The 118,206-nt window shown below is 38.8% G+C and overlaps 1 long non-coding RNA gene across 1 annotated transcript; it reads left to right on the top strand.

Moving 5' to 3' along the window:
* The first annotated feature begins 5,503 nt into the window (after positions 1 to 5,503).
* Positions 5,504 to 73,646, top strand: LOC143666782 (uncharacterized). Its single transcript, XR_013167724.1, has 3 exons — positions 5,504 to 5,707; positions 8,121 to 8,255; positions 73,542 to 73,646. It is a non-coding gene; the product is annotated as an uncharacterized LOC143666782 (long non-coding RNA).
* The last annotated feature ends 44,560 nt before the right edge of the window (positions 73,647 to 118,206 follow it).

Genomic DNA, 118,206 nt, shown 5'->3' with positions numbered 1-118,206 from the left:
CCAAGGTTCAAATGGTAATGGGTTTTCCCAAGATTACTCCAGACAATGGACGCGAAAGCATACAGTAATCACGTCCAACCAGGTCTGTTACTTTATAAACTGACATTGATAAGTAATGCCTGTTTATAAATTTTATATATTTCTGGGCATCTAATATCTTAATATTAGCCTCAGAATTTCTACAATATAGATAATGTGAAGCACATCACTTGCTTTGAATTTAATGCAGTACATATAAACACATCTATTTTTGAGTGCCTACGTAAAATATTTTATGCATTTTTTTATATTTATTCATTTAATTTTTGATTTTTAACTAAGGTTAATCAAAGGTTGAAAGGTTTGAAGAACTGTAAAAAGTGGCTAAGCCCTTATAAAAACTGTGATAAGCTGGAGAGGAAATGGTAAGGGAGCACTGGAGGAAGAATATGAGATGGTTGTGAGACTCAACTAAGGTGGACAAAGAACACTGAAAATCAGGAAGAAGGACTGGATAAGAGAAAAGGAGCAAAACCAGCTGGGACAAATCGAATAGCAGCTCCAGACGTAAAGACCCAACACACTGTTATTAGCGAGAAGAGAATCACATGGGAAACGTGTGTTACAACTCACAGCACCTTAACACACTTGTATTAATCCTCATTTTACACATCTCTCTTGTCCCATCTGTTACAAATAGGCCTACTGGAGTTAAACTACAGTAGCCTCTATATTTGTACTTTTCGATGATCCTCAATAACAGAGAAATAGGCTTTTGACAATATCTGCTTGTACCATCTGAAACCCATAGTTCTGTATGAATAATAGTATATAGCTCACTCAAGAGTTTGATCGTTGGAATCATTAACATTTGAAACAGAAGAAGGACGTTGATAGTGACATTAACTGTAAATAAAATAGGCAAACATATAGTAACTATTATTATGATCTCCTAGAATTGTGTATGTTACTCTTGGGATAGCTGGCATTCTGAATCACTACTTTTTAGATCAAGAGGATACTCTTTAGATCAAGTATAAAGAATGCATCACAATGTCACAAAGGCAGTAAAATGCAATTATTAATAGCAAAGCATGTGGAACTAGACTACTTGAATTTGAACTCAAGCTTTGCCACTGTTTGTGTAATCTTGGACAAGTTAATTCTCCTCTCTGTTTCAGTTTCCTCATCTGTAAAATAGACATAATAATAGCATCTATTTGATAGGCTTGGTGTAAGAAATAAAACAAGTAAATTTATGTAAAGAACTTAACACAGAGTCCGACATAGAATAACTATTATATGTTAGCCACTTTTATCTATAAATGAAAGATCCACTTTCTGTTTGGCTACTCAGGATGCAGTGACTCTCCTGTCCAAAGTTCTTTAAAATCTTTTAAGCATATGAACCCATTAATGACAAATCTCCCAGAAGAATTGATGGCAAAGAGAGACAGAGCAAACTATGTCCAAGGTTAAGGAGGTCGGCCTGACTAGTAGAATTCAGACTTGTTGCCCAGAATGGACATAACCAAGTTATAAGTCCATTTATAGACTATTCTCCATTCAGTGACCACTGGAAGCACATATGCAATTGAACAAGCTGGGTTTATTTCTTGTGGGAGCAAAGGAGAAGGCACACCATGGGGAGCCATGGGTGGCTCTGTATGAGGGCATCAGAAAAGATTCATTATAGCATTTGGGTTTTCGTTGGGTTATTTGATGAGGGTCCAAGGACGTGGGACCTTACGCTGGATTGGGGGTTCTCAGAGCGTAGAGATAATTCTGTGATTAGGTATCTCAATACATTTCATCTAAAGGCAGGAGAGTGAGACCAAAGCTGTGATTGGGAAACAAGCAGCAGTCACTCACATTAACTGGGAGTGGCAGATGTTTGGTATTGTGTGGCTTGGACAAAGTTTGTGTTTTATCTGGGTTCAGATGTGATTATGGAGTGATCTTGTTTTTGTCTTCATCCATCACGGTCACAGCATGGTTTCATCTGACATTGATGCAATTACTCATGTTCAACAGCAGAATATCAAGGCCACTGAGGGTATCTGCCAGCTCCCGGGTGTCAGGGGCTGCTTCTCTCTGCTCTCAGTCTTAACGAAGCTCATTCAGATGGGGCAGATGACTCCTTGGGAAATCACCAATTCTATCTTTTTAAAATATTACCTTAACATCAACATCTGAATTGTGAAATTAACCAGAGGCTCATAAAACCATAATTATAATTATACTATGAATATAAAATAAAATTTAATTAAGATAAAAAACGGAAGGATGCCCAACTTCCATTGTGAAGTCAAATAAAGAAGCAAATCACATTTTTCTTCCAAATCATGGGTTTTAAGCCTCTGTCTATTTTACTAATACAACTGATCATCAGAAATGGGTCAAATTCATCATATTTATTTAATGTAAGGGAAAATCTGGAAAAGAAGACAATTGGAGACTATGAATCCTCAAAGCCCATGCTTTAGGCAGCCAGAGAGAAAGAAAGAGGGCAAGTCAAGTCCTCTCTGCAGAAAGGACTCGGGGCAGCACTGGGGTGGGGATGGGGTACACTTGCCTTCCTTTTTGTTCTTACCTCTGATTACCTCCCACAAAGTCCCACAGAGCTCAGGGAGAGCCTAGGGCCCTGGATTAAGGATTCAGAGGTCTCCAAGCTGCTTGTATCATTTTCTACCTGTATCTTCTCCCAATTGAGTCTCACCCTTGTGCTTTCAAGAAGTACCACGGCTTACATTAACACAATTTATACCTCATTACCCCAAAGTTGGAGGTGCCTTTGCTTTGACAGAATGCCACTGTATATTTGATTTCAATGCTATATACTGTTTATAGTTGTTAGCAAAGCATGATTATGATCACAACTCATATTAATTATCAGGACTTAGCAAGTGTACATAACATTTGGCTTTATAATCGTAGAAATATTTCTGAACTTAAGTGGTGACAAAACTAATCTGTAAATCTCCAGGAAGCACAGCTCCTTCTTCACCTCTGCCATTATTCCTGGGCTCAGGACTAGGCTGATAGTCACCACGCAATAAATCTGTAGGAATCAGACTTGAAGATAAAACAAATTATTATGTCAGTGAGATTGTGATCCAGGAGCTAGATGAGATGTTCTTTGTAAAATTCACTGGCAAAATTATTCACATTTGCACTAATTCCTTAGAGTGACTACTTCAGTGGCTGAAAAAAGGACAGGCATGGAATGGCCATACTCCTTCAAATCCATTTGATATGGAAATGAAAGAGTTTGGCTGGCAAGAATATTGCATTGGTCGATGGCTTAAAGTGTATTTCAGGTTTTACCCCATGCATCTTCTTGGTTTGGACCAAGCATCAGTTCCTCAGTGTGAATTAGCTAAGTCTATCTTTCCAATGGCACTCAAAATGGAAAAGAGGTTATGTAAAAGGAAGAAACAGATTATGGGCTGTGGGGGTGCTGGCAAACTGAATGCACCCCAAGGAACCTGAGAAAGGCACTTAAAAGGAGAGGCAGTCAAGGAGCAAAGACATTCCATCCATTTCAAAATTACCTTAAAGCTTGGTCCTGCCTATAACCTTTCGATCTGAAATACCCACACCCACGGCACATACCTACTAGATAGGAAACATTCACAGATGGAAGAAATCTTTCAGTACCAGGGGCCACAAGCTCTAAATTGTCCGTATGGCTCAGAGCAATCTTTGTAGAGAAACCTGGAACATAGTTTCTATAGATGGAACTAAGAACACCTGGGTTCTCAAACTTTTATGCGTGTCAGAATCACTTGAAAGGCATGTTAAATACAGGCTACTGGGCTCCATCCCCAGAATTTCTGAATCATGAAGTCTGTGGTGGGGGTGAGAACTTACATTTCTAACAAGTTCCCAGGTGATGCTGCTTATCAGATACCAGCAGGTCTGATTAGATCACAGGTCTAACTCTTAATTCCTTTCTGAGCTCTCTAGGCACAAGCCAAAATCCTGCCCAATGCCCTCCTTGTATAGGCTCCGTTAAGTGATTGTTAGTGAGTGAAGGAGGAAAGCCAGGCACAGAGAGGTTAAATGGAAGGTCCAAAGGAGGGGCAGGTGGCCATAGAGATTGATCTTGATGAGTTTAACAAAGATCCAACTAGAGCTTACAACTCATTAGAATTTCCAGGGATCTTTTAGAAGGCCACCCCATAGCTTCATTGGAAATATTCTATTTCTTTCTTCCAAATGCTGTGGAAACATACTTAGTGGAGTTACCTTTACAAATGTATTAATTTATTCTGCCCTGCGGATATTGCATTCAGTGATTTGGCAAAACTAATCTGAACTAATACCAGACACACTTCCATGAGATTAAGCAAATTTTCTAGTAAAGAGATATCTAGCCGTCTGGAACAAATGAAGGTTGAGGTATGAAAATTAAAGAAGATCCAAAATGTCCAAAAGAGGTAAGAATGTTTACAGTGAGCTCTGCACAAACTGACTAAATGTGAGGATAAGGTGCTGGCAAAGAAACATGTCACTAGCGGGTTAAAAGTGCAGACCACCATGGCTGGGCTCACCTCCAGGAAATTCTACACAACTGACAGTGGCTCAGGTTCAAGAGTCATTCTCCAGCCATTTCAAACAGATGTATGCGTGTCTTCACCGGCACCGCCCAACAAAACTTCTCAGAGCCCTTGCAAAGAATGACAGCTGCTCCCTTCCCTCCTGCCAAGGTAACCTCCAGGGCAGCTCACCCTTTCAAAATCCGAAATCACAGCCTACTGGAGCCACTATAAATGTGGGATTTGTTTTACAAAAAAAGACACCACAGGCTCTGTTTAAAGGGGTAGCTGTTCTCCAGGCCCATGAGAGATTGTGAGCCTAAAGTGCTGGAACATGAACCCAACATTGCCAGATCTTCCAGCTCTTCAAGAGGTGTCAGAATCCAGTTTTTATGCAAAATTTTCTGATTTAAAGTACTGTGTGAACCAAACAAAATATATTTGTAGGTATGCTGGGAACCCTGGCCTTCTATTTGGGACCTCTCCTTGGACTCTAGGAAGACTCCAAGACTTTTTCATCTCTTCTTGGGGGAATACAGGTTTGGGAAGGGAAGGGATTGGGCAGATTTTTCTTTAAGGGTTTATATATTCTTTTACTGAACTACCATTTATTAAGCATCTTACATTTGTCTAAGTCTTTCTCCAGTCCTTACTGCTTTCCTGGTTTTCCCACCTCTTCCTTTGGAATTTGTATTCTGTTCCCTGCTTGCATAACATTCCTTCCATTTTAAAACTCTCTTATGGGGTCAGAATTCTTCTTCCCCTAATTCCTGAAGCACCAGACAAGTAGATCATGGTTCCATCAGGAATTGTCTGTGAGCACAACATATGCTGAGATACCACCCATTAGTGATGAATCTGCCCAGGTGAGGCAGGCTGGTCTGATGCCATGGAACCTAATAAGGGAAGCTTCCAAGAGATGCTTGGGTTCTATTCACCATGGTCACCTCCATTTTCTCCTCACCCTGAATCCTCATCTCAGGCTCACAGAACATCTTTCTATAAAAAAAAAGGTGGGTTCCAAGAAAGAGAGCAGTCTGTCCATTTGGTCAGAGAATGAAGAACATCCAAACCACAGTTGGGCTTTGAGAAACATTGAACCAGAGAACTAGAGAGTTTGAAGACAGATCCACTAACTCTTTCAACGCAGGTGCAATTAAAGGATAGAGGATAGCCTAATCCTGAAGGTCAGTCTATTCTAACACTTCTAGTTCCTTCTCCATCTTGTTCTCCTTCATTTTTCTTACAAGGGGAACAAGGTTAGGGAGGAAGGGAATGAAAGGTGTTGGATGTTTAGATTTTTTTAAGGGTTTATCTATTTATTCACTGAACCGATTATTACTGAGCATCTAGTATTTGTCCAACATGGAGCTTAGCATATGGTCAGTGAGACTCATAATTAAAAGCAAACGAATAAAAACTTAACATAGTTACAGATTGTAGAAAGTACAATCTGGGAAATAGCCAGGATAGAGCAAATAACCACAGAGGAAAAAGATTTCACTACACGCATATCTATTGTGTGTCCACAGTCCCATCCTAGGGCAGAGAGGGAGAGATGGGTATGGGAGCATGTTCCCTATAAGTCCTGGGTGGGCAGTGGTGGGGAGTCTCTGGGGGTCTACTCTATTTCCTCAAGGGGACATCAAACCCAACACCCTGTGGTCTCAGTGATGCTGGGATCCCCTTCTGCCCTGTTGGGTAGCTTTGAAGTCCTGGAGGAAAGAGTACCTCTAGTATTGGTGGTGCTCACAGGGAAAATACAGTTCACTCATAAAAATTTAAAGACCCAAAATTAGGACACTCAGCAATTCAGCAGGAAAACCCAGGCCTTGTAGCTGGGGGTGGAATGAATCAATTTTTGTTCCAATTCCTTTCAAGAAGAGACTCTTCTGGTAAGGGATCCAAGTTGACTCCTACCCTTTGCCCATCCCAACCCTGCCCCTTTGCTGTGGTGCAAGAGCAACCTACAGTGTCCTCACCACACAAAAGTACAGAACAAAAAAGGCATCTAGACAGAGCAGGTTGCTCTGGAGGAAAGCACAGGCTGCAGAAGGGAGCCTCATCAATATGAAGTGAACTTAATAAAATTTTTTAAAATGGGTAAAAATAGAAAACAAATGTGTAAATGCATATACCACAAACAACAATGATGACTGTCAGACGAGCCTCTCATATCTATTGGCAGTTTTCCTGTGTAAAATAAAGCATTACTTAGCAACGATTTTTTTCTGTTTAGAAACACCCAATTTCTGGCATCAGCAAGATATCTTCTTGGAAAAGAGATTTAAAAAATCATTTATCATATGAGTTTCTCTAAGGTAGTTTTTCTCAAAACAAGATCCACCTGCTAACTGCATTTGGAATTATTTGGTTAAATTGTTTACTGTAAAGATTCCTAATCAATCACCTTCCCTGACTCAATATCTCTAAGAGAAGGAGTTAGGAATCTACATTTTTAACCGTTCTCTGGTACATCAATGTTTGAGAACCACAACGCTAAGACCTTGGGTGGAGGGCAGGATTAACCTCTTGAAGGAAACAAAAGCATGCCTTGAGTTTATGAAGCCTTTTCTATGCTCATAGGATAATAATAATAATTATTATTATTATTTGCATGAGCAGGCAGGCACTGGGAATCAAACCTGGGTCTCCTGCATGGCAGGTGAGAACTCTACCTGCTGAGTCATCATGGCCCAACCTAGGTCCAAAGGATTTTACAAGCATTAGTGACTCCATTTTTTGTTGCAACTGGGAGTCTGACAGTCATCATTGTTGTTTGTGGTATATGCATTTACACATTTGCTTTCTATTTTTAACCATTTTAAAAATTTTTATTAAGTTCACTTCATATTGATGATGCCCTGTGTAATCATGCTGAGCATTTGAAGACAAATGGGAAATCAAGGAAAACTTGCAACACACAGGGAAGCAATCTTAAGGTCTGTTCAGAGAAATTTTCAACTGCTGCACGTTTTTACAGACCAATTTGTCATATCAGTCATAAGAGAAAGAAAGATTTGTCCCTCTCTCTCAGATTCCTTTTTCTCTACTTGGAAAATATATTCTTACTTATAAATGGGAGAGGATAACATTTGCATTCAAGCAAAAAAAAATCATTTGAAAAGGACATATTTTGAGAGCCATAAAAGTTTGTTTTCTCATTTTGGAGTAAAAATGACTCTTCCATCTAGGATGGATAGATATGTATGTGCAGAAATAGACATGTGCATTTAAACACATATCTATATCTATATTATTTTCTCCCAAGCACGACTTGGTCTACATGATAAGGTGCAAATCCTACTCCTTATTTCCTAGGATAATCATTCTTGAAGCTGGAAGAAACCTTAGGATTCAATCTGTACATTTTGCAGATGAGCAAAAGGAGACAGAGACAGTTCATAGTGATTTCTGCAAAGTCACACAGCTGCAAGGTCACAGGAACGAAGTTGCAAACCCAGCTCCCCTGCTTCCTGGCCCAGGGCTGGTTCCAAAGGACCGTGAAGTTTTTTTTTTCCCTATTGTCTCTACTGATATCTCATGTAGCTTGGTTAAAAAATGAAAAGTACTTTTATTTGTTCCATCTATAACAACCAGATTATGGAAGACATACCAATAATGTGATGGAGTCAGAAGAAAAAGTGCCTTGTTGCTGCTTTTAAAAGTGACATTGCCCCCAAACCATTCAGTGCTGCCAGAGTTGATACTGCTGATGACATGCATATGCAGGAGGTGAGTAAAAATCAGTGCTTAGAGGTCTTAAGGCCATCTGACATTTTTTAGAGTTCTTGGCAAATTCTATTCAATCCCATGCAATGAGAGTTTATTGGACATTACATCAGAGACTTCCCACAACTCCTTGGCACTCACTATTTTCTTACAAGAGTAACTGTCTTGCCTGAGGGTTTCTTGAGACTGGTGGTAGATGCTGGCTGCATGCATGTCCTGCCAAAGTGCCCAGGAATCTATGCATCTGGGAGTAGACTTCAAATAACAATTCAGTAACCAGGACAAATAATCCAACTCCCTCAGGCGGGACAGCTTTGAAGCATATTCTAGACAGCCTCCCAGATGTCTCCAGCAGCGATGGAGCCCCACTTCTCTACAATGCACCTGCTCTTCAGTTCAACAGCATCCTTCCCTTTGTGGTACCATTTCCCTCCTCTCTACTGAAACTTTCTGCATTTACCACCCAGATAAACTACTGCACTCAACTCCTTATTTCAGAATGGGCATCTAGAAGAGTTCAACCAGAGATAAGCATATAACCTGTGTAAAGCGCTCTTTTGTATTAGGTGTTGGGGCATGTGAAGATGAAAAGGATATTGCCCCAGGCTTCAAAAGATTGAACCCAGAGAGGGATGATAAAACTTTTACCAGGGCAATCATGTAGATGAGGCAGGATAAGACAAAGTACTTTGGAAGGAGATTAGAGAGAGATGCTATAAAATCACGTTCACTAATGAAGGATGCTCTTCAACAAAAAGCAGAATTTGCCATAAAGCACTCAGCATGAAAATTCTCTATAGCAGAAAGGAGTGAAATAAACAAAGCAGTAGCATTACACACATCAGATAAACAGCCAAAGTCCAACTGCACAATGAAATTGGAATAACCAATTCAGAGAGGAAAAATTCCTATAACCAGGGCCTGTTCTTAGTGAGAAGGGGTGGCACACAACCCCCCAAACAGGCTGGACAACATTAACTAGCTATTTTGCATCTTGTATTTGAAAAGTTTCAAAATTATCTGTCTTTTCATCAGTTTTGTCAAAATAGATGCATTTCAATGAGAAATAACGCATTAAACAGTTGAATTCTGTGAATGTCATGAGATTAAGAAGTCAAACATTTGAATTTTCCCTTGAGCCAACAACTATGCCAAAGTCAGCCAAATGTTTGCAGGTCACAAACTTCAGTGACACAAAATCCTAGCTGGATCGTCTTGTGAGCTAATGATTCCTGAGCAACTACCTGCCAGGTGCTAAACACCTCAGAGACAACTCAGCGAAGCAGGTCTTATTATAACAATTTTATAGGTGATAAAACAAACTCAGAGATATAAGTAACTTGCTGAAGGTCATATAGCCATTTTGTCAGACCCCCAGATCCAAACTTTCCCCAAAATACTGTGATGCCCTCTTTCAGAGCTGAGGATAAAGCAGACCAAAATTCTGGCTTCAAGGAAATGTCAAGGATGAATTTGAACAAATGTCAGCTGAGTGCAACACACACTTAGTAACACTGAGTTTAAATTCTTATTAGGTCAAATAACATGAAGCCCTGGGAAAAATGAATCTGTAAAATGCTTTTTGTTTGTTTGTTTCTGCTAAGCATTCTTTTTTTGCTATGTGCCAGTTGGAAATGATGCATGTAACCCAGAAAAGCCATGTTTTAATCCTAATCTCATTTTGTAAGGCAGCCATTTCATCTAATCCCTATTCAGCATTGAATGTTTGAAACTGTAAATAGATCATCTCCCTGGAGATGTGATTTAATCAAGAGCAGTTGTTAAACTGGATTAGGTAGAGGGTGTCTCCACCCATTTGAGTGGGTCTTGATTAGTTTCTGGAATCCTATAAAAGAGGAAACATTTTGGAGAATGAAGGAGATTCGGAGAGAGCAGAGAATGCTGCAGCACCATGAAGCAGAGAGTCCACGAGCCAGCGACCTTTGGAGATGAAGAAGGAAAACGCCTCCCGGGGAACTTCATGAAACCGGAAGCCAGGAGAGAACACCAGCAGATGACACCATGTTCACCATGTGCCCTTCCAGATAAGAGAGAAGCCCTGACTGTGTTCACCATATGCCTTCTCACTTAAGAGAGAAACCCGGAACTTCATTGGCCTTCTTGAACCAAGGTATCTTTCCCTGGATGCCTTTGATTGGACATTTCTATAGACTTGCTTTAATTGGGACATTGTCTCAGCCTTAGAACTGTAAACTAGCAACTTATTAAATTCCTCTTTTAAAAAGCCTGGTATATTGCATTCCGGCAGCTAGCAAACTAGAACAAGCTAACAAAAGAAAACTAACTCCCAGTGATCTAAATTCCATGGAGTGTACATAAAATTAATGTATGTCTCCAGAAAATCTGAAGTTTTTTTTTTTTTTTTGAGGAAAAGCTGCAAAGTTTTTCCTCAAAACTTTGCGTTGGAAGTCCTTAAGTATTAGATTTCACAGAAGCATGAGTATGCATACTCAGAGTTGATAGCACACAATGTGAAAAAAAATAAAATTACCTAAATTAAACTCAATTTTACTTAAATAATAAGTACTCTGGACCACACAGCTCTCAGGCATAAAGACATTGTCTTTATTAAATCTCTTTTTTAGATTTTTTTAACTCTCCATTTTTCAAATATTATCTGCCAATTACATTTATAGGAAGCGATTATGTTCCAGATGTATTCTTTGTCTTAATTTTGGCTCCCCCAAAAGTGGACCCTGAGACAAGTATTTATTTATGAAGTGACCCCAGGAACCATGGGAGGGAGTAGGCTAGGGGACAGGTGAGGAAGAGTGGGAAGGGAGGAAGCCAATGAAAAGTCCATTCATGAATGTGTTACGGCTCTGGACAACTGGTGCTCTCTCTTGCTGGGGACCCCTTGGAGACTACATCAAACTCCTTTTAGAATTGTTCCACTGAGGAATGAAGAAGCTGGGCTATTTATTCACCATGAAGCATCCTTCATCAGTTGAGATTTGCTCCAAGTGTTAACTCCCCAAAACTATGGCCTATTCAACTTGCTACAGCCTAAGAACAGCCTCAGGAAGAGGAAAAGGAAAACTGAATACTTGCTCCAGAACTGTTTGTAAATGCCATGAGGGTGGGTCAAAGGAAAATGGAAGGCACTGACAGCATCTATTACACTATGTTTGTTGATGTACCTTTCCAAAACGGGCTTCTTTATTGATTGATTTCCATCTTTAGCATTACTGTACATAAGAATGACCTGAAATATCTTTGAATGTGCATATCACTAGGGTTCCCCCAATTCTGATCAAGCAGATTGGATGTTGGGTCCAGGAACCTGAATTTTAATAAGCACCCCAATAATTCTGGTGCAGGTAATCCTTGGCTACAGAATGAAGACACTGTGCTAGTGAAGCCAGAGGCCATGTGTTCATCCCCATGTGGGATGGCCAGTGTCTCAGAGGGAAACTTCTCTAACCTGGTCATATAGGTACCTTGCTTCCCTGTATCCTATTTTGCAAATATAAGCTTTTATTCATAAAGAGAATATGATGCGAGTATGTGGATGGGTTAGCACTTTGCAGATACAATTCTAGAAAATCACTTTTAAAATGGGTACATTTAACTAATCACATATCAGGAGCAACATTATCAGACACACTTATGGTATAGTTGGCCACAGTTTTCCAACCGCAAATAAGGACGCATGGTCTGTTGAGTAGGTGTGCACTTCTGGGGAAATGGGACAAAAGAGTTGACATTGGGACAGAAAATGAAGTCATTCTTATAAAATGCTGGTCAGAAATCTTAGGGAAAACTATGTTCAAACCTCTGCTATGTGGAACTAGACTATACATGAGTGCTGTTTTGGGCATTATCAAAGCTGGGCTAATTGGTTGAAATAGTCTCTTTATAACTCTGAAGTAATGATAAAGGGTGATATGATGGTTCTGAAAGCAATTTTCTATGCTCAGTTTTCCTCTGATATAGACCTCCATTCATGTTATCTCATCTATCTCTGGCATTTCAGGGAGGGCGGGCGACAAAGCCAAGGGCCAAGAAGAAATGGTTGTCTGTTGGAAATAGAGAAATTCTGACAGCCCATGTCCACCCTTGTTCCTTAGCTCCGTGTTATCAACACTGTTTCTCTCTGCCATTCGTCATCACCAGGTTAGGTAAAACAGGATATTCAGGAGTGTTTGGGTTTCCTAAATCCCTTAGGATAAAATTTAAACTTTTTCACTTGACCTACAAAGTACTTCACGAGTCTTGGCCACTCTGCCTTGCTGGTCTGCTCTCTCACCATCCCGACCTTAAGCTCTTTAGCTCCAGTCTTACTGAAACTCTTTCAGTTCTTCAAATTCTCTGTACCTTCTAAGGCGTTGGTCCACACCAAGCTGTCCCTTCTGCCTGGAGCACTCCTCCCACGAGCCTACTCCTTCACTCGAATGACATCTCATCAACTTATAGGCATCCCTCTGAATGTAATTTCTTCTGGATGCTTTCCTGACCCCTTCAGGCAGGCAAGTAGAGCTGTTTAGGACCTTAAAGCCTTGGATTGTTCACTTCTGAAGCCTCCTCCTTGCATTATATCAGGCATATTAAGATATATATTATGGCTCTTGCTGTGAACATTTTGAAATAACTTGTGGTTTTGTTTTTGGTTATGAGTAACTAACTTAGCTGGTTGCCTATGACAGGGTCAAGAGTTACAAGTTTAGATGCCAACCCACTACATGATATTGGACAAGTTAGTTAACTTCTCTGAATCTCAGTGATGTTATCTGAAAAGAGAGTGATTACCTGCTTAAATCATCTAAGGCCCCGTTTAGCACTAAGAGTCTGTGCCTTTATCATTAACGGTGGGGAGAGATGATTTTGGTGATGGTAAGTGCATGGGGATGGGAGTGGGGCACAGATACTTTAATCCACTGATGGGACAAGCACCAAAGAGATGGAGAACCACTGATGGGTATTCTGGTTAGGGCTCCCCATTGAGTAGAAAAGATAGCTCCACAAGTATGTATAGAAAAGATAGCTCTGAAACAGAAAATAAGGACACACATTTATTTTCTATCATGAAAAATTTAATATATTAGCTACAATCAGAAAAAAAGTATTCAGAGCACTCAATCTGGAAATATATTTCCCTAAACAAGACCCACCAGTGAATCATGATCGTAATCATACTAACCCCCAAGGCTTGGCATTAGTGACAATCACATAGGATGTGTTGTGAAAATAATCAAGTGTTTAGAAAGAGCAACTCTCAATATTATTTCAATCAATTCTGCTGAGAAGTGATGTGAGACTTTAGTTTTATGTGAATATAATCAGTTTTCACATTATGGAATAAGAAATTATTAGTTTTACCTTTGCAAGAAGAATTCTTTATTTCATCTCTACACTTCAATATCTCAATGCAATCTTGAAAGGTAATTTACTTTTTCCTGATGATCAAAGTAATATAAGCTCAGTGGAAAAGGTGTCTTTTTAATCACAACACCCAGAGACGAAGACTGATTTTGTACATATATTTACTGTCTCTTTCTTAGCATACAGTTTTATAGTCACATATACATATTTCCAAAATGTTATCAAATTCTATGTCTGTGCTGCAGAGTTTGAATGGGGTGATCAGAGGTATCAATCTCCATGAGAGCAATATATCTGGCAGATCTGAGACATTAGTGAGGCAGATATCCCACAAAAGATATTTTCCATACATGGAGAAAGAGGAAAGAAAAATGAGGATAGGATAGGGGAGATGAGGATGTCTGCCATAGATATTGGTCCTTCCACAAGAGCATGGATTCATGTCTGAGCCCTGTGGAAAGAAAGGCTACAGCTGGAAACTTATGACACAGTGGCACTGCCTGATGCCTAGGGGACAAAGTGAGATATCAGGTTTGGGAGCAGGGCTCCTTCACTGTCTGTTCAGAGAATGTACCAGTGGCCCAGATATCAGCATCTCCCATGGCAGCAACGCTCACAATGGAATGGGTGAGGTACCCTTAAGTAGCTACTCTGCTTGAAGAAATGGATGTGCATGGTTCGCATTTATGAAGAGACAGATGCAGACTTTCTGGGTTACTAGAGCCAGGAAACTGCTTCACGAGACTTGTGTTAGTTTGCAAGCTGCCAGAATGCTATATACCAGAACAGGAATGGCTTTTATAAAAAGGAGTTTAATGAGTTACAAGTTTACAGTTCTAAGGAAGTGAAACTGTCCAAATTAAGGCATCAACAAGAGGTTACCTTCATTCAAGAAAGGCCAATGGGTCAGGAACAGCTCTGTCAGCTGGGTAGTCATGCAGCTGGCATCTGCTGGTCCCTCGCTCCTGGGCTCTATTGCTTTCCATCTCTGTCTCTGTGGGGGTTCCTCACTTTGCTTCTCTGGGGCTGGCTTTCATCTCTTGGCTTCCCCTGGCTCTCTCCAGGTTCTGGCTTGCTTAACATCTAATGGTGATGTCTGCTGGGCTCCAAACACCTTCAAGCATCTGTGTCTCTGTTTCCTGACTGTCAGCTCTGCTCTGAAGTTTCTGTCGGCTCTGTTGTTTCTGTTATTTCTCTAAGCTTTGTTATTTCTCGCATTTCTCCAAAAGGTTTCTGCTTTTAAAGACTCTAGTAATCTAATAAAGACCCACCTGGAATGGGTGGAGTCACATCTCCATCTAATCGAAAGTTAGTACCCCCAGTTGGGCACATCACATCTTCATGGAGATAATCTAATCAGAAGATTCCAACCTACGGTATTGAATCAGGATTAAAAGAAGCAGCTGTTCCTACAAGATTGGATTTGGATTAAATCATGGCTTTTCTGGGGTACATAATACTTTCAAACTGGCACAATCTTGGACAGCAATCCCAGGCTTAGCCAGGAAAGATTGTGGGATGCTAGAATCCTCAGGGAACAGGTGGCAGCAATAGATAGTGACATTTGGTTCTTAGTATTTGCCATCTGTATTCACAGTCAGATAAAGTTTAGGGAAACAGGTTATATCTGGTTTTGAACCCACTCCCTTCCAACCTCTTAATTATCTACCTTGAATATTTCCCCAAGGGATTAAATATTTTTCTGCAGTATCATTTTTTATGGATGCATAGTATTCTACTCTATAAATGGACAATAAAATTTAAACATCTCCCCTGTAGTTTAATATGAAGGGATTCATCCAAGTTTCTATCAATAGTTGAATGGATCAACAAAATGTAGTATATCTACATGATGAACTATTATTCAGGCATAAAAAGAATTGAAGTGGTGGTATGTGCTACGACACAGATGAAACTCAAAGACATTACGCTGAATAAAATAAGCCAGACCAGAAGGACCAATATTGTTTAATTTCTCTTATATGAAATACTGCGAAAAAGCAAATTCATAGAGACAGAAAACAGAATAATATTTATCAGGGGTGGCAGGATGTGGGAATGGGGAGCTACTGCTAAATAAGTATGAGTTTTGATTTAGGATGATGAAAATAGTCTGGAAATAGGTAACGGTGACAGTTTCACAGTATTGTCAATGTGCTTAATGCCAAAGAATTGTTTCACTTAAAGCAGTTGTTATTTTTATGTTATGCATATTTTACCACAATTAAAAATGAATACACTTTTAAAATATTAGGGGTTTCTAGGTTTCATTATTGTTAATTTTGTGATAAATCAGCTTGCATCAAAATCTCTGTGACATCCATGATTCATGATTATTTCCTTAGGACAGATTATTACAAGTGTACTTCTGAGATCAAATAGGAGGTAAAGTCTTCAAGATTTTGATACATATTAACAGGCTGTTGTCTCCATACAAATTGCTTTTTTATACTTCCTCCTCTATAAAGTGTGCAAACCTGTAAAATCTACTTTCACACACTGTGAGATAGATTAGAACGTGAAGCTTTTTTTGTTTGGTCTTGTTTTAAGAGTAAATTATTACAGCATGGTATTGGTTTAGAAATTGTGCTCCATGCAATTTCTAAACCCAAAGATTCAAACACAAAGAGCTTGGCCAGCTACACACATCAGTGACAGCCTAGACCAGTTCATATTATTTGTAAAGAAGGATAGAGTTTGTGAAAGAAAAGCACATCACAAACAAGAGATTAACCTTTTGCCTGTGCAAAACAACACACTGCAGCAGGACAAGATGCTATCTTTGGTAGTTTCTGGAAATGACAGCATGTTCAGTCCAGAGTCGGTCATTATTTTAGAATGATTGTCAGAGCCCATGACCCATGGAGGAAAAAAATGTAAAATTCTACAAGGCTCAGAGTACTAGTGCATCCAGGCACTATTATAAAAAATGTTTAGTCTACGGTAATATAATGTCACTTCTCAGGGAAACTGACAAGGAAGATGTTATTATCATCATGTGGCACAAAGCCTGGGGGTCCTGGACCATGCCATGACGAGGTGGTCTGGAAAATGACACAAAATATATGCTGTGTTGAGAAAAGCATCTTATGGTAAACTGTGGAAATGTCGCTTGGGTGGAGATGGCTCTTGCTAGGACTACCATCTTTGGAATCAGAGGTGTGTAGGGTCAAAAGGGAACATTCAGGAGACTTCCGGAGAAGATGGCGGCTTAGTAAGACATGCAGATCTTAGTTTCTCCTCCAAGACAGCTACTAGGGGAGTAGAAACAATACAGAACAGCTCCCAAAGCCACGACAGAGATAAAAAAGACAGCGTACCCCATCCTGGAACGGCTGGCTGGCTGAGAGAACACGCTCTGGTGAGATCGCCAAGGGGTGCGGGCTTCACCGGGCAGGGCGGCAAGTGGCCGGAGTCACTCCCTTCCCCCTTCCCGGGGCGGCTGGGAGAATTGGACAGGCGGTCCCCTCAAACCGCGGCGGCTGGTGCCCACACCACGCACGGCCCCCCGGACCAACTGAGAGAATTGGATCGGAAATCCCCAGGCCGCGGAGAACGGCGACGGGGGGAGGGGCCCCTTCCAAACCCGTGACTCCCCGGGAACGTGCACTCTCCCAGGCGGGCCGCTGCCGCTGGCGCCCTCCCGCCACGCTTGTCGCCCCGGGCCGACTGGGAAACTCGGACAGGCGCTTTCCCGGGCTGCTGCGGCCAGCGACCCTCCCCGCGTTCGGACCCCGGGCCGGCTCGCACTCTTCCAAGCCGCTTCGGCTAGCGAACCTCCCGGACGGCGAGAGTTTTCCAAAGTTAAAGGACCCACAGCACCTTTTACTGGTGGGACCTGCAGACAAACCTGTGCCACGAGCGCCACCTACTGGGCAAGATAAGAAAAACAGAACCCAGAGATTTCACAGAAAAATCTTACAACCTTGTTGGGTCCGACACCCAGGGAAATCTGACTAAATGCCCAGACGCCAGCAGCAGAAGATAACGGTCCACGCTCAGAAGATTGAGAATATGGTCCAGTCAAAGGAACAAACCAATAGTTCAAATCAGATACAGGAGCTGAAACAACTAATGCTGAATATACGAACAGAAATAGAAAAACTCTTCAAAAGCCAAATCAATAAATTGAGGGAGGACATGAAGAAGACATGGGCTGAACAAAAAGAAGAAATAGAAAAACTGAAAAAACAAATCACAGAACTTATGGAAGTGAAGGACAAAGTAGAAAAGATAGAAAAAACAATGGATACCTACAATGATAGATTCAAAGAGACAGAAGATAGAATTAGTGATTTGGAGGATGGAACATCTGAATTCCAAAAACAAACAGAAACTATCGGGAAAAGAATGGAAAAATTTGAACAGGGTATCAGGGAACTCAAGGACAATATGAACCACACAAATATACATGTTGTGGGTGTCCCAGAAGGAGAAGAGAAGGGAAAAGGAGGAGAAAAACTAATGGAAGAAATTATCACTGAAAATTTCCCAACTCTTATGAAAGACCTAAAATTACAGATCCAAGAAGTGAAGCGCACCCCAAAGAGATTAGACTCAAATAGGCGTTCTCCAAGACACTTACTAGTCAGAATGTCAGAGGTCAAAGAGAAAGAGAGGATCTTGAAAGCAGCAAGAGAAAAACAATCCATCACATACAAGGGAAACCCAATAAGACTATGTGTAGATTTCTCAGCAGAAACCATGGAGGCTAGAAGACAGTGGGATGATATATTTAAATCACTAAAAGAGAAAAACTGCCAACCAAGACTCCTATATCCAGCAAAATTGTCCTTCAAAAATGAGGGAGAAATTAAAACATTCTCAGACAAAAAGTCACTGAGAGAATTTGTGACCAAGAGACCAGCTCTGCAAGAAATACTAAAGGGAGCACTACAGTCAGAACCGAAAAGACAGAAGAGAGAGGTATGGAGAAGAGTGTAGAAAGAAGGAAACTCAGATATGATATATATAATACAAAGGGCAAAATGGTAGAGGAAAATATTATCCAAACAGTAATAACACTAAATGTTAATGGACTGAATTCCCCAATCAAAAGACATAGACTGGCAGAATGGATTAAAAAACAGGATCCTTCTATATGCTGTCTACAGGAAACACATCTTAGACCCAAAGATAAACATAGGTTGAAAGTGAAAGGTTGGGAAAAGATATTTCATGCAAATAACAACCAGAAAATAGCAGGAGTAGCTATACTAATATCCAACAAGTTAGACTTCAAATGTAAAACAGTTAAAAGAGACAAAGAAGGACACTATATACTAATAAAAGGAACAATTAAACAAGAAGACATAACAATCATAAATATTTATGCACCGAACCAGAATGCCCCAAAATACGTGAGGAATACACTGCAAACACTGAAAAGGGAAATAGACTCATCTACCATAATAGTTGGAGACTTCAATTCCCCACTCTCATCAATGGACAGAACATCTAGACAGAGGATCAATAAAGAAATAGAGAAACTGAATATTACTATAAATGAGCTAGACTTAACAGACATTTATAGGACATTACATCCCACAACAGCAGGATACACCTTTTTCTCAAGTGCTCATGGATCATTCTCAAAGATAGACCATATGCTGGGTCACAAAGCAAGTCTCAACAAATTTAAAAAGATTGAAATCATACACAACACTTTCTTGGATCATAAAGGAATGAAGTTGGAAATCAATAATAGGCAGAGTGCCAGAAAATTCACAAATACGTGGAGGCTCAACAACACACTCTTAAACAACAAGTGGGTCAAAGAAGAAATTGCAAGAGAAATTAGTAAATACCTCGAGGTGAATGAAAATGAAAACACAACATATCAAAACTTATGGGATGCAGGAAAGGCAGTGCTAAGAGGGAAATTTATTGCCCTAAATGCCTATATCAGAAAAGAAGAAAAGGCAAAAATGCAAGAATTAACTGTTCACTTGGAAGAACTGGAGAAAGAACAACAAACTAATCCCAAAGCAAGCAAAAGGAAAGAAATAACAAAGATCAGAGCAGAAATAAATGAAATTGAAAACATGAAAACAATAGAGAAAATCAATAAGACCAGAAGTTGGTTCTATGAGAAAATCAATAAGATTGATGGGCCCTTAGCAAGATTGACAAAAAGTAGAAGAGAGAGGATGCAAATAAATAAGATCAGAAATGGAAGAGGAGACATAACTACTGACCTCACAGAAATAAAGGAGGTAATAACAGGATACTATGAACAACTTTACGCTAATAAATACAACAATTTAGATGAAATGGACGGGTTCCTGGAAAGACATGAACAACCAACTCTGACTCAAGAAGACATAGATGACCTCAACAAACCAATCACAAGTAAAGAAATTGAATTAGTCATTCAAAAGCTTCCTAAAAAGAAAAGTCCAGGACCAGATGGCCTCACATGTGAATTCTACCAAACGTTCCAGAAAGAATTAGTACCAACTCTCCTCAAACTCTTCAAAAAAATCGAAGTGGAGGGAAAACTACCTAATTCATTCTATGAAGCCAACATCACCCTCATACCAAAACCAGGCAAAGATATCACAAAAAAAGAAAACTACAGACCAATCTCTCTAATGAATATAGAGAGAAAAAATCCTCAATAAAATTCTAGCAAATCGTATCCAACAACACATTAAAAGAATCATGACCAAGTAGGATTCATCCCAGGTATGCAAGGATGGTTCAACATAAGAAAATCAATTAATGTAATACACCATATCAACAAATCAAAGCAGAAAAATCACATGATCATGTCAATTGATGCAGAGAAGGCATTTGACAAGATTCAACATCCTTTCCTGTTGAAAACACTTCAAAGGATAGGAATACAAGGGAACTTCCTTAAAATGATAGAGGGAATATGAAAAACCCACAGCTAGTATCATCCTCAATGGGGAAAATTTGAAAACTTTCCCCCTAAGATCAGGAACAAGACAAGGATGTCCATTATCACCACTATTATTCAACATCGTGTTGGAGGTTCTAGCCAGAGCAATTTTGTCTAATTGTTCTTGTCTGAACAAGAAATACAAGGCATCAAAACTGGAAAGGAAGAAGTAAAACTATCACTGTTTGCAGACGATATGATACTATATGCCGAAAACCTGGAAAAATCCACAACAAAACTACTAGAGCTAATAAATGAGTACAGCAAAGTAGCAGGTTACAAGATCAACATTCAAAAATCTGTAGCATTTCTATACACTAGTAATGAACAAGCTGAGGGGGAAATCAAGAAACGAATCCCATTTACAATTGCAACTAAAAGAATAAATTACTTAAGAATAAATTTAACTAAAGAGACAAAAGACCTATACAAAGAAAACTACAAAAAACTGTTAAAAGAAATCACAGAAGACCTAAATAGATGGAAGAGCATACTGTGTTCATGGATTGGAAGACTAAATATAGTTAAGATGTCAATCCTACCTAAATTGATTTACAGATTCAATGCAATACCAATCAAAATCCCAACAACTGATTTTTCAGAAATAGAAAAACCAATAAGCAAATTTATCTGGAAGGGCAGGGTGCCCCGAATCGCTAAAAACATCTTGAGGAAAAAAAACGAAGCTGGAGGTCTTGCGCTGCCTGACTTTAAGGCATATTATGAAGCCACAGTGGTCAAAACAGCATGGTATTGGCATAAAGATAGATATATCGACCAATGGAATCGAATAGAGTGCTCAGATATAGACCCTCTCATCTATGGACATTTGATCTTTGATAAGGCAGTCAAGCCAACTCACCTGGGACAGAACAGTCTCTTCAATAAATGGTGCCTAGAGAACTGGATATCCATATGCAAAAGAATGAAAGAAGACCCGTATCTCATAGCCTATACAAAAGTTAACTCAAAATGGATCAAAGATCTAAACATTAGGTCTAAGACCATAAAACAGTTAGAGGAAAATGTTGGGAGATATCTTATGAATCTTACAACTGGAGGCGGTTTTATGGACCTTAAACCTAAAGCAAGAGCACTGAAGAAGGAAATAAATAAATGGGAGCTCCTCAAAATTAAACACTTTTGTGCATCAAAGAACTTCATCAAGAAAGTAGAAAGACAGCCTACACAATGGGAGATAATATTTGGAAATGACATATCAGATAAAGGTCTAGTATCCAGAATTTATAAAGAGATTGTTCATCTCAACAACAAAAAGACAGCCAACCCAAGTACAAAATGGGAAAAAGACTTGAACAGACACCTCTCAGAAGAGGAAATACAAATGGCCAAAAGGCACATGAAGAGATGCTCAATGTCCCTGGCCATTAGAGAAATGCAAATCAAAACCACAATGAGATATCATCTCACACCCACCAGAATGGCCATTATCAACAAAACAGAAAATGACAAGTGCTGGAGAGGATGCGGAGAAAGAGGCACACTTATTCACTGTTGGTGGGAATGTCAAATGGTGCAACCACTGTGGAAGGCAGTTTGGCGGTTCCTCAAAAAGCTGAATATAGAATTGCCATATGACCCAGCAATACCATTGCTAGGTATCTACTCAAATGACTTAAGGGCAAAGACACAAACGGACATTTGCACACCAATGTTTATAGCAGCGTTATTTACAATTGCAAAGAGATGGAAACAGCCAAAATGTCCATCAACAGACGAGTGGCTAAACAAACTGTGGTATATACATATGATGGAATATTATGCAGCTTTAAGACAGGATAAACTTATGAAGTATGTAATAACATGGATGGACCTAGAGAACATTATGCTGAGTGAGTCTAGCCAAAAACTAAAAGACAAATACTGTATGGTCCCACTGATGTGAACGGACATTCGAGAATAAATTTGGAATATGTCATTGGTAACAGAGTCCAGCAGGAGGTAGAAACAGGGTAAGATAATGGGCAATTGGAGCTGAAGGGATACAGACTGTGCAACAGGACTAGATACAAAAACTCAAAAATGGACAGCACAATAATACCTAATTGTAAAGTAATCATGTTAAAACACTGAATGAAGCTGCATCTGAGCTATAGGTTTTTGTTTTGTTTTGTTTTGTTTAGTTTTTACTATTATTACTTTTATTTTTTTCTCTATATTAACATTCTATATCTTTTTCGGCTGTGTTGCTAGTTCTTCTAAACCGATGCAAATGTACTAAGAAACGATGAACATGCATGTATGCGATGATGTTAAGAATTACTGATTGCATATGTAGAATGGTATGATTTCTAAATGTTGGGTTAATTTATTTTTTTCCGTTAATTAAAAAAAAAAGAGAGAGAAGGGGTAATTGGAGCTGAAGGGATACAGACTGTGCAACAGGACTGGATATAAAAACTCAGAAATGGACAGCACAATACTACCTAATTGTAATGCAATTATGTTAAAACATTGAATGAACCTGCATGTGAGGTATAGGTTTTTTTTTCTCTCTATTATCGTTTTAATTCTTATTCTGTTGTCTTTTTATTTCCTTTTCTAAATCGATGCAAATGTACTAAGAAATGATGAATATGCAACTATGTGATGATATTAAGAATTACTGATTGTACATGTAGAATGGAATGATTTCTAAATGTTTTGTTAATTTTTTTTAATCAATAAAAAAAAAAAAAGGGAACATTCATGGCTTCCTAATACAGACACTCGGGTTAGGGTGTCCTCAGCGTCCTATCTTTCCAGTGGCAAAGTTGTCCCTGTTTTAACCCTCCAGAAATGGGGAACTCTTCCCAAATGTGCCATTCACTACACAAATCACCTTACAAATAAGAGGCAGCAAACTCATACAGACATCTTTTTTAATTACATCAGGTTTAAGTAAAACCTTTTTTATCATCTAGGTGACTTTTATTATCTAGATGATGCCATTTAAGCTATGAAGAATCTCCTTTCCAGACATTTGTAGGATGTACTTTCCCATCTTCTTTGAAGCTAGGCATGGCCATATTTTTGTTGCTTTAGCAAATGAAATGTGAGTGGAAGTGACATATCAATGACAGGTGGGAACTTCAAAAGCCTAGGATGTGAATCCTCATATTTGCTTCCTTCGGCCAAAGTGATCATGGCAACTTGTGTTTAGATGGAGCCTCTGACAGTCTGGGTCCCTGAGTGATTGTGATGGGCAGAATCTGCCCATCATATCAATGGGACTTACAGTGTGTGAAATCCCCTTGTGTTGTGTTAAGCCACTGAGATGTCAGCACTGCCTGTTCTGTGGCAAGACCTCTCCCATGCTGAGTGCTGCAGTCAGTTTTAGTAGGGATCATTTTTAAATTTCAACTTTTGAATTTCAACAATCCATTCTGCAGCTTTGATAGTATGCAATTGCAACCCATATTCAGATGCCTTAGCATTAAAAAAGAGAGACTTAACTGCTTTCAGCATTTTGAGCTAAGATGCGAAGTAAACTAACATATCTTAGAAAACTTTAAATCTTAGAAAACTATCCAAACCAAATTCAGGTTAGTTGTTACCTCTGGAGAGCCAAGGAGGACAATGGGATCCTGGAAGCATCTGTAAATATTCTGTTTTATTATTTTCATTTAAATCTGAATCAAATACTGCCAAAATATTAAGACTTATATAGCTGGGTTGCAGGTACTTGGGTGATTATTATGTTATTCTCCATTACATACAATATGCATGAAAAAATTTCAAAAAATTTTTTTTAAGAAAAAGGCTGTTTAAAAAAAGTTGCTGAATGAAATTACTCATGAGATCACATATCTTTTCCTATATTTACCAGACATTTGTATTTTGCCCTAGAGTCAATTTGGGTTTCTATTGTCTTTTAAGATAGGGGCAGGGTAAAGACTCTGGAGGAAAACAGATGAGGTGTGGTTGGGAAATTAGAGAAAAGCAGTAGGAAGTCCCAGTCCAGGGCCCACCCCTTTTCCTGTCTAACCACCTGATTTCTTTTGGAGCTTTATTTCCTTCTCTTCTGATCCTTTGTCCTCCAGGGCCAGCTCCATTGTCTAAGGTCCTAACTCCTCTTCTCTTAATGATAATTTATTTAAACCAGGACCTTCACCCCAAATATCCAACTAGGGGATACTCAGCACTGGAGAACTGTGCTCCCACTGAATTGGAATAGCCTCTGAAGACCAGGGGAAAAAATGATAACAACCATCTCTCTTTTAAAAAGGTAATACTGGCATTCAGTACTATACAAAATATAGAGCCAAATATTAGTGTTGTACTTTTGCTCCACTGCTGGAAATAGTAGTCAAAATTATGAGTATGTAAAAAAATGCTTGGGAAAGCACTTTTCTATTTGCATCTGTCATTGCATTTGTTATTGCAATTTAAATGCCCCCCAATATGTTTCATTGCATTCCATGAAACTTATCTAGGAATGCCTCAGTATATACTCTAAAACTTATTACCCTTCTCAACCCAGCAATATCACATATTTGGGGATTAAATTGGGCAGTTCCTCTTCCAGTGTCAGAGCTTTGGCTTTCTATGGTTTGTTTGTTTTATATTTCATATTATGTTGTTTTTGTGTTACAGTGGGTAGGAGCCGATTTAAATGATATTCATATTAACATTTATTAAGCACTTATTACTTGGCAGGAACTTTCAGGGATATTACCTCATTTATTTCTTGAAAGTGCCCATAAGGAAGTTATTTTCATTTACATTCCACAGATGAAGCCATTGAGGTACAAAGAAGTGGCCCCAATTTATACTCATCATAAAAGGCAGAGTCAGGACTCAGACCCAGAGCTGTTGCTTTTTTTTTATTTTTTTAATATTTTTATTGATAAGTATCCACACACATACAGTCCAACCACATTATATAATCAATGGCTTACAATATCATCACACTGTTGTGTATTCTTCACCATGATCATTTTTAGAACATTTGTATCACTCCAAAAAAAAAGAAATAAAAAAAAGAAAAAAGAACTCATATATCCCATACACCCCTTGCCCCTCCCTTTCATTGACCCACAATATTTCAATCTACCCAATTTTTACCCTTTATCTCCCTCTACTACTTATTTATTTTTTACCCTAATTTTTTTCTTCACTCCTCTGTCCATACCCTGGATAAAAGGAGCATCAGACACAAGGTTTTCACAATCACACAGTCACATTGCAAAAGCTATATAGTTATATAGTCTTCTTCAAGAATTAAGGATACTGGAACACGGTTCAACAGTTTCAGGTACTTCCCTCTAGCCACTCCAATGCATCATTAACTAAAAAGGAATATCTATATAATGCGTAAGAATAACTTCTAAGGTCACCTCCCAACTCTGGAATCTCTCAGCCACTGAGAGTTTATTTTGTCTCATTTATCTCTTCCCCCTTTTGGTCAAGAAGGCTTTCTCATTCTGATGATACCTGGTCCTCGTTCATCCCTGGGAGGTATGTCCCACATATTGAGGAGGGCAGTGAAGTTCACCTGCTTAGTTGGCTTAGAGAGAGAGGCCATATTTGAGAAACCAAAGAGGTTCTTTGGGGGTGATTCTTAGGCATAATTATCAGAAGGCTTAGCCTCTCCTATGCAGGAATGAACTTCATAGGGGTGAGCCCCAGGATGGAGGGCTCAATCTATTGAATTTGCTGTCCCCACTGCTTATAAAAATATCAGGAATTCCCTAGAATATATATATTTTCGCACAGAGGTTGACGTTTCAAAATATGAGCCATATCATCCTTTACCCAGTATTCTGATTTACCTTAGTCCTATCCAGATCACTTAAATCATATATCTAGAAAAAGTCTGATCACTAAACCCAGCATTTTTTACATCAAATTATTTTCTCTTTCCACTTCACTAAATACAAGAAGAAGATTTTAATACTTTCTCTTTGGTAAGAACCAGCAGAGTATAAAAATTTTAAAGGAGAAAAATGTTCTTAATGTGATTAGATATAAAAATCTAAGATAGCGGTGGAGGCTCAGAGCAGCGGAACAGCGGAGCCTGCGGGAGTATGGGGACGGGTATACGGGACTAGGGAGTAAGCCTGGCTGTTCCTTGGGCGCAGCTCGGGTACCGGTGACTCACCCCACACCCCACATGCCTGAACCCCCTCACCCACTCCCATTCCCCACGCTTCAGGCGCCCCCACCCCACTAGCCCCAGTGCATGTATCTGTCTCCCAACCCCACCTCAAATGCAGCCCAACCCGCCTTTCCTGCACTCCTCCTGAGCACTACTTCCCCCAACCTGTTCCCTGCAGGCTGCCACAAGTTTGCAGGCACTAACCTCCATATTTAGGCTACCCCTGCATCCCCCAGTGTTGCACAGCCTCACCCTGCCCTCCCTGAGCTCAGTGCATCTGTTTATGGCACTCCCAGGCTCACGCATGCGCACAGCCCCCAATCACGTCATTCAGCTCTGGGAACCGCACATTACAGCGGTCCTAGAACCGTGCATGCACACAGCCCTCAACCTCACTTCCCAGCTCTGAGAAAGTGCCAGCCTGCACAGCCGGGTCACAAATGCCCCCAATCCATAAGGCATAACGCCGACCTGCTGTCCCAGCTCTATGCATGCACACAAAGGGCCCCATGCCTTAGACCAGCACACACCAGGGTCACGTACCCCAGACCTGTGCACTCGCACAGCTACATCCTCCCTGGCTACTGGGTGCCCACGTTCACAAGCACCAGTGTAACATCCTCAACCTGCGCCCATACCTGTCCTGCAACAAATTACTGTACTGAGTGCTCCACCCCATGCCCAGCTCCCTACTATACAACTATCCCACAAACACAAGGCCTTAGAATATTGAAAGAAATCAACTCCCAAAGTAAATCAATCAAGATATCTACATGTGAGGAAGACAGCAGAAGATCACTAAGCATATCACAATGCAGACAGATATAGCCCTGCCTAATGACCAAATTAAAATACCTGAGGTGACACAGATGTTGGAACAACTAATCAAAGATGTTCATGCAACTCTACTTAATAAAATAAGCAGGATAGCAAATGACATAAAGGAGATCAGGAAGACAGTAGAAGAGCACAAAAAGGAATTTGAAAGAATAAATAGAAAAATAGCAGAAATCACAGAGATTAAAGACTCTGTTGACCAATAAAAAACATACTAGAGGAACACAACACCAGATTTGAAGAGACAGAAGAAAGAATAAGTGATACAGAAGACGGAATAATTGACTTTGAAGACTCAAAACAGCAAATGGCAAAAAAGATGGGAAAAATTGAATGAGAACTCAGGGAAATGATAGACAAAACAAAGCACACAAATATAAGAATCACTGGTGCCCCAGAAGGAGAACAGAGAAGTAAAGGGCTAGGAAGAGTAGTTGAGGATATAATGGAGGAAAACTTCCCAACCCTCATAAAGGACATAAATATACAAGTCAAAGAAACCCAAAGAACTCAAAACAGAATAAATCCAAATACGCCTTTGCTGAGGCACATACTAATCAGTCTGTCAAATGTTGAAGAGAAGCAGAAAATCCTGAAAGCAGCATGAGAAAAACAATCTACTACATACAAGGGAAATCAAATAAGACTGAATTCAGACTACTCAAATAGCACACTGGAGGCGAGAAGGTAGTGGTATGATATATTCAAGATCTTGAAAGAGAAAGACTTCCAGCCAAGAATTCTGTACCCGAATAAATTTTCCTTTAAAATTGAGGGATAGAGTAAAGCTTTCACAGACAAAGAAGTCCTGAAAGAATTTGTCAACAAGAGACTACCCCTACAAGAAATACTAAAAGGAGTTCTGCCAGCTGAAAAAAACAGACAGGAGAGGGAGGACTAGAGGAGGGCACAGAATTGAAGAGTACCACTAAGGGTAATTTAAAGAATCCAAAGAGAGAGAGGGAAAAGAATATATAGATCTGATAAATAAAATAAAAAAAGATGAGATGGTGGAATCAAGAAATGCTTTTTCAGGAATAACTTTGAATGTTAGCAAACTAAATTTACCAATTAAAAGATACAAATTGGCAGAATGGATTAAGAAACATAATCCAGGTATATGCTGCTTAAAAGAGACTCATCTTAGACACAAGAATACAAATAGACTGAAAGTGAAAGGATGGAAAAGATCTTCCATACAAGTTGTAACCAAAAGAAAGCAGGAGTAGCTATACTAATATTGGACAAAATAGACTTTAAATGTAAAGACATCATAAGAGACAAAAAGGACACTATATACAAATTAAAGGGTCAATTCACCAAGAAGATATAACAATCATAAATGTTTATGCTCCCAATCAAGGAGCTCCAAAGTACATGAGACAGACATTGGCAAAACTGAAGGGAATGATAGATGTTTCAACAATAATTGTAGGAGACTTCAATAGACCACTCTCCTCTATAGATAGAACATCCAGACAGAAGATCAACAAGGAAATAGAGAAGTTAAATAATGTGATAAATAAATTAGATCTAATAGACATATATAGGTCATTGGACTTGTACACAGAAAACTATATAACATTGCTAAAAGAAATCAAAGGAGATCTAAATAGGTGGAAAGACATTCCCTGCTCATGGATATAAATGCTAAGTATAGTTAAGATGTCAATTCTCCCCCAAATTGATTTACAGATTCAACATAATATCAATCAAAATTCCAACATCCTACTGTGAAGATTTGGAAAAGCCAACCACCAAATTCATCTGGAAGGGAAAGAGACCCTGAATAACTAAAAGCATCCTAAAAAAAGAAGAACGAAGTGGGAGGATTAACACATCCTGACTTTAAAATGTATTATAAAGTCACAGTGGTCAAAATGCATGGTACTAGCACAAAGACAGAAGCATTGACCAATGGAATCGAATTGAGAGTGCAGAAATAGACCACCAAATCTATGATCAACTGATTTTTGACAAGGCTCCCAAATCCTCTCAACTGGGACAAAATAGACTTTCCAATAATTGGGCATGGAAGAACTGGATATCAATAGCCAAGAGAATGAAAGAGAACCCCTATCTTACACCCCACAAAATTTAACTCAAAGTGGATCAAACACTGAAATAGAAAAACTAGCATCATAAAGCTTCTAGAAGAAAATGTAGGGAAACATCTTCAAGACCTAGTAATAGGAGACAGCTTCCTCAACTTTACACCCAAAGCACAGGAACAACAACAACAAAATAGATAAATGGGAACTCCTTAAAATCAAATGCTTCTGCACCTCAAAAGACTTTGTAAAAAAGATGGAGGCAACCAACTCAATGGGAGAAAATATTTGGAAATCACAAATCAGACAAAGGTTTGATTTCCTGTATAAACAAAGAAATCATACAACTCAAGAACAAAAGAACAAACAATCCAATTATAAATAGGCTAAAAATGTGAATAGGTATTTTTCTGAAGAGAAAATGCAGATGGCTCAAAAGCACATGAAGAGATGCTCATTTTCACTGGCTATAAGGAAATGCAGATCAAGACTACAATGAGATACCACCTCACACCTATAAGAATGGCTGCTAATAAACAATCAGGAAACTATAAAAGTTGGAGAGGATGTGGAGAAACTGGGACACTTATGCACTACTTGTGGGAATGTACAATGGTGCAGCCACTATGGAAGATTTTTTGGCCATTCCTTAGAAAACTAAATATCGAGCTGCCCTATGACCCAATAATAGCACTACTTGGTATATACCCAGAAGAGCTAAAAGCAACGGCACAAACAAACATTTGCACACCAATGTTCATAGCAGCATTATTCACAATCACCAAAAGATGGAAACAAACCAAATGCCTATCAACAGACGAGTAGATCAACCAAATGTGGTATATACATATGATGGAATATTATGCAGCAGTAAGATGACATCACGTCCTGAAGCACATGACAGGGTGGATGAGCCTTGAGGACATATGCTGAGCAAAATCAGCCAGATACAAAAGGACAGATACTATATGATTCCACTTTTCTGATCAGCATAAAGGTACAATCAGAGAATTATAATATAGAATACAGGGGACTTAGAGATACACAGAAGCTAGAGATGGGTGAACTGTTAGCTAATGAGGCTGAACTCCAATGTAAGGGAATAGATAGGAGCAAAGGTGATTCTCTAGTGGGTCTAGAAGTAATATTACCATATTGAAGATGAATAAGATTGAAAAGGGTTGTATAGACCTATGTTTCCCACTGACTCACACTAGAAATATGAATGAGTTCTTATAAGAATTACTTCAAAGATATGATTCTTGTATAAAGAGTGTTTAAGTCCAGGATACAGGGGGAAAACTGCTATTGCATGCTATGAGCTGTGTTCAAAAGGAAACCATCAGCACTACCACAGCAACAGCAGAGATAAATAATGGGGTCAGGGACAAGAGTTAAAGAGGAAGTTTAGATCTCCTATTTGGTGAGGGTGTGTTTATTGTTTTTCTGTCTCTTTGGAACAATGAAATTATCTAAAATTGAGAGTGTTGATGGACTGTGGACTTTGAGCCCTCTACATAATTGTTGATGAATGCAGGTGGCTGAAGGATGCACTGACAGAGGCTGCATGCATGGAAATATCCTAGAGTATATTCCACAAAGGTTCCAGGGACTAGAGTAACTTGCCAGAAACCTACAACCTCCAGATGGGTCCCTGGTTCAAATAAGTACTGAAACCTAGTCCAGCCTCTCCAGAACATCAAATAGTTCCATCTCCCTACCCCATATTAGTGACAGACCCTTCCAATATCAAAAATATAGAATTGCCATAGCCCAAACAACCCCAATGAGAGGTATGCAAAGATCAAAGGTGATGGTGGAATTATACATAGGAGATAGGACTTAATAAATGACTATGAATGCTGAATCATTAAATTGATATCTCTTTTAGTCTCCAGTATTTTAGAGCACTAGAAGTAAAGACCTAAAATTGTGAAATTGTAACCCATGTCAAAGTCTGAAATACGTTCTACAACTAATTGTGGTGCTGCACTTGGAAATTTAGAGCTTTTTTGTATATATGTCATTGTTCACAAATAAAAGATGGAAAAAAAATTGATTGTGATGACAAAAAGTAAGCCTGCTAGCCTCCTATATTCTGGAACAGCTAGAAGGAAAAATAGGAGAGGATCGTATGGTAGCCTATGACAAACTCTGGGATCTATCCTGTACCACTTTTTGAAGAGCGCATTGAAAACTATTGCTTTTGTATTTCTTTGCTTTGTATATATGTTATACTATACAATAAAAAATTTTTTTTAAATTATTTTTAAATAAAAGAAAATCTAAGATAGCCCCCATCTGAGTCCAGAAAGAAGGCAGTTAAAGCTTCAAAATCTAAGCACCTGCAGTGGAAGTGCAGAAAGCAGGGCCAAGAAAAATTTTTTTTGAAAACCTGAACCACATAAAATGAGGGAGGCATTGAGATGAGTGTTCACAAATGAAGATGCAGCATTCCTTTACTTCTAGCCCCACACAGAATCATCAAGTTCCTACAGAACTTCATGAGCTTATTTATCTTCAGGCTAGGATTTATAACAATCACCTAGTAGGTTTGAGCTGAGAAAAATGAGTTGTCAATACAGGCAATAGAACTTGCAAGTACAAGCAATCATCAAAATGATAAAACTGTCATATCTGCACATATCTAGCAACAACTGTATTCATTATGCCCAAATTCCTGGTACTTAATATTGTTTGTTGAGAAAGCCAAACTCCATTTGGAGTTTTCCTGTTAGCACAAATATTCCTGAGAGAGACTTGACTATTTAGGTTATTTATGATTTTACAGAGAATTCAGTGAAATTGCCTTCAAAGGACTCCAGCAGTATCTGGGAAAATTTTCAAAAGGGGCATCTCAGACCTAAGTGTTCTGGAAGGATATATCTGACATTGGTTGGGGGCATGAGGGAGAGATCAAACATTCACATTTTTATTTTCAGAAAAAGAAATGATGCTTCAGTCACCATGTTGAGTGTGTTTACCATCAGGAAAATCCTCTTTCTGTAGATCCTCAGGCATAAAGGAGTTGCTGAAATAACAGAAGGAAAACAAGAAGAGAGCAAATGGGAGAAAGAGGAAGAGAGTGTCAAAAATATGGAAAGAAGGAGGAAGGTAAAGGAGAGAGAGAAGACACTGAGGATGGAAAACACAGAGAATTTTTTTTTCAATCAGTACTTTTTTTGTTAGCTATTTTGCTATACCTTTACCTAAAAAGGTATAGCAAAAATTAATATTATTGACCTCAAGGAGCAAAGATGAAGATAAGAAAGTAAATGTCTTCATGTTCGTATCAAATTTGTTAGGTTTCTACAGTTCCTACTGCTTCTGACTTCTCTAGCTTTTGTCTATTTAGTAGTTGGTGGAAGACAAAAATAATGTATTTTTACTTGCTCTAGTAGAATCAGATGGGTGAAGAGTTGAAAATTGTTGGTTCGAGTTACAGTTGTGGACAATTCTGGAATTTTAGTGATTCCAGATTTTCCTCTATTAGTGACAGAAAAGTTTATGTTCTGGTCTTTACAGTCACTACCCTCTTTCAGGTAAAGAGGTTCTGACTAGCACATTTGGGCTGCTTCTGAGCATAGAGTTTTGGCAGAGGGTGGGAAGAGGCACATTTAAGGAGAAGATGAACTGGAAGACAGGCAAAAGCACATTTTTCTGAATGTCTTACATTCCAGAACCACCTGCCTACTCATTGCAGTCCACACTTTTAATCCACTCTGCCCACCTCCCTTTCAGCCCATTACCTTCTATTTATGCTCTCTTAATTGGCAAACTTTGCTGTGTCTCCAGTGACAGCTTAACTTCCCCTTTTTAGTTTTGTAATATTCAAGGGTTACCTGGGACTTTGCTGCACCTGACTCCATGAGACCTTTCATGCCATTTTCTTAGGCACCTCTCCACCACTGTTTCAGCCTTCTGGGTCAGTCCCAGACAGGCTGCATCTTTGCCAGCAATTTGGAATATAGATGTTGCTCAGCATCTATCCTCCTTTTCAACTGCCACAACTAAACAAACTCTCCCCACCCTCTGCCAAAACTCTATGCTCAGAAACAGCCCAAATGTCCAAGTAGCTAAATAAGTGTGGTATATACATATGATGGAATATTACTTAGCTGTAAAACAGAATAAAGTCATAAAGTATGCAACAATATGAATGAACTTTGAGGACATTATGCTGAGTGAAACTCTCCAGAAACACAAGGACAAATACTGTATGATTTCACTAATAAAAATTAACATTAATGAGTGAACTTGAAGAACTGAAGTTAAGAACACAGATTATCAAGAGATAAATAGGATAAAGATTGGGCAATTGGTGCAGAAGAAATACAGATTGTGCAATAGGACTGACTGTAAAAATTCAGAAATGGATAGCACAATACTACCTGGTTGTGGCAGAATAATATAAGTACACAAAAAGCTGAATGTGAGAATGATAGAGGAGGAAGGGCTAGGGGCACATATAAAACCAGAAGGAAAGATAGAGGATAAAGATTGGGACAATATAATTTAAGAATACCTAGAGTGTACAATGATGGTGATTAAATGTACAAATATAAAAACAGTTTTGCATGAGGGAAAACAAATGATTGTAAACACTGCAAGGGTTGAAAAAAGATGGTATATAAGAAATGGTGCAATCAGTGCAAGCTAGGATCTATAGTCAACAGTAACATTGTAATATGCTTCCACTAAATGTAACAAAGGCGTTAGGCCAAAACTAAAGGTCACGAAGTGAGGAGCAGGGGAAGGGTTCTGGATTCCATGCCGAAGAAAAGGAAATGTCTTTATATAGATTATGGTGGCGAAGGCATGCCTCTAAACTTAGGTTGGATTGTATGATGTGTGAATAAAATTGTTTAAAAATGAACAGAGAGGACTTTCATGAAGATGGCAGAATAAGGTAAGGCCAAGTTCACCCCTGCTCCAAAGAATAGTGAGAGAATGGACAGAAAAAAGACCGGGAGAGTAATTCTAGGTATAAGTGATCTGGGAGGGTCTTCTACACGACACAGGGAGGCCTGCGTTGAAAAAGCAGAAGAATTGAGATGCAGAGCACCAGAGACTGGCCAGCTAGTGCAAACAGCCTAGCGTGTCCATTTCCAGATGGAGGCCTAGAGTCATCAGGACTGCACAGACAGGGAGATGGGGACAAGGAAGCACCAGCATAGAGTCCCCAACCCGTGCATATGCCTGCACCGCAACCCATCACCAGGCTGTAGGGCCCCGCCCTGTGCCCAGTGTTCTGCTCCATACCCATCCTGCAAATGCAAAGCTTTAGACTACTGAAGGAAATCAATATCCAAAGTAACCCTATTAAGCTATTTACATGCCACAAAGACAACAGAAGATCACTAATGATATGAAGATACAGACAGAAACAGTCTAGTCTAATGACCAAACTAAAACCTGGAGGAGACAAAGACATTGGAACAACTAATCAAAGGTGTCAAACAACTTTACTAAATAAAATCAGTGGGATGGATAATGACGTAAAGGAGATTAAGAGGACACTAGTAGAGCATAAAGAGGAATTTGAAAGAATATATAGAAAAATAGCAGATATCACAGAGATTAAAGATGCTATAGACCAAATAAAAACTATACTAGAGACACATAACAGTAGATTTGAAGAAGCAGAAGACAGAATAAGTGAACTAGTGGACAAGACAACTGATTTTAAACACACAAAAAAGAAAATGACAAAAAAGATGGAAAAATTTTAGTTGGATCTCAGAGAAATGATGGACAAAACAAAGTGTGCAAATATAAGAATCATTGGTGTCCCAGAAGAAGAAAGAGCAAAAATTGAGGACTTAACTGCTTACCAGGAGGAACTTGAGAAAGAAAAATGATCATGGTAATAGCAGCCATAAGCACACTATATACAAATATGTAGGTGAAGAATATACAACTATGTGATCATATTGTGATTGTATAATATGGTTGGACTATATGCGTGTAGATACTTCTCAATAAATGTATTTAAAAATTCTATGCTTGGGTGGTGCGATGGTGGCTCAGTGGCAAAATTCTTGCTTGCAAAGACTCAGGTTTGATTCCTGGTTCCTGCCCATTGTAACAACAACAACAACAACAAAACAAAACAAAACAAAAAAACTCTCTATGTTCATACAATTGGAATCACCAAGAAAATATCCATCAGTGTTCCATGGTGGGTGCCTGTTTCAGTCACTCTCTCCCTCCATCCCCCCCTACATATTTCAAGTATGGTTCAGCAAGCATAGCTGTATGTAAAACTTGGTGAGATCCAAGTTTCTAAACCCTAGTTATTACGTAAGGCATTAAAAAAGGACAGAAACACATAATGCCTTAGAAAAAAAATAAGTACTGAATGTTTGTTGAATGAATGAATGAACAAAGATCACATGGAAATGTTCTGCAGTAAATATCTAGAAATAATGATTAGATAGTGAGATGATTAATTTCATGTGTCAATTTGGCTAGGTGTCCAGTTGTTTGGTCAGGCAAGCACTGGTCTGATTATGTCTGTGGCAGTATTTTATAGATGGATTTATATTATTAATTGCATCTGTGGCTAATTGTATCTACAATCAAAAAGGAGATTGCCCACAGCATTAAGGGGAGTCTCCTCATCCAATCTGTGGGGTGTTAAAGCAAGAACTAAAAATTTCAGAAGTCAGAACAAAGAATTTCTGCCTTTTCTTCAGCCAGCTAGCTTTTCCTGGGGAATACAACTTCACCTTTATCTGAGTTTCCAGCTTGAAGCCTTCCCTACTAAATTAGGATTAGCCAATATCCATGGTCTCATGAGCCAATTCCTATAATAAATCTCTTAATATATTATATTAATATTATCAGCAATCATTATTTACATAATAAATTATTACTATATTAATATAACATATAGATATATTTTATTAATATAATAAATATAAATTAATATAATTCTCTTATTGGTTCTGTTTCTCTGGAGAACTCTATTACAAATGGGGTTTTAAAATTTTAATTCACAATTAAACTGAAACAAAAAGAATACTGAAAACTATAGTGGTAATTAAATAAACTGATACTACAGTGAACCAGGGCGGGGGGACAGAAAAGGGCACATGTCAATCTCGGTAACATAGGGTTTGGGCTTTAACGTCCCTTGGGGTGGGTCATTCAAGTTGGAATTAAGACTCCAGTGTAAAAGTCAGAATCCCTGAAAGTGTGCCTTTCACTTCAGAACAAGAGTATTCTCTATCCATCCACCCAGTGGCACAGGAGGACTACAAGGATGGTGAATTTTGACTAACTGTACTTTGGTTACAGTACTTGGTACTTTGTATTGTATTTTGGTACTTTGATTGTGCAAGTTTGGATTCTGAATACAGAAGCCTAAATCCAAGGGTGAAATCCTTGGGGAACCTGGAAACATGCAAGCCTATTAACTCCAAAGAGATATTTTGAAGTCCCTGTTAAAGATGAATGAACAATACAAAACATAACAAGTCGGCAAACAAACATAATCACTAGAGACAGTGGATAAGCATATGGCAGGATTATTCTGCCAATAAATTTCAGATAATAGAACAATCTGAATGAGAATATAAAATAAAAATATTTAACATAATTAAAAGTATGAAAGAAATAAAAACCACAAGCACAGGAAAAGTAACTACAAAAATATGCAGACATTTTAGAAAAACACTCATAGAACTTCTAGAATTTAAAAAATAAAAACAAAGAAAAGATGGGTTAAGTGACAGGAAGGCTAGAAGGAATGAGATGATCCAACATGTATCGAATAGAGTTCCCAAAGGAGACAATATAGAGAACAGAGGAGAGAATATATTTGAAAAGGTGATGTCTGAGATTTTCACAGAATTGGTGATGAACATCAATTTTCAGATTCAAGAAGCAAAGCAAATGCTTAACAGCATAAATTCACAATATGTTGAAACTACAGGACACCAAAATAAAGGAACAAATATTTAAAGCAACTGGAGAGATGAAGTGGATTACCTATTAAGAAGAACAGCAATAAGACAGAAAACAGAACAACACTGTCAAATTTCTGAGAGTGGAAAATAAGTCTTTCAGTGCAGAATTCAATGCCAAGCTAGATCAGTATTCTATATTAATTGATACATAAAGACAACTTCATATAAACATTAAGAATGTTTATATACTGGAGCCTTGCTGAAAGAACTGCAAAAGAACAAACTTCTTTAGGAAATTAAGCCCTGAAAGAAGGATAGAAAGTAAAGAAGCACTGGTGAGCAAAGAAGCTGATGTATAGGTGACTATTCAAAGAAGTTCTAACTGAAAAAAAATTAGGGAAACATTTAAGGAAGATATAAAACTCAAGAAGGACACACTAGACTCAATGAGGTCTAAGAATAGTCATTGGTGGTTTAAGAAGAGCACAGAGCTATTGATTAACCTTGGTCGTTATGTCAAGTATTCATATTTAAAATTTGGGAGTGAGCCTTAAAAAAATAGAAATGTAATCTATAACTTACATCCAACAAAGGAAGGGGAAGGGTATAAAAAAAGTTTAGGTAATCTACAAGAAGGCAGAGAACAAACAAGAAAATAAAATTCCATACATATTCAAATTTAATAGCAAACCATCTAAAATATTCCTTTTAAAGTCAGTCACAAGACAAGGATGTCCTCTACCACTGCCTCTATCAGATATTACACTGGCGGTCTTACCAGAGCAATAAGACAAGAAAAACAAATGAAAGGCATATCAGTAGGAAAACAAGAAATAAATCTGCTACAACTTGCAGATGATGTAATAGAAAAGATACATAAGAAATATACAGAGCAGCCGAGCCGCCCGCCCTCCTTCTCCCCTCTCTTTCTCCGCCGGCCCGCCGCGCGGCGCCCACGCCCCGCAGCAGCCGAGCCGCACGCCCTCCTTCTCCCCTCTCTTTCTCCGCCGGCCCGCCGCACGGCGCCCATGCCCCGCAGCAGCCGAGCCGCCCGCCCCCCTTCTCCCCCCTCTTTCTCCGCCGGCCCGCCGCGCGGCGCCCACGCCCCGCAGCAGCCGAGCCGCCCGCCCCCCTTCTCCCCCCTCTTTCTCCGCCGGCCCGCCGCGCGGCGCCCACGCCCCGCAGCAGCCGACCCGCCCGCCCTCCTTCTCCCCTCTCCTCCCCCTCCTGCTCCGGCCGCTCTCCAACCACCACGGTGCCCTCTTCCCCCGCCTTCACCGTGCTCCTCCGCCACCAGCCTCGACAGCCTTGCCGCCCTCACCTTTCCTCCTCCAGAACAGCTACTGGGAGAGTGGAGATAATACAGAGCAGCTCCCGGAGCCACGAGGGAGATCAAAGGGACAGCGTACCGCATCCTGGAACGGCTGACTTTCTGGGAGAACCAGCTCCGGTGAGATCACCAAGGGGCAAGGGCTTTCCTGGGTGGGACGGCAATCGACCGGAGTCCCTCCCTTCCACCTTCCCAAGCCACCTGGTAGAATTGGACAGGCGGTCCCCTTAGGCCGCGGCGGCTGGTGCCCCCACCACACGAGGCCCCCCGGAATAACTGAGATAGTTGGGTCGGAAATCCCCAGACTGCGGAGAACAGTGACCGGGGGATCCCTTCCAAACACGTGACTCCCCCGTCAGCTGGGAATAGTGCACTCTCCCGGGCTGCGACAGCTGGCGCCCTCCCGCCACGCTTGGTGCCCTGGGCCGACTGGCTAATTTGGCCGGAAGCTCTCCTGTGCTGTGACGGCCGGCGACCCTCCCCGCGTTTGGAACCCCGGGCAGGCTGGCATTCTTCCAAGACGCTTCGGCTGCCGAACCTCCCCTACGGCGAGAGTTTTCCAGAGTTGAGGGACCCACAGCAACTTTCGCTGGTGGAACCCACAGACAGGCGTGTGCCACGAGCGCCACCTACTGGGCAGGATAGGAAGAACAGAACCCAGAGATTGCACAGAAAAATCTTTCAACCTGTGGGGTCGAACACCCGGGGAAATCTGACTAAATGCCCAGACGCCAGCAGAAGATAACGGATCACGCTCAGAAAATTGAACATATGGCCCAGTCAAACGAAGAAACCAATAGTTCAAATGAGATACAGGAGCTGAAACAACTAATGCTGAATATACGAACAGAAATGGAAAACCTCTTCAAAAACGAAATCGATAAATTGAGGGAGGACATGAAGAAGACATGGGCTGAACATAAAGAAGAAATAGAAAAACTGAAAAAACAAATCACAGAACTTATGGAAGTGAAAGATAAAGTAGAAAAGATGGAAAAAACAATGGATACCCATAATGACAGATTAAAAGAAACAGAAGATAGAATTAGTGATTTGGAGGATGAAACATCTGAATTCCAAAAGGAAACAGAAACTATCTGGAAAAGAATGGAAAAATTTGAACAAGGTATCAGGGAACTCAAGGACAATGTGAACTGTACAAATATACGTGTAGTGGGTATCCCAGAAGGAGAAGAGAAGGGAAAAGGAGGAGAAAAACTAATGGAAGAAATTATCACTGAAAATTTCCCAACTCTTATGAAAGACCTAAAATTACAGATCCAAGAAGTGCAGCGCACCCCAAAGAGATTAGACACAAATAGGCGTTCCCCAAGACACTTACTAGTTAGAATGTCAGAGGTCAAAGAGAAAGAGAGGATCTTGAAGGCAGCGAGAGAAAAACAGTCCGTCACATACAAGGGAAATCCAATAAGACTATGTGTAGATTTCTCAGCAGAAACCATGGAAGCTAGAAGACAGTGGGATGATATATTTAAGTTTCTAAAAGAGAAAAACTGCCAGCCAAGACTCCTATATCCAGCAAAATTGTCCTTCAAAAATGAGGGAGAAATTAAAACATTCTCAGACAAAAAGTCACTAAGAGAATTTGTGACCAAGAGACCAGCTCTGCAAGAAATACTAAAGGAAGCACTAGAGTCAGATACAAAAAGACAGAAGAGAGAGACATGGAGAAAAGTGTAGAAAGAAGGAAAGTCAGATATGATATATATAATACAAAAGGCAAAATGGTAGAGGAAAATATTATCCAAACAGTAATAACTCTAAATGTCAATGGACTGAATTCCCCAATTAAAAGACATAGACTGGCAGAATGGATTAAAAAACAGGATCCTTCTATATGCTGTCTACAGGAAACACATCTTAGACCCAAAGATAAATATAGGTTGAAAGTGAAAGGTTGGGAAAAGATATTTCATGCAAACAACAACCAGAAAAGAGCAGGAGTGGCTATACTAATATCCAACAAATTAGACTTCAAATGTAAAACAGTTAAAAGAGACAAAGAAGGACACTATATACTATTAAAAGGAACAATTAAGCAAGAAGACATAACAATCATAAATATTTACGCACCGAACCAGAATGCCCCAAAATACGTGAGGAATACACTGCAAACACTGAAGAGGGAAATAGACACATATACCATAATAGTTGGAGACTTCAATTCACCACTCTCATCAATGGACAGAACATCTACACAGAGGATCAATAAAGAAATAGAGAACCTGAATATTACTATAAATGAACTTGACTTAACAGACATTTATAGGACATTACATCCCACAACAGCAGGATACACCTTTTTTTTCAAGTGCTCATGGATCATTCTCAAAGATAGATCATATGCTGGGTCACAAAGCAAGTCTTAACAAATTTAAAAAGATTGAAATCATACACATACTTTCTCGGATCATAAAGGAATGAAGTTGGAAATCAATAATAGGCGGAGTGCCAGAAAATTCATAAATACATGGAGGCTCAACAACACACTCTTAAACAACAAGTGGGTCAAAGAAGAAATTGCAAGAGAAATTAGTAAATACCTAGAGGCAAATGAAAATGAAGACACAACATATCAAAACTTATGGGACGCAGCAAAGGCAGTGTTAAGAGGGAAATTTATTGCCCTAAATGCCTATATCAGAAAAGAAGAAAAGGCAAAAATGCAGGAATTAACTGTCCACTTGGAAGAACTGGAGAAAGAACAGCAAACTAATCCCAAAGTAAGCAAAAGGAAAGAAATAACAAAGATTAGAGCAGAAATAAATGAAATTGAAAACATGAAAACAATAGAGAAAATCAATAAGACCAGAAGTTGGTTCTATGAGAAAATCAATAAGATTGATGGGCCCTTAGCAAGATTGACAAAAAGAAGAAGAGAGAGGATGCAAATAAATAAGATTAGAAATGAAACAGGAGACATAACTACTGACCTCACAGAAATAAAGGAGGTAATAACAGGATACTATGAACAACTTTACGCTAATAAATACAACAATTTAGAAGAAATGGACAGGTTCCTGGAAAGACATGAACAACCAACTTTGACTCAAGAAGAAATAGATGACCTCAACAAACCAATCACAAGTAAAGAGATTGAATTAGTTATTCAAAAGCTCCCTAAAAAGAAAAGTCCAGGACCAGACGGCTTCACATGTGAATTCTATCAAACATTCCAGAAAGAATTAGTACCTGCTCTCCTCAAACTCTTCAACATAATCGAAGTGGAGGGAAAACTACCTAATTCATTCTATGAAGCCAACATCACTGTCATACCAAAACCAGGCAAAGATATTACAAAAAAAGAAAACTACAGACCAATCTCTCTAATGAATACAGATGCAAAAATCCTCAATAAAATTCTAGCAAATCGTATCCAACAACACATTAAAAGAATTATACATCATGACCAAGTAGGATTCATCCCAGGTATGCAAGGATGGTTCAACATAAGAAAATCAATTAATGTAATACACCATATCAACAAATCAAAGCTGAAAAATCACATGATCATGTCAATTGATGCAGAGAAGGCATTTGACAAGATTCAACATCCTTTCCTGCTGAAAACACTTCAAAAGATAGGAATACAAGGGAACTTCCTTAAAATGATAGAGGGAATATATGAAAAACCCACAGCTAATATCATCCTCAATGGGGAAAAATTGAAAACTTTCCCCCTAAGATCAGGAACAAGACAAGGATGTCCACTATCACCACTATTATTCAACATTGTGTTGGAAGTTCTAGCCAGAGCAATTAGGCAAGAAAAAGAAATACAAGGCATCAAAATTGGAAAGGAAGAAGTAAAACTATCACTGATTGCAGACGATATAATACTATATGAAGAAAACCCAGAAAAATCCATCACAAAACTACTAGAGCTAATAAATGAGTACAGCAAAGTAGCAGGTTACAAGATCAACATTCAAAAATCTGTAGCTTTTCTATACACTAGTAATGAACAAGCTGAGGCGGAAATCAAGAAACGAATCCCATTTACAATCGCAACTAAAAGAATAAAATACCTAGGAATAAATTTAACTAAAGAGACAAAAAACCTATATAAAGAAAACTACAAAAAACTGTTAAAAGAAATCACAGAAGACCTAAATAGATGGAAGGGCATACCATGTTCATGGATTGGAAGACTAAATATAGTGAAGATGTCAATCCTACCTAAATTGATTTACAGATTCAATGCAATACCAATCAAAATCCCAACAACTTATTTTTCAGAAATAGAAAAACCAATAAGCAAATTTATCTGGAAGGGCAGGGTGCCCCGAATTGCTAAAAACATCTTGAGGAAAAAAAACGAAGCTGGAGGTCTCGTGCTGCCTGACTTTAAGGCATATTATGAAGCCACAGTGGTCAAAACAGCATGGTATTGGCATAAAGATAGATATATCGACCAATGGAATCGAATAGAGTGCTCAGATATAGACCCTCTCATCTATGGACATTTGATCTTTGATAAGGCAGTCAAGCCAACTCTCCTGGGACAGAACAGTCTCTTCAATAAATGGTGCCTAGAGAACTGGATATCCATATGCAAAAGAATGAAAGAAGACCCATCTCTCACACCCTATACAAAAGTTAACTGAAAATGGATCAAAGATCTAAACATTAGGTCTAAGACCATAAAACAGTTAGAGGAAAATGTTGGGAGATATCTTATGGATCTTACAACTGGAGGTGGTTTTATGGACCTTAAACCTAAAGCAAGAACACTGAAGAAGGAAATAAATAAATGGGAGCTCCTCAAAATTAAACACTTTTGTGCATCAGAGAACTTCATCAAGAAAGTAGAAAGACAGCCTACACAATGGGAGACAATATTTGGAAATGACATATCAGATAAAGGTCTAGTATCCAGAATTTATAAAGAGATTGTTCAACTCAACAACAAAAAGACAGCCAACCCAATTACAAAATGGGAAAAAGACTTAAACAGACACCTACCAGAAGAAGAAATACGGATGGCCAAGAGGCACATGAAGAGATGCTCAATGTCCCTGGCCATTAGAGAAATGCAAATCAAAACCACAATGAGATATCATCTCACACCCACCAGAATGGCCATTATCAACAAAACAGAAAATGACAAGTGCTGGAGAGGATGCGGAGAAAGAGGCACACTTATCCACTGTTGGTGGGAATGTCAAAGGGTGCAACCACTGTGGAAGGCAGTTTGGCGGTTCCTCAAAAAGCTGAATATAGAATTGCCATACGACCCAGCAATACCATTGCTAGGTACCTACTCAAAGGACTTAAGGGCAAAGACACAAACGGACATTTGCACACCAATGTTTATAGCAGCGTTATTTACAATTGCAAAGAGATGGAAACAGCCAAAATCTCCATCAACAGAAGAGTGGCTAAACAAACTGTGGTATATACATACGATGGAATATTATGCAGCTTTAAGACAAGATAAACTTATGAACCATGTAATAACATGGATGGACCTAGAGAATATTATGCTGAGTGAATCCAGCCAAAAACTAAAGGACAAATACTGTATGGTCCCACTGATGTGAACGGACATTCGAGAATAAACTTGAAATATGTCATTGGTAACAGAGTTCAGCAGGAGTTAGAAACAGGGTAAGACAATGGGTAATTGAAGCTGAAGGGATACAGACTGTCCAACAGGACTAGATACAAAAACTCAAAAATGGACAGCACAATAATACCTAATTGTAAAGTAATCATGTTAAAATACTGAATGAAGCTGCATCTGAGCTATAGGGTTTTTTTTGTTTTTGTTTGCTTGTTGGTTTGTTTGTTGTTGTTGTTTTTTACTATTACTACTACTTTTATTTCTTTTCTTTATATTAACATTTTATATCTTTTTCTGTTGTGTTGCTAGTTCCTCTAAACCAATGCAAATGTACTAAGAAACAATGATCATGCATCTATGTGATGATGTTAAGAATTACTGAGTGCATATGTAGAATGGTATGATTTCTAAATGTTGTGTTAATTTCTTTTTTTTTTCTTTCCGTTAATAAAAAAATAAAAAAAAAAGAAATATACAGACACACTCTTAGACCTAATGTGAAATTAGATTTCTAGAAGGAAATTGATATACAAATATCAATGTCGTTCCTTTACCAGGCAAGCTCATCATTTACACGTTTCCAGCAACAAACAACTGGAAAATAAAACTACCACCCAGCAATTCTACTACTGGTTGTCAATGCACAAGGAGACATGTAAGGATACATTTTCAAACAGCTTCGATGCGTAAAAATATATTAAGGAAAAAAAACAAGGAATAGGCACAAAATAGAATAAAATGCAATAGTCAATATGAATGAACTGCCTATCTGGATAAATCTCAGAAAGACGATGTCATATGGAAAAGGCCAGCTGCAAAGGAAAGTTCAGTATGGTATCATTTATGCAAAATTTCCCCATAATATCATTTATGCATATGTACACATGTTGAGAAAACATGGAAATGTGGAAATCCTACATGAGAAAGAGGTATCTAAACTAAAGTTACTTCTGGGACCAGGATAGTAGGATCACAGCTCAACTGCAGCATTTCATTACCTTAAAAAAATACATCTGAAACAAATACGGCAACATTTTCAGATTTATTTGGTCTTGATAGTGATTGGAGGAATATCTGTTATATTATTTTTTGTGCTTGAATTATTACAGACCTAAAACCCAATATTGAAAAGATGTCTATCAGTTAAATTGACCTTTTAAACCAAATTATTTTTTACCAAGTTTTTTCTACCTATTGTAGTGCTTGGATTACTATAGGTGAGCAAAACGTGTTTGATGAATGAGATACACAAGAATCAAGAGAGACACTCTGAGATTTACCTTCTCCCCTCTCCCCTTCCACTCTTTTCTTCTTTCCTGTCTCTTTTTCTTTCTCTGCCTGTTTCTGAGAGAAGTGACTGATCTATCTTACATTTCCACGTAAAACAAAACAACAATATGGCAAGAAAGAGAATGTGCCATCTTCTCTCTCCCAGACTTTTACACCTATTTTCATGTTTGTGTCACATTAAGCTATAGAAGGACTAATTTTTAGTTGCTTGCTTTACCAGGCAAGCTCATCATTTACACGTTAGAGGGCTGAAAATCTTCAGGCAATATAGTTTCCAGCAACACATTAAACCTCTTACTTTGAGGCTTGGTTCCTGTTTGATTTTTAAGAAAATTTAAAATAAAATTGCTACCAGGAGGATACGATGATACAGATGACTTATGCTTCTATTTCCCCTCAAGCTTACTTTAAAAATGTACTTTCCTTATAACAAATGAGAAAGAGTTTCAACATATAAAACACTGGTGCTATAACTTTCTATCCTTTCCTCAGGGGCAGCAAAGGACTTCTCTTCCTCCACCACAATTTCAGGAGGAACAAAATTGCTAGAAGCCTATGCATAATGTATAGTTACTGTCTGAATGGGATTATCCTTCACTTGCTATAGCAAGTTAGAGGCAGAGTATAAAGAGTATGTTTTTATTATTGAGAGATGTATCAGTTAGGGTTCTCTAGAGAAACAGAATCAACAGGTACACTTGCAAATATAAAATTTATAAAAGTGTCTCACATGACCGCAGGAACACAGAATCCAAAATCATCAGGGCAGGCTGTGAAGCCGACGACTCCAATGCAGGGTCTGCACGAACTCCACAGGAGAGGCTCACCAGCCGAAACAGGAAGAGCCTGTCTCTCTTGAATCCTCCTTAAAAGGCTTCCAGTGATAGATTAAGCATTACCCATTGCAGAAGACACTCCCCTTTGGCTGACTACAAATGGAATCAGCTGTGGATGCAGCTGACATGATCATGATTTAATTCTATGAAATATTCTCATCACAACAGACAAGCCAGCAATTGCCCAACCAGACAAACAGGTACCACTACTTGGCCAAGTTGACACATGAACCTGACCATGACAAGAGATGAGTTCATTTACACTTTCAGAGATTTAGCTTAGCTGGAGTCTATGTGAACCTTAACTTAACATGTCTATTCCAACCTACTTACCAGTCTATCACAATCTACTTGCCTGTAATATTCACTTGCCAAAACTAACAAGAGGTGTGTGCAAGATAAAACTTAAGGATTCAAACAAGATATACATATTTGGCTAAAAATCAGAATGCTCGAAATTATCCAGATGATTATATAGACAAAGAAAGTTATTTCAAAGGGAAGAAGATAAAAATACTTGTTGCATGGATTCTTTGGCTATGTTTAAACAACACATGCCCTGAAGATAACTTTCTGCTATTACAAGTAGTGTTTTCTTTTAAAGACAGCAAAATACTTTACTTGCTGGAACAATATTATTGGAATAATAAAATAAGGATTACAAATTATGTTGAAATAAAAAAGCTTTAAAATAGCTGCAGGAGGGGGTGCAAAGGTAGTTCAGTGGTGCAAAGGCGAATTCTCACCTGCCCTGCAGGAGACTGGGGTTCAATTCCTGTCCTGTGCACTCCCCCTCCCCCAAAAAGAAAAATTCAACAAATGGTGCTGCAATAACGGGACAGTCACATGGAAAAAGAATGAAATGTGACCTCACCAAAAATCATGCAAAAAATATATGGTTGCAGGAAACATGAAATGATAATAAATAACATTTGGGAAAAAATATGAAGTACAACTTCTAAAAGTGAAAACTGTAATAACCAAAATTAAAGTTTCAATGGATAAAGTTAATTATAGATTTAGGCAAAGATGAAGAGAGAATTATTAGCCTGAAATATCTCAGAAAAAAGTTGCCAAGATGCAGCTCAGAGATGCAAAAAAAAAAATACAGAAAATGATAGATTAAGCAAATTGAATTAATTGGAATTCTAGAAGAAGAGAAAGACAACGAGGAAAGAGGCAACATTTAATAAGATGGGGGCCTAGTTTTGCTTTTTTTTAACTATTGAAAAACACCCAGCTAGAGGTTCAAAAATAAATAAAAAAAAATTTATACCTGGAAATCCAAGTTATGGAGAATGGACAAAAATCCAAAGCAGAGAAGTGTAAGAGTAACATGAGAAAAGAAAAAAATATTCCCTTCAAATGAATGATAGAATAATGGCTGAATTTTCAGTAGCAGCAGCAGGGGCCAGAAGAGGGTAGGATGGATTATTGAAAGTACTAAAAAAAAAAAAAAAAAAATCAATCTAGACTGCTATGGCCGAGAAAAATACATTTTTAAAGAATGAGACAAAATAAAAATATCTCCTAACACTAGTTAGGAGAATTCACCACCAGAGGCCACTCACCAAATGAAATCGGTAAGAGAAAGAGGAAAGGACACGAGGTGTATTTAAAGAAAAAAAAGAGAGCCAAGAAAGTACTAAATAAGTGGCTAAATCTAATCAAACATTGATGAAATAAAATGACAATAATATTTTGGGGGTTTAAAAATATACAGAATTTAAATGCATGACAGCTATGGCAAGTAGGTCAAGACAGTGGTATATTTAATTAAAGTGATCAAAGTACTTTGCATTTCATAGAGGAAACTAAAGTTATTGCTTAAATGTAGACATTAATTAAGGATGAATTAACTTATAAGTTCTATAAGGACTATTAAAATAATAGAAATAGATTATACAATTCTAAATTAGTACTGTGGAAAGATGTAATGACTTACAAAAATATTCAGTAAGTCCGAAAGAAAGCAAGCAGGGCAAGACTAAGGAGTGAAGAATACATGATTCAAACATAAAGCACAAAATAAGATGATACCTATACATTCAAATATATCAATATGTACACTGAATATAATTAAAGACAAACATTTTCATAATAAATTAGAAATGTTGCATGCTTCTTAGAATAAATATATCTACAAAAAAAGGATACAGGGAGATTGAAAATAAAAGAATGGAAAAAGATATACCATTGAAAACACTAACCAACAGAAATCTGGTACAGCTATCTTCATATCTTAAAATCCTTTAAGACAGAAAGCACTTCTATAGAAAAAAAGGAGTCATTTCTTATGATAAAAGGTTCAATTCAGATGAAAAATAAAATGGTTTTAAATTTGTATTGCACCTAACCTCACAGCCTCAGATTTTATGAAGCAAAACAATGACAGAGCTCCTGGTAAGGAACAAATCTGGATAGTCATTTGGGAAGATTTTAAAACACATATCATAAATTGATTAGTAATGACAGAAATTATGAACAGGTGACAAACAAAAGGGATATAACTATAACTCTGTGTCCAACAACTACAGAATACATACTCTTTGCAAACACATGTAGAATATTTACAAAAAATTGACCATAGATGATGACACAAGGTGTCTCAAAAGTGTATAAGGTTCTAGGTCACAATGAATTTAACCTAGAATTTTTTTTTATTCCTCCCTATTGTCACTACTCTTGACATGTATTCAAACTTCAGACCTGCTAAATTAAGGATATTGTGAAGTCGTAGACAAGTGAGTTGGAAATTTAAATACCTTCACAGGGGCCAGCCCTAAGTCTGCAGATCATGCACAACCCATGTGATAGCTTCCAGTAGCATTGGCATGAATGAAGACAAGTCACATTAATGTAATGCTCATTGGAAAATTCTAATGAATCACCAACCATATGACAAATAAGGGAATTGATAAGCCATACCCAACCTCCTCATTCTCTGTAATGCAGAGGTGACAATAAACCAAATACAGGTTTGAGCTAGAATTTTATAACAAAAATGCAAGTAGAAAAATCCCTATAAACTAAAGAAATCACAAGTCAAAGTAAAAAATCACAACATAAATTTTAAGCATTTGAAATAAATGATATTGAAAATAATTAATAGTAAAATTTATTGGATATAAATGAACAAAGATGAAATTTGGGCCCATCTTCAGACCAATCTCCCAAATTAATCAATTTAAAGGTTAAAAAAAAAAAGCTTTTAGAAGACAAGATAGGAGAATACTATTGCAAATTTAAGGTAGAAAAAAGTTTCTTGAACAGGACATAAAAAGCACTAACCATAAATAATAATAAAGAACCACTGTGGAAGTGGCTGTACATGAAAAACTTCAGAACCTCTGCTCATCAAATACAATATTAAAATAGTGAAAAATAAACATACTTGCAATAACTGAGAAAGGGTCTGTACTTGTAAAAAAAATTATATGGATGTATCTTTTAAGTCATTAGAAAGCGAATAGTTTTGAAAATCCAGATGATAATGACATACTTCTAAAAAATATAATAAAACATACTCAAGAAGAAATAGAAAATTTGAATTTTTTATAATCATTAAATAAACTAGATTATTTATCAAAAATCTTCCATGAAAGACAACTACAGCTTACATGGCTTCACTGGAAATCCCAACCAAATATTTAAGGAATATTATATGACTTCTAAGAGAGCAGGAAAAGAGCAAATGCTATCCATCTTCATGAGGTTAGCATAACCTTGATATTAAGCACAATAAAGACAATATAAGAAAGTAGCATTCCAGGTCAATAGCACATTGGAGTATTGATGCAAATCAATCCATCAATAAGAAAAAAAAATACTATATCATAAGTTTATAGAGGTTTATCCTGCAAATGCATGAAATTCAATTGCTGTAACCCTTCATTTCAATTGATTAAAGAAGAAACACCATACTCAATTACAGCAAAAATTTTTTAAAATTGCTAAAATTCACCCCCATTCATTAAAAAAAATTATCAGCAAATTGGGAAAAGAAAGAAAGGTCTTTTAATCTGACAAAAGATGGCCACAAAAATCTCATAGCAATCATTACATAAAATGATAAAGTGTTTAATGCTTTTTCTTTGGGAGAAAAACAATAAAAGGATGTTTGGATACTTATTATCCTAATTTCTTAACATTTCCCTAGAGGTTTTAGCCTGTGCAGTTAGGCAGGAAATAGAACTGAAAGGTATAAAGACAAGAAAGGAATAAACAAAACTTCATTATTTGACACTATGAATAGTATAAAAAAAGAATTTGAAAGAACCAACAGATAAATTATCACAAATAACAAGACAATTTAAACAAATTTGTTAGACATATATCAATTTATTTTAAATTATCATAAATAATAGAGTTTAACAAATTTTGTTAGCTATGAATCAATTTTTTTTATTAGAGAAGTTGTGGGTTTATTGAAACATCATGCATAAAATATAGGGCTGTCATATGCCACCCTATAATTAACAACTTGCATTGGTGTGGAACACTTGTTACAATAGAGGAAAGGACATTTTTATCGTTGTACCATTAACTATAATACATGGTTTAAGTTATGGCTCATGGTTTGTGTCGTGCAGTTCCATGTATTTTTTTTCAATGTTTATTCTAGTACCATATATACAAGCAAAAATTTCTAGTTTTAATCACATACAGATACATCATTCAGTGTCGTTAATTACATTCACAGGGTAGTGCTACCATCACTACCATTACCAAAAGTTTTCCATTGCTCCAAATAGAAACTCTGTACATTTGAAGACTTAATTCCCCATTCCCTATCCCACTGGTACCCTGGTAAACTATATTCTAGATTGGGTCTCTACTAGTTTGCTTATTCTAACTATTTCATATCAGTGAGATCATGCAATATTTGTCTTTTTATGCCTGGCTTATGTCACTGAACATGATGTCTTCAGGGTTCATCTATGTCATCCCACATATCAGAATTTCATTCCTTTTAACAGCTGAATTCTGATATGTGTATATACCACATTTGTTTACACATTTATTTATGGACACTTGGGTTGCTTCCATCTTTTGGTAATTGTGAATAATGCTGATATAAACATCAGTGTGCAAATATCTGTTTGAGTTCCTACTTTTAGTTATTGTGTGTATATACCAAGAAGTGGGATTGCCAGGTCATATGGTAATTCTATACTTAACTTTCTGAGGAAATGCAAACTATTCCGCAGCAGTGACACGATTTTACATTGCCAACAGCAATGAATGAATGTTCCTATTTTCTTCACATCTTCTCCAATGCTTTTAATTTTCCATTTTTTTAAAAACAGTTGCCATTCTAGTGGGTATGACATGGTATTGCATTGTGAGTTGTTTTGCTTTTTTTGTATGTGTTGTGGTTTTAATTTACATTACCCTAATGACCAATGATGTTGTGTATCTTTTCATGTATTGTTGACCATATATATCTTCTTTGAAGAACTTTCTATTTGCCCATTTTTTAATTGGGTTGTTGGTCTTTTTGTTGTTGAGTTGAAGGATTTTTTATACATTCTGGATATTAAATCGTTATGGTATATTTGGTTTCAAAATATTATTTCTCCCATTGTATAGATTATTGTTTTGTTTTCACCATAAAGTCCTTTGAAAAGGATTTTAGTTTTAAGTTTTCAATTATGATGAAGTCCCATTTACCTATTTTTCCTTTTCTTGCTTGTGCTTTAGGTGTAAAACAAGAAACCATTGCTTAACATATCCTGAAGATATTTCCCCACATTTTATTCTAGGAGTTTTATAGTCCTGGCCCTTATATCTAGCTCTTTGATCTATTTTGAGTTGATTTTTGTATATGGTGTGAAGTGGATATTCACTTTTATTCTTTTGCTTATGGAGATGCAGTTTCCCCAGTATCAGTTTTTGAAGAGAATATTATATCCCAACTGAATGGCCTTTGTCCTCTTGTCAAAAATCAGTTGGCCATAAACCAGAGGATTAATTTCTGAACTCTTAATTCATTCCATTGGGCTATCTGTCTATCCTTGTGCCAGTACCATACTATTTTGATTACTGTGACTTTGCAATAATTTTTAAAATTGGAAAGTGGGGTTCCTCCAAAACCATTCATATTTTTCAAGATGGTTTTGGCTATTTGGGACTGTTTAATCTTCCATATAAATTTTAATGATTGGCTTTTTCATTTATGCAAAGAATGTTGCTAGAATTTTTATTAGTATTGTGTTGAATCTATAAATTGGACTGGGAAGAATTGAAATCTTAACAATATTTAGTCCTCCAATGCATGAACATGGAATATCCTTTCATATATTTAGGCCTTCTTTGATTTCTTTTAGCAATGTTTCATGGTGTTCTGTGTACAAATTCTTTACATCCTTGTTTAGATTTATTCCTAAATATTTAAGTCTTTTAGTTGCCATCATGAGTGGATTTTTTTCTTGATTTCCTCTTTCAATGGCACTAGTCATTACTATTGTATATAATGATCACTGACTTTTGCATGTTAATCATGTATCCCACTGCTTTGCTGAATTCATTTATTACCTCTTGGAGCTTTGCTATGGGTTTTTCAGGATTCCATATATATAGGACCATGCCATTTGCAATTTTTAAAAAAATTTTTTTGTTAATTAAAAAAAAATTAACTAACACAACATTTAGAAATCATTCCATTCTACATATACAATCAATAATTCTTAATATCATCACATAGATGTATGATCATCATTTCTTAGTACATTTGCATCGATTTAGAAAAAGAAATAGCAAGACAACAGAAAAAGAAATAAAATGATAATATAGAGAAAAAATAAAATAAAAAATAAAAATATGTGTATAAAAAAACAAACAAACAAAAAAATCTATAGCTCAGATGCAGCTTCATTCAGTGTTTTAACATAATTACGTTACAATTAGGTAGTATTGTGCTGTCCATTTTTGAGTTTTTGTATCTAGTCCTGTTGCACAGTCTGTATCCCTTCAGCTCCAATTACCCATTATCTTACCCTGTTTCTAACTCCTGATGGTCTCTGTTACCAATGACATATTCCAAGTTTATTCTCTAATGTCGGTTCACATCAGTGGGACCATACAGTATTTGTCCTTTAGTTTTTAGTTAGTCTCACTCAGCATAATGTTCTCTAGGTCCATCCATGTTATTACATGCTTCATAAGTTTATTCTGTCTTAAAGCTGCATAATATTCCATTGTATGCATATACCACAGTTTGTTTAGCCACTCGTCTGTTGATGGACATTTTGGCTGTTTCCATCTCTTTGCAGTTGTAAATAATGCTGCTATAAACATTGGTGTGCAAATGTCCGTTTGTGTCTTTGCCCTTAAGTCCTTTGAGTAGATACCTAGCAATGGTATTGCTGGGTTGTATGGTAATTCTATATTCAGTTTTTTGAGGAACCGCCAAACTGCCTTCCACAGTGGTTGCACCATTTGACATTCCCACCAACAGTGGATAAGTGTGCCTCTTTCTCCGCATCCTCTCCAGCACTTGTCATTTTCTGTTTTGTTGATAATGGCCATTCTGGTGGGTGTGAGATGATATCTCATTGTGGTTTTGATTTGCATTTCTCTAATGGCCAGGGACATTGAGCATCTCTTCATGTGCCTTTTGGCCATTTGTATTTCCTCTTCTGGTAGGTGTCTGTTCAAGTCTTTTTCCCATTTTGTAATTGGGTTGGCTGTCTTTTTGTTGTTGAGTTGAACAATCTCTTTATAAATTCTGGATACTAGACCTTTATCTGATATGTCATTTCCAAATATTGTCTCCCATTGTGTAAGCTGTCTTTCTACTTTCTTGATGAAGTTCTTTGATGCACAAAAGTGTTTAATTTTGAGGAGTTCCCATTTATTTATTTCTCTCTTCAGTGCTCTTGCTTTAGGTTTAAGGTCCATAAAACCGCCTCCAATTGTAAGATTCATAAGATATCTCCCTACATTTTCCTCTAATTGTTTTATGGTCTTAGACCTAATGTTTAGATCTTTGATCCATTTTGAATTAACTTTTGTATAGGGTGTGAGATACGGGTCCTCTTTCATTCTTTTGCATATGGATATCCAGTTCTCTAGGCACCATTTATTGAACAGACTGTTCTGTCCCAGGTGAATTGGCTTGACTGCCTTATCAAAGATCAAATGTCCATAGATGAGAGGGTCTATATCTGAGCACTCTATTCGATTCCATTGGTCAATATATCTATCTTTATAACAATACCATGCTGTTTTGACCAATGTGGCTTCATAATATGCCTTAAAGTCCAGCAGAGTGAGACCTCCAGCTTCGTTTTTTTTCCTCAAGATACTTTTAGCAATTCGGGGCACCCTGCCTTTCCAGATAAATTTGCTTATTGGTTTTTCTATTTCCGAAAAATAAGTTGTTGGGATTTTGATTGGTATTGCATTGAATCTGTAGATCAATTTAGGTAGGATTGACATCTTAACTATATTTAGTCTTCCAATCCATGAACATGGTATGCCCTTCCATCTATTTAGGTCTTCTGTGATTTCTTTTAACAGTTTTTTGTAGTTTTCTTTGTATAGGTCTTTTGTCTCTTTAGTTAAATTTATTCCTAAGTAATTTATTCTTTTAGTTGCAATTGTAAATGGAATTCGTTTCTTGATTTCCCCCTCAGCTTGTTCATTGCTAGTGTATAGAAATGCTACAGATTTTTGAATGTTGATCTTGTAACCTGCTAATTTGCTGTACTCATTTATTAGCTCTAGTAGTTTTGTTGTGGATTTTTCCAGGTTTTTGGCATATAGTATCATATCGTCTGCAAACAGTGATAGTTTTACTTCTTCCTTTCCAATTTTGATGCCTTGTATTTCTTGTTCAGACAAGAACAATTAGACAAAATTGCTCTGGCTAGAACCTCCAACATGATGTTGAATAATAGTGGTGATAATGGACATCCTTGTCTTGTTCCTGATCTTAGGGGGAAAGTTTTCAAATTTTCCCCATTGAGGATGATACTAGCTGTGGGTTTTTCATATTCCCTCTATCATTTTAAGGAAGTTCCCTTGTATTCCTATCCTTTGAAGTGTTTTCAACAGGAAAGGATGTTGAATCTTGTCGAATGCCTTCTCTGCATCAATTGAGATGATCGTGTGATTTTTCAGCTTTGATTTGTTGATATGGTGTATTACATTAATTGATTTTCTTATGTTGAACCATCCTTGCATACCTGGGATGAATCCTACTTGGTCATGATGTATAATTCTTTTAATGTGTTGCTGGATTCGATTTGCTAGAATTTTGTTGAGGATTTTTGCATATATATTCATTAGAGAGATTGGTCTGTAGTTTTCTTTTTTTTGTAATACCTTTGCCTGGTTTTGGTATGAGGGTGATGTTGGCTTCATAGAATGAATTAGGTAGCTTTCCCTCCACTTCGATTTTTTTGAAGAGTTTGAGGAGAGTTGGTACTAATTCTTTCTGGAATGTTTGGTAGAATTCACATGTGAAGCCATCTGGTCCTGGACTTTTCTTTTTGGGAAGCTTTTGAATGACTGATTCAATTTCTTTACTTGTGATTGGTTTGTTGAGGTCATCTATTTCTTCTTGAGTCAAAGTTGGTTGTTCATGCCTTTCTAGGAACTTGTTCATTTCATCTACATTGTTGTATTTATTAGCGTAAAGTTGTTCATGGTATCCTGTTATTACCTCCTTTATTTCTGTGAGGTCAGTGGTTATGTCTCCTCTTCCATTTCTGATCTTATTTATTTGCGTCCTCTCTCTTCTTCTTTTTGTCAATCTTGCTAAGGGCCCATCAATCTTATTGATTTTCTCATAGAACCAACTTCTGGTCTTATTGATTTTCTCAATTGTTTTCATGTTCTCAATTTCATTTATTTCTGCTCTAATCTTTGTTATTTCTTTCCTTTTGCTTGCTTTGGGGTGAGTTTGCTGTTCTTTCTCCAGTTCTTCCAAGTGGACAGTTAATTACTGAATTTTTGCCTTTTCTTCTTTTCTGATACAGGCATTTAGGGCAATAAATTTCCCTCTTAGCACTGCCTTTGCTGCATCCCATAGGTTTTGATATGTTGTGTTTTCATTTTCATTTGCCTCGAGATATTTACTAATTTCTCTTGTAATTTCTTCCTTGACCAACTGGTTGTTTAAGAGTGTGTTGTTGAGCCTCCACGTATTTATGAATTTTCTGGCACTCTGCCTATTATTGATTTCCAACTTCATTCCTTTATGGTCTGAGAAATTGTTGTGTATTATTTCAATCTTTTTAAATTTGTTGAGACTTGCTTTGTGACCCAGCATATGGTCTATCTTTGAGAATGATCCATGAGCACTTGAGAAAAAGTTGTATCCTGCTGTTGTGCGATGTAATGTCCTATAAATGTCTGTTAAGTCTAGCTCATTTATTGTAATATTCAAATTCTCTGTTTCTTTATTGATCCTCTGTCTAGATGTTCTGTCCATTGATGAGAAGGGTGAATTGAAGTCTCCAACTATTATGGTAGATGTGTCTATTTCCCTTTTCAGTGATTGCAGTGTATTCCTCACGTATTTTGGGGCATTCTGGTTCGGTGTGTAAATATTTATGATTGTTATGTCTTCTTGTTTAATTGTTCCTTTTATTAGTAGATAGTATCCTTCTTTGTCTCTTTTAACTGTTTTACATTTGAAGTCTAATTTGTTGGATATTGGTATAGCTACTCCTGCTCTTTTCTGGTTGTTATTTGCATGAAATATCTTTTCCCAACCTTTCGCTTTCAACCTATGTTTATCCTTGGGTCTAACCTGTGTTTCTTGTAGACAGCATATAGAAGGATCCTGTTTTTTAATCCATTCTGCCAGTCTATGTCTTTTGATTAGGGAATTCAGTCCATTAACATTTAGTGTTATTACTGTTTGGGTAATGCTTTCCTCTACCATTTTGCCTTTTGTATTATATATATTATATCTGATTTTCCTTCTTTCTACACTCTTCTCCATACCTCTCTCTTCTGTCTTTTTGTATCTGACTCTAGTGCTCCGTTTAGTATTTCTTGCAGAGCTGGTCTCTTGGTCACAAATTCTCTCAGTGACTTTTTGTCTGAAAATGTTTTAATTCCTCCCTAATTTTTGAAGGACAATTTTGCTGGATATAAAAGTCTTAGTTGGCAGTTTTTCTCTTTTAGTAATTTAAATATATCATCCCACTGTCTTCTAGCTTCCATGGTTTCTGCTGAGAAATCTACACATAGTCTTATTGGGTTTCCCTTGTATGTGATGGATTGTTTTTCTCTTGCTGCTTTCAAGATCCTCTCTTTCTCTTTGACCTCTGACATTCTAACTAGTAAGTGTCTTGGAGAACACCTATTTGGGTCTATTGTCTTTGGGGTGTGCTGCACTTCTTGGATCTGTAATTTTAGGTCTTTCATAAGAGTTGGGAAATTTTCAGTGATAATTTCTTCCATTGGTTTTTCTCCTCCTTTTCCCTTCTCTTCTCCTTCTGGGACACCCACAACACATATATTTGTGCACTTCATATTATCATTCAATTCCCTGAGCCCCTGCTCAAATTTTTTTTTCCATTCTTTTCCCTATAATTTCTGTTTCTTTTTGGATTTCATATGTTCCATCATCCAGTTCACTAATTCTAGCCTCTGTCTCTTTAAATCTACCATTGTAGGTTTCCATTGTTTTTTTCATCTCTTCTACTGTGTCTTTCAATCCCATAAGTTCTGTGATTTGTTTTTTCAGACTTTCCATTTCTTCTTTTTATTGATCCCATGCCTTCTTCATGTCCTCCCTCAATTTGGTTTGGTTTTTGAAGAGGTTTTCCATTTCTGTTCGTATATTCAGAATTAGTTGTCTCAGCTCCTGGATCTCATTTGAGCTATTGGTTTGTTCCTTTGACTGAGCCATATCTTCAATTTTCCTGGTGTGATTTGTGATTTTTTGCTGGCATCTGGGCATTTAATCAGATTTCCCTGAGTGTGAGACCCAACAGGTTGAAAGACTTTCCTGTGAAGTCTCTGGGCTCTGTTTTTCTTATCCTGCCCAGTATGTGGTGCTTGTCTGTCTGCGGGTCCCACCAGTAAAAGATGTTGTGGCTCCTTTAACTTTGGAAGACTCTCACTGCTGGGTGTGTGGTGGAGACAGAGGAAAGGTTGTAGGTTGGTTTTAATGGCTTCAAATTGTGAAGTCCTGGGATCTGAATTCTTTGAGAGAGGGATTCCACCTGAGTTGCATTTCACCCCTCCCGTGGGGAAGGTTCAGGTGGTAGAGAGCCCTGAAAGCAGCCTGTTTCTGCATTTGGGGCAGTTGTAACCTGTGTAATCCCAGCACTGAGCCCAGAGGCAATGAAGCCTCCATAGAAACAGCCACAGAAGGCTCTGTTTCACCCCCTTTCCTCTTTTTCCGTTAGCCCAATCGGTGACTTCTGCCTTGATCAGGCCTGAGCTGAGGGCCTATTTTTAGTAGTCAGAAGTTGTTCATTAATGCCACTATTGGTGTTAGGTTGGGCTCAGTCTCTACTACTGTTGGAGACTCTTTCCTTTCCTTCAGGGAAGTCACCTGTGGGGGAGGGTCGCCAGCCACCGCGGCTTGGGGAACCACTGTTCCAAGGCTCCCAGCCGGCCCGGGAAGCCGCGTGTGTGGAAGGGGCTGCAGTTGCCAGCCACTGCGGCTTGGGGAACCGCTGTTCCAAGGCTCCCAGCCGGCCCAGGAAGCTGCACGTGGGGGAGGGGCACCGGCCGCCGTGGCTTGGGGAATTGCCGATCCAAAGCTCCCAGCCGGCCCAGGAAGGAGGGAGGGAGGGGCTCTGGCCGCCAGCCACCGCGGCCCAGGGAAGCGCGCGCCTTTCGGGGACCTCACCGCAGTGGAGTCTCTTAGCCAGTCCAGCTGGTCCAGAATGGGGTACACTGTGTGTCTGGTCTCTGTTGTGGCTCTGGAGTCTGGTCTCTGTTGTGGCTCCAGGGTCATTTGCCATTTCAGAACATTTTACACCTTCCTTTCCAATTTGGAGGAATTTATTTCTTTTTCTTGCCTAATTACTCATGCTAGAACTTCTAGTACAATGTTGAATAAGATTGGTGACAATAGGCATCCTTGCCTTGTTCCTGATCTTAGAGAAAAGCTCTCAGTCTTCCACCACTAAGTAGGATGTTAGCTGCAGGTTTTGTTTATGCCTTTATCACATGAAGAAATTTCCTCTATTCATATTTTCCTAAGTGTTTTTATCAAGAAGGGGTGTTGGATTTTGTCAAATGCCTTTTTTGCATAAATTGAGATGAACATTTTTTAATCCATTCTGTTAATGTGGTGTATTACATTAACCAATTCATGTATGTTAAACCACCTTTGCACACCTGGGATAAATCCTATTTAATTGTGGTGCATAATTCTTTTAATGTGCTGTTGGCTTTGTTTTGTTAGTATCTTGTTCAGGATTTTTACATCTATATTCATAATAGACATTGGTCTGGAATTTTCTTTTCTTGTGGCATCTTTTTCTGGCTTTAGTATAAGGGTGATGTAAGCCTCATACAATGAATTAAGGAATGTTCTTGCCTTTTCAATCTTTGGAAGAGTTTGAGAAGGATTGTTGTTAATTCTTCTTGGAATGATTGGCAAAATTCAGCTGCAAAACCATCTGGTCATGGGCTTTTCTTTCTTGGGAGGTTTGTGATGATTAATTCAATCTCTTTACTTGTAATTGGTTCTATTTCTTCTTGAGTCAGTGTAAGTAGTTTGTGGGTTTCTAGCAGTTTTTTCATTTCATATAGGTTACCAAATTTGTTAGTGTACAGTTATTCATAGTATCCTCTTATAGTCTTTTTTTATTTCAATGAGGTTGGTAGTAATTTCCCCCTTTTCATCTGGGTTTAGTTATTTGCGACCTCTTTCTTTTTCTCTTTGTCAATCTAGCTAAAGTTTTGTCAATTTTATTACTCTTTTCAAAGAACCAACTTTTGGTTGTGCTAGTTATCGCTATTGTTCTTTATTCTCTATTTCACTTATCTTCACTCAAATCTTTGTTACTTTCTTCCTTCAGCTCACTTTGGGTTTAGTTTGCTTTTCTTTTTCTACTCTTTCCACTTTTGAGATTAGGTCTCTGATTTGGAATCTTTCTTCTTTTTTAATATAAGCAATTAGAGATATAAATTTCTGTCTCAGTATTGCCTTTGCTGTATCTCATGAGTTTTGATGTACACTATTTTCATTTTCATTTGCCTAAAGATATTTGCTAATTTTCTTTGTGGTTTTCTCTTTAACCCATTGATTGCTTAAGAGTACAAATATTTGTGAATTTGTTCCAAATATTTGTGAATTTTCCATTTCTCCTTCTGTTATTGATTTCTATCTTCATTCCGTTGTGGTCAGAGAAGACAGATTGTATGATTTCAGTATTTTTGATTTTACTGAGATTTTTTTTTTTTTTTTTTTTTTTTTTTTGCTTAAGATATGGTCTATCTGGTAGAATTATCTATGTGCACTTGAGAAGAAGGTATATTCTGTTGCTGTTTGGTGAAGTGTTTTATATATGCCTGTTAGATCTAGTGGGTTTAGAGTGTTATTCAAGTCTTCTATTTCCTTAGTGATTTTCTGACTAGATGGTCTGTCCATTATTGAAAGTGTTGTATCAAAGTCTCCTACTATTAATGTAGAACCACTTATTTCTCCCTTTAAATCTGTCAGTATTTGCTTCAAGTTTTGGGGCTGTGCTGTTAGGTGCATAAATATTTATGACTGTTATATCTTGTTGAATTGATCTCTTTATCAGTATATAATAACCATTTTTGTCCCTCATGACAGTTTTAAACTTAAAGTCTATTTTATCTGGTATTAGTGTAGCTACCTTAGCTCCCCTTCAGTTTATACTTGCGTGCCATATTTTTTTCTATCCATTAACATTCAACCTATTTATGTCTTTGAATTTAATTAATTTGAATTATTTAAACAGCAGGCAGTCAGGGAATGATTTTTTTATCCATTCTGCTAATCTCTGCCTTTGACTGGAGAGTTTAATTTATTTATTTTTAAAGTTACTACTCATAATGTAGGACTTTCTTCTGCCATTTTGCCATTTGGTTTTTGTGAGTCTTATACCTTTTTTGTCCCTCAAATCTTCATTAAAACCTATTTTCATATTTTTTTTTTATTTTTTGTATGGTACCTGTGCCGGTTTGAAGCTGTTATATGCCCCCAGTAAAAACTATGTTCTTTTAATCCATTCCTAGGAGTGGAGACTTATTGTGAGTGGGACCTTTTGGTTAGGTTGTTTCAACTGAGATGTGATCCCCCCAATTCAGAGTGGGTCTTAATCCTTTCACTGAGGTCCTTTATGAGTAGATATAGGACAGAAAAAGCCTAGAGAACTTAGAAAAAAAAAGCTCCAGAGAAGCTAACAGAGGACCCACAGAGGGAGCCCATAGAACCAGGGCTGAAGGCAAAAAATCCTGAGAGTGAAGGACCAGCAAATGCTAGCCATGTGCCTTCCCAAGGACAGAGGTGTCCCAGATGCCAGAAGTTTCAGAGTCCAGGTATTGTCCTGTTGATGCCTTAATTTGGATATTTCCATGACCTAAGAACTGTAAATTGTAAGTTAATGCATCCCAATTTTAAAAGCCAACCCATTTCTGGTAATTGCATTGTGGCAGCTTTAGCAAAACAAAACAGTACCACATTTAGTCTCTTCTCATTTCTTTCTGGACATATTTTTTGTATATTTTCCTTGAGGTTACCACAGAGTTAAAATTTAACATCCTATATATAAATATAACAATCATATTTGATTTGATACCAACTTAACTTCAATAATATACACATAAACTCTTCTTATGCCCCTCCACCTCCCATCTTTTTATTGTACTTGCTACAAATTATATCTTTCCATACTCATAGATTTATCATTACTTTTTATGAATTTGCTGTTTAGCCACTGTAGGAAGGAAGGAGTGTAGTTACATACCCCCCATAATACAATACAATAATACTGGCATTTAAATTAACCAAATGGTTACCTTTACCATAGTTCTTTATTTCTTTATGCCACTTTGAACCACTGTCTAGTGTCCTATCCTTTCAGTCTGAAGAACCCCCTTTAGCATTGCTTAGAAGGTAAGTCTACTGATGATGACTCCCTCCACTTTTGTTTATCTTAATTTCTCCCTCAATTTTGAAAGACAGACTTGTGGATTAAAAAAAAAATCCAAGGTTGGCAGTTGTTTTCTCTCAACATTTCTGGCCACCTTGATTTCTGATGAGAAATTAGAAATCAGTCTAATTGGGACTCCCTTATACACAACACTTTGCTTTCCTGTTGCAGCTTTCAAAACTCTCTTCTTGTCCTTTGCATTCAACAGTTTGATCAGTATGTGGCAGAGTATATAATTCCTCAGGTTTATCTTGTTTGGTATTCTCTGGATTTTTTGGATATGGGTAGTCATGTATTTTGCTAAGTTTGCTAAGTTTTCTGTCATTATTTCTTTGAATATACCTTCTGCCCTTTTCTCTCTTTCTTCTCCTTCTGAGACTCCGATCATGTGTATATTGATATGCTTGATGAAGTTCCCTAGGCATCTTAGCCTATTTTCACTTTTTTGTAATTCTTTGTTCTTTCTGCTCCTCAGCCTGACTCATTTCAATTGTCTTGACATTGAGTTCACTGATTCTTTCTTCTTCTGGTTCTAGTCTGTGATTAAAATCCTCATAGGAATTTTTCATTTCAGTTATTGTGGTGTTCAACTCCAGTAATTCTGTTTGTTTCCTTTTATATTCCTTTTATAAAATTTCTGTCTCTTCTCTGAGATTCTCATATTGTTCATTCATTGTTTGCCTTATATCCTTTAGTTCTTCACATTTACCTTCATCTCCTTCAGCATACTGAAGATCATTTTTTAAAAAGTCTTTGTCCAATATGTCCACAGGCTGGTCTGCTTCATTACTGTTTTCTGGATTTTCATCCTTTTAGTTTGGATGGGCCATCATTTCCTGTTTCTTTGTTTGTTTTGCAATGTTTTGATGCATCCATTTTAAAATTTTAAAATGTTAACTTGGATTTATCCCCCGAGAGTTCTGTTTCTTGAGTTTGTACTTAACATGATATGACAGAAATTTTCTCTAGTGTCAGGAGCTAACAAAACCAAATGGGTTTTGCTTTGACTGCTATTCTTCATCAGAGTTCAACCTCCTATACAGAGGGTCTTGTTGGTCTTTTTGGGTCCATGTCTTGTCCTGGGATTGTGCTTGTTAGTGGCCTTAGGAATTCCCTGTTTCCAGGGGTGTGAATTCCCCCTTTGTTTCCTAGTAAACTGGCCTTCTCCCTCTCCTGTGTTCTGTGTAACCCTTTGTCCCAGGCCACCTGCCTCAATTGTTTCTTATACTGCTTTCATTGTCTTACACTGCTTTTGCCTGGAAGGCAAATTCTTTTCCATCAGACAGGTCAGTTTTTCCCAGCTGGGACAAAGCTGAGGACTCAGTAACGGAGTGCTGTCCAGTTACAAACTGCCCTGGAGAAGAGATGAGAGAGGGGCCAGGAAAGGCTACAGGAGTGTCTTCCATGGCTCCCTAAAACTGTACTTTCTTGACATGGTACCAGCCTGTTCTAGTTTGCTAACTGCTGGAATGCAATATACCAGAAACAGAATGGCTTTTAGAAAGGGAAATTTAATAAGTTGTTAGTTTACAGTTCTAAGGCCAAGAAAATGTCCCAATTAAAACAAGTCTGTAGAAATGTCCAATATAAGGCATCCAGGGAAAGACACCTTGATTCAAGAAGGCCAATGAAGTTCAGGTTTCTCTCTCAACTGAGAAGGCATATGGTGAACAGGGTCAGGGTTTCTCCCTCATCTGGAAAGGCACGTGGCGAACATGACATCATCTACTAGTATTCTTTCCTGGCTTCCCTTCACAAAGCTCCCTGGGAAGCATTTTCCTTCTTCATCTCCAAAGGTCACTGGCTGGCGGACTCTCTGCTTCTCATGGCTATGTTGTTCTACTCTCTTCACACCTCCCGCTTTCTCCAAAATGTTTCCTCTTTTATAGGACTCCAGTAAACTAATCAAGACCCACCCAAATGGGTGGAGACACGTCTCCACCTAATTCAGCTTAACAACTGCTCTTGATTGAGTCACATCTCCAGGGAGATGATCTAATTACAGATTCAAATATATAGTACTGAATAGGGATTAGAAGAAATGGCTGCCTTTACAAAATGGGATTAGGATTAAAACCTGGCTTTTCTAAGGTACTTACATCCTTTTAAACCAGCACTGCCTGTCAAATGCAGCCCTTCAGCTCTCTTCTGCAGCTCTAAGGAAACTGCCAGCTTTAAATCTCTTTTACAGCTTTTGTACAATGCAGGTGGGAACAATGACCATCCTCAGAGATGACAGGCCCTCAGCAATTCAAAGTTGCTAATCAAAAGCCATGATTAGCACTCAGCATGTTCACTCTTTCCCAGGATATTGGAGAACTGGATTTTTTGTCTCTTTTTGGCACTAGCAAGCTACTCCAGAGGCCAAACCTCACTGCTGCCTGCCATGAGAGTGGGAAACAGGAAAATGGTAACCACTGCAAAGAGAGAACAATTTACTAATATTTAACTTAATTTACAGGTCTCTTCCTCCCATTCTTCCCTGGATGCTATAAAGTGTTCTACTGAGCTCATGGGTTTCATAATCATTAATTCAAATAGTTTCTGCCTGTTTAATGCTTGTTCTGATGGAGGAACTGATTCCTGGAGCTTCCTACTCCACCATCTTCCCAAAATTTCAGATCTATAAGGAGAAGTTTAACAGAAATGTCTATCTGTTTTCACATTGTTACCAGACAAAGACCACGGATTCCTTTGCCCAATGTGCTCAATAACCAATTCCTGAGACACTGGGGTTTCAAAGAGAGAAAAAGTTTATTATGTGGTACATAGCAGGAGAACAGATGGTACATCAGCCCAAAATCTGTCTCCCTGAAATGCAATAATTCTCTTTAATAGAGAAAAAGACTGGAAGATTTTAGGATAATGAGCATAGTGGCCCGAGATGACATAATTAGAGGTGATCTAATTATTGAGCGTGCACAGATTGATTAATGCTTAGTCACAGAACTTATGTAAGAAAATGGTGGAATGATGTATAGGTGACTTGTAGGTTAAAGTCTAAGCTACTGCATATGTCATGCAGGCCCATTTTTGTTAGATTCAGTCTTAGTTATCAAGATAACTTTGGACTTAGGGTAGGTTACTTCTGGGCTGACCCAAGATACTTCATTAAAAAACATTAGAGGCTATCTTTAGTGATTACAAGACTCTAGAGTTGAAAAACTGAACAAATGGGTACAAATGAAGGTTAGTCACAAGGTTTCTACAATCACAGGGGCAAAAGATAAAAGCTATACAATCATTATCAGAGATCAAGGTGGTTGGATTACAATTTAGAGATATCAGGTATTCCATCTACTCCAATATACCGGAGAGCAAAAAGGAATATCTATATAATGATTCAATAATCAAAATTATCCCTTAAATCCTGATTTCTCAGTTACAATATGGTACTGGTTAAGTGGCTTTCTTTGCATGTTTCTCCCACACTCAGCCAAAAAGATCCCATCACATATGGATATACTACAGCAGACCCTTGGGACCTGGGGACTATCCAGGCCATTATCCAGTTGTGACACTCAGGACACTTACTGGTCTGCTCTTTATAGTCCACATTTAAACCTGATCTTTAGAATGAAAAGCAATCCTTGAGAAAGCAGAAACAGTAATATCACTGATGAACCCTGTCTTGTTTTAAGACAACCTGTAGAGTGGCTTGTTTGTGTGTGTGAGGGAAGGGGGAAAGCATATGATTCCAAATTTCCTAAAATTTCTATGTCTTTCCTTCCTTTATATCAAACATTATAGAAAGGAAAGTACAGTGGGGAAGGAGGAGAAACAGACTCAAATCAAAAGATGCCTGAGAAAATGTTTGCTCATACAAACTTGGAGCAACTCAGCAAATAACTCCCACCAAAAGGAATTGTACAGTATGCTAGCTCCCAATATCCCACTAAAGAAAAATGTTCAGCAGAGATGGCCAAGTCTAAGGTTTTTTCCTTTATTGGAGCCCCAAGGCAAAAGTCCATTTTTAATATCATTAGTAATCAGAAGAGTTTGTTAAATTCCTGGAACATGATATTGATTTTTAGTAAACAATTTAATCAAAATGCTGCATTCTATTTCATAGTCAATAATACATAAAACACATAATTATTTCATATCCCATAGACATAGTTTACAGACCTTCTTCCTTCAGGCTTCTGATTCTAGGAACACCTTGTGTAATTTGTTTATCAATATCTGTGCTATCACAATTTAATTCTCTCAGTCTATTTTTAAATTAAATAACTAAAGAAATAATCCAAATTTTAAGTATTGAAATGGCTACTATTATCCCAATTTGTCCACAAAGGTTAAAAAAAATACACATACCTCAACAAATATAAAACACGGAATGATGGAATAACTTCGTTGAGTGTTGTTTCCCACAGCCATTTCTCACACCATGTAGAAGGCTCCACCGTCTAAAACTGTCCAGGCTGAAATAGAAGTAGGCAGCATGGGGTAAGAATGATAGGTTGAGAAGTTCCTTGGCTGCTCCCATTAAACACATCAGCCACTATCTAGATAAGCAGGACGTGTACACACAATGAAAAATAGTAATCTATAACACAGTCAAATCAAGCTACTAATTAATCTTTCCAAAGAGAAGAAAATAATATACACTAGCCATGGACAATCTTACAGCCAAAATGGCCAGGCACCAAGCCATGTCTTTGCCTCCTCATTCTAGGAAAGAGGGAGCAGGAAGTTTAACCAAAAGAAACTACACATAACTACAGTGAATAAATAGAGTCTTCCATATCTGGGTGGCAGCTTAACCCAGTGGATTTCTCTCATGCTGTGAAACTCAGTTTTCTGCAACAAAATAAATCTATCCAGCCTGGCTCTTCCCAATTTATGCCTCATTCTCCTGTTTTGCAACCTAGAGGGTGGTTTGTTATGCCCTTGCCTCTGCCTTTGAAATTTAGTACCAAGCCACTAATCTCTGCCTTCCTTCCTTGACTGTGATTTGTCCCTGCTCCCTTGGCTATATGGCCATGAATAATTTTAATTGAATACATCATCTCTGAAGGCTCTTCTAGATGCCACTGTTTGCCAGCAATCCTTGGTGTTCCTGGACTTAAAGAAGCATAACTGCAGTTCCTGTCTCTGTCATCATGTGGCCTTCTTCCCCTGTGTGTCTCCTCTTCTCATAAGGACACTGGCCATATTGGATTAGGAGCCACCTTACTCCAGTTTGGCCTTATCCAAAAGTTACATCTGTAAAGCTTTTATTTCCAAATAAGGTCACATTCATAGAACAGGGGGTTAAGACCTCAACATATGTTTGGAAGGACACAAACTCAACCCAGAATGCCAATATGAAAACGTTTCTCATTCAGAAACCCCAAGTGGCCCTGGGAAGTACTCTTTGTTGAATAGTGGGTTTTTAAAAATTTGTTTGTTACAGAATAATGAATATTTATGGAGATTCCTTTTCTTTTTCCCTCGAGGACCTTTAAAATATAGCCAGTCTTTGGGCCACGGAGTGATGAGCTTTTCTCTGATGTTAAGGAAGGGACCCAGAGGTGAATACGTGTGACATCAAAATCCATGACCCAGATCTCTTCAAAAGCATCTCTGATAGTAATTTATAGCATTTAACTTGGTGAAACTTCCTGGAAGTTCCTCAACATTTGGCTGGTTCAAGTTTGAAATGAGAGTACGACTAGGGCTTATTGTTAGATGATGCCAAATATTAATTGGCGGGGAGAGGCAATGGGGTAGAAAAGGGAAAATTAAGAGGTAAGAAAAAAATGAGTTGTGAGTGTGACAACGTTGCATTGGTATTCCCTGGTCCTCAGGGTTAGCCATAATCCCCAAACACAGCCCACCCCTAACACATGTTCAATCAGCATTAGCTTCCATGGTGGTCCTGAGCTACCACTGACTGTTAGGGATCTTTCCTATTCAGTGCTCTGTCTCCCACCAGGAGCACAGTTTGCATTTAATTTCCCAAAGCTAGAAAGTCTAAGTATTCTTTTTAAAGCAACAAAGACATTAAGGGATAGGATGTAATCAAATGAGATTGTATGTGAGTGCAAAATAGATTTCATCTTTAGATAATGTGGGATTTAGGAATGCACTACATTGTGTTTTGAAGAGAAACACTTTACTCTGTTCAGTTACAGTGATGCTTTGGAAAACCTATAAAGAATGGCCGTGTGAGCATCCACATAAAATAGGAGGGCAGTGCTGGCACCCTATTTTTTTCCAGATCTTCTCTATTCATTTTCTCCCAGCTAGATTTATGGTCCAGCCCTTTTGCTAGTCCAGACTATTGCAGAGAGATAGACAGAGCATCAGGCCTACCATCTAGGGAAACCTAGAATTGAATCAGCTCTTTGCAGAACAGGAAGGATTCAGGTGACCTGAGAGAAGACCTAGGTTCCCACATTGTTCTCGGTAACTTTTCAGACCAGGAAAAACTTCAGCTTCCCTCAGGGCTCCTACATGGACATTGGCCTGGTTCATATTGCCAATCTTTAGATTTTTCTCTTTGGCTTACATCTGAGGAGTCACCCTCACAGAACCTCAGTTTCTCTTCAGGCCTGGATCCCTGCCAGAACCCCTTCAAATCACTGAGTAGAGACTCTGTGGCCCTATTTGCCTAAGTGAGGATCTCGAACCTATGAGTACGAAGTTCACACATCAACCCTATGCCCAAATGGACAGTCTGCAAGACAGCATTGCCGCTTGCCAATCCCTGCTGCTGGGCTCTTCACATCTGAGTGGGCATCCCAAGGCAGAAAGTTGCCTGAATAATGTCTGAGCTTGCCAGAATCTTACGACTCTGTGAACCTTCTCTAGTTCCATCTTGTAACAATCCCTACTCCAACCCCATTTCTGCACCAAACTTTTTCCCACCTCTGGGCCTACTTGCATGCTATTCTCAGTGCCTAGAATACTCTTCACTATTCCATACTTGCCTATCAAATGCCTCCATTGCCTTAAGATCTCTGATTAAAACCATATTCAATGGAAGATTTCCTTGACCTCCGAGACTGGTTGCGTCTCTCTATTATACACTGTCATTGTATTCCTTCATAATCTTTCCTGGGTCACTGTTTTCTCTTTCTTCTCTAGATGGTCTGCTTTGTCTGGGTCACGTTTGTCTCACTCTTCATGGTAACCTCAGCCCTTCACATAATGCTTGGCATACAGTAGGTGCACAGTCGATGTTAGCTGACATGGACAATGTGCCTGAGCTACCTAGATCTGTCATGATTTCACAAGAGCTAAGAATTTTTTTTAGCTCTAGACCTAGTGCTGAGATTCTTTCATCTAGGCTCAATCTTTTCTGCCCATTCCAACTAGCTAATCCCCAAAATACCTTGGGCGCAAGAAGCAGTGAAAACTAAAGTATTTGGAAAACTTAGAAATCAAAATGGAAACCAGAATGCATTTCAAAATGTAAAACGGAAAGAAAAGATTACGCCAATGGATTCTACCTCTGTCTTTTTTTTTAAGTAAGCAGGCAGAAAATTCATTGAGAATATGTAAGAGGACATGCAGACACTCTAGCAAAGACAGAGGTGAGGGAGGCAAAAGGCAATAGGCAAGGTGGGGCCATTTGCTTTCATAGATTAGGTTTATTTATTCCTTCCCTGGTTCAGCGCTTTTTTTTTCTACTCTCTGTCCTCTCCAGCATGGTGCCTGGTGGTAGATAGTGCATTTAGGTGGTTCTGTTGGCTCTATCCTTCTCCATAGATGACTCACACAGGTGGGCTCCAGATGCATCAGCTGCCATAAGTGGGTAGCGCCTGTTCACTTTATCTGTTCAGGACATGCTCTGCTGACCTTGATTAACTGTCCTTGCTTTAAGGGCTCCTTCATGGTTTTATTTTCTCTCCCCTCTCTTTCTGTTCTAGCCTGCCTCAAATGCCCCCTCAGAGAGTTCTCATACCTTAGTCTTAAGGGGTGCTGAGGGACGAGGGTCTGTCTTCTGTAGTTGCTTCTGGCTTGTCAGGGGGCATAGGCCCTACCTGATGGGGCATAGAACTTTCTAGTTACCTCATTTAAGTTGATAAGGGAGGAGTCCAGAGTGACAGTTGGAATGGCTGAAATATCCTTACATCAGCATTGGTTTGGTATGAATGGCTTCTAGTCTGGAAGACTTCTGTGTCTTTTTTATTGCAAAAAAAAAAAATCACTTTAGATGGCCACTTTAAAAGGTCTATGCTTTGATTAAACATTTAAAAAATTGAAATAAAAAGAGTCAGCATCTGTCTAAAAGTAAGCCATCTGTATTAGAGAATAGTCTTTAAAAAAAACAACCAGCAGAAGGATGATGTCAATGACAAAACACTGCAGGTAACCTAGAGCATTTGAGGGGAAATCAGAGAGCACATCAATGTCTAAATCACTGATGGGGAAGGGCAGCCTGATCTGTAGTCCACTTCCAGCATTTCTGCTCAATAGGAAAACACAGTCACTGGACGAGCAAGGCGTGGTTCTAAGTTCTCTATAAAATGGTTGATATTGTTTGCCCCTAATTTTCTACAAGGGATAAAAAAAGCTGGGAAAGTAGATATCCACAAAGAGCTTTTCTTAGTTATAAAAGAGCGAGTAATGTTTTCTTCAATAAAATCAAAGGCTGGTAGGAAATGAGATTTTGATGCTCAGTTAAATTCAAACCTGGAAGCAATGGAGCAAGAATTAGAAGCATGCTCACACATAGACACACACACACACACACACACACACACACACACACACACACACACACCAGAAGTGGTTTAGATGGTTGGAAAGTTCCAGAGAAAGTTGGGTCACTCTGAAAGTCTGGGGTAAAATAGGCTGAGAACCAGTTCTCATATGAAAAGTAGTGACTGTTATTCTTAATTATACTTAAGTATTTGTATTTCCTTGCATTCTGCTCTGGTTATAAAACATCAAATATAATTTCAAAAGTAATTTCAGCTTTCACCAGAAAACTTTATAGTGAAACCAGTATTATGTCATCAGGATCTCTGTCATAGAACTGACTATAAAGATAAATGATTGATTCAATGTGGTATCTTATATCCTTCCAATGCAAAATACCCATCAATAAAATTTAAGGTGGACTTTCATTATGTTAATGTTTATGACAAAATGGGCCACATTTTTAGAAAGGCTGTGGTGTTCCTAGTGTCATAATGCCTTGACCAAACTATTTTGAAGACAAAGGCATTGAGAAGCAGGTGCCATTTTATTTTACCCATTCACCCATCCATTTCAAAAGCTTTTAGTAAGCCCCTACTCAGTGCAAGGTCTTGTGTTAGGCCTTGAGAAATGGAAACATGAGTTAAACAGCCCTTGACAGCAGGTAGCTTATAACCTGGGAAGAGAAGAAATACAGACAGAAATGCAGAATATATAAAAGTAACAATGTAGACAATGAAAATTCATGGAAGTAGAAATTATTTCCATGGATGAGGTTTTATTTGAGCTGGACTTATGAGGATGGAAAAGCTCTGAGTATGCCCAGGCAGGGGGAGAAGGTTTTCAAGTCATATGGAATGGCATGAGTAAAATATGGAGGACAATAGCCCATATCATATCTATGGAATTACGGTTAGGTGAGTTTGGTCAGCACGTAAGATGACACCAAGGAAAACTGCACTGGATCTACCTAGAATGGAGACTGGGCTAGTTGTTCAATGTCAAGCTAAGGATTTTAGATCCCTTTATGGAGGTGGGGGATCACTAGAGTTAGGGAGAATTACTAGATACACTGCAGTCATCTAGGTGAAAAGCACTCAGAGCCACGCAGGAACTGCCTTCAATCTTGTTTTTGTATTTTTAAGGGTGATCCGGGAGGAGAGGTGGCTTGGAAGGCATTTGCTACATTATTAAGAGAGAGACCAAAGCGCCCTTTCAGACCTCCTCTTCCTTGGATCCTTTACATTTCCCTTGGGCTTCTGTGCTAGGTCTCATCTCCAGCACCACAGGATTTCTAATGATCTAAGAGCTGGGCATTATTAATTAAGTGGAGAGAAAAGAAACAGAAGCTCAAGTCCAGAGTGAGAAATTGCAGGAGAAGAGCAAAAATATCCCATACACTAGAATTTTAAAGAAGCTGCAAAGTCAAGTCCTTTTGGGTGGTGGTTCCAGGATATTAGCCAGCCTTTACGGTCTGCCTGCAGGGAGGTATGTCACAAGCTGTTCTGAGCAGTGGGGAGGCTGCGACATCGTTGTTCTGCCAAGCAAGGCTGCATTTTCCAATTTAAAAAGCTGAGCTACCCAGGGGCCAACCTGTTTGTTTTACAAAAGGGGAGACATGAAGCTAAAGTGTGTGTGTGTGTGTGTGTGTGTGTGTGTGTGAGAGAGAGAGAGAGAGAGAGAGAGAAAGCAAGTGGCGGGCAGAAGGAGGGAGAAGCGAGAGAACCTGAAGCACATACCAAATCTATCTACATGTCAACTCTCTGGAACAAAGTGGGTTTGTTTTTGACATTAGATCCTCTGGCACCCACAGAAATCACAGCCAGGAAGTCCCTGTGCCCTCATGACATGGTAATTAATTAGCTCTTATGGATCCTGTTGGGATCTCACAGGAAACAGGAAAAAGAAGTGAGAGGAATTCCCTTTCACCCCAGGCAATTTTGGAGCAGGGTTCAAACAACACTGGGGTAAGCCATGGTTTCATCGCACTGCTATGCAATCAGTGGAGATCAGTAAGTGTTCCCTGATAGAATCGAACTCAGAATGTTTAACGAGTTTAATAGTAAGGATAATTTTCCCATTAGTCCCCCTGACAAGCATTTATTGAAGACTTATTTTCCATGCCAGAGGTTTTCAAGGTTCTAGCCACAAAGGATAAATGTGACAAATCCATGCATCCTGATAGACCAGTGATGAGTAAACTTAAAGAAGTGCTCATCTAAGCCTGATGGCACACCGCCATTCCCATTGGAGACAAGAATTATTAGCCACTCATAGTATTAAATGAAGTTTATGGGTGTTGAAATTACTGTAAAGGAAAACTACACTGATCGGAATTCCCTATTCTATCTTTAGAACGTGCACAAGGGAGGCTGCATGTCTCAGTAGGAAGAGCAAGCTTTGGAGTCAGACCTGAGCTCAAATACCAGCTCAGCCACTGGGTGAGCATCAAGATGCAGGCAAGTCACTTCAAACCTCTAAGCCTTAGCTTATTCATCTTTAACACAAGATGGGTAATAACTGCCTTGTAAGAGTACTGGGAGGTAAGAGAATGTTCTCAGAGGCCCACTGCCACATCTAGTTACCTACCAGCATCTGCCCCCACATACTCTGCCTTCCCACCTCTATTCCAGCAGAACGCTCCATGCTCCTACATAAAGCCCAACCCTTCACTTTGCACATGATTCCATTGTTTCATGCCTGTGCAAGGATCTCATTCCAGCAATTTTCCCCCTCTCCACATCATTAATATTTGGTTCCCTACTGATTCATCCTTTTACCATAAGGAAAAAAAAAACACTCTTGACTCAGCTCCCCTACCAGCCACTGCTCCATATATTTGCTCTTTGCAATAAAACTCCTCAAAAGAGTTATCTATCTATATATAACAGCAACAAAAAATTATCAGACACCACTTATGTGACATCTAGGATCCTCTTGACCTTACTTATCTTTGGGGCACTTGGTCAGTTGTTTTTCCCCAGATGCCACCTGTAGAGTGACCACCTTCAAGAGGATATAACCTCACCCCTGCCCCTCACCCCCATCCCTGGGGCTTCCTTGGCACCAACATGTGAGATACAAAAGCTCAGAGCCCCAGTGTTGGCATTCCAGAAGTGTGGGAGAGTTAGCCTCCCTGGGGAAACTTTGGATACACCTAAGAAAGGAGTCAACAGCAGATAAATTCTTCTCCTTTCCTAATCCCATAAGCAGCAGTGGAAGAAACTGAAACGTATTAGCTTCAGTACCCACACAAATAAGATTGGTAGCACACCCTCATTTTGGCTTTGCCCCCTTCCTTACCATGACCCCCTTTCTTAAATCTCTTATCCTAGAACTGTTCTTTCTACCAAAGCAGTAGCAGGTATATTTTTCTTCAGACCTGGCTTTCTGGAGGAACAAGGCTGAGCTACTCGCTGTTTCTAAGTCTCCTCTCATTTTCTCTTAAGCCCACATCAGTCACGCTTTAGCTTGCACTAAAATTGTTCATCAAAGTCACCAACTTGATACCATTTCCAACGGGTACTTGCCAGTTATGATTTACTTGTCCTATTGGTACCATCTGACATGTTAGTCACTCCATCCTATATTTTCTTCACTTGGTTTCCCCTTTGGCTCTTACCTTTGTCTCTTTTGAAAGCTTCTTAACTCTTATTACTCAACCTTTTATTAATGGAATGTTCCAGCACTCAGTGCCTCTTCTCTTTTCTTCCACATTTACTCTTTTGACAATCAAACCTAATCTCATGACTTTAAATATTATCTGTCATATTTCATTGACAACCCCTGTCCATGATAAGGCATACCATTATTTTGTGTACCACCAAGAAAGAAAAAAACAGTTGTCAACATTTGTCAGACACATCCTAATTTCAGGGATTTAAAATGTGAAAAATATGTTCATTTTAGAGTTAATAAAATATGTTGACTATCAGTAATTCCCAAAAATATATTTTCAGCAATACTTCTCTTTGACATTCCAGATTCATATACTCAGCTGCCCCCCCTCCATATCTTCACATGGCCCTGATGTCTTCGCTCAATCCCCCAATCCTGCTCTACCCAAGTCCTTTCCAATCTCGGTTGATCCTTCCAGTTACTTAGGTTAAAAATCTTGAAGTCATTCTTGACTCCTCTCTTTCTCTTATATTTCACATGCAATCCATTAAGAAAGCTTGTTGGCTAATATCTGTGAATAACTGCAGATTCTGTCCTCTTCCCAACACCACCCTGATCCTAGCTCTCCTCATCGAGTGCCTGGATTAGCTCAAAAGCATCCTAATTTATCTCTTTGTGTCTATCCTTGTCCTCCCAAGTAGAGAGATTCATTTTTTTTAAGATCACATTATTCCTCTACTTAATACCCTTCCTTGGCTTCTTCTTTTACTCAGAGTAAAAGTCAATTTCCCTACAATAGCCTTAGTGCAGTGTCCTCTTTGGCTCTTCGTTCTCTTTCCTAGTAGTCTTCCCCTCAATCACTGCTCCATCTACACTGACCTTGTTGATATTCCTTGGATACACCAGGTATACTCTTGCCTTAGGGCCTTTACTCTGGGTATTTTCTCTGGAATGATCTACCCCCCTCCCCCCCATATCAACATGTTGACTTCCTCCACCTCCTTTAATAACATCTTGTCATCTTACGATATCACCTTCTCTAGAATGCCCATCCTGATCATCCTTGTGTGTGTATCGTGTATGTTTAATATCTTTTAAAATTAAGAGTTAGTTGTTGACACTAAAATCCAGATTGTCAATGAGTTTTGTTACATGTATACACCTATGCAAACAATGCCTCAATCACATTCTTGTACTTAATTAATCTTACATACGTAGTCTTTTATGTCTGACTTCATTTGCTCAACATGTTTTTGAGATTCATCCATATTGTAGTGGAATCAGTAGCCTGTTCTTTTTAATAAGTGAGTTGAGTGTAGACCAGGACAAAAATACACTAAAATTTGTTTAGCTACTCTCCAATTGATGGATATTTCAGTTAGAAAATTTTTGCCAAATAAGTTTGCATATAATACCCCTGTCATAAGTCTTTTCGTTGACATATGCATTCATATATATCTAAGGGTAGAATTGCTCAGTCATAGTATAGGTTCATGCTTGGCTTTATTAGAAATTGCCAAATAGTGATTAGAACTTTTTTCACTCCCACAGCAATGTATGAGAGATTTAGTTCCTTTGCATTCTTTCCAACATTTAATATTTTTAATCTTTTTATTTTTAGCCATTCTAGAGGAAATATAATGGTGTATCATTGTGGTTTGAATATGCACTTCTCTAATGACTAATATTGTTGAGCATCTTTTAATGTGCTTACTAGTCATTCACATATCCTTTTTTTGATGTGTCTGTTCTTTTTTCCCCCATGTCTTTGGACCACTTTTGAAATTAGGTTGTGCGACTTTAGATTATTAGTCTGTTTAAGTTATTTGCTGGATTCAAGTTTATTGTTGCTTTGCCTTTCCATTTTCTTAACAATGCCTTTTCATGAACAGAAAATTTTAATTTCAGAGAAGTTTAATTCATCAGTTTTTTTTTCCATTTATGGCTATTTCTTTCTCCTAAGCACCATTTTCCAAAGATAGTGTTTTGGGTTTTTTCTAGAAACTTTATTGTTTCTGATTTTACTTTAAGCAATCTAATGTTTCTTGTGTTGATTTTATGTATGGTGTGGAAGGGTGCTGACCGTTCTTTTAAACATTGCCTCCTCTTCCCTTCATCCAGCATTTTGATCCTCCTCACCCTACATCAACTTTCTTCTTTCTCTACACCATTTATGGTCTAAAATACTATATAATGTATTCATTATGCTTATTGTCTTTCTCCTACTTCCAGAATGGAACAGCACTCCTTGTATATTTTGTTCACCAGTGCCCTCCAGGGTCTAGTATGGTACTGCTTGATAAATTGTTGAATGAATAAAAGAAGCAGCATAAGTGCTTTTTTAAAATTTTTTAACTGTGTGTCAAATCTTGCACAGGGAGCTTTTATGAAACCCTTTTCTTATCTAAACAATAAATCAAGAATTTTCCTCTTTCATATTATTTTCAAGGACAAAATCGGTTTTGGCATAAACGCATGTGGTTAACTATTGAAATAAAGAGGGAAAAAAGAGAGCACACATAGGACATAGGAATTTGGCCTCTCAGGGGTATTCAAGTAATCAGCTTCCTCTTCTTTCCTCAAGCCTTTGCAGAAGGAAGAAACTAAGCAGGAGGACAGAGGCAGATGAGCTGATGGGCACAGGGAGAGGCAGAGCCCACTGGGTGTCACAGCTCAGGAGGGTCCTAGCAATGTACTGTCATGGCCCAGCTCATTACACAGGGCAAGTCTGGTCCAAACTGCAGGCAAACTAGAATCAATTTGGCCAATCCACAGAAAATTATGATTTTTTTCACTCTGTATTTATATGAATATTGCTGGGGTTGAAGGGTCAGGGAGAGGATGAAGCCTGAAATAATCTAAATGCAGGCCACAGTCCTGGGGTCAGGAATAAGTAAGCATCCACGGCAAGAGCTCTAGCTGGGAATTCCTGTTTTAGACACTCATGGTGCCCAAATCCAGAGATCCAGAATCAATTCATTCATTCATATTGATATACACTTAGATTATATAGTCTCTTGGAAAATGACATTGCCAAAAGATTACTAGTGAGAGCAATACAATATCTTTGGGGCAAGTAATAGGGGACCTAACACAAGTCTTTCCTGAAGAAATTATCTTTGGTGACATAACAATGTTCTTGGCACGTTGTCTGAATTGAAGTGCAGTCCAGATGGCTGAAACATAAAGAGCAAGGGAAATGGGGGCATGCAGTGAGAATAGAGAAGAAGAGTCCTGATGATGCAGGAACACACAGGCCATGTTAAGAAGTTTGGGATTTGTTCTAAGGATAATAGTAAACTCCTGAAAGGCTTTAAGGGAAAAAGAGTGCCATGAACTGATGTGCTTTCATTAAAGTTTATTCAGGTGGCAAAGAGGAGTTTTGGAGGGTGGGACAAGAATTAATGGGGAGAGGCAACCAGTCCTGGGCTCCTGTGTTCATCTAGGCAGGATGAGATGGTGAATCAGATTAAGGATAAGGTAATAGATAGGTGAGTGAATTCAAAAGATAATTAGAAGAGCAAATTGGTAAGACAGGAATTGATTAAAAGTGGGTGTGGTGGGGATGTCAGAATACTTTTCCTTATTGATTTCATGCCCTCCAACTGAGTTAGCATTCTGATTACTCTCCCATTAAATCACCTGCAGCCTCTTCCTCAGTCTTTGCTCATAAATCCCAACTGCTTCCTTCCAGCCTTCACGAGCACAGCATGGAAGAGATTACTCTTGGACTAGCCTCACCACATCATTCTTTTATAATACCACATTTTTAAGGAAAAACCACAAAACCAATACCTTATTGTAAATTTACTCCCTAAGTCGTTTCCTAAATATATATGAATGCCCTTCCTTGTTTTCTCTTTGCCCTTCCAATGCCTACATGTCTTTCAAGGATAGTTCAATCTCCACCTCAGATCACTATTCTCAATCCAGTCAGTCATCTGCAACAATGTGCTTTGACCTACCAATGAGTCATAAACACTCTCTGAGGCAGTGATTGGTGCGCAAGCTCAGACAACATCATGGCATCAATACAATGATAGGGTTGCATAAGATGATCTCTTAAACGCTTTCCAGTCTATGATTTGCATTTTTTTGCTCTCATTTTGTCTTTCAGTCAAATCACAAGTTCTATTTAATTTCTGTGGGCATATTTGTTATCTTTTCATCCAGCTTACAAGTCACAAGGGCAATTGGACTTAAATAAAGTCTTTCTATCTCTTACATCATCTCCCATGGTGTTTTGGATGTCAATTAAATGAGCAACACATAGAGAATATTTATGGTTGTTCCAAGAAGAACTGTGGAAAAAGGGATTGACAGTTTGCTTTCAGCTCCAACTCCCTTTACTCCTTCTCACCCACCTCTGCAGTAACACCCAGCAGGACTTCAAGTAGGCAGTCAGTAAATGCTGCTAGATTGAACTGTCATATCTGCAGAAGACCCAGCAATTAAAGTGTAATATGTTCATGTTTATTCACATTAGGAGGAAAATGAGTGAAATCAAACAATTCCCAGCCCAATTTTGTATCAATGGTTTCATCTAGTTCTTTTAGTAAAATTCCAAAAAGCAAACAATCAAATATAAAACAAAAATGAATACTAATACTCTTGAGCTTTACTTCCACCTTCCCTTTTTTTTGTGGAAGCACTTATGAAGGTGTCTAAAAGTGAGGTTCCCAGGGCTGGAGGGAGTGGTGATTTTATAGAGCATTTACTTACTCTCTCAATCTAACACTCAGAAGAACCCCCAGGAAATAGATTTGATTGTGAATTGTATTTTATAACTGAGGAAACAGTTTGCAGAGAGTCTAAGAAGAGAGTCCCAGATCGCCTAGCTGGTAAGGGTTAGAACTGGGAATTATACCCTGCTGTCTGGTCCCAGATTCTGTGTACTTACTCACCCTATCAATTTCTTCTCCAGATAAATAAAAAAGGAAGCACACGGCTTAATGCACAAACCTGGTCATCAGTCTTCCAGCCAATGGCCAGCTCACTCTTGGATGCACTGGTTCTCTTTAGAGCCCAATAAACAACCAGGGATTATGATTTCTAGGATACAAGTACTGATTTTTTCCTAAACTCAAAAGCATTCCAACAGGTTAGTGGCCAGGGTACATTTAGAAGTGTGTTTAGGAGATCACACAGACTTTTTTCTGTCTAACTCACTAAATCTTCACACTTCATAGGATGGTAAAAATTATTCCAGTAGTTTGATGCTATTTGGTAACCCAGCTTGGAATTGGTTAAGAATGTACATTAGCCCCCAGGAAAGGTGTGTGGTTATTGACTAACCATGCTGACTGCTATATATAAATGAATTTGGGGGTGAAGTTAATGCCCTGACCCTGTGTTCTCACAAGTATGCCCTCCTGGTCTCTGTACTTTGTGGTTTGCAACCTACAGAGTGAAACTTGGTCATAGGTACTAACAACCTATGCACCAGTCTGATGTCACCAGAATGCCATCGGAATGGCAGGATTTCCTCCCTGGGTCAGCATCAACCCATCATGGCTAATAAATGTGGGAAACTTTGCATCTAGGTGAAATAGCACCAATTAGGTGGACTTGAGCACTAGGTTTAGAGTTAGACAGGGATAGATTTTAAACCTGGCTACTCTGGAACAAAACAAGTAAATGAGGTTAAGTCCCTGTGAATTGCTATGTTTCTGTCTACTCCTTTTATAGTTCTGAAGATTACTGCAAGGGTAAATTACTTGATGCACATAGTATTTAGTACATGGTAAGTGTATTAGGGTTCTCTGGGGAAACAAAACCGACAGGATGTGTATGTGTGTGTGCATGTGTATGTAAATAAATATTATGAGACTTGTTATAGGATTTGGCTCAGAAACCATGGTGGATTGGCAAGTCCAAATTCTCTAAGGCAGGCTGCAAGCTGGGAACTCCAATGAAAGTTTCGATGAATTTCCCAGGAGAATCTAGCTGGCTGAAGTAGAGCTAGAAATTCTTCTTGCTGACTGCTGAAATCATCAATTCTCCTGTTAAGGCCCTCAGCTGATTAGATGAGAATTCTCCCATTGCTAAAGACAATCTCCTTTCTGATTGTAGATGTAATCAGGCAAAGCAGCAATCAACTGACTAATGATTTAAATCCACAAAATATCCTCACAGTAACAAATCAGGCCAGTCCTTGCTTGACCAAACACCTGGACACCATAAACTAGCCACTGGGACACACTAACTTAACCATCACAGTAGGTGTTCAGTAAGCATTTATTGAATGAATGAAAGCCCCTTACACTCAGCATTTGCAGCTCAGTTTTCCACTTTTGTCCTTGAGAATCCCAATCGCATGGATCAGGGAGAAACTGCTACACTTTTCTGCTTAATAAGAAAGAGCTGTTTTCAGAGAACATTGATACTATTTATCAAACATTCTCCTGAGTCACCATGATAAAAGGTTATGAATTACTTAGCTTTGGCTAATTCCCAGGACACCTAATATGTTCACATCTATTTTCAGAAAAGCTTCAGATTTGAAAATGAGTTAACTACATAAATTTTTTTTTTCATGGAGTAACAGCAAGGCAGTCAAGCAAGCAGCAGTATGCAGGCAACATTTTATCAGGCAGAGCTTCATAAGGAGGAAATTCGTTCTTGAGATTGGAGGAGAAACGTGGATAATGAGATAACGTTCATTATCAAACGTGGATAATGAACCAATCAGCAAAAAAAAATTAAAAGGCACTTGTGGACACTGCCTGAAGCCCTTCATAAACCACATTCTCCAGAATGGAGCAGACCCAGCAAGGCAACTGGGGAAATGAAAACCCTATGTGTAGAGCTCAGTAATGGGTCAATGCTGGCAAAAAAGTTGAGTCCCAAAGATAGGAGAAAGTCCCACAAAAGCAAAGCCCAAAAGTAATGGTGAAATTGAAGCTAGATTGTTTCCAACTTAAAAATTAATTAATGAATCCAATTCCCTCTTTTTTAGCAAATCCTTCTGAGAGGGCTTGTGGCCTTTGTGGTTGGCACCAAATTCTCAGGTTTTTCCCTGAGTAAATAAAGCTAATCAGGAAATCATTTTCTTTTTCCAAAGGAAGCCAGGCACTTTGCATTGTTTTGCAGATGAGCCAAAACTGTTTGCCATCAATGCATTTTGTTTCGGATCTTTGTAGTAACTCAGCCTGGATGCAATCCAAAATCTTACATCAATTTGATGCTAGCTCGATGTAAGAAAATTAAGTTTAGCTTTCACACAAGATGGCACAGGAAAGGGCTGCAGGACTGTTCAAACCAGTCTTGCAGGCAGGGAAAGAGAGAGCTTCTGATGCAAACCTAGAATTGGTTCCAAATAGGTAGGAACAAGTCTAAATAAGTAACAGCCAGGGTCATTGAAATGTAAAGCATAATCAAAAGGGGGAACCTTCGGTAGGAAGTTTGAATTAGACTATCTGGATAGGCTGTAACCTCTGGACTATCCAATCAGCAGAGAAACAGGGGAGGGGCCTACATGTTAGGTGTAGGTATAACTGTTTTTGCATTCTATTGTTTGGCACACCAGCCACTATTTTTCAGCTAGGCACCCGTTCCTGCAAGATCATGAATAGATTCTTTTCTTTTCCACAATCAGGTGAGTGCTTATTCTCTTTCAGGTAGAGCATTCTTTCTAACCATTCAATGGCAGAAGATATTTCAGCTTTTAGGTGGTGGGGAAAAATACTGTCAGGCTGTTGCATCAGGCAGACATACCTGGTTGAAAAGTGAAAAGTTCAACTAAGAGAAAAATTGTTTGTTGGCTACACAGTACTACACATTGTGACATGGCATAACCCATAACACCTTCATTCCAGGCCTTTGAGGAAGATATTATTGTATATCCGTTTTACAGTTGTAGACACTGAGGCTCAGAAGAATTAAGTAACTTGGCCAAGGTAGCCACAAAGCTAGAAGATGTTGATGCTAGAACAAAAATTGCATCCATTGGCTTACAAAGTCAGGGGGCTTTCTCCACCATGGTAGCTCCCCATTCTACATAATAATAACCCAGGAGATCATGGCAAGGCTATTGTTTTGGTTCTAAATGAATAATATGAATAAATACTTAAAATAAGAAGAAGAATTAAATACCTGCTATGAATAATTAAGTACTTAAAATTAAATACTTGAAATAATACAAAATTAGTCTCAGTGCAGGAAGATATACCATGAGTCATTTGGTCCATGTACCCATCTATGCTTAGAGTTTCAGAAATGGTTTTTTACAGTTTGAAACCAGGTAACAATCTTATGGCCAGGGAAATTCCCCTTATAAGACATCCTTATCTCCTTCTTTAAATAAATAGCTTATATTTTAAGTTTCTTCCATGTGCTAGGCAGTGCTATGTTCTCAAGTCATGCCCTAATGAATCTCCAAAAGAGTCTTATAAGGTAGGTGCTATTATGAATATTCCCATTTTAGAGAGAAAGAAGCTGAGGTTTAAAGTGGCTATGTAGCTTATCCAACATCACACAACTAGAAAACCTCATTGCAAGGATAGAAACCCAGATTATTAATAAGACTGCCAAGGTTGTCGGAGAAAAGTGAGCTACTAAAGGAAGTAAGCATGATGAGCTCCTATTATTTCCTGGCTTGACATCAGTGGATAATTGTGCTTATTTGCAAACTGTGGAGAGGCGTTCAGTAACCCAATACTTTCTTCTATCCAAGGGACATACCATGCTTCTCTTTTTCTTTGATTTGCTAGACTTAGAATACCTTGAGTAACTGAGGCAGTACACTAGCTACAGTGTACTGAGCCCATATTTTAACACCTGCAGTGAACTAAAACACTCCTACAGTTTGCTCCATTTGTGAGCAGCTCCGCTGATCAGAAAATCTTATTTATACCATACTCCTTATAAGTAAGATGTAAGGAAACTCCCACTTATATATCTTGTAGGTCAAGGGCAAAAAAAAAAAATTGCTGATGAAGTGACATTACCAAAAGCACAGAGATTTAATGCTATTCATTGACGCACGAGTGATCTTGAATGAAATTGAGAGATATTCTTTTTCAAGGACAGCGTAATAGCTAAAGGGGTATAATGTTTTATACCCAGAGAACCATCCAGCTACAGACAACTTGTCACACTAAAGTGGTTAAAATTTAAAAAAAAAAACAAAACAATTTTCAGTGACATTTTGAGTGCCTACAAGAGGCGCAACTGAATGAGGAAGTTTAAAGCTCTTTTTAAAAGATCACATTTTCATTTCACTTGAGATTATTTCCAGTCCTATGATTTTTGCATAAATATTTATGGAATCCTGATGGCTGATTTGATTATAAGTCTTTCATCCAGGAATCTGTCCCATTTTAGGCACTCCCTGAAACCTGGTTCTTTGCTAATCTTCAGTCCATATTAAATACACAACCGTTTTAACAGCCTCAATGGTCATATTTTTTAATTCTCATGTTTGTAATGCATTCTACTTCATGGAATCATTATTTGGGGGCAGATATTTGAAGACTCAAATCCCAAGACAAAATGGATGTCCCATATGAAATCTTTCAGTGTGATCAAAGATTAATAATGTACTAAATAGCCCCAAAACAAAGAGAGCAAATAGGCACTATTTACATCATCAAAATTCTTTTTACTTTGTTTCCTTTATGTGGTCCCCACATAACTCTGGGAAGTAGTATCCGATTGTACTGAGAAAGAACAGTAAGGAATGGAAAGGCAAATTCACTTATTTCAGTACCACATAGCAACTAAGCCAAAATAGTTCTCAAATCAGGTCCTCTTATGCTACCTGACTTCTCTAGCTATAGAGGAAGTTCAATTCCTGATTACCCAAACGGCAACAAAATCAATTTACTCTTCTTCCACCCATTCCAAGAAGGTCCAAGCTCTCTCCAGGCAAGTACTAAAGGAACCTGAAAGCATTTGCATTTACGCTTAACTCTCTCCCTCCAAGATCCCCCTTGGAGATGCTCTCACCACCATCAAATTCCTCTTAGTACTGAAAGACCTGCATTTTGTCCTGGTACCATCATGTCACAATAAGCAAAATAATTCCTCTTTGTGGAAGAATTGTGGTATGGTCAGAAGAGTCCAGCTTTCAGCATTTCAGTCTCTAGAAAGTGAGATGCAAAGGCTAAACTTGTGAACACATAGCTTGGACCATGGCATTTGTCCATTTCGGTCAGCTCAGTTCCTACGAACACCCTCTTCCCATCATGAATGTGTTTCACATGATGTTTCCTTGTGCTTGTTTGTGGAAGTGACCACAATCATCTCCCTGGACTCTTTGTTGTCTTTGAACTACACTGTAGTTCTGACTTACCACCTCTTCCCACTTGGCTTTCTTTCAGCCTTTCTCTTTTGTTCCATGAAGCCACAGTTTTATTATTTCTTCATGGAAACTTAAATATATATATATAATATATATATATAAAGTAATATTTTCTGAGTTTGAAAAGTTAAAAGTTCATAATCCCAAATAGCAATTTCTTATTTCCTCTTTCTTAATCTCCATATCCCACTTTTCAGTAGCAATCACTCAGAAAATTTTGGTTTTTTCCTAATGATATTTACCATCCTATTTCTAAATAAAATGGTTTTGCTATGTTTGAATTTTTCCATTTTAGACACTGCCTCTGTGCAAATAAAACAAAGGAAGCCATTAGATTGGAGCCACGAGCATTGGCCAATCCCTGACCAACAAACCCAAGTAACCGCTGAAACCTGAGGCAGCCTTTCCATACACACCGGCTGTTCTAAGAGGTGAAGTTCTAATGCCAGCCAGTCAGAAACAGATTCCTTAGGAAGGAGCTTTCCACCAGAAATAACCCAAATAAGGCAATGAAGCTTAGATATCAAATCAAATTCCACTGGAAACAGATCAAAAAAGGTAATGCAGTTTATTCAATCGCAAAATTTTCATCACTTGCATCTGCATTTGCCCTGTATAAGCCTTTTCTTTCTCTTCTTAGGTGGAGCTCCTTATCACTTTTAGTTTGGTGCTGTCCAATTTGCCAACTATTTGTTACCCAAATAAACTTCAACACAATGTTTAATTTATCTTTTACACCTCCTTTTATAGAACAGTATTTATAGCTCTTATACTACTCCACCCAAGCAACACTTTCCCTTCCTCTATTTTCTCAATGAAATCTATAAAAGGTAAATCAGTTTCCCTGCTTGCATTTTCGTGGCCATTTAAATATTGTTTAGAAGTGAACCACGTTGTGAAGGATGTTTACTTTTCCCACTGCTTAATTTAATCTCAATTGATTGTTCTCTTGGTCTTTTGCACAATTGTTGTCCTGGGAGTTCTCTTAACCTTCATCCCTTCCCTTTTTCCTGTCTGCATTACAAGTGTGATTTTTCTTTTTTGGTTTACTCCCCTATTTTGATGGAGCATGTCCTGCAGTAGCTTTCCAAGAAGAGAAAAACTATATACATATATTTAGATTTTCCATACCTGAAAATATCTTTCTCCACTTACACACTTAATTGACAGCTTGCCTAGGTATAAAATTCTAGATTGGCACTCATTTTACATCAGAATTTGGATGACATTGCCTTTTGGACTTCCATTTTGTTATTGAGAACTCTGTTTCCTCTGTATGTGATTTGTTTTCCTCTTTGGAAACTTTACAATGCTTAGTTTTTCCAAATATTCTAAAATTTCATAATGATGTACTATGGTTCTAAATCTTTGTCTAAACATGAAATGGATCATCAAGAGTTTCTTCTGATCTGAAAATTTAAATAAGGAACTTTTTAAAAATTAATTATTTGATATTTCCTCTTCAACATTTTCTTCATTTTGGACTTCCTGCTATTTGTCCCATTATTTGTGCACATTTTCTGCAATTCTTAAATCTCTTTCCATTTTCATAAAGAGTCTACAACTTTATCTATCAGTCCCTCTACTGGTTTTTGCCACACTTCCATCTTATTTTTTTAAAGATAGAATAACACTTTGTGTTCTCTAATTGATCCTTTTTATACCATCCTTTTCTTATTTCATGTATATATTACTTGGGTGATGTTAATAAGTTTATCAAAGTTTTTTCCTATGGCTTTAATTGTGTCTGCTTTCTCCAAGTTATGGTTCTTTCGTGCATATTGTTCTGCTTTGGGTTCTATCATAATGTAGAGGCTTTTCTGCAAGTGACCAAGGATACTTGGTTTTTAATGGATATAAGAGATTAAAGCACTAAAAAGCTGATGGGAAGCTCTGCGCATGGGGACAGGGCCTCCTAAATGTTGGTTTTCACTATAAAGTGATGGAATTGGTATCACCGCACTTCCTGGGAGACTCTACAACACTTGGTATCTGTTTCAATTGTGTTTTCTCATTCCTGCTTCTTCTTTTAGACCACTCAGTTTCCTTAGAGAGGAAACCGCTAGTCCCTAACTTGGTGGAAAAAGGGGCCTCATACCTCAGCATTCCACACAGACTTTTGCTTAACTCCTGTTTTCAGTAAGGTGTTCCACTTCCACTCCCAACTCTGCCCTAGTGACCCAAGTTCAAGTTTTCTGAGGCAACTTCTGCAGAGAGTGAACCCTCCCATCCTTGTCCAGGGTGGAGGGTAGTCACCTAAGTGTAAAGCTGGGGAAGGACCCCCAGGCTCTAATTATTCCTTCTGCCACAATTTTTTTTCTTTGAGCTTCCATGATCCCTCCTCTGACTCTACCTTCAGAAGAACCTGGAGCTAATTCCCCAACTTTTCTCAAATTCTGAGTATGAATTGCCTTGTTTCTTGTTGTATTCTTCTCCTTTAGGCATTAACAAAGCTAAGGAAACCAAAACCTGTCTCTTTGCTTTCTGCCTCCCAACATTATGCTGACCTCTCTTGTTTTCTATTTTCCCTCCCATTCCTCGTCATCATGGGTTAATGAGATATTTTAATCATTTATTGTCATTGTAAAGCTTTCTTTTTTCTTTTTAATTGAAGAAGTAGAGATAAATGTGAGTGTTTAATCTGCCATATTTATCCATTGTACTTTTTGGAGGTTAGCATATATTTTATTATGAGTGAAGTTATTTTGAGTTGATCATTTTTTCAACCATAAAAATACATCGATGTACTTAAAAAATATATGACTAGCTTCTATAGGGAAAATGGTGAGGCTCATGAAGCTAGTGAAAAGAGGAGAGAAAGGCTATGTGTGATATTTAAGACAAATCAATAGGGCATGGTGGCTAACTGTATGTAACTAGTGAAAGATGGGGCTTTGTAAAGGAGCTAAAAATTTTACATTTGGATGACTAGATTAATCAGGTCATCGTTAATAGAAATCAAATACTTAGGAGGAAAAGTATGTTTGGGGAATGAAATGAGTTCACTTTGGAATATACTGAGCCTGAGATGTTGTGCAGGAAAGGATTAATCTTACTCAAAGAGAGGTCTGGCTTTTGCCCTGGACTCCTGGGAGGTGATCTGCACACCCTGCGAATGTTCTTCCTGATATGAGTGTTTTTGCTTACTTTGAACCATACTGAATAGTCAGTGCTAACAATATATTTTACGGTTGGGGTTTTAGGCCACTTGATGTCACCTCAGCCTCTAGGGGAGTTGGAAACTAAGATCAGCCAGGCAGACAATCAACCATTTCAATGTGGCCAATTCCCATTGAGAACTATGGACAGCAAGGCTCTGGTGAGCCTTCCTGGTGGGCAACATTTTGTGTGTTTTGTCATATATCAGAACTGAGAGAAGTCAGCAGTATCCATGACTCTACTGGGAGAGGAAGACCAGAAGCTTTGGGCTTGGAATGGTCCTGGGTTCTGCCCCGACCTGCATCATCCCTTGGAGGATTTTAATCTGTATCCTTTCACTCTAATAGACTATAACCTTGAGTATGAGAGCTTTATGTGACATCCATAAGTCGTTCTAGTAAATTATTGAACCTGGTAGTGGTCTTGGGGGCCCCCAAACTTACAACTGGTGTCAGAAGTGAGGGTAGTCTTGGGGAGCCCCAAACTTTTCAGGTGTCAAGAAAAAAAATCTGGTTGAAGATAGTGGTTTTCAGTTTCCCTTGTAAGCAAAGAAATGCTCCTATTATCAAAATACGCATCACCAGTATAAATAACGCACTCATGGTGAGATTTTCAAGATGCCACTTGCTAATGAAAATGCTTTCATGGCGCAAAAAGTAAAAATCGCTTTTTCTTAGAGAAAAGGTTTTAAGAGACTGGTGAAAGGTTTTAAGAGACTGGTGAATAATAGGGTATAAATCATTGAATATAGTTAGGAAGTGCATGAACTATACAACTAAACAAGTGTGTGAACTTCTTAACTATATAACTATTTATATGGTTTCTGAGGGGAGAAGAGTTCAGTAGGTGACTAAAAGAGTTAAGATTTCCCAGAGATCTCTAGAAGCTGCCAGTATTTAATCTTATTTGAGTTTTACATATGCACATACTTTGAGGTACAGGGTGGAAAGAAGGGCCTAACTACATAGATAATAGTTATATAGCTAAGAAGTATGTGAACTTCTTAACTATAGGCTGTCACTGAATGCTATACCAGAGATTTATAAAGGAAGGGAATTTGGGGAGAAGTAATGGGGAATTTGAGAAAGATTCTTCAACTCAAAGTTGACCCAGTCAATATTTATGATAGCTCTTTAGTTGCAATAGTAAAATTGTCCTCTAGTCCATATATATTGACAGTAATTTGAAAGATTTCTTTGTATAATTTATTTTTCTTGACTCTTAAAAGGCCAAAATAAATAACAGCTAAAACAACCTGAAACAAATACAGAGCATGGTTGTTCAGGGAAGCCAGGAGATAGCTAAGTTTAATTTGCATTTAATTAACAAAACACAGTTCTAAGAAAATTTCTTAAGGGAATTCTCCCAGTTGCATGGAATGTCAGGAGTAAGAGGTAGCCAGATATCCACCTTTAGATCCAACTGGGTAAATGGGAAAACAGCCTGAAGCATCAGGAATTAAAATCTTAGTAAACGCTTTATTTAAAAAAAAGATATTTATGGATGGAAAAAAAGTTTATTAGGTGATGAAAGGAGTTAAGATCTCCCAGAGATGTCTAAAAGCTGCCAGTATTTTAATCTTATTTGAGTTTTACATATGCACATACTTCAAGGTATAGGATGGAAAGAGGGGAGGAAAAGAGAACCATAATGAGCATCTTCTCTTTCCCAGACCTTGTACAGATCATTTTACATGTTACCTATTGACTCCTAGCAATAGTCCTAAAAAGTAAGAGCGCGCATCTTCTCTTTCCCAGACCTTGTACAGATCATTTTACATGTTACCTATTGACTCCTAGCAATAGTCCTAAAAAGTAAGAGCGCACATCCCTGTGTTCCTAGCAAGATTAAATAAATGCCAGAGGTCATGCAGGCTGGGGACTGAACCCAGATTTGCCTGAGCACAACACACATTTCCTTCCTTAGGTAAAAGCTAATCAAAACCACAAATTAGATGATCTCTAGGTGGCCTTTGGTTTGTGCTTATCTCTACTCCTGCATTTACTTAATTCATTTATAATTATCTATTTACTTGACTATCTCTGTCAATGGGTAGGCAGGACCTTGAGGGCAGGAATCAAGTCTTCTTCCTCTCTGGATCTTCAACACTGAAGACAATGTAGACACATAGAAAGCACTTACTATGTCCTGGATGATTAAAAGCCTACTCTCTGGACAGCCAATCCATCACTCCTATACAAGACCATATAATTGCTTCTTCTTCCAATAAATTATTTTTAAGATCAAAAAGCAAATTAATTCTGAAATGATTTTAAAAATAAGTTAATCCTGAAGGAATTTTCTATTTCATGTCATTCACTTCTTTGCCGAAAGATAAACTCAGTCCTATTGGCAGAGCTAGACCCTGGATGTTTAATTGCACTTTGCATATATTCTCATTATTGTGTTTATTGAAGAGCATGATAATTATTTGTTTACTTACATATCTGTCTCTTGAATATACTGCTTATGTCTTGGAGAAAAGGACCACATCTTCCAAATGGCTTGTTCTTGGGACCTAGCATAGTTTCTGAGCTCCATAAATAATAAACACGCTGGTATGAACTGCCACCCAATGCATCACCTGCATATCATCTATATTTGGACACCAAATAATGAGTTGATGATTTCTAAATAGATACTCTATTACAAACTATTCACTGGGCTCTCTGTCAGTGACCAAATCAAAACCCAAATGACATGCTGGTAAAAAAAAATCCATGCCTGCAAACACCATGACACAAATATTCCATGATACAAATATGTTTCAATACCAATATAACTATCTTACATAGTGAAAACTCTCACATCTAGAGCAGTACATTGCACATAAAAGTTCAGAATGAATATCTGCTAGTGGGCATGGGAGTTTCAGGAAGAGAAGTCTTGGGAAGAGGGCCAAGAAAGAGTTCTCAGGGAGGAGGGATAGGTTGGCAAGTAGGCACTGATGCACAACCAGTGGCAAAAGAAGACTTGTTAAATTTCCAGAATTTCTGCAAAAGCAATTAGATTTACACATTAAAAGGAAAAAATGTGATTGGCATCATTATGGAGGTGAAAAATCACTTTGTTTGATCTAAACCTCAGAGAAGAAGTCAGGAAGAAAGACCAGAAGATACTTAGACTGCCACAGCCTAAACCGCCACTCCAGTCTTTCCCATCAGACAACTCCAAATATGATGAATTCAAGATAAATGTCTATAAATCTCCACAATAAAATAACCCAATTATTGTGAGACTTATCTTAAGGATATGGACTGTGTGGTTTTTTGCACTTTAATGCAACCACTTAAATACCTAGATTAACTCATTGATGATTTTGAATGTCTATGTACTTAGTCACACAAGCCTGATTTCCACAAATTCCATTTCCAGTTCTTGCAAGATCAGTCGTGAGAAATAAAAAAATGACCTGCTACTTCTATTGAAAATGGAGTGAGGCATCATTAAGATTATATTATCAGTTATATATGCAAGAACTACAAAAGGAGGTTTTTATCTATAAATTCCTATTTGGATTCATTTTTGACCTTTTACTTTGAGCATATCTGACAAACAAATGAACAAAATTCTGCATGTACACATTATCCATGAAAGCTAATGGGGAGTTCATTCAATCCCATGTCTCCATTCACTCAGCTGAAGAGTCCCTCTGTTGGTAAAGCTGTTGGTACCCAGTACATACATCTTGGACCTTAAACTTCAGTTGATCTGGTCAAACTCCCAACTGCCCAGTACATAAAATATCTCTTTACCTGAGAGCATTGTCCCTGAAGCAGAGGATAATTGCTCAACCAGTTGCAATGTCGGTTGGGAGAGGTAGGAAATTAAAACTCCAAGAGAGCAGCCCCCAATTGATGATCAATGGTAGCTGGAGTATAAATGCCCCAGCGCCCCACCCGTTGGATGAGAAAGTTCCGAGGCATGCATTTTACAGTGTTTCCCAGACATCCCCCCCTGGGATCAAACTCTAGTCACACCATAGTAGCAGGCTTGAATAGAGCAGAGGCTGACCTTTATTGACTGCTCCACTTTTTACACCCCTAGTTATATTTCCTGCACTTTCAAGTAAACTACTTGAACCTGCTTTCTTGTCTCATAGCCCACTTCTAGTAAGATCCGAGCTAAGATGATGGCCAACTCCATCACTTGAACGCTCTCCTCCATTAACCACCCCTCTTCTGCCTGGAAGCCAATCTTCTCTCACACTCTGAAGAAACCCTCTTCTGTCCCTTTCAGGCTACCTTCCCACTTCCCCTCTCCTCATTCTTTCTCTTCCTCTATATGTCTATACTGTACCTTCTCATCGTCGGCAACTGTGATCTGGTTTCATTATCCATCTCCCTGGTGAATCTCTTTCCACCAAATGTCAACAATGACCTTTTAAATGCCAAATCCAACTTTTCTGGCCTTATTTTACTTGATTTCTCTGCAATATGTGATACAACAAAAACCATCTTCTTTAAATTCTCACTGGCCTTGACTTTGGTGACATCATTCTCTTGATCTTCCTCTTATATTTTTGACTTCTTCTTTGTAGCCTACATCTCTGGATTCTATTCTGCAAGCTATTACACTCTTGGTGTGCCTCTTCTAAGGGGTTCTCTTCTAAGACTACTTCTCTTTTCACCATGCAGTCTTTTCCTGGGTAATTTCATTTATTCCCATGGTTTTACCCATCACAAAATGCTAACGATGCTCAAATCCTTATTTTCAGGATTTACCACACTTCTGAAATTCAGACACACTTACCCACTATCCTTTTGAACATCTTTACTGTATGTTCCCAGGCACTTCCATGTCACATAACCAAGGCTGAATTCATCAATTTTTCAACCTAAATCTGCGTTTAAGTTGGTGAAAACTTCAGTGCTCAGCTATGCATCTTCTCTCAGGAAACACAATCAAGTCATTAACAAGGCCTGTGAATTTTACCTCCTAAATCTTTTTTCATTGTGTTCGGTCTTTTCCTTCTCAACTATCTGAGAGAAATCAAGCAAAGTGCAGACCACTTGGCATTTCAAATCTGTCAGTAGCTCTCTCACTTGGTATAATAAGCTCCCATTTGGGTTCCCTTTCTGCAGGCTTCATTCCACTCACTAGTCCGTCCTCAATACTGCCACGAGATGATCGTTCTGTAATAAGTGGGATTTTATCAATGCCAAGCCCACTAGTACATGAAAAATAAAGTTTAAACTTCTTTATGGCGTTTGAACTGAGAACCACTCACCTTATCCAAACAGCAGTGGGGGAAAGCAAATAGAGTTTTCTGGCAATTAGAAAATCTCATTTCCTTTAAATAATGTCATATGTTTCTGCCTGCTTGTCACCAGGAAACAGTAACTTTTAAACCTAATCCTAAAACTGTAAGCTGGAAATCGTAAAATAGCCTTAAAATGTAACCTTTAAAACAGCCTTTTCAGCAGTGTTCGCAATTCACAATGGATGGAGGTGGCCTTAGGGTACAAGGACTGAGGGATGGAACAGAGAACTGTGGTGTACACATACACAAGACTATTGAATGACTGCAAGAAGGAGTGAAGTTGTGAGGCATGCAACTAGGTGGAAGAACCTTAAGGCAGTTTGTTGAATGAAATGGCAGAAACAAAAAGGCAAATATTATCATGCCTCAGTCATATGGACTAACTATAATACACAGACTTAGGGAACTGAAGTAGAGAGCATGGGTTATCAATTTAGGACCTATTGTAAAGGGTCTTAGATTGTGTGCTCTTACAGCAGTCACATATGTTCAAGAGTTCTGTTATTTCTAAATTCTGAGATACTGAGCTATTTGTGTAGAACCTGGTTGTTCCCTGAAACTTTGGGTATGTATGTGACACCTGAGACTCTGAGTTAGAGCACTGAAGTTATGAAAGTCAGCATTATCCCATACAGCAACTGTTTCAAAAATTGAAAAAGTGATCAGACTTAGATTAGAGATATGAACGAGGCTGATCTGGACAGGACTAAGGTAAATCAGAATACAGGGTAAAGGATAATACGGTCCATATTTTAAAACTTCAACTTCTGCATGAGACCAAAGGGAGAGATGTTTATCTGATGCAAAATTTATATTTCAGTTAGCACATTATCTAATTTAACTTGTATGATCAGTTTACATGAACACCGTAAGTCCATGGAATCTCGAATAGGGCATGAGATTTTGTTGGTTTGTACAGGTTAGTGTGATGACCCAATATATCCCAGAATAATTTGGGCAGAGAATAAAAAAGTATTTGCAAAGTCCCTTGGGGGACTGGGGAAAAAGGAGGAAATATTCAACTTCCCCATCTAGGGAATTCCTGATATTCTCGCAAGCAGTGGGGATAACCAATTCAATAGGCTGAGCCCTCTATCTTAGTGCTCACCATCATGAAACTTATTTCTGCAAAGGAGAAGCTAAGCTCACTGATAATTATGCCTAAGAGTCACCCCCAGAGAACCTCTTTTGTTGCCTAAATGTCACCTTTCTCTCTAAACCAACGGGGCAGATGAACTCACTGCCCTCTCTGCTACCCGGGACATGACTCCCAGGATGTAAATCTCCTGGCAATGTGGGGCAGGAGTTTGGGATGAGCTGGGACCTGGTATCACGGGATTGAGAAAACCTTTTTGACCAAAAGGAGAAGAGAGAAATAAGACAAAGTTTCAGTGGCTGAGAGATTTTCAGACACAGTCTAGAGGTTATCCTGGAGGTTATTTTTATGCCTGATATAGATATTCTTTTTTAGTTTATGGTGTATTGAAATGGCTGGAGGGAAGTACCTGAAACTGTTGAACTGTGTTCCAGTAGCCTTGATTCTTGAACAGGATTGTATAACTATACAGCTTTTAGAATGTGACCATGTGATTGTAAAAACCTTGCATCTGATGCTCCTTTCATCCAGGGTATGGACAGAAGAATTAAATAATCGGGGGTGAAAAGGGGTAAAAACTGGGTATGTGGAAATATTAGGGGTCAATGAGAGGGAGGAGTAAGGCATATGGGATGTATGGATTTTTTATTTTTATTTCTTTTTCTGGATGATGCAAATGTTCTAAAAATAATCATGGTGATGAATGTACACAACTATGTGATGATATTGTGAGCCACTGATTGCGTACTATGGATAGACTGCATGTATGCGAAAATTTCTCAGTAAAAATATTAAAAAACAAAGCAGCCTTTGGATATAACTTGAAGGCTGGAAGTGAGATGTTAATGGGAGCTCTTAGTCTCAGAAGGGAGAAATATGTAAGCATAAAGTCTGCACCTAGACCTCAGTGAGCTTGATTACTCCAGCCCTCCCAGGTGGGAACAGACCTTCCATCTAGCTCCCTAGACTGGAAGGCACCTTTCCCAGGTGTCACAGGTTGCCAGTCCTGAAGGAAATAGGAAATAACTAAGATAAACTACTGAAATGCTCGATACCTCTGTTACCTGTTAACTAAGATGATTATCATTCTGGGGAGGCAGATTTGGAAAATCTTCCAGTCCTCCCACAGGTATAAATAAACCTCTTTTTCCTCCTCAGCCCTCTTTGGTGTGACCTCTGTTAGCTGCACTGGGCAGGTGAACCCAGATTTGGGAAGTGCCCCTTCTACAATCACGTTAGGAGGATCATAAAGTTAAGAAGTCACATGGTAAGTTAGACCAGGTGTGGCCAGCAGATTGTGTTTGTCATACCAACAACTCAAGTAGAGTCATTGTAGAGACTTTGTCCTGAAAATATTCTATTAAACAGAAAACAAGCAGAGAAACTTACTTTTAACTAAGTTTGGAAACTTACAGCATTATTATTACCATATATGTTCTCAGTGTAAAGTGATGACTAATTGGAACTGAGTCATGAACTCAGAAAGAGGACAGTGGCTGTAGAAGCACAAAATAATTGCCATCCCTTTGTAATCCAAAGAGGGAGAGGTGAGAGAGAATAATGCTGTCACACAAAAGGCGTCACTGTAACATGTTCAGGTATTCATCCAGAAAGCCAGAGGACCTGACAATTAGCTCATTACTTGTTAGGATACCCCTCTGCTATTTAGCCTGACTATACAATATTTTAAAGCAATAAGTCCTTTTTTTATTGTGATTGCTGATACCTTCTCCTGCTTAAAGAAATGAACCTATTTTCCTTTAAAAGTAAGTTTTCCTGCTCATACAAATTCTATCATGAATATTACCACCTTATATTTAAAACTGTCTTATGTTTGTAAAGTTTCCAGTCCACTGTTTCATCTGAGTAGGGTTCCATAGAATTACACATTGAACTCCAAAACAGCAACAAATAACCACTACTTTAGTGGAATCTATTTCATAGAATATTCTTTATTCATTATACATGGCTTCACTTTCATTCCATTTGACCGTTAAAAACATACCATCTAGATCTTTGCTTAAAGATGTAAAGGTGTTTGCACGTCACTCCATTCTTTCAAAAAACAGACCTAAAAAAAGAAAAAGATTATTAAGCGAAAAAAATCCATTTAATTGGAAATGGCAGTGTGGCTTTGACTCTGAAGCACAGCTGACCAACGCTGTGAAGTTTGGGCTAAGATGAGTGAGGGCCGACGGAGCCTCCTCAGAACTCAAGCAGGATGTAGATTTCAGCAATCACAATAATGTGATGGGAGACCAGTATAGGGAGGCAATCACTGCAGGCTGAAGGATGGGGACGAGGGCTCTGGACGAAAGATTTTTGTGGTGACCAGCATTTGATTCAACGTAGATTTGGACATGGGGAGATGATGAGAGAATGCTTTCCAAGCAGAGGGAAGTGCACAGTAGTGGGAAAGATTATGTATGTGTCCTGGAATAGAGAATGCTGGCTGGGGAAGACATCCTAGAAAGCGAGATGGGATTAGCACATGGGGTACTACATGGGGGACGCACCTTGAAGATGAGCCAAAGAAGTGGGAGTTCCATTCTGTGACCCAGGAGGCACTATTTCGTCGGCATGTGGCAAGACCAACATTGTGCTTGGGGAAGATTAATCTGCAGAAAATCCATAGGATGAATAATAGAGCAACCACAGGCAGGGGACTATTTAGAGGGCTAATGGAGGGGCTTGTCTAAAGACAGGGAGGGCTTGGTCTGACATCATGGAAATAGGACAGGGGGGCTGGAGAGAATGTAAGAGATTTATTCTATGGGGCAGGGGTGGGGGGTGGGGGAGAAACAGGGTTTGGTAACTGCCTGAAAATGAGAGATGAGAAGTGGGGAATTCAAACCTCAGGTCTGGTTATTTAGGAGTTACTAGCAATTTCCTGGCTTTGAAAGAAATTTTGGAAGGAGTTGCATATGTCATTTCATTGTTGAGGCAGGTGAGCCCAGAGCAGGGCTTAAGGTAGGGTAACTCTACCGCCTGAGAGCCCGCTAACCTACAGCATCCAGTGCAATGAAATATGGAAGTAGAAGATAGGAGATTGAGAGCAGAGGCAGAGTCCAAAGTCGGATGCTGGTCCCTGAGGATAGAGTATGGAAGACAACTTATCTTCTACACAGTAAGCCGAGGTGTCGGGCTCTGGGCATGCTTGGACTCCAGTCCACTCTGGAGGTCATATAGAGATAGCAAGGCACATTGGAGTCTTCACCTGCGCACATTTAGGACTTTTTCCTAACACCTACTCGCAGGTATACAGGCATCCAAATCCAACCGCAGTTATGGTCATGGTTTTTTAACATCCCAAGTCAGGAAAATACGGCATATCTGATTCAGTCACAGGTCTGGGCTTTAGGGTCACAACACACCTGGGCTTAAGTATCGTTTCTGGGCCCTTACAGAGTGTCCTCAGGAAAGTGACTTAACTTCACTAAGTCAGACTTGGATTCCATCTCAACCCAGTGGAAATATTAATATCTCCAGGGTTTTTGTGGGGATTTCACAAGGTAATAAAAGCAACACTGATAAGCAAAGAGCCTGAGATGCTTAAGCACTCAGCAAATGGAGGCTGGTGCCTCTCATGCACCCCTCCCCCATGGTACCTGTTGCATGGGCTGCAGACATCTCCAATCCCCCAAACTGCATCTTCTCTATCCTGTTTGTGTCACCTCCTTCCTCCCTGTCCTTTCCTGGAATTCCTTTATCTTTGTCCTGTTTCCTGATGAATTTGGCCTCTTTACCTCTTCCTAAATTTTGCTCTCTGTTCTTCATAGTGTCTGTCTCTTCTATGCTTTTTGCTCTTTTGATCCTCCTTCCTAAGAAATTGTGACTAAAAGGACTTAGGAGGTGTCTTAAGGACATTCAGTACAAAAATGCATCTCCTTCTTGGTTCGCAGAGCATTTTGGAATATCCCAAAGAAACTGGCACCTCATGGGACCCAAAGTGACTCCTTCTAAAGCTCACCCAAAGATAGAAAACCACAGTAATTCCCACATAAAGCCCTTACTGTGGATGAATACAGGACATTCCTCACAAATTATAAATTCCCAGACACTGGAAAAATACTAGACCACTAGGCACTGGGTAGGATTCTGCCCTCAGTCACAGAGAACAACTTGTGAGTTTGGTTCACACGAGACTGTCCAACCAACAATTAGATCATTCTAAGCCCAGTACCTGTTTGAGAGGTGAGGGTGGAAGCCATGCTCAGCCCACACATGCAGTTCCTATTTGATCCTAAAACTCTCAGGTGGCTGGGCTGTGACCACTCTGTGACAAAACTGCTGAAGTGACATTTTGCCCAATAACATGATCTTACACCATCGTAGTCCTTTCTTATTAAGCAATATAAATCAGAAAAAGTAGTGTCTTTTAAAATTCTTAACACCACATGGCACCAGAGAAGGGTTCAAAAATTGCAAGCTATCAAGGTGAGTAAGCAAACATCACTACCTTGTGCACAGGCTAACACATTTCTGGTGACATGTTCAGTTTTTGGAGGCAGGGATCTTTCCCACTGACCCTGGGATAATGACTGGTCATCACTAGGAGCTCAGGAAATATTCTTTGTCCTAGAGGACATGGGTGATTGGAGAAAGACCACTTTGTTCATTGGTCCTTGGGTCCCTGCTTGGAAGTAAGGACATCCATTCCTTCCTCATGCTCGAAACCAGGTCGGGCAGTCATACTTTCACTGACGTGCCTTGCTGCTTTCTAAAATACCAAATTCAAAGGAGGACAGGACATGCAACACCCGGATTTGGAAGCATGCACCCCTTCTTTCTACTTAGTTAATAGATCTCTTCTTTTAAATTGGCCCAGGGTGGGGGGGAGAGGTAGCTGGTGGGGTCTTCTGTGGGAAAACCCACTTTCCATCCACATGCTCCTTCCAGTGTGGCTTAACTATAGAATATTATCAGGAATTGTTCCTGCTCCTTCACTCAAGACTTTGCTCCAGGCAGTGCTTTCTAATCTCACATGCATCTACCCAACTAGTCATTTACTCAGCAAACATTTATTAGATATCTGCTGTATGCCAGGCCCTATCCTGGTCACTGGGGGTGCAGCAATGAATATGCCACAGTCTTCTCTCAGACCAAGAGACAGAGGTTCATGTTATGCTATGAGAAAGACCAAGAGATTTAAAGAAAGTTCTATGGAAATCCAGAGCAGGAAGTGATTAATTTTACCTGCATAGTAGGAGAAAAGGATTCCTGGGGGAGGTGATGTTCAGGCAGAAACTTGAAGGATTAAAGATTTCAACTTGGAGAGAAAGAGTGAAAAGTATTCATGGCAAGAGAGACTGCAGGAGCAAGGAAAAGAGAAGAGGAAATACTGGATATGTTGAAAATGTTGCCAGTAGCTTTTTTTCTTAACATCTTTTATTGTGAAATATAACATATATGCAGAAAAGTGATAAATTTCAAAGTACAGCTTAACAAGTAGTTATAAAGCAAATTTCAAAGTATGGTATGGATACTTTCACAGTTTCAGGTATTTCCTTCTAGCTGTTCTAATACACCGGAGAAATATCACTATAATAATTCAGTAGGCACAATCATTTGTTAAATCCTATCCTCTCTATTACAGCTCCTCCCTCTCATTTGATCCTTCCCCCGGTTTTTATGGATATTTCGGCAATGACCCTTCTAACTCATTCCTGTTGAAAAGAGGTGTCAGCATGATGGGGAAGGGGGATGCTAGTAGTTGATGTTCTTCGGGAGACTGGTGCCTCTAGATGTCAGGGCTTATCTGGCATAGAGACAACTTGGAGGTTTTAAGCTTCTGAAAAATAAATTTAGTGAATGAAAGTTTTATAGAGCCTCAGATAGAGCCCTGGGTATTCTTTAGGGTTTTCAGGAATACTGTTGGTTGGGGCTTGGCATACCATGGCAACATGCAATATCTAGCTGAAGCTTGCATAAGAGTTAACTCGAGAATAGCCTCTCAACTCTATTTGAAATCCATTAGCTCTGATACCTTATTTTGTTACATTTCTTCTCCCCCTTTTGGTCTACGTGAAGGAATTAAGGAAGCAACAATGGGAAATGAGAGAAGGACTCAGATTTGAGAGATGAAGTTTTAGGAGAACATGAGGAAGGTCCTTGGATTTTTCCTGGATTCTTATCCGGGAGTCGGTCCTTAACTGAAATAGGGAATACTGAAGGGCTAGCTGAGGCTGGGGAAGGGCAGGTGGAGCAGTCATGCTGGGACAACAGGAAGACTAGGATGCTGGTGGGAATACCTGGGGTCCCTAGGAAAGGGGCCAACTGAGTGAAACCACATCCAGAAAAAGCATGATGGGGACAGGCCACATTAAAGTCCAAGCCCAGCTTCAGAGGTGCTGGCAGAGCTGACCTGGCTCTGTAGGTCGGGAGAAGCCCAGGTTTCAAGTCCCAGTCTTTCTTCACTCCATCCATTCATTGATCAACGCATTGAAAAATATAAAAGCAAAGAGGCAGTAGAGCAGAGTGGTTAATAGCACACACTGAAGAGCTAGACAGACAAGGTTTGGATCCCAGCTCAGCCACTTATTAGCACTGAGACTCGGGATAACTTGCTTGAACTTTAGGCCCCTCAGTGTAGGCCTATGTAAACTTCACTTGTAATGGTTTTTTTTTTTTTTTTCTCCTTTAAGAGAAAGTTTAGATTATTTCTGAACAGACAGCTGTTCAGAAAGATTTGGAGGATTGAGGAGGTTGGCCAAAGTTGGGAAAAGCCAGTGGGTGATAGAAAGCAAAATGGCCAAACAGTAGGAAGAACTAAACTGAGGCTGGAAATGATAAATCTGCCACAATTTGGCCAATTAGCAGAGTTATGTTTGTTTGTTTGTACTTGTAGGCAACAAAAGAGCAGGAGTAGAGAAAGTAACGGTGGGTTTGCTCTGAGGTGGGGAATCAGCCGAATGGGTGTAGAGGGTCTGAGGTTCCAGGAATCAGTGAATTAGAAGGTGTCAGTGACAGGGGCTCAGGAATCAGGTAAGGCTGTATGTCCTAGTGCAAAATATCCCAAATTCAGTTACTTACACCCTTGTTTATGCCTTTCCCAGGTCCGTGCCATTGCTGGTTGATTATCTTTCAATGGAATTTAACAGGCTCATTCTAAGAATAACAACTTTGAAATCATGTGCTAGCTTCCTTTGTAATCCTTATCAAATAAATACATAAATTTTTTAAATGTTTATCCATATACAGCTCGAATCCTCTTGTTTATCACATGTTAGGGGAACTCCATTGTTATTGGGAAGAACTTGGCCTTTGACATGGGTTTAATTCTAACAGGGGGTAGTGATATTTGCTGCTTATTCTGTGGCTTTCGGCAAGGTACTTAAACTCTCTAATCCTCAATTTCCCAATCTGAAAACTGGCGATGATAATACCTCATAGACAGTCACGAGAATTAAGTAATTCATGCAAAGTGCTTCGCCCAGTGATTGGCATAGAATAGCTGCTCAATAAATTATGACTATTTTTATCCTATGAACCCTCATAGTATCTAAGAATTTATGATACTGATGATTAAATAGCAGGCAAACCAGCCAATACTTTCACAGTCTAGAGTCTTCCTATAGGTTCTCTTAGGAGACCCAGCTCATCCCACAATGTTTAGCAGCATGCCAGGTCCTTCGTGGTTGACAATTAATACTTATTTTCCATTCAAGAAATTCTTATTGAATGAACATGATGCTCTTATCTTATACAGGGATGGCTTATACAAGCATGTCATATTTTCTTCCAGACAGGAGCATCTGTATTTGGATCTTTTTTTCCAAGGGAATCCTGCCAGGTACCATCACTGTGACACTTCCAAGCAGAGAGTGTTACCTACCAACAGACCTTAGGTCACCCACCCTTGGGGGGCACCTCCACCTCCTTCTCACATTAGCCTTGTGTCTTGATCACTGCTCGTTTAAGTCTATCATCCTATGAATGTGTTGTTCTTTCTGTTTGGCTAGATGGAGTATGTACACAGCAAATTATGGGAGTTAATATTAAAGTCTAATTGCACCTTCCACCAAAGCACAGCTCAACTTCTATCGTAGGTCATTGGCTGCTCTCTTCTTAACTCCATCAATCCCACTCTCTCCAAGGGGTATAACAACCTCATTGGCTTCCTCTCTGTTATGTTAGGTTATCATGTGCCATTAAACAGATGCCATATTGTTGTCCTTCCACAACTGATGAAATGATGGGGAGGTATTAAAATGGGGTAAATCCCTGGCAAGAGAAGCTGTTCTGTAAATGTCTAAGGGACTCTCATCTGCCTTTGAGCCATTTGCCAATGCATATAAACTACAAAGATCACATTGCACACTGATTTCCACCCTAACGGCTTCATAGAAGACAGCTGTTTTATTCTTGCTGGCATTTCAAATACCCGTATCTCTTATGTTCAGTACTAGTTTGTGTGGTCAAGCAAGTATTGGCCTAATGGTTACTGTGAGGGCATTCTGCAGACTTAAATCATCAGTAAATTGATTGCATCTTTGCTGAAACTCAACTGAGGAGAGACTGCCTTCAGCAATGAGAGACAACTCATCCCATCAGTTGAAGGCTCTGAAAGGAGAAATGATTATTTTAGCAGTCAGAAGAGAGAATTTCCATATCTACTTCAATCAGCCAGCTTCTCCTGGAGAATTCATTGAAAACTTTCATTGCAGTTCCTAGCTTGCAACTTCCCTTGTGGATTTGAACTTGTGCACCTCACAGTCACCTGAGACAATTTTATAAAATCTCATGATATTTACAGATATTTCCTGTGTTTCTGCTTCCCTAGAGAACTCTGACTAATACATATACCTAGCCTGCAGCTCTGTGGTAAGGCATGGATGAAGCAATGTCCCTAAATCATTTAGCCCAGCACCTGGCACACTGTAAGCATTCAAACCCACCCATTATTTTACCAAACATATACTGAGCATCTCTTTGTGCCAGGTACCCATTTAGTCTTTGGGGATTCAGCAGTATGTGTACAAAGTCTTTGCCCTCATGGTGCTTAACATTCAGAAATATCATTATGTGAAGCATGTGGTAGGCATTACTGGCCTCTATTTCCAATTGAGGTAATTAAGAGGCAGGAATTCATTTCTCCAAGTCACTCAGTGGCAGGTATTCTGGTCTATATTGATCTTAAGCCCCTTTCCATGACTCCTGTTACACTGGGGTGGACAAGACTATAGAGTTCTCTTGATTACAAATGTGCATGATCTACTCATGAAAGTTGATATTAATTCACAAACAATAGCCTCATCTCTTTTAGCTCTATACAGCAGGCTATGTGGGCAGTCTAGTGCAGCAGAAAAGCTCAGGGTTCATAGTCAAGGGATCTGAGTTTAAATCCTGGCTCTGCCACTTTGATGCCACTTACCCCTGTGAATAATTTCATTTCTTAACCCTGTCTTTTCATCTGCAGAATGGGCATAAGAGTATATTCACAGGGCTACTTAGGGATCAGTGAGGTGATAGATGTTCAGGAACTTTGTAAACCCTACTGGATTATGCAAAAGAAGGTTATAAATATGACTATTTCAGATGCAGACTGTTTTCTCTCATTGCATTCAGCCTCTAGCTATTCTCCAGAGTAAGTACAAACTAAGAGCTGCACCACTGCTATTTCGAGCATATTTTTGAATAGTATACCGAGGGTTGCCATGTATGATAACGCAAGTTGTGTCTTGCACAAGCGCATGCAACCAAGGAGGCAAACAATAGCTAAAATACAGCTTACTCTGTGCTCAGTAAGCTGTGCATCTCAACACAGGCCAATGCACACCTGCAGCCAGAGAGTCTACACCATTTTCTAATTTGCCCAAAGGCTGAGTGTAGGTTAACACTACCCCTGATTATACTTTCTATTCTTCTTTAATCTTTAATTTCCATCAATTTTTGTCCAACTAATTCTTATTTCTTGGGTCTCTCATGACCATTCCTTCTGACCTGTGCTCGCTCTTCTCTTTTCTCCCCAACTTTCTTCCTTACCTGGCAGTCCTTCCAGCAGCCTGTTCAAACCAACATGGTGCCTCTCCCCAATGTTTATTTTCTTACCTGTATGTATTTCCCAAATTCAACATGCAGAGCATCCCTTTAGCCAGACTTAGCCCCTGTAAGCCAAAGAGAGTAACCTGTCTACTTGCCCTTAAAGAATAAATGAGCAGGTGTGTTAGGAAGAGCACCTGGCCTGGGGACTTCACACTCAGGAGCCAGGGAACTGCATCCAGCCCCTCAGCATGCAATTAGGACCTCATGTGAAATGGACCAAAAAGGACTAGAAAAGGAAAACCCAGAAGTTTACTTCTGTTCCCAATTTTGAACAGATTTGGTAAAATGGTCCCTGATTAGATTAACCCACATGCCCTTATTCTCTCAATCCTAACACTGACAATGCAAGCTGTTCACATGAGCATTATATGTTTATTCAGGGGTACTCAGCACATTGCAGCATGCAAGCAATAGCTCAGGATTTAGAGGGAAGGGGGCTGGTGATAAGTGGTAAAAGAAAAGGTGATGGAATAATTGTTCCCCAGTAATTCTGATTCACCTACCACTAGGTGCTGTGAAGGGAAAGGAGAAAGGAAAGAGGAGGAGGTGAAGGTGGGAAAAGAGCTCTGGAATAATTTACACCCACTCAGAAGGTAAGGAGAGGAATGAAAGCTGATAAAAAATACATAGCATGGAAACTTCCCTACCTATCACCTTGGTCCCAGCACGCACTCTCTGCTTTTCTGTTTTGCCCGCTGAGTTTCTGGCCCATCTCCTCTTCTAAGAACAGCCCATCCAAAATTAGCCATGATTTGCTTTGATCTAGAGGATTTACCTGACTCCCATTCCTCCTTTGTTCCTTGAGAACCTGTTCACAGGAGAGTAGAGCAAAACTGAAAAAGGCACAGGTGGAAAGCACTGCTCAAGAATGTAATGACAAAAAGGGATCTCCAAAGGATGTGAGGCTCTGGCTTTTTATCAAGAAAGGACTCCTGTGGCTATGGGACCTGCAACCTTTAAGCCAGAGGTGACTCAGAGGAGGAGAAAACATCTTTCTAATCTAATGACCTATATGATTCGGGAACACAGCTGAAAAGAATATCATCTCCAGATCAGCAGAGATGGGAAAAGCCGTCCTGGAAGCTCCATTAAGTAGAAGATGATCACGTTTCATTGATCTTGAGGCAGTTGGTAAAGGGAGAGAAAGAGAAACATTGTGTAGCAGCAAGCTGAGACAGCAGGCCTGGCAGAATAGAAGGGATATCCTTTCAGAGGGGAGCTTGGAATCACAGGAAAAAAGAGTTAGCTGTTAGAAAGCATTTTGGTCTGGTGTTATCAGTTGAACTGTGCCTCCATAAAAGGATGTGAAAGTCCTGGCCCCCAAGACCTCAGAATGTGGCCTTATTTGAAAATAGGATGGTTACTGATGGAATTTGTTAAGATGAGGCTATACCGGAGTAAGGTGGTTTCTTGATCCTATGTCACTGGCATCCTTATAAAAAGAGAGAAGACGAGAACACCATGTGACCACAGAGGACGAGACCCTAGTGTTGCTACTACACAACAAGGACCACAACCAGGTTCCAAACTAGGGCTCCAATAATCAAATGGCCTGTTTTAAGGTTGGGTGTTTCCAAATGGGGACTGAGGAAGCCTTTGTTTGGGTAGTTTATAGATTAGCATCTGCTTCTCTCCCTTTGGGAAATATGGACAGATAAAAAGGGCAGCAGATAATCTACAGATTAGAAACAAAACCGTATGGGTAGTAGGCACAGGATTTGCCCAGTTCTTTGTAACCTGGCCAGTTCTTTGTAATCTGACCCCACCAGGTTATGCAGTTGAAAGTTCACTAGGCAAGGAGTCTGGGCATGTGGTTTTAACACCAGTTCTGACTCTAATTATTAATGGCTTGGTAACTGACTTTTTTCTAATTATTAATGACTTGGTAAAGTGGTTCTTTATGCCTCAGTCACCACACCTGTAAAACAGGGTGGGGTCTCAGCTGAGTTTGACCCTTTAGAGATCCTCTGTCACTTCATATGCCTTTCCCAGTCTCATTTCTCACTATTTGTTCTTATCATACACTGTGCCTTACGATGCCCAGTCTTATTTCTCAATATTTGTTCTTAGATACACTCTGAATTATGATGTATCCACGGGACATATTATTTCTCTGCCACTGCCCTCCACAAACACCTTGCCCAGACCCACCACCTCTCTTTGCTGCTACAGTTCTCTTGAACTGGAATTTGAATCCATCCCAACTCCCTTCAGAACTCTCTTTAGTCACTTTGGAGACTCTCCATAAGTCTTCCCCAGCTGCACCCATCTATGTCATTCTTTGACTCCTCCTTGTTCTTACTGACTAGAGCATATCACTTAGCACTTGAATATATTATCTGATGCTTTTCTTGAATTATTTCCTATGAGATTGGCCTATTTCTTTCACTAGATAGCAAACTCCTTATGTCTGAAACTACTATATCCTCTGTAATGCATAAACATCAATATGGCTTAGTTCATGAAAATATAGTCACTTTGGCTGTAAAACCAGCAGAAACTATCCACAGATGCCAACCTCAGCTTCATGCAGTAGAACAAAATTCCTGCATAGGTCTCCTCCTAGGACCACAAACCTGAAGTTGAGTTTAATGAGGCTGCCTACAATTACTGATGTACTTGACTAGCCTTGGGTATTAGCAATAGCTAATAGCACAACTGAGTGCTTTCAGGGTGCCAGTTTCCACGTTCCAAGTGTCTTACATGGATCATCTCACTTAATCCTCATGGCCACACAATAAAGTAGATAGTATTTGCCTTGGTTTGCCAGACCTGCTATAATAAATAACACAGACTGGTTGGCTGAAACAATGGGAATCCATTGTCTGACAGTTTTGGAGCTAGAAGTTTAACACCAAGGCCTCAGCAGATCATGCTTCCTCCCTAGTCTGTAGCATTCTGGAGGTGGCTTGCTGTCATTCAGTCTCTGCCTCCATCCCATGGCCATTTGTCTCCTTCTGTCTCCTCCTCACTCCTACTGTGTCCAATTTCCTCTGCTTGTAAGGACTTCAGCCCTATTGGATTCAAGCCCACAATGATTCCATTTGGCCTCATCTTAATAGGATCTTTGCAGATCCCATTTACAAATGAGTTCACACCCACAGGATCGGGAGAGTCATCCTTCTTCTAATGTGGAGCTTTCATAGTCTTTAAGCTGAGATTATTGAATAATAGTGATCATTACTCTTATTTAGTGGTTATGTTCTACCAGGCACTCTGCTGAGCTTTTACATATGTTTTATTATTCAATCCTCATGATTGCATAAAATTAGTCCTGTAAATACCATATATGGTAAATACAAATTTTATTCCCTTTTTACAAATAAAGGAATTGGGTTTAGGCTACATAAACTATCCAGTGCCAAAAGTTATTAGATGGTGAAACTAGGATTCAAATTCAGGTCTATCTGATGTTGGAGGCCAAATTCAACCTGTATGTTATCCTGCTTCTTCATATAATTATAAATTATAGTGCTTTGGTGATTTAATTATGGCAAATGTTTTTCTATAATGGACATAAAGTCAGAGGAAAATAATCAAATCTGTATTTTACCCAGCAATTAAATGCTCTACTTATTAAAAGGGAAATTATATTAAAGTTCAAGACAGACTTCAAAAGCATGTGTTCTATAAGGAAACAGCTTCCCTGTGCAGCAAAGAGGGCTCAGGAGTAGATCAAAGACAAATATTGGTGGGAAAAGTCTACATATAGGAAAAGAAAAGTTAAAAGGCACAATATTCCTAAGAATGTTGCTCAAGCTTATCTTTCTGTCATGCAGAATTTTCTCACTGGAGCCTAATCCCCAGTGATTTATATCTTAGCCAGACACTAATTCAGTTGTCAAAGTTTTGTAGCATGATTGAATGTATCTGCTTGCCAAACTAAGACATGAGCCGGAACCCTTGGTTAATCATTAAGAAATTTCCAGAGACTGGGGGTTGGGGGGAAAGCATACCTAAGTGGGAGAATTCCCCAATGCATTCATTATGGACTAGTGTCCTGCTCAGTGCTAGGGATTCAGTGGTGTTCATTGATCTTAATCTCCCCATAAGCCTTTCAGGAATTCTCTGTGCACAGCCCCTCAGTTTTCAAACTACCTGTGTTGTAAAAGATACTGATACAACTGATACTGATAAAAGAGACAGCGTTATGAAACACAACTGGCAACCTAGTCTAGAAGGAATGCAGTTATGGAAAGCAAGGAACACCCCAATACACCAAAGCTTCTTTTCTTATGGAGTCTCCCAGAGCAAAGGATCAAATTATAATGACCAGAAAGATACAGCACTTAGTATAAGTCATTTACTATGCTGAGCTCTTTCCTTTAACTCACATCATCCTCTCCACAACCCTACCCAGTAGGCACGATATTGCCACCATTTTACAGGGGCGGAAACCAAGACAAAGTGAGGTTAGATAACTTGCCCCAGGTCACACAGCTGGCAAGCAGCAGAGATAAAATTTGAGTGCAGGCAATCGGAGTTTGGAGTTGATGATTTTAATTCCTTTGCTAAAAATTCCTTTCCAAGAATTTTTTTTTAACTACCATTTCTTTAGGAAGCAGTTCCCCATTTGGCAAATTATACTCAAATGGACTTGGAAAGTTAACTGAGAAAAGGGTGGAAGGAACTTTTCCATACCCATGGATAAGCAGTGGTCTCTGAAGAAAAGCACTCAAAGAGGAAAGCACTAGTTAAGCACATTTACCTTAGGGAGAGGCTTCAATCTCCTTGGTCCATTTTGCCAACTTTCTGCCCCCATCTCCCTGACAGAGCCTCAGGGTCCAGCTCCCCCTCAGATGACCCTTTTGATCCAATGACCTCATAACAGATATGGCTGGGCCAACAAGCTTGTGGCTACCTTAAGAATTACAGGTTCAATTTTAGTGCCTGCCTTTATTATTTTTGAAGAAAAAGACTGCTCCAATTACCCACCCTGCAGGTAGAAGTTTCACATGTGACAGGTTCTCATTTTAAAGGAAATATTAATGGGAGGATTCAACAGATCAGCTCATCGAACTTCTGCACACACACACACACACACACACACACACATGCACACTTATTCCAGAATAAGCTTAGTATGGTAAGTTTTAAAAATACCATCAAGGTCAAGTTAAATCATATGTTCATCTTGAATAGGCCACTGCATGGCCTTAACCAGAATCATAAGAGTGGTAGAAACCATAATTCATCCTTGAAATTATTTCTAATAATAATAATAATATAAATAATGATTATATATTCTCACAAAAAATTGTGATGTGTGTAGCATTAATTACTTTTTACAAATGAATAAACTGAGGCCCATAAAAGTTTAGTAACCTGTCCAGGGTTTCACATATAAATATTAAGTGGCTGAGCTTACATTTAAAGTCAGATGTGTCAAAACCCCAATCCTTGCTCTTTCAAGTACTTCTTGAATCTGCTCAGAGTCAGTCCCCACTCTGCCTCTGACATATATCCTCTGTGTTATCCTGTCCTCCTTTCGGAACATCCAAACACACTTACACATAGGCTGCCAACTCGGCCTAGCACAAATAATGGAAAATGAAGTGGATAGGTGCCCAGAAGTGATTTTGTATTATTTGTATTTTCAGGCATATTCTGCTCTTTCTTTGTTAGTTGCTTTATTCTCACTAATTGGCTGGGAATCAGCAATAATTAAATCCAGCAGAGAAAGTTCCCCATAATTTTGTGCCATCTCATAAAAAATAGGTTCTTAGCCCTACACAATTATAAATATAATACTAGCTACCACTTACAAAATGCCAGATAATACCATTTATGAAATTATCTAATTTAATTTTTATAGCATCCCGCTAAGATTGTTATATTATTAGATCCATTCTGTAAAAGAGAACACTGAGGTCTAGGTCAAATTTAGGGACAAAATTAAAGTGTACAATATCATGCGTGTTGACATAAGAATACACCCTGTGAAACCACCGCCATTCACAAGATAATGGACATATCCATCATATCACATATTTCCCCATTGCCCTTGATAACCTACCCCTCCTTTCTGCTTAACTTGAGGCAACTATGATCTGCTGTCACTCTATATTAGTTTGTATTTCCTAGAAGTTTATATAAATTGCATCATATAGTATAAAATCTTTATTTCCTGAATTTTTGCACTGAACATAATTATTTTGAGATTCATCCATGTTGTTGTATAAATCAATCATTATTCCCTTTTATCTTCCTGAATAGTACTCCATTGTATAGACAGACTACAGTTTGCTTACCCATTTACCTGTATATGGATATTTTGTTTGTTTGCAGTGCAAGCATATTACAAACACAATTGCTATGAACATTCATGTACAAGTCCTTGGGTGAATATATCCTTTCATTTCTCTTGCATGAATATCTAGGAATGCAATGCATGGGTCTTCTGGTGGGTATCTGTTTAACTTTTTAAAATAACTTCCAAAGTGTTCTCTAAAGGGGAGGTGCATTTTACATTCTCACCAGCAATGAATGAGAGTTATATATAATGTGATATATAATATACATAATAAAATGAATTACTTAGATAGGATGTGATATATCTACATATGAAAAGAAAGATTTTTCGGGAAATATAAAATAATAGCAGAGCATTATTAGCTGTAGTTGATCAAGTTTAGCTTCTCAAAACAGATAAGATTTGAACCCAACCTTGAAAGAATAGGGTTTTATATTATTAGAGAGAAGAAAAAGATAGTATTTCAGAATTCACTATTTACCAGGTTAACATGGTTAGTTATTTAACCTCTCTGTTCCTCATGACAGGGTTTTATGATTTGAATGACCCAATCAAACTATAAGATACTATGAAATCATCTCCTTCTTCCAAAGCTCTCATCAGAGAAGTCTGACAACCCTGAAGATTACATAGACTTAGGCAAAGAAATGGATAATTACCTACATGTATGAATAAGTACCACAGATAAATTCGGGCACATCAATAGAACAAATGCCAACCCCCAGTCATGTTAAAATGTCATGCCAGTTTCCAGTCACTGCTGTGAAGGGAGTACAGGTTGACCATGTCTTCAAAGCAGTGATTTGAAACTGAGTTTGGCACTCAGCAAAATATCTGCTATAGCTTGATTCAAATGATGCAAGGATATGGCAAAAACAGAGAAGATGATCACAACATCTAAAAAGAAAAATTATTTCTATTCATTCCAAAAAAAAAATAAGCATTTAGGGTTCGATTTCTGGTGCCTGCCCATGTAAAAACAAAACAAAACAAAACCAAGCATTTATCCTTTTAAGGGCATTTTCTGAATTTAAACAAAAGGCTGTAAGAATAGGTTGGGAAGAACCATGATTCAGTGAGGCTTTTCTTCCTTAGAATTCTTCTAGTTTATGTCCTAGCTTGTGTTGCAGTGCAAGGCACACATATCTCGATTCTTCAATTCTTGGAGTCCCATTTTTCTTTAAATAGATTTCCAGGCACAGAGCACTGGTCTTCCAAGAAACTTCCCACTAGTCCAAAGCACTTATCCTTTTATGGGTTCCCACAAGAATCCTGTTTCAGTTTGCTAAAGCTGCCAGAATGCAATATAAAAGAAATGGGTTGGCTTTTATAAAGGGGATTTATTTAGTTATAAGCTACAATTCTAAGACTGTGTAAATATCCAAATTAAGGTACACAACAAGAGGATAACTTCTAGGAAGAAAGGCTAATTTTCTCTGTCTAGGGTTTTTCTGGCACATGAAGGCACATTGTGATGTCTGCTGTCTTTACTTCCCAGCATCTGGTTTCAAACACTCTCTGTTTCTGGCATCTTCTGCATGTCTAAACATCTGTGACTCTATCGGCTCTCCAAGCTTCTGTGCTCTCTGTGTTGGCTCTCTTAAGAACTCCAGTAAACTAACTGGGCCCATCCATTCAAGGTGTCACATGTCCATCTAATCAAAAGGCCATGCCCACAATTGGGTGTGTCACATCTCCATGGAAACAATCCAACCAAAAAGTCCCACCCAGCAATAGGTCTGCTTCCACAAGATTGGAATTAGAATGAAAAGAGCATGGCTTTTCTAGGGTACATAACAGTTTCAAACCAGCACAAATCCCCATCCATGAAGTATTCTTTCTCAACATTCTGTCAACCTTAATCCCCAACCAAGTCCCACATCCTTTATTTCATGTCTGATGTGATTTAGTTCTTTCTTCTTTCACTTTCTACTTCTCACCCCTCTCCATCTTAGAAGGATCTTCCAACCATCTCTTGTTCTCACTCCATTCAAGTACTTCCCCCCACCCTGGGGTCTCCTTACATCCAATGACCACCCAATCATCACTGGCCATATTACATTTATGGTGACCCACATTTGCCTTCCCTGCCAGGTCCAGACCCTAAATGTCTGACTTCAAAGCCTGTGGCCCAAACCACCAAGTTATTCTGCTTCTTGTTGCCTTAAAGGACTTGAAACTGATTTATAGGAAAAGTCACCCAACGTTCCTAATTTTGGAGGACTCACAGATTAACAGTGTTTGGTCTCAATTTTAGGCTACAGAAACTTATTTGGGGTTTTGAACATATACAGATGCACTGATTTGGCTCATGAGGGAAACATCTATAACAAAGTCCTTGAGAGGTTTTAGGAACACAGTTCTTTGGAGCAGGTCCAGGTGACTCTACTGGGTTAAAGCCAAATTTAGCTCTAAGGGAATGAATGCTATTATGAGCCTCCAATACATTGCACTTAAGATGAAGCTGTTTACATGAAACTATTTGCAATTCTGAAAACAGATGTAGAAGGCCTAAGCAGCCTCTCTGGACAGACCTGAAAAGCAGCAGTCTTTCAAAGTAAGGAGGGTGCTTAATAGCGACCAGAAGGAGGACAGGATTGGGGCTGGTGAAGATGGAAGTTGTAAACAAAAGTCAAGGTCTCCAATTCCAAGTCCCCCTTGCAGCAGTTTCAGAACAGACTACTTTTCATAGGCAATCTGACCACCTCACAATAAATTTAGTTCAATGAATCTGTCGGTTCTCATTAGCCACAGAAATTGATAAACAAGATTGAAAACACCAAGATGGACAAGAAATATGACTCTACAAATCACTTCTAGAACCTACTTCTTTAAAACCCTTTTTGCTTTGTTTTGTTTTAAACAAAATATCCCACTTTCAGGACTGTTTACATTTTTCAGTTTTTCTAGTCTCATAAGGAAGAACCAATTAAGTTTGGTGTAATTTCCTCCTCTAAAATATGAGAATCAACATAAAGTTTTTGTGAAATAAACAGCTCTTGGAACAGTTCTGGACACTTAGCAAGTGCAATTAACTGTTTGCTATTAATGTTATTAAACCCAAAGGTGGTAGACAACATCTGTCTTTGTGAAACAAAAGGAAGAAGAATGGATTTCACAATACCTGGGAAGGATATATATCTTTATGATATATGGCAGTGTTCCTGCAGTGAGATTAGCCTTCAGTGAGAGATCAGCAAAAACTGCCAGATGAGATTCCTTGTTAAGGCTCAGATGCCACTCCTGAAAAATCCCCCTATGCATATTCAAAGAAAATTGCAAGAGCTAACCTGGAAAGCCAATGTAGATAAAGCCAGTCTCTGAGTCTATTTTTATGTAAAGGAAATAAAGACCAAAAGGTTGAATGGATGAGTGCCAGCCTTGCAGAGAGCATTGTTTTTCCTTTGGATCATTCTAACCACTTCCTTCTTCAAACTACAAATGAGTGGAATCACATTACAGTATTGCCACAGCCACATTTGTGACTGATTTTCAGACAGGTTGTCAATTGCACATCCTATATCTAAAGGCGGGGAGGAGGTAGACTCAGCCGGGTGACAGTCGGTGTAGCAGCTGATACCTCCTGGATGATCACTGTTCTCACTTGTCCATGCTCATAATACTCACAGCATCACCTGTTATAAAACTTTGTGACTCCTGCAAACCTAAGGCGGTTAATTATTTTTCACCTTCCTTGAGTGAACGTCCATACCATTAGCTGACATGAAGTGTGAGAACTGATCGTACACACGTTTTGAAGGGAATATAGAATGAAGCTGGTTATGTCTACCCTGCAGTCATTGCTAATACAAAACTTGCAAACTGCTCCTACATCATAAATAACTATTGTAAACATTGGTATTTATGACTAAAATGTATGGCAGTACTCAGGAGGAACAGAGCTTTGGTAATAAAGTCCTTTTTCTTTATTAAAGGGATCCTGGTATATGGAAAAGACAGATCATCAGATAGACCTGCCTCCAGATTTGGCTCTAATCTAATGTGAATTTGGACAAATGACTTTAACCCTCTGAGGTTGCTTGTGGAATGAAGAGAATAAACCTTGCCTAGCAGGATTCTCGTGAGGATTAAAGGATATACAGTGCTTGGCCCAGTACCTGGTACATAGGCACTCTAAGAGGGGTAATTCATGCTCCCTGTCTGGTAAAAAGGGAGCTAGATCTAAGGAGCTGTTTCTAAGATGCACTGAACTATTCTTCTGGCCAAGGTAACATCAATAGGAATTTGTGTACAACTCATTCTAGAAGCCCATAATCATTATGTATACTGACTGCTATAGAAGACTTGGAAAATGATCTGAGGGTCAGAGAGAACCAGTTTTGATAAATGGTCTTCTAACCATAGTTCTCACCTTGGGCAAGTTCAGCAGTTAGAAAACAGTTCTTTAAATTCTAGTTTGCTAGCTGCCGGAATGCAACACACCAGAGACGGATTGGCTTTTAATAAAAGGGGATTTATTTCGTTAGTTCTTCAGAGGAAAGGCAGCTAACTTTCCACTGAGGTTCTTTCTTATGTGGGAAGGCACAGGATGGTCTCTGCTGGCCTTCTCTCTAGGCCCCTGGGTTCCAACAACTTTCCCCAGGGTGATTTCTTTCTGCATCTCCAAAGGCCTGGGCTGAGCTGTGAGTGCTGAGATGAGGTATGCTGAGCTGCTTGGGCTATGCTACGTTGAGCTCTCTCATTTGAGCACCAGCTAATTAAATCAAACATCATTCATTACAACAAGCAGACCTCTTGGCTGACTGCAGATGTAATGAGCAACAGATGAGGTTCACGTACCATTGGCTCATGTCCACAGCAACAGAGCTAGGTACCTTCACCTGGCCAAGCTGACAACTGAATCTAACTACTACAGTCCATATCTGTCTTTCTGTAATAGCCACTCACTGATGGATTCTAATTCTGTCCTTGTTACCACCAACAATGAATCTAATATGTCCAATGCACAGGGTGTAATGGTGATGATGAGATGGAAGAACACCAGATCATGGATATAACAGAAAAGGAGGGCCCCCTAGGCGCATCTTCTCACAGTACCTTGTAATCCCCAGTTTCCCCAGAAATAAATATTCTGAAGCCAAAGGGGTTTAGTAGTTGAGCTAACTCATTCTCAGTCACTTCCTTTGGTGATGGCCCCATGCTATCTACTGAAGGAGGGAAGAATATCATGGTAGCCGTTTCTTTTGTTCAGCAGAAAAAATGGAAAGGTCTTTGGATAAAAGAAGTGGATGCTATTTACTATATAATAGGCACTCACCCATCCATTCATTTATAGCACCTGTTGCTAATTGACTATTGAAAGAAGAGTGGGAATAAGCCATTTGGAAAGAGATCTCATCAGGTATTGGTGATGTAGCAGTAAGAATACTCATGATACCTCCTTGAGGAAAAATAAACTTGGAGAATATAGGCATAAAGGCATTGCTAAGATATTCTGACTAATGAAAAAATAATAAATGGGGACATTCAAGTTATCTGTCTTTCAAACATTGCAAAGCCTAATATCAGTAATGTTAGTAATTCTAACCATCAATTCAAACCAACAATAGGAACAAACAATAACTAATCCCATCAACCATTACAGGCAGAGTGAAGGCACCAATGGGGAAAAAATGAGAAAGAAATTGTGAGACTAAGTATTCTCTTTCTTACACTTGGTGGATGAGTATTGTTACTATAGTCATAAAGTGTTTTTGCTTCTGGGAAGCAAGAGTAAGAGAAAGCTAGAACACCACTTTAGGTGTGAAAATGTGGGACTTAAGTTAGCTACCAGAAAAAACCCATACCGATCCCTTAGTCAGTAAGCAAAAACTCAATAAGGCACAGGCTGAAAGATATCTCCTAGTTCTTGTAGTCATGACAATAAATTGAGGGTAGATAGACACTAAGGAGGCTGTTGAACAGTCAATGAAAACCTGAGATTCCACTTGAGTATATGGATAGCTGCCATACCTGGCTATGGAACAAACAGATGAGAGAGAAATGGATGTCTTGAATGGGGTGGAGGTTATTCTAAAATCTGGAGCCACTGGGTACTCCAAGTCAGGTAAAGGACCTAAAAGCCGAGTGAGATTTCCTTTGATATCTTCTGGAAAGTGTCTGTCTCATCCCATTCTCTAAGGACTCTGGTGGTCTGCAGGAGGCAAAGTGATTGTGTGATGGTGCTGGGCTCCCCTTCTCTACATGCTTAGGCAAAGTTCCTGATTTCCCAATCTACTCCAGGGCTTCAAGGTGTCAACTCCTAGTTTCTCCACAGCTTAAACTCTCTCCCTTGGGGCTATTGGCTCTTCTTCTTGATTGCCTATTGGAATTTTCCTTGTCAGCCCTGTGCTCTCAGTTCCTGGGTCCAATGTCACCTCCTGGTAGTCCTTTCTGATAAGTTGGGTCTTGCTCTGCAACCCTCTGCTGCCGTCTGCAGGCCACATCTGCTGGCCAGGGTTTGCTCTTCACTTCGGGGCAATGCCATGTGAAAATGGTTTTACTCTAAGCATCTTCCAGGAGACCAAGTAGAGGCTTCCATACTGCCAAAGAAGTACACTTCTCTGGAATACAAGGATTCACCACATAGGGGAAAGCACTCCTCTGAAGACCCAATTCCAGTCCCCTTCAACTAAGCATTACCAGCCTTTCATTAATTAAACATGTGTGTTGAATGCTATGTAACAAACACATGGAAAGGCTGGGGAGACAGTGACCGAAAGACAGAAAAGAAGGGTCCTCAGGAAGCTTCCAATACTGCAAATCCAATTATAGCTGCCCCATTCCCAGGAAACCAATTATAATATTTGTGTGGGGGAGGGGTGGCTAAGGGGGGTATAATCTGAGCCTGAAGCCCAAGACCTTCAGGAGTTTCCATAAACAAATTCTCATAGGATGTCATTCCAGATCTGAATTTTATCTTGTTATACTCATCATTTTTTTAAAGACAAAGAGTATAAGACATAGACTCATCCTTCAGGGAATTTTAACAATATAAGGAAGAAAATAATCAAGAACAACAGTAACTATAACATAAGTGTTGATATGGCAAGAACCATGCTGTGTGGGAATGATGAGGAAGAGGCAACTAATTAGGATTGTACAGATGAGGAGAAGAATCATTAAAGGGTGGTCTTCCTTAAAGAGAAATCTGATCATACCACTCCCCTTGAAAAGAAGAGAAGAGAAGATAGAATGGTTTGGCTCTCCATCATCTATGGGCTCAAACACGGACTTCTTAGAATGATCTAGAGTAGGCTTCCTAATCTTCATGTACCCTTCCTT

The sequence above is a fragment of the Tamandua tetradactyla genome, chromosome 2 (assembly GCF_023851605.1).
Source record: "Tamandua tetradactyla isolate mTamTet1 chromosome 2, mTamTet1.pri, whole genome shotgun sequence".
In the NCBI taxonomy this organism is placed as follows: domain Eukaryota; kingdom Metazoa; phylum Chordata; class Mammalia; order Pilosa; family Myrmecophagidae; genus Tamandua; species Tamandua tetradactyla.
Note: the sequence above shows the minus strand (reverse complement) of the source record. Positions and strands in the feature narration are given on the sequence as shown.